Here is a 144,179-nt window from a genome sequence, read left to right as displayed (position 1 = left end):
CCAGAAACAGTGTGTCCTAAATATTCCACTTGAGTAAGAGCAAATGAGCACTTAGAGAACTTGGCAAATAATTTGTGCTTCCTGAGTAATTGCAAAACAACTTCTAGTTGGTGTAAATGAGAAGACCAAGTCGGACTATAGACTAGTATGTCATCAAAAAAAACCAACACAGATTTTTGTAACATATCTTGAAAGATTTCATTCATTAGACTCTGAAATGTAGCCGGAGCATTCATCAACCCAAAGGGCATGACAAGCCATTCATAGTGCCCATGATGTGTTCTGAAAGCGGTCTTATATCTGTCTTCCTTCTTAAGCAAAATTTGATGATACCCCGACCTAAGATCAAGCTTGGAAAAATATTGAGCCCCAAATAACTCATCGATTAACTCATCTACAGTGGGAATGGGAAAACTGTCTTTGACGGTTACGGCATTTAAGGCGCGGTAGTCCGTACAAAATCTCCAAGTACCATCTTTCTTTTTGACCAATACAATGGGTGAAGAGAAAGGGCTATTACTGGGTACTATAATGCCTTCTTGTAACATTTCCTTGACCATCTTCTCGATTTGTTCTTTTTGACTGTGAGGGTATCTATAGGGTCTAACCTTAACAGGATCAACCCCTGCAATCAATGGAATACCATGGTCGTGGGACCTACTCGGAGGAAGACCAATAGGGACTGCAAAAACATCATGATAATTCTGCAAAAGTAATGCTAATTCAGGATCCATATTCGTAGGTAAATGCAACGCATGATCAACAGCACAGAGAGGTTGCTGAAACTGAAGTGTAAAGAGTTCAGATATGGCATTAGTGCATTGCAGTCTTCGAAGATGATTATATTGGGCTGGAGTCGGAAGTTGTGGCTTATCCCCATGAAGTGTAATGAAGTTCCCTTCCACTAAGAACTTCAATGTCAAGGCCCTGTAGTCCGAAATATGGGGGCCCAATGTAGCTGACCATGCAGCCCCTAAGACCAAGTCAGCACCCGTGATCGGCAATAAGTAAACTGGAAGCTGTAAAGAGTGCCCTTGGATATGCACTTCAACTATGCGCACCATACCTTCCACTGTCAAGGAATTTCCATTACCAACTAAGACCTGGAATCTAGTAGTGGGTTCAATGGCTAATTTCAAACAATGGGCAAGCCTTGGTTGCAAGAAGTTATCTGAACTCCCACTGTCCAGTAGTACTTGAATCGTTACTCCATTGATAGTACCCTGGAATCGCATAGTACCAATGCTAGAGACTCCTTTGAGAGCATTAAAAGAAAGGTGATGCTCTTGAATAACATCATCAGGTGGTTCAGGTTCCAGTGTGGTGTCTACCTCTTCCTCTAATTGTAAGAACAAATATTGTTTGTTGGGACATCTGTGGTGGGGAGAAAATTTCTCATCACATGTGAAACACAAACCTTTCTCTCGACGCAATTGCATTTCTGCTGCAGAAATTTTTTTGACATTGGCAAACTTACTGGATTGGGAATTATGCAGGTTGGAAGTGTTTGGTTTGGGTAATAAGGGTGGTAAGCTGGTAGATTTAGTAGTTTGGGCTAACGAGGAAGGTGGGTATTTGGGATAAGGAAGGTTTAAGGTAGGTTTCTGTTTGGGCTGGTATTTTTCTTCAAATAGTTTTGCCAATGAAACCGCTCGTAACAATGATATGGGGTTTTGAGCAATAACATCTCGACGAATGTCGAGCTTGAGCCCACTAATGAAACAATCCAGTAACGCATCTGCAGTAATGCCCTGAACCCGATTAGCCAAAGCTGTAAATTCTCGGTAATATTCTTGAACGGATCCTGTTTGCATCAACTTAAAGAGGGTAGATCTAGGACACTCATAAGGGGAAGGCCCAAATTCCAATTCCAAGGAGCGAGTGAAACTAATCCAAGATTGAAATGGAGTGGTCTTAGCTAGCATTTGGAACCAAGGAATCACATCTGCTTCCATATGAATTGCAGCAATGGTAAGACGTTGCTCCTCCGGAGTATTGTAAAACGTGAAAAATTGTTCAGCCCGAAATATCCACTCCAACACATTTGAACCATTGAAACGGGGAAAATCCAGTTTAACATTTCGAACCTGAAACGGAGGCGTAGAGCTCGAATCGGACCTGTTCGAAGCGGCAGTCGCTACATGCAATGACGTCAGTGCAGTTTCAAGGCTCTCAAAACGAGTAGAATACTCCAGGTGCCTGGATTCCATCAACTCTAAAATACGCTTTACATCAGATGAGAGCTCTTTCAAACGAGTGTTCTCAGCCATGACGAAAAGTGTAAAATGAAAGCACCAAATGTAATATTTATCACAGACAGACAGTAAGCAAAGTAAGTAATAGCAGAGAATAATATTCTTCCATAAATATTACTGTATTATTGTGCTCATCTTCCTTGACTAGAAAGAGAGATCATTTCAAAAACATGCAAGAATAGAGAATTAACAGAGAAGTCAGAAAATGAACCATCCATCCCCTTTTCTTTTTTCCCTCTCTCTCATATAACCACCCCCCACATCACACATAATCTTTCATACGTATATTGGGCCTCCTCAGCCTTGTACTTTTTCTGTTATGCACAATTGTATTATTGCTTGCCACCTGTACATTCTGTCTAACAGAATTATTCTCCTCTAAATTCTTTTCCTGATTTGCCCTTATGTCATTCCCACTTGTGACAGTGATCTTCAACAATAGTAATTGCAAATAGTTATTTGCTTTATTACAAGCATCAACACTTATCCATTCAATTATGAATGAATGGTTTCACCAGTTGAATAACTATTTTAACCTTTTATACACGTTTCCATAGAAAATGAAAGCTTAATCTTACAGTCTTGAGGAAGTTGTACCAATTTGTGACGATAAAACCCTAAGTTAGATATAGTGGCAAATAGACAAGTACAAAGCTTTTCTATGGCTGGAGGAACTTTGGCATTTCCAAACATATGAACAGCTTCAACACAACATCTTGGAGTTAGAGGCCCAAAGTTTGGATTAGCCAAATAAGGCACGCACGAGACGAACATTGGTTTATAGTCATAACACATGTCAGGAAGTTGACCTTCACTCAATCTTGTTATGGCTAAAACATAAGCCATAACAAATATCACCAAAGAAAAAACCTTCTTCTGAGTCATCTTTGCTCTTAATTATTTATGCTTCTTTGCTTTCACTCTTTTCAAGTTTTGGGACCATCTTTCTTAACATCTCATTACTTATATAGACTTAGTATTATGAAAATTATATTTTGATATCCAATTTTTTTCTTATTTTCCATTTACTCCTTCTTTTAATAGTAAAATGTTATATTTAATAAATAAAAATAAATATAAACAAATTTAAATGGAGAGTATAAACAAAACTCAGTATATAAGTATCAAGGTCCTCGATATTAATTCAAATATATATTTTATCATAATTTATCTCTCTTTTTGTTTTCGTCAGCATGATAATTTTTTTCTTGTTCTAGGTTACTTTTGAACTTTAAATATTAATCTAAGTAGAGACCATCAACAAATTTATTTCTGAATCTAGATCCTTTATTACGAAACTATATTAAATTAAGAAACTTAATCGATAGTAAGACAATCGTAAAACATTTTTACAGCGTATTTAAATAAAAGTTTGTGATGAAAAAAATTATATGTTAACGTATATTTTAATTAATATTTTTATTAAAATTTAAATAAAGTATTACCCTTTAAAAACGTTTAACTAACACTAGTAAAAAAAGCCTTTTTTAACGCGCTATATATACCTCGGTTTTACTGAAATCGAAGCATATAAAAACGCGGTGGTATTTTCGTAAATATTGAGTAGTTATATGCCTCGGTTGTATATTAACCGATGCCTATAAACTTTACTGTCTCGAGTAGAAGGCGAACTGAGGTAATTCCCTGTGACCGAAAGGCTTTAGGCACCGGTTTAAATTTGACCGAGGTAATACTCTGAAATTAGGCACCGGTTTAAATTTAACCGAGCCAATACCCTAGGTTAAAATCACGAATTTCACTCTCGCTCTCTCGCACTCTGCACTCTCGCCCTCTGCCCTTTGCCCTCTGCCCTCTCGCCCTCTTCCCTCTGCCCTCTCGCCTTCTCGCCCTCTCGCCCTCTCGCCTCTCGCCTCTCGCCTCTCGCCTCTCGCCTCTCGCCTCTCACCTCTCGCCTCTCGCCTCTCGCCTCTCGCCTCTCGCCTCTCGCCTATCGCCCTCTGCCCTCTGCCCTCTCGCCCTCTCGCCCTCTTCCCTCTGCCCTCTCGCCCTCTCCCCTCTCACCCTCTCCCCTCTCCCCTCTCGCCCTCTCGCCCTCTCCCCTCTCGCCCTCTCCCCTCTCGCCCTCTCGCCCTCTCGCCTCCAGTTTCTCTTCTCCACCAAACCCCAACCTCAGGGCACGCCGCAAGCCGCCGTTCAACCCTTGCCGCAAGCCGCGTTCATCCCTTGCCGCAAGTCGCCGTTCAACCACGCCGTCGGCCGCTGCCGTTCCACGGTGCTCGAGAGAGGGATCTCCTCATCGCAAGGCTTTCATTGTCACGGTAAGCCTTTTGCACTCAAACATTCATAGATCTAAACCCTCCGTTAGGGTTTCTTCTCCTTTTCACCATTTCCCTTCGATTCCACCGATTAAAACCTTGTTTTCACCGTTACAAACTTTTTCCACCGATTAAACTTTGATTTACACCGATCAATCGGTCCATAATAAGTTTCCTTTTTCTTCTAGGGTTTCTAGGGCGGAAGAGGGCTTTAAGGGCGGCGACGGCGACAGTGGATGGAGGCTGTTGTTGTTGGGGTCGAGGAGGACGAGGCGTTTGCAGAGGCATGCGGGACAGAAGCCGGTGAAGGCTTCGTCGGGGTGGCGGGGCAGGAGGTGGAGGGACGGCGGGCCACGCCGCTGGGGGAAGAATAGAGAAACTTGGCTTTCTGTTTCACCATGTGCGAAGAGGAAGAAATTTGGCTTCTCTAACTTTCTGTTTCATCCATCTCTGAGTTTCTTCTATTGTTGTAATATTGCTTCTGAGTATGTAATTTTGCTGCATCTGTAGAGAGAATTTTGACATTGGATGTTGTAATTTTGCTGATTCTGTTATGAAATTCTTGATTGTTTTAGATTTTTGAACTGTAATGGGAAGAAATCTTTGGTTTGTTTGGCGTGACAGAATGAATGAATCTTGTTATCTGACTTCTTTCATTTTTAACGTTTTTAACGTTTTCAATCTGGGATTCTGGGGTTTGGAAATAGAATAAAAAAAAATCCTACTACCTCAGTTTAGGTTCTAACCGAGGCCGTAGAGACAGAAAAAATAACGCGGTTTATAACCGAGGCAGAAAGGTTACCACTTTTTGTCTCGCCTGAATATGCCTCGGTTCAAAAACCGATGCCTATCAGTGAAATTAACCGGTGCCGTATCCTTTTCCTGTACTAGTGTAAGTCAATATTGAATTTAAAAATTTACTAAATTAGTAGCTGCTTCATTTAGTATTTGAATTTGGCTAATTGATATTTGAATTAAGGTATAGAAAATAATTGAATAAATTAACATAAAAAGAAGAATTGACTAAATAAGTAGTGGTGTCACGTCCCAAGTTAGGAGTCACATGTGAAAAAAAAACATTCACTTTTATTAAAACAAAATTGTGACATCTTCGAAACTTATTATTATAAAAATAATAATAATAAGTCGTGCAAACAAATAACGAAATCCAATTATGAAATATTGTAAGGTTTTAACAAAATTTATTTTAAGAAAATAACGTTTCAAAACCTTAAATATGATCATCGTAGATGAAAATCACAACACTGTATCAACACCATCTGTATCAATCTCTGCATCATCATCTGCTTTCGTATAAATAAGATCATCGCAGATGGAAACCACAATCACAAAAAAAAATGTAAGGATGAGTTAACAGAATAAGAATCACAACAACATATAAAAATATCAATTAATATTTCAGCTCGTTACACCCTCACTTAAATCAAAATCATCCCACAATAAAACAATTTCAATTTCTATAGAAACAGCTATAATAATGACTATATTTCTTCTGTACTCTGATCCCTTAATAACCTGTTTATCAAAATAAGACCCACTTATTAAAGCAGTACTTCCATTCTCCTGTTTATCAAAACAGGACCTACTTACCAAAATAGGATTTTTACATCTATTTATCAAAACGAAGCCTACTTACCAAAGTAGGACTTTAACATCCTATTAACAATATGTTTATTAAACTGATCACCAAAACCCCTTCTCCTAAGGTAAAGAACATGCAAATACACTATTGAAAGTCCTCCACATTTATATGTACATTACAATTTAAATCACTACAGTATAGATTTCAATCATCACTTTATAAAACATTGTCTAGACACTACATCACATATCAAGCATAAACATAGATAACAACCACAATATACAAAAAATACTAATAAACCTGTGACACCCTATTGCCCTCTAAACAATTACTAACCTATTACCAAGGTTATGAATAGCTGACCCTTTGAACCCAAACACGGAATTGAGTCACCCTCACATAAGGTCACATACCATTTACTAGGAATTAATTCCCATACATTCACCTCTTTCCAATAAACAAAGCCAAATACACTTTAATATCATAAAAACATATTCTCTTGCCAAAACCAATCACGCTGAACCTTTTGGAATTTATCTCAAATATTAATGAACCCCTGCATGTTTTATATATATATATATATAACACCTAATATATATTGTATATTATTTATAAATACATGATATACACGTAACTATACATTTTCAAAAAGCTATTCACCTCAATACCCTAATGCTAAATAACAGTATATATGGCATAAAATTTTGAAGAATTTAAGCACTGCACCTAATCTAATATTAACTATAAAATTCTCCATGAATTAACCATATTTCCATAAAACAATCATTATGCTAATATAATTGTCAAACCACAAAAGACATTGCATTAACATATATTCCAAGAATTGTTCTCCTAAAGCTTCATGCGTCAGAGAGAAAAAAAAACGTTTTTGGTCCATGAGCCCACCATTAGCTTTCCTACTATATGAGCCCATTCAAAGAGCTAAAAAAAAATATTAAACAAATGCATGAAAAGTTTTAACCTATAATGACTGCATCATATATATTTATATATTCAAAAGTATGAATGAACAAAATAAACAAATGAAGAAAAGTTGATCTACCATTTTGTTTTATTTTTTTTAGAACATGATGGTTACATAATTTAGCACTATTGCGTCACAGAAAATATAATGTTCTTGAATTAGAGTCTCTAGACCTCCTTCCTACTTAATCTTTCTAGTACGTGTATCCGTTTTTGGTTTTCTGTCCTCCCTTTAAACCTAACTTTCTCTTAATATTTATATTCCTCCAAACCCTAAAAATCACCCCTGATCATATATATATTTCATTCCCTATTTTTAAAATCAAAACTGTTTTATACAGAGATATCTATATTATTTCGTATGGTTTTCTCCCTGTAACCGTCTAGCTCTCTTTTTTTTTTTTTCTAAACCCGTAGCCTCTACCTAAGTTCTTTTAAATAAAACCCCTTAATATCATGCAGTGTGACCCACTTTCATAAAAAGAGAAACCCACTTATCCATTTTAATTCCCATGTGGGCCCCCACCCTGTCCTAATATAAGAAAACAAAAACAACCTACTCTTTAGCACAACAGGGTTCAACAACGTTCGAATGAAGAGCATCAATGCCACTACATTCTCCAACCATCCAAACTCATTAATAAATATTCACACAAGCAGATATATAAAATCTACAAAATAATTTAATTTAACAAAAACCCAAACTATATTATTTCAGACATCTATTTCGGATCTCACAAGTGCTGTTTCATTTAAAATTTTAATAAATATTTAGCAGAATTGATATTTAAATTCAGTTATTGAAAATATTTGACTATTTGAAATTTCCATTTTTAAACACGTTTTATAAAGTAACTTTTTAAATAATAGCAAAAACTTATTATATCCTGGAAGGTATTAAAAAGACAACAGAAAGGTAAAACGTTAACTTCAAACAATACAAAAATATTGTTTAATAAAAACACGCAAGGGAATGATTGGTGGAATTTAATGCTAACCTAATTGATACTTTTGTCAAAGTTCATAATCACATTACTTTATTTGGAAATTTTCATTTAACAGTATGGAAACGTTTGTGTATCCTTATAGGAATTAAATATATAATAATAAGTTGCTATTTTGTAATAATGTTATTTAATAGTTTTTATAGAAAAGATTGCAGAAGAAGATTATAGAAATAAATAGTAAAAGTGTTTATATAAAAGCAATGGTATGGTAGGAATGAGAATAAAATTGAAAAGAAAGTGAAGAGAAGATGGGAGAGAAGAAAGTATTGGTTTATGGTTTGGCAATAACAAGGTTGGGTTATTCTCAAATTCCTGCAACATGCAATGGGATGAAAAATTACTGAGCTTTTGTTGAAGAGTATTTGGTTAATAACAAACATAATCTATCTTCTGACTGCTGTAATTCAGCATCAGATGCATTCAAAAGAGCCATGATTGTTTCTCATGGTCAAGGTATAAGAGATATTTGTAATTGTCTTAGGCTTGAAGGACCAGGCTGTAATAGTTGCGTCACGCAACTTCAATAACTTGGAATAGCAATATTTCCAATCAGAAATGGTATAATAGAACGTTAGTATGAAAGCAGAGAAAGTTTATAGAAGAAGAGAAAAACCTCATCTTTTTTTCTCCTCTTTGTCCCATACTGGTGCTACTTATTTTAATTTTTGGACCACACGAAATCAGCCAATTTGGAGTTTGTTATTTTGGGTCGAGTGCTACACCTTATTCCTTTGTCATTTGCCACATGTTTTGCCTTGGTCCCACTGTTTCCTTCTCTGATTTCCTCTACAACTATATTCGTTACATTACCTTCCCCTATAAAAGAAACCTTGTCCTCAAGCAGGAAAAGCTTGAGCCATAGCAGCAGTATCCTCCCAAGTTGCGTGAGTGTCTGCTAAACCCTCCCATTTGATCCATTTGATTAGGTGTTGTTGCACTTGTTGTTGGTTCCTGAGAATGACTCTATTTTGTAATATGGCTTCAGGTTGCAAAAGAGGTCCCAACTCTGAGTTGGTAATGGGCAATGGCATATATAGCTGAACATGATCTCCTTTACACACTTTCAGCTGAGAACAATGAAAAATTGGGTGAATGCGTGCAGAAGAAGGCAAAAGAAGTTTGTAAGCTATTGCACCAATTTTCTCAATGACAGGAAATGACCCAAAGTATTTAAGACTGAGCTTTTTATTCTTTCGTAAGGACACTGAATTTTGTCTATATGGCTGTAATTTCACCAATACCATATCACCAATTGCCAACTGAAATGACTTTCGTCTTTCATCAACATTTTTCTTCATGTGTTGTTGCGCCTTTTGTAAATGCGCTTTCAAGCGGTTAAGGGTGGCATCCCTTTGTATGAGTTACTCTTGAACACTAGGAGGATCTTGATTGTTGACTGTACGTATACTTAATTAGCTGAGGTGGATCTCTCCCATAAACAACTTTGAAGGGTGTCATGCCCATACTATGATGGAAGGAAGAATTGTACCAAAATTCTGTCCACAACAACAATGTATACCACATCTTAGGATTCTCATAAGTAAAGCACCTTAGATACATTTCAATGCATTTATTCAAAGCCTCTGATTGACCATCAGTTTGGGGATGGTACGTGTCGCAACCGAGAAATTGTGACGGGACGACGATCCGAAAAATAAGAAACGTATATTTGAAAAAAAAAGATTTTTTGGAGTCGCCACCATAGTTTATTCAGGAAAACTACGAAAAAACCATAATATGATAAGGCATGGTCAATTAGAACCAGATTCTTGGTTCGGGAGTCGGTTACATGTAGGGAAGGTATTAGCACCCTACAACGCCTGCCTTAAGGCAGTACCTTTAACTAAATACGCGATATGATGTGGTTTTCAAAATGTTTAACTTTCCCTTAAAATAAAACTCTAAAGAAACAAACAATATTTTTTAGTTTTTTGGGCCCGACAAGGATTGACCTTGCTCCTACGAATTCCCATTCAGAATGAGAAATCAGGGTTCCGTAGTTCATTTTGAAATTGTTTGAGAAATTTGCTTGAAGAAATTGATTTTGGATTTTTGGGGAAATGAACCTGACAAAGACTGGCCTTGCTCCTACGTATCTCCACTTTTGATGGAGAATCAAGGATCACGTAGTTCTGGCAAGGCGATATTGTTTGTTGTTTGAAATTGTTGATGTTTTTAGTTTTTGATGATTTCACATTTTTTTTTGTATTTTTATGAAACAAACAGGAAAGGTTTTTAGCACAAGGACGATGTGTGCGATCACACATGTGCCTAAACCTTTTAAAACATATTTTGTAATTTTATTTAAAAAAGAAAAGGTTTTTAGCACAAGGACAATGCGTGCGATCACACATGTGCTTAAACTTTTGAAACGTATTTTTGGCATTTTTTGAAGAAAGAGAAAAGGTTTTTGGCACAAGGACGATGCGTGCGATCACACATGTGCCTAAACCTTTAAAACATATTTTTGGGATTTTGAAGAAAAAGAAAAGGTTTTTGGCACAAGGACGATGCGTGCGATCACACATGTGCCTAAACCTTTAAAACATATTTTTGTAATTTTTAATTTTGTATTTTTTCTTTTTATCTTTATTCATTTTTTTTATATATTTTGTAATTTTTTAATTTATCTTTTAATTTTGTATTTTTCTTTTTGTCTTTTATTTTATATATTTTTTTTTTATTTTTTTTATTTCTTTATGAACAAACCCGACAAAATATAAGATACAATACACAAGAGTGGAGTTATCACACAAAGGGCTACATACAATAAAAGAAATAAAGAAATAAAAATTTAAAAATAAAGCGAGAGAAACAAACCAACAAAAATAGGGATGCAGAGATAAAAAACCAGGGGTGCAGAGAATAAATGAAGCTCTTTTGTTCGGGCCAAAATCCTCTTCTCCAAACTTTGGATCTGCTACGGGTGTAAGGATGAAATTTGGGGGTGCCATTGAATATTTGCTCGTCAGGCCCGGTTCTCCTTTTGCAGAAACGGAGGAGCTTAAACCCAAATGGAAGGGGGTTTGCGGGTGAGAACCGGGGGTGCGTGAAGGAGAAAAATGTTTTTATTTTATTTTTACTTTTTTGGTTTATTAGAGAGAGCTGGGTCGAGGAAAAAAACGAACAGGCCCAAGGCCTTTCCATTCTTCAGCTCAGGAGACCCTTAGGGGTTTCTCCCATTCTTCTCATCACACCATTTCACTCCACTGAGACTAGGGGTCTCTTTCTCTCTGAGCAAGAGAAACCAAAGGCGCTCACCTCCACCGTTCAACGACCACCTCCCAACCTTCGTCCAAATGGCCACCGCGGTGCGCGAGAAGAGAACGCACTCGCCTTCCACCTTGCATCCTCGCCGCCGCTGCTACCGGTGACTGTCTCCGCGCCACTGCTTCTGCGAACCAGCCACCACGCCACCGCTTGCCAGGACCAGCCGCCGCATCACTGCCTCTTCGAACCAGTCATCACGCACGCCAACCGGGCCGCCTTTGTCTCGGGTCCCCTAGGATCCTTCTTGCTTCACGAACGGCGACTCTAATCCTTGGGCCGTGGGCACAGAGGTTCAATATCTAGTTTGGCTCTTGGATTTTTTTGTTTTTTTTTGCAGTTAATGGTTTTGGGGTCTTCGATAATTGAAAATGATGAAAGTAGAAGTGATGTTGGAGATGTCGGGAAGTGATGATGCTGGAGGTGGTGTTGGAGATAAAAGTGGTGGGAGAAAATGAAAGAAGAAAAGGATGAAGATAGGGGTTGGCCGTGAGGAAGACGAAAAGGGAAGGGATGAAGATGAAGATTGATGAATGTTGGCCGTGTGTTGGATGTGATGAATGAAGGAGAAAAATGAAGATGATGGGTGCTCCTAGTAGCCGTGGGCGTGAGCTATTGAAGATGGCTGTAATAGTGGGTGAAGATGGATGATGGGTTGGGGAAACTGGTTTCCGAAAATCTGTGTGAGTGTCCGTGATGGAAGAAATGAAAGAAGGAAAGGACGAAGAATGAAGGGTGTGAGTTTTGTAGTGACGGGGGAGCCAGTGCCCCCCCTGGCCGTGGTCACCAGGTGTTCCAGATGAATGAAGAGTAAGGCCCAACAGAGGGGTGTAGAGCAAAAGGGGAGAGTGTGTTAGTGTTCTCTCGGCTGTGGTCACCGGGTGAATATGGATGATGATTGTGGAGATGAATGTCTGTGGTCTCTGGATTGTGCCCCCTATTCAGTGAAGATGATGGTCTCCTTAAATTGGCAGAAAGGGTGCATTGTCGGCAGGTTTGATTGGTGGACGAGTGTCGGTAGCTGTGATTGGGAAATTGTTTGAAAGTGGAAGAATTTGGTAGGTAGACAATTAATTGGAGGGTTGGTGAAAGATTTTGGGAATAATTGGTGGGGAATAATTAGCGGAAGATCGTGGGAATCATTAGTGGGACCCTAGACAAAGGGAGCGACCGAGACGAGAGGGGGTCAGGACGAGCGGTTGAAAAGAAGTAGTGACCTGAACGAGCGGTAGAAAGGGGAAGTGAGTTGGACGAGCGGCAGAAAAGGAGTGATTAGGACGAGCGGTAGAATAAGGAGTGACCTGGACGAGCGGCATAAGACAGGAGTGATTAGGACGAGCGGTAGGAAAGTGAAATGAGCTGGGCGAACGGTAGAAAAGAAGTGACGGTCAGGACGAGCGGTAGAAGAGAGGAATGAGCTGGACGAACGGTAGAAAGGGGAAGTGATGGACAAGCGGTAGAAAGGGCAGGAGTGATTTGGACGAACGCCTCACCACACTCTTTGCCGAACGCTATTTGTTTTCGGGCCGAACGCTTAAAACCGAACACTGGACGAAATTAAGCACTAGTACGAACGCTGAAGACAAAGGTCATTGAGACCGAGCGTTCAAATAAAGACCGAACGCTTATTACACAATATAACCGAACGCTCACTAACACATTACATGACCGAACGTTCAACTGAGAATCAAAAATTTCAAGACCGAACGTTCACATAACATGACTGGACGTTCACATGAAGACCGAACGTTCATTAAAACATTATGACCGAACGGTTGACTCTTTGTATGACCGAACGTCCTAAAGATCTGAATGGCCGAACGGTCGAATAGTGGACTCTTGAGAACGACCGAACGGTTGAAGCTGAAAATTGCCGAACGTCCTAAAGGTCAGTATGGACGACCGTTCGAATAAGGCAAAGTAGGAATGGTGGAGGACGAACGTTCGTGAAAGTTAAAGGACGAACGTTCGTGAAAGTTAAAGGACGAACGGTTGCATGCACAGTTGATGGCGAACGGTCGCATAGGATACAGGAAGGACGTTTGAAAGGGGAGAAAACGAACGTGCACGGTGCAGGACGGACACTTATGGTCACGCATGGGAGAGGACGGAGCCGAACGTCAGAGGACGAACGCTCTTTTATTTTTTTATTTTCATTTTTTTTTATTATTTGTTTTTTTACTTTTTTTTTATTTGACACTCATGATGAAAATAAAATAAATCTGTTGGTCAATCCGGACGAAATTGGGTGTTGACAGTACGCAGTGCTTAATTTCAAAGTAGTACCACTCAACTTAACAGTTGTTGCCCAAAATTGGCTAGTGAACACCTTATCTTTATCCGAAACGATGGTTTTAGGAAAACCATGTAACTTTATTATGATCCTCATAAACAACTCAGCAACTTGCTTGCTATTAAAGTCAGATTTTAAACTAGCCAAATGAGCATACTTGGAAAGCCTATCAATGACCACCATAATGACAGTGTACCCATTAGAAGAAGGAAGGCCAGTGATGAAATCCATAGCCACATCTTGCCATATTTGATCCAGAATTGGCAAGGGTGCTAGCAGCCCGGAGGGTAGTGTAGTATCATGCTTAGCCTGTTGAAAAATTAAACAATTTGGCACAAACTCCTTAATATCTTTCTTCATACCATGCCAGTAAAACTGTGTGGCAATTCTCTGCAACGTTCTAGTGAATCCTGAATGCCCACCCAACAAGGTATTATGAAACTCCTGCAGAATTTTTTTCACTAGGTTTTGGCCCTTTGGTAACACCAATCTACCTTTTCAGTAAAGTAATTGATCACAAACTGAATAATGAGGATTTGGAGCCTTGTTATGTAAACAAAGTTGCAAAATTTCCCGCAATTGATTGTCTTGTGTAACAGCATCCCTTAATTCTGGAAGCAATTGCAGTTTTGGATTGGATAATGCCATCATGAAGGATCTAGAAAGAGAATCAGCAGCCACATTCTCTGTTCCAGGTTTATACTTAATGGTGAAATCATAACCAATCAACTTGTGTAACCAATGTTGTTGCTCCGGTGATGAACAACTTGGGTAGTAAGTGATCGAAGAATTTTTTTTATCAGTCTTTATAACAAATTTGTGGCCAAGAAGATAATGTTTGAATTTAGCTATTGCTTCAGTGATAGCAAAAAATTCTCTGGCGTAAGTCGTTGCATCCTAGCATTAAGTTTATTGGAAAAATAAGCAATAGGATGTTGTTGTTGACTTAAGACAACACAAATACCCACCCTCGAGGCATCTATTTCAAGAGTGAATGGTTTTGAAAAATCAGGTAAGGCCAAAACGGGTGCTTCTGTAATAGTCGTCTTGAGCCTGGAGAAAGCTTCATTGGCATCCTCTCCCCATATAAAACCATCCTTCTTAAGCAAATTTGTTAACAGAGTAGCAATTACAACATACAACCTGATAAACTTTCTATAATAACCAATTAATCTAAGGAATCCTCGCAATTGTTTAATATTTGTAGGTATGGGCCATTATAAAACCGTACTTTGTCTTTATTCATTGCAACTCCTTGTCCTGAAACCGTATGACCAAGATAATCAACTTGTTGTAACCTAAATGAACATTTAGACATGTTTTCATATAGTTGGTGTTGTTGCAGCAATTGAAGGACCAATTCAAAGATGTATGAGATGTTCTTCCATAGAAGAACTATATACTAAAATATCATCAAAGAATACCAAGACAAATTTTCTGAGAAACTCATGGAAAACTTCATTCATGAGGCTTTGAAATGTGGCAAGGGCATTGGTAAGCCCAAATGGCATAACCAACCATTCATAATGGCCATGGTGGGTTCTAAAAGCTGTTTTATGGCGATCCTCAATAGTAACCAGGATTTGGTGGTATCCAAATCGTAGATCAAGCTTGGAAAAGTAATTAGAACCATATAATTCATCAATGAGTTCATCAACTGTGGGAATTGAAAAGCTATCCTTAATTGTTATTGCATTTAAGGCCCTATAATCTGTACTAAACCTCCATGTTCCATCTTTCTTTTTCACGAATATAATGGGTGAAGAAAAGGGGCTGGTACTGGGAGCTATAATGCATGCTGCAAGCATGTCTTTCACCATAGTTCTATTTGTTGTTTTTTAATGTGAGGGTATCTATAAGACCTCACCTTCACTGGCTTTGCACCCTCTATCAATGGAATGGCATGATTATGAGATCTTGAAGGAGGTAATGTTGTAGGGACAACAAAAATACTACTATAATTTTGCAGCAACATAACAAGTTCAGGTGGGATATCAGCAAGTAAATCAAGCCATCGATCGTGAGGCACATCTGTTTGCTTGTACTGCAAAGTAAAAACCTCATCGATAGCATGTGTATTATGCATCCTTCTCAGGTGATTAAATTGAGCAGGACTCGACAATTGCGAATGCTCATCATGTAAAGTGATGAAGTGATCTTGTATGTAAAATTTCAATGTAAGCTTGCTATAATCCGAAATATGAGGCCCCAATGTAGCAAGCCATGAAGCTCCAAGAACCAAATCAGCACCCGAAATTGGTAAGAGATACAAAAGCAATTTTAGCAAATGACCTTGAATCTTAACCTCAAGTTGTTTCACCAATCCTTCCGCAACTAAAGAATTAGTGTTTCCTACCAAAACTTGGAAATTAGGAGCAGGTTCTATTTTAGGTTTCAAACAATTAGCATTCCTTGGTTACAAAAAATTATCAGAGTTACCGCTATCAAGAAAAATCTGAACCACCATGCTGTTAATTATGCCTGTAAACTTCATAGTACCCAAGCCAAAAGACCCTTTTAAAGCATTATATGACAAATGATGATTCAATTGTTTCGGTTCATGAGGAGTCTTAGGGGCCAACTCGGAAGTCTCTTCATCCTCCATTTCTAACAACAAATATTGCTTATTAAGACAACGATGAGTGGGGGTGAACTTCTCATCACAAGTATAACATAAACCTTTCTCCCTGTAGATCTACATTTTAGTTGGGAACATTCTTTTGATATTTCCCTGTTTGGGAACAATGGATTGGAAAGGTGGAGTAGGGCTTGGAAGTAAAGGGGGAAGGCTAGTGGATTTGATGGATTGGGATGAGGTGAAAGGTGGTTTGAAGCCTGTGTTGTGGTGCCACAAAGGAAAATTACTACGAAGTAACTTGGATTTCGGAAAGTATTTTTCTTCGAATAACTTGGCCAATGAAACACAACAGATTAATGAAGTAGGAGATTGAGCTATGACATCACGTTGAATATCCGGTTTAAGTTCCCAACAAAACAATCCATCAAAGCGTCACTAGTAACTCCTTGCACACGGTTGGCAAGAGTAGTGAAGTGAGTATAATAATCATGCATAGATCCTACTTGTGCTAATTTGAAAAGCTGAGATCAAGTACATTCATAAGGAGAATGACCAAATTCGAGTTCTAAAGCGCGAGTAAAGTCAATCCAAGACTAAAAAGGAGTAGACCTATCGGTCATTTGAAACCAAGGAACTACCTCTTTTTCCATATGAATTGCATCAATTGTGAGGCGTTGAGCATCCAGAGTCTTGTATTACTCGAAAAAATGTTCTACCTTAAAAATCCATTGCAGAACTTCAGAGCCATTGAAGCGGGAAAAATCCAGCTTCACATTCCTCACCTGGAATGGTTGATAAGCGGAAACGGCTGGGCCGGAACTAGTTTTTGCGCATTCATTTGCTGCTTCAACAAATTATCAACTGCAACTTCCAAAGTCTCAAAACGAGTCTTATTTTCTTGTCGATTCATTTTCGAACATCTCTAAAAGCTTGGACATGTTCGTTGAAACTTCTTTTAGTCGTGTATTCTCTACCATGGTAACAGATGAAAGTGTTGTATAAGCTGACAATAAAGAATAAAGATCACGAACAAAATACTTCCTGAGGCGTGTAGATCACTGTCCTTAAGGACTTATCCGTGGTGTATTGCGCAAGCCCCCCAGGATACAACAAGAACTTATCAGAATTTCTGAGGATCTCAAAACTAGCAATGATCTCTTAGAAAGAGAATAAATAAACCCAGAATATTTTTAGGAAAAGAGAGAGACTGAAACTAGGAGAAAAGAGAAAGAGAGAAGAATGATTATGATCATATTTTCTAAAAGAAAGAAAAGCTCTATTTATAGAGCCTATGATGGAACTAACCCTCCTTAGCTTGAGGAGTACTTCACATAAAAAGTGGCACCAAACCTTAAAATTAAAGCACAAAATCGGTGGTTGTGGAGAGAGAAAAGCAACGTTGGAAACAAACATGAACGTTGCACACCAAAAGTGACGTTGGCTGCGTGCATATAGGAAAATATCTCTAAGGCAAAGACTTGCGGTCCAATCTCAACTTCCTCCACAAGTGATGGCACATATCTTTGCAATATTTTATTAATAAATAATAACAGAAAGCACCACTGTAACAGTTGCATCACGCCCAGAACTTCAATAACCTGGAATAGCAATATTTCCAATCAAAAATGGTATAACAGAATGGTAGTACGAAAGCAGAGAAAGTTTCTAGAAGAAGAGAAATACCTCACGTTTTTCCCCCCTCTCTGTCTCATACTGGTGCTACTTATTTTAATTTTTGGACCACACGAAATCAACCAACTTGGAGTTTGTTATTTTGGGTCGAGTGCTACGCCTTATTCCTTTGTCATTTGTCACGTGTTTTGTCTTGGTCCCACTATTTCCTTCTCTGATTTCCTCTGTAGTTATACTCGTTACACAGGCCTAAACTTTCATGAAAATAAACTTTGTAAGCCTTCTTTATGTATGTTACATTAAACTTTCATTTAGTATGCAATTATGTGTATATGGTTCTTGATATATTATATCCTTGTAACTAACATTTAGTTAAGTCATAATAAAATAAAAATTCCCCTTTATTTTATCATTTTATTTTTTCTTTATATTTCTTTTTTCCATTTTCTTGCCTCTTTAAATAATTTATTCCCAAATTTCAAGTTTAAATGCTCTAGAGAAAAATAATATTCATTCATATTTTTAAATGTTCATTTTAATTTCTCATTTTTCATTTAGTTACCAATTAATAAAAATATGATGCCGAAATAAAATATATAATAGAAATAACAATTAATGTTGCACTAATATGATAAGATGACATTCAAAATAAACTATTTTTTTTTCTTTTTAAAAAACATTAAAAAAATGGGAAAGAAAAGTACTAAGGAATTCTTTTAAAGCAATTAATGTTTTTCGTGTAGTCTTTTTCAATGTCTTGATAGGCTTTCCCTCCTCTCCCTTTTAAGTTTTTGCAATATTTAGAGGAGACGTAGTGCCTGCTAAAGTTCGTGTGGCAACTCTAACATTTCATTTCACATTTTATCACTATGATGAGTGTATTGTTAGTTATCAATTTTACCCATGGCCCATAGGTCGCCCTAACACACTCTTAAAAAAACCTCATTTTAGAAAACCCCTTAAGTGGGGGCCAAAAAAAAAGTCTCAACCTCCAAAGCTCCCTCTCAAGTGGGTTTGAGTTAGGGTTAAGGTGAGTTTAGTCCAACTACAAAAACTTTAATTAATTTTTAGAAACAATATCATTTCTATACACATAAAATTATATATTTTATTAGATAGTTTTAGGCTTAATACCTCTTTTGGTCCCTCTTTATAAGGGCAATGTTCAAGTCTGTCCTACCTTTTTTAAAAAGTTCAATGTGGTTCCAACTTGTGAAAAAAGTGTACAATTAAATCCTTTTCGGTCACGACGTTAAATATTTAACGATCCAGCTGACAGCGTGGAGTGATCTGTGCAACATGGCTGTTTAGGTTCATAACGTGGCAGTGACAGTGTTTTTCATTAAAGTTCACGTGGCAGTGGCAGTGATTTTCATTAAGAGGGGTTAGGGTTTGGTTTCCTCCCAATTGGTCTTTGAGGATTGGGAAGTGTTTGGGGAGACATAGGAATGGGTTCCCAAGGGTGTTCTTCGTTTTCGAAAAGCTGGGCCAAAGGATCTTCTCGTCCGTCCCATGGTGGTGCTTGTAGGGGAGGTGGGTTAATCCCTACTTGTTACTGTGGTGATATTGCAGTAATCAAAGTGGCCAAAACTACGAGAATGTTGGGAGAAATTTTTGGGATTGTCCTCATTACAAGGTTTAAAGTATACCCTTCTCAGTTAATGTTTTCTTGACTTGACTTGATGCATTTGTTCATAGATTCCCTAACATGGTGAATAACAGGGTGGATCTTCAATTGGGAGCTGCTGTAACTTTTTCAAGTGGTGTTGTGAAGACAACGTCGATGAAAAAGATTGCACAATTCTGAAGAGAATAAGTGAGCTGGAAAATGCAGTGAAGGATTTGCAGAAAATGCAGAAAAGGATGAAGTTGTTAGTTGTAGCTTTGTGTGTGTGTATTGTGGTTGACCTTTTCATTTTCAAGTTGTGTTTAGGTTGATTTAGTTAGATCGTGAATTTGGGTGTTTGTTATAAGTTGGCTTAATACATGTTATGTATTTGGATGCTTGAAAAAAGTACGTTGACAATACGAAGGTGTTTTGGTTGGTGTAACATCAGTTATGCAATGTACAAAATGTTGGAATCAGTCCCCATTTGGTTTAAAAATTCATTATATGAAGTTAAATTCAGTGGAGATTATTCGAATCAGTCCCCCATTTGGTTTAAAAATATTGAAATAGGTCAACCCAATAATGCATATGATGATGACTAATGACACATATTACAAATCTAAGTACAAGCTTTGACCAAAACATGATGAAACCACTTTGATTCATTAAATAAAGGCAGTACATAATCCCTCCATTTCATGTAAAGACACATAATACCTCCAATACATCATACCTCCAATACATATCAGTTGACCAACATAAAAGACAATACATATCTGTCACCAAAGTAAAAGTCAATACATATAACCTTCAATTCATCTAAAAAGGCAATACATGTTTGTGACCAAAGTAAAAGACAATACATATAACCTCCAATTCATCTAAAAAGACAATACATGTCTGTCCCCAAAATAAAGACAGTACAATACATAATAAAGCAATTCATCTATATATCTATCTTTTCTTCTGACATTGAATTTTGTTGGACGGGATGATTGGGGACTTAGTGGCTGTGATGGTAGAGGGGTTGGGGAACTTGGAGGTGGTTGTGATGGTTGTGTTGTTTCTGCTAACTGGGTTGTCTGTGCTGGCTGGGTTGCTTCTGGTGGCTGGGTTGCAACTGCTGGCTGGGTTGCTTCTGCTGGCTGGGTTGTCAACGTACTTTTTTCAAGCATCCAAATACATAACAGGTATTAAGCCAACTTATAACAAACACCCAAATTCACGATCTAACTAAATCAACCTAAACACAACTTGAAAATGACAAGGTCAACCACAATACACACACACAAAGCTACAACTAACAACTTCATCCTTTTCTGCATTTTCTACAAATCCTTCACTGCATTTTCCAGCTCACTTATTCTCTTTAGAATTGTGCAATCTTTTTCATCGACGTTGTCTTCACAACACCACTTGAAAAAGTTACAGTAGCTCCCAATTGAAGATCCACCCTATTATTCACCATGTTAGGGAATCTATGAACAAATGCATCAAGTCAAGTCAAGAAAACATTAACTAAGAATGGTATACTTCAAACCTTGTAATGAGGACAACCCCAAAAATTTCTCCCAGCATTCTTCGTAGTTCTGGCCACTTTGATTACTGTAATATCATCACAGTAACAAGTAGGGATTAACCCACCTCCCCTACAAGCACCACCATGGGATGAACGAGAATATCCTTTGGCCCAGCTTTTCGAAAACGAAGAACACCCTTGGGAACCCATTCCTATGTCTCCCCAAACACTTCCCAATCCTCAAAGACCAATTGGGAGGAAACCAAACCCTAACCCCTCTTAATGAAAATCATTGCCACTGCCACGTGAACTTTAATGAAAAACACTGTCACTGCCACGTTATGAACTTAAACAGCCACGTTGCACAGATCACTCCACGTTGTCAGCTGGATCGTTAAATATTTAATGTCATGACCAAAAAGGATTTAATTGTACACTTTTTTCACAAGTTGGGACCACATTGAACTTTTTAAAAAAGGTAGGACGAACTTGAACATTGCCCTTATAAAGAGGGACCAAAAGAGGTATTAAGTCTTTATTAAAAACATTACCAAAGAAAAATATTTATAAAAAAAAGAATATAATGTGAAATCAAATTTAGATTTGGAAGTTGACTATGTGTAGAAAAAATATTAATACTCCTACAACATCTTATACGCTTCTCTTTAATCAAGTGAGCGAAATTAATATTATTTTAAAAATATTGTTTTTCTAAAAGTAAACAGAAACCATTTTTATATCTTTTAATTAAAAAATATTTACGAAATATTTATTTAGATTTGATAATTATTGACTTTTTTTCCTTCATATTTCTATTTATATTGAAAAATAAAAATTACATAATTCTTTATGAAAAGATATTGTGTGTATTGATATTTTCTGATTTTAATTCTTTTAAGTTTTATCTTTTTTATTATTTACGATGTTTTGAGTGTATAATATCCTCAATGACCTTAGTTGATATTTTACATATCATATGGTAAGTTAGATTTTGGATTCTCTCGATCCGATGAAAAGAAGAAATCTCATACTTAGTTTTTCAAGGAATTTGACATTTCCTCCTTATTTCTGAAAGACTTCGATTTGTGCGTAGACTTGAAAACAAAAAGTTGTTTCACATCATTTAATAATCATTTGGGAATTTATAGGGAGATAAATTATGAGAAAAAGCAAACTTTTATACTGTATCAAAAAAAAATAATAAAAGACATGATCATTGTCTTTACACATACCTTGATTAAGGGAGTAGAGTTTGCTTTTTGTTTTGTTGTCAATGATTGAGTGTTGGTAGAGAGAGAGACAGAATAAGTCGGTCATATGTACAGAAATTTGTCTCTTTATAATTTTACAATTATGTCCCTTTACGTGTTCATAAAATTTTCAGTGTGGATTTTTTTCCTTTTGCTTTGTGAAATTGGTGAGCGTACAGTAAAAGACAATATATATATATATATATATATATATATATATATATATATATATATATATATATATATATTTTGTGTATATATTATATTGGGTTTGAGGAGTGGGGAATCGGTGTTTATTATGATAAACCGATTCCCATTAGGTTTTTGTGTGTACATATACATAATATTATTAAATAATAATAATATTAACAACAATAAAAATAAATAATTATAGTTATAAAGGGTAGAAAAGTATTTCTATATTTTAATTTATTAAAAAAATTGTTCTATTACAATCATAAATTTTTTTACAAAATTCATTTTTAAATCTATCCACTTTTATTTTCAAATTTTGAAAAAAAACAATTTTTTTTCAATCCATTCACATTTCCTTAAATCTTTTACAAGAAAGAAAAAACTGTTAAAAAGATTGAAAGAATAAATTTAAAAGATTAACTGTGTTCGCATAAAGGGATTTGCAATGAATAAATAACGATGATTTGTGAGATGAAGTGCTTTTTTTCATCTCGGGGAATGCAAGGAGATTTTAGAGTAATTATGGTGAAAAATCTTTTGTACCCTTGATGAAAAATCTTCTAAATAATCTTTTAATGTGAACGCACTATAAAATATGATGTAAAATCTGAAAAGTGAAAAGGTTAATGAAAACAAGGAGATCATTAAAAAAAATTTACATAAAATAAAAATACCTTTTTAGGAAAACTAACATAAAATAAAAAAATATTTTTCTTTTCTTATTTTTTTTTATTGTTATTGTTTTTTTGCTATAAAATCTGACAGAAACCATACTTTTCTCCTTTTCTTTTTATTATTTAAATCAATTATATATAACTTGTTGAAATTATTTATATAATAGAGGATGGTTTTTATTATGAGAGGTCTGCGTTTGTCAGTCTCCTGGATGAACCACGCTTACAAAATAATAGAGCAGTGATACTTTGACTATACAAAACGACAAATTACGTTTATATTTGACATGAACGACATGTTAAATAATAATATTTTAATTTTAATTATATTATTTTTTAATTTAAAATCAAAATATATATTATTATATTATTAAAGTAGTGTGAAATGAGTCTTCTTTGGTCAAACTAACTTTTTCCAAAAGAATATACAATGGGACAAAATAAAATAATTACACAAATACTTTATAATTATCTGTTTTACTTTTAATTTTACCTAGATTTTAAAATTGTCTACTTGTCACTATTATATTCAATATAAAAGAATAATGACACTTTAATACTATGGTGTTTTTCTTACATTTAAATTACAGTAAAATAGATCTAAGAGATTGTGTTTTATTAACATTTACGTTCACACAATTTAAATATTAGAATACATTATAAGCATTTATAAACTTTGATTAATTATATTATTAATACTTCGTTAATATACTTGTATATTATAATAAAATAATATTAATAAATAATAAATGAAACAAATAAATTAATTTTAATATTTTTGAGTATACGTTTTTGTACTATAGAAATAAATAATAAAAATAAAATACTAAAATAACAAAAAAATAAAATAATTAAGTTAGCATTTTAATAATAATTATACTTTGTGTTATATTAAAATAAATAATTAAATTAATTAATTATTGTAATATATTTTTATTTTGAAATATAACTTTTTTATTTATTTCATTTTTGAAGTAATTTCTATTCTAATTTGAAATTTATTTTAATTATAATTTATATTTTTAAATGTTATTATTATTATATTAAAATATTTTAGAAATTGCTTTTTAAATATATTAATATAGAAAAAATTATTGGTCAAATCACATTTCAAATATTTATTTATTTGTTTTGGAGATGTTTTTCTTCTTTTTGACTCACTGAAAAAAAGAGAGTTTTCCTCTTTACAGAATGGTGATGGTTGAAGTTGCACACAGCAACTACATGAGCCATTTTCTTGGTCTAGGCAACGTATTGATAGTAACCACTTTTGTTTATCTGGGTTCATTTCATTAATCTTTTGTTACATTTTCACATTCCATTGAACAATCTAGAATAGAACTAAAGTTTTTGGTTTTAATTTTCAACATGGATGAATCATTGTCGAGCATCATGGAGGTGAGGGAAGATTTCATGGTTTCACCAGATGGTGACAGTAAACCAACTTTGAGATCTGCCTATTTTCTGAAACCCCTTGCAAAGTCCCTTGAAGGATCAATTTCTGAGGTCCTTTCAACTTCTATGAATATGCCACTGCCACCTGTTTTTGAACCAAAGAAGTGGCCTTTGGTTGTCCATTTCAGCTGCTGGCGCTCCAGAAAACGGAAATGGGTTGAATGGGTGGATGCCCTTCGAGACAGGTATGAATCAGTGTGGAAGAAAGTTGGTATCTTTGAAGCCATCATGAGTACAAAGTGTTCCCTGGTGAAAGATCGGAACTTGTGTATTGGGGTTGCTGAGAAGTGGTGTCCTCAGACAAATACCATTTTATTTCCATGGGGTGAGGCAACAATCACCTTGGAGGATGTTATGGTGTTGGGGGGTTACCCTGTTGTTGGTGATCCTATCTTCACCACACTTCAAAGCCAGGAAATGATAAAAGTGCAGGAAAAACTGATTCTTGCAAGAAAGGAACCTTGGAAGAGGAATAAAGGTAAGGTTTCCTTATCAGCATGGATGGATATTTTTCGCAATAGTGGTAGTGAAATAGAGCATGAAGCATTCCTAGCAACTTGGTTGACAATGGTTGGTTTTTCCCCCAATGACTGTGTTAATCAACTTGTTTTCCCTATTGCCATTCATCTTGCTAGAGGGAACCCCATTGCTTTGGGACCAACAGTTTTGGCCAGCATATATCAGGATTTGTCTTTGTTAAAGGAAACAGTAGTTGACTTGACAAAAAAACTAATACTTGGTGATAACTTGGAATTGGAGGTAACACTTCGTTCACCCTTTTACTTGGTGCAAATTTGGGGGTGGGAGAGGTTCAAGAATTTCCAACCACAGCCGAGGGTGATGAACCCTGAAAACCCTTGGTTGTATAGGTGGCACAAGGTTAAGGCCTTGAATATTGACAATGTGAGATTGGCACTAGACTCGGGTATGGAGCATTTTCGATGGCGCCCTTATGTTCAATATGCTGATAGGTTCAATGTGTTTTATCCAGAAAATGAAACGTTGGTACCATTAGAGACGGATTTGGATAAAAAACTAGTCCCTTTTGTTACATGCTTGAAAGTTTCTGTGCTTGTTGGAGTTCAATATACTATAAAGAAATACATGCCACATAGAGTTGCTATGCAATTTGGAATGGATCAAGATATTCCAGGTTGTGTGCCTGAATTTAATGGGAGTAAAGAGTTTGCTTGGAGAAATTACTGCAGGCCAATATCTAACGGTAAGTTGTATTTTCCTGCTAGGCTTTTTGAGGGAGATGTTACCACAAGTTATGCAAAGTGGTGGAAGCAATCAGTGCTACCGAATCAACATGATTTTGCTAAGAATATTGTGCAGCGAAAGAGAAGTCTAAGGTCACGTCGTCTTGAATATGGCAATGATGCTGATGTTCCTCCCGGTTTTCCTCCCAAACTTGGTGGCCCTGTGTATTCTGGAAAATCCAATGATGATGCTTCAAATGCTAGGAAACGTAACAGTGATGCCAATGTGCCTTCTGATTTTCTTTTAAAACGCTTGAAAACTGTTCCTTCTGGAAATTCTGCTCAAGATGGTTTCAAAGATAATGAAAATATTGATGCTGAAGTTCCAGCAAGATATAAAAATTTGTCCAACCAGAGTTCTTCAGCCTCTACTGCAGATTACGAAAATGCTAAAAGGATGTCACCACAGGAAAAACTGGTTGGGAAAGATACTGTTAACCCATTGAAGGAAGATGTTGAAGATGCAAATGGGAGAAAAGAAGCAAGGCTGTCTATTGAGAGAGTGAGCCTATCTGGGGCTCAAGGTGAAAGCTATAATTGTGTATCAGGAATGAATGTAATAGATCTTGAACAGAGAATCAAAAAACTGAAGACAGTGACTGAAAAATTAAAGATAGCAAAATTTGGTTACTGTTGAAAAAATTATTAGTTTATCAAACCAAAACCTTACTACTTGTTAACATGTATTTCCTTTTAACATGATACTATAGGATCTTAGTTAGCACTGGTACATTGTCCTAGACAGATTTCACAGCATTACAGGGTCAATGCATTTAGACATAATTCAGTATCCTTCTGGCTTTTTAGACTGAAAAAAAAAAACGATATATGAATGCAGAATATGAAATAAACATTTTGCCTATTAATCTAGCCTATTGCAATGCGATGGTAGATTTTACAGATTCCAAAATGTTCATATTCATTGTGCACTGTTAGAATGTATAAGATGGGTAGTAGCTTGAATAACTGTACTGATTGCATGGTTGAATGTTTATTACTAATCAGAATGCACTCTACTGTTATATGTCTGTCCAGACCAAAACTGGTGTCTGAAATGGGTGTTTTCTATGTGGAAATTCATCAACTTTTGTATAATATAGTATCGGTTCATTTAGACGATTTTTTTACAAGATCCCAAGTTTGGAAAATAAGAAAAAAGAATATTTTTCTTTAGAATTTTTATTATAACTTCATTGAACTTTTATCTTTTTATTTTAGTTTAAATAATTTTAACCTATAAAGTGACTAATTTTAATGTTTTTTTTTATATATTCTTACGGAGTTGTTCGAAAGCCAACTTGAATAACTTTAAGACGTGTTTAATTTTTAGCTGTAGAAATTTCTAAGGTAAGGATGACAAGTATTAACTAAGCCTAATTAGAGAACTTGATGTGGATATGGACAAATTCTTCAAGAAACTCTGCTCTAACAATAGAACATTGTCATATTGTCAATCATAGTTTCTATATAACACCACTAAGAGAGTTATATTATTTGTATAGATTAAAAATATGTTTACATGTAATCTTAATATTATAATAAAGCAAATGGAATATAGAAAATTTCATAATTTTTATCATCTACCTATTCATCCCAAGAAATTGGTAAAACGTGGAAAGTATGTACAAGTGTGTTCTACTGCAAAACAGATGATATTTCAGAGACAAGGGATATTATACCATCATACAAATTTAACCTTACTGTGTTTATTTGGTTAGAGAGCTTCATTTCCTTTCATACAACATGGAAGAAGAAATGCTTTTGTAACTGTATTCGAGCTGGAATGCTTGTGAAAATTCTTCAAGCAAGGATTTATGTGTAATATGAATAAGACTAGCATCATTCAGATGATGCAAATCCGCTCTTCCATGACCAACACCCTCTCTCACCAACTCCTTAATGCTTCCTACTTGACGGTTCCGAATTCCACATGGGATGATCCATTTGAAGGGAGACAAATCTGTTGTGACATTAAGTGCCAAGCCATGATAGGTTATCCAGCTAGACACTCTAATGCCAACAGCTGCCAGTTTCTCATTTCCTGTAATGCATTACTAAGGTAAAAGAAAAATTATTTGAATCATCACAAACTCACAAGCATAATTTTGATTTAATTTGTGATGTATTACTAATCTTGATTTAATTTGGATATTTATGTATGAAACTAAAATCTTATCATCTCAAATAAATCCCTCAGGGAATGTCACATGAAATGGACACAAATGTTATAGCCAAGAGAGAAAGATCATATTTGAAAAAACTTTAGAGTTAAACTAGATAACTCCAAGGCAGAACAACTATTATCTGCTAATGTGTAATGACCAAGATAATTCAGAATAGGGCAGGCGGTGCAGAGCAAAAAATACCAAATTACAAGTGTTAAATAGGATTTAGAGGTTTACCAACCCAAACACCAGTTAAACCTTCCACTGTAGAAGCCTGAATTGAAAATGTTGAAGAAAGAACACGAATGACAACCTCTTCAAGAGTCCTAAGGTACCAATGAAGATCCATCTTGTGCGATCGGAGGTTGATAATTGGGTACATAACTAGCTGTAATGCAAAGCACAGGTATGTTATCAATTGCCATACAAAATAAATCAAAATAGGAACCTAAACTGTAACAAGTGATTTAGTGCAAGCACCTGGCCAGGGCCATGGTATGTAACCTCTCCACCACGCTCAGTGCGATAAATATTAAAAGGAGCATTTTTCATGTCAAACTTGAGGTTCTCCACAGTACTAGCAGTGCCCAATGTATAAACAGGAGGGTGTTGTAGAATAATAAGGGTGTCATTACAATCTCCTTCCTTTTCAATCTGTGCCCTCTTGTCCCTGACAATTTCCTTTTGCCAAGACCATGCCACTTCATAAGGGACTTGCTCCTGGTGCAAATCAAAGAGATCACAGCTGCAAATTTAGTTTAATGGTTAGATTTTTCAGAGTAATATTAATGGAAAGGGAAGATAAGAACAGTGCAACTTACATCCTTCTGCCGCCATTGATTACAAGAGAGGTGAATTTGGATGGTTTGGAATATAGAAGTGGCTTGTGCAGATCAAAGTACGACCCTAGAGGTAGTGAAGGGTATGCTGGTGCTGTTGATGGGACTGTGGTGAAACAATATGTACCTAACAAAATCATGTCTAATTTGCTATAACTAACTCTCTGAAATTATACCTACTGTATGTGTAGTGTGAAAACAATGGAGCAATCAAAGGAAATTGGACGGAATGAGGGAATCAATGGACTCAACCCAAAATCCCAAAATCTGAACATTGCCACCTGAGTTCACAGATTATGAGCTTGCAAACAGAACATGAAAAGGGAGAGGAACAATCTTCTAAAACGCCCTTCTGCACATGATAAATATACTAAATATACTAATTCAGTCACCTGCTTGGAAGCGGCACAACACAAGTACATATATGAACGGTTTAGTTAGTACTTATAGAAGACAGAACAAAGGGCATAATTTATTTATTTCCCACTTTAGTCCCTGAACATTTTACATAATGACAATTTAGTCCCTACTCGGGCGTTGGACTTATTCATTCAGTATTTCAACTATTGTGTCGGTGGAAATATCAATGCAGTGTTCGAGTTGAAAGAAAACTACCCGTAAACCCAAAGGCATTTCTCCGAGAAAGGTGTCATTTTTTTGCTGTTTCTCTCTATCTCAATCATGGAAAAACAGAAGACGGTGATGGGTTTGATTCTTTTGCTTTTTGTTTCGGGTGTGAGTGCTTGGACTGGTGAAATTCACGGAAGAGTTGTTTGTGATGTTTGTGGAGATTCTTCTCTTGGACCTGAAGATCATGTGGTTGAAGGTTTTCCTCTCACTCTCTCTCTTCAATATGCGTCTCGTTTCAATTTTTGTCGTTTTTATTGAGTTTCTGGAATGATGTATTCCTTTTTTGATGAAAATTGTTTGCTTTTTGCTGTTGTAAATAAGCCATATCACTCTCCACCGATTGTTTAACTGGGTTGAAATTTTGACTTGTGTGTGTTATCAGTGGTGTGGTTAGTTGTTAGCGTTGTAACAGTTTACCCCTTCAAATTGTTTGACCCTGTGGAGTAAAATTGTCATACGGCAAAAGAATACCAAGGTTTTAAATTGCGGTAGCAGTTGCAGTTTTGTTGTGATCTTTGATTTTGTAGGAAATTTCGGATATATATAGTTACAATTGCAGTAGCGGCTGACCCAACAACCTTATAGTTGCAGTCAAAATTTTGGTTGCGGATACTGTATTGTGTAGTCACTGTTGGCCAGTTTGACATGGTGGCATATGAGATGGAACAAGGAAGATGTTTCTAGAAGTTGTTTATTCACATTTGAGGATGATGATTGATGAATTGTTTGTTTGTATATTTTTATTAATTAACAGAAGGACAATGAGATGGGCTTATTGGTTTGATCAAAGGATTTGTAGATATTCATAAGAATGCATTACCTGATAAACCTCCTGTGGGAGTGAAATTATTTTTCTTTTCTTCAATCCCAAGTAGAATTTGATACCTGGAATGTTTGTTTTCCTGATCCAGTCGGATATATTGATCTTTGAATGATGGTGTGACTAATTGAAAAAAGATGTTTCATAATAGTCTCTTCATCCTTCTCAATTTGCAGTTCCAATTTTTTTGAAGTTTATTTGTATCAATGACTGCTAATGTCTAATCATTTTGACGATTTCTAACTTTTCTTTCTTACCCTTTCATCTTTTAAAGATAACCATTTCATGTATTGTATTAGTTGATTTATGTTTGTGGATATGTTGTATTGTGAATGATGATATGACTAAATGAAAAAAGATGTTCATTGAGTCTCTTCATCCTGCTCACTTTGCATTTCCATTTCTTGAAGTTTATTTTGTATCAATGACTGTTACTGTCTAATCATTGTGATGATTTCTAATTTTTCTTTCTTACGCTTTTCTCTCTTTCAGAAAACTGTTTCATGTATTGTGTTAGTTGATTTATGCTTGTGGATATGTTTTATGTTCAAAGCTCCTTAACTGGATAATGATATATCATTGTTTATGTTATGACCACCTCCCTTTATTAGGTTGCTATCAACGTGTCTCAAACTAAAGCTCAAAAAATCAATTGAACATCTCTTTGCCATACATTTTCTACGAGAACCATATTTTACTCCTTAACATTTTCGTTCACATCCTTGCAACACAAACAAGGAAGGACTAAAGTAGTTTCAAGTGTTATTTAAAAGATTTTGGTTAAGAGAGATAAAAGAGATGGTGGGTGTTCGACTAAATTCCTAGAGTCCTAGCTAGTGCCTCCATGACAGAATTAGTCTTGCTGTTCTGGGAGAAATTTGTACAGTAATGAAGACCAAACTCGTAGGAATAAACTCCTAGCTGTCTCTTAAACTCGTTCTCTCAAAGGGTTCAATACTTGTCGGGGTGAAAACCTGTCCATTGACTGATAGTTCTCATTTTCAAAAGTTTGATGATCCGAAATTCCTTAGTTTTATCCTGAAGATCCTTTTGTATGCCACTGATGTATAATGGTAGTTCGTCCAATAAACTTATGACAACATTTGATGTTGGTTCTGTGCAACCTAATTAATGTTGTCTCTATAAGAAACAAGCCTTCTTTCTTATACTTCTGTATCTGGTTTTTTATGTAATCCCATTTTCAGATTTAACCATTTTGGTGATGATTCAAAGTTTCAACTTTCGTATCATTCCATTCTTTCGGGTGGTAGTTTAATTTCGAAATTTAGCAATCATACAAAAACCTCAAAAAAGGAGACTTCACTGGTCATCTTGCCATCCTCTACAATTACTTTGAAGCTGAAGTACATATATGCATATTCCTCCCATTACTTGGAATCTTATAGGTTCATGTTCTATTTCCCTTTATGGGTGTTCTTTTCACCATTTTGCTGGTGCAATTTAAAATCTTGCTGCTCACAAATCAGAATGCAATTTCCACATATCAATTTGAACTTATTCTAACGTACTATCAGACTATTATCTCCTTTTCTTAACAAAAGGTAATTGACTTTAGTGCTCTAATGTAGGTGCTGAGGTTGCTGTTCTTTGCATCACCAGGTCTGGAGAAGTTCTAAACTATCAGGCATTCACAGATGCAAAGGGGATATACACAGTGGCCGAGACAATGCCGGAGAGTGATCGTTGGGACGCATGTCTAGCTCGACCAATCAGTAGTTTCCATGAACAGTGCACTCAACTTGGTGAGGGCAGCTTGGGAGTCAAATTCAGTTACAATCACCCATCAGGATATTCACACAATGTCAGGACCTTTGTGTATCGACCCACCAGTGTTCCAACTTACTGCATATGATATATATGGTCTTGCTCCGAATCTGTGAGTGCTTATGCTTTGGTTGAACTAGTTCAAAACTAATGAGCATATGAACATATTCTCTTTATACTATACATGTAGGTGAAGTGGTGTTCCAGGTATGTGTTTCTTTAGAAACTAGACATAGTAAGCTTGAGACGTTTGAGTAATTGTAAATGATAATATTATAGAGAGCAAAGCAAAATCATAGTAAATGGCACTGTCATTGAACAGTGCAATGAATCTCATGGCTTAAATGCATTATTATACTTTAACTACCAAAGTTTCACAAAGTTGATATAACTGGTTTGTGTAAACATGATGAAAAGACAAGGGTTTGGATCCCTTCACTTTACGTATGAAGAAGATTTTGTTGAATGTGGTAAAATTCCTCTATTTCATATGAGAATTACTTTCATTACTTACATCTTGATAAAGAATGTTAAACTTCTAATATTTCACAGAATTCAAAAACAATTAATGTTACGACATCCAAGTTATGTTAATTATTACATCTGAGTTTCTTTATAACCATTTTAGAGGAGAATTTTTTTTTTAAATTAAAATATAAGTGAAAAGTAAAAATATTAAGAAATAATAGGATAGTTTATGAAAAACAATATATACTCGTCTCTTGTATGGGTGTTTAGGAATAAATATTTCCAATTGAAATTTAAAATATAAATAAATAATTTCTGATGGATTACATATAACAAAATAGATGAAATGATTATATTAGTGAATTTAATAACAAAAAGTATATTCAATTTTTTTATATTAGTGAATTTAACTGTAAAATTATACTTCTATACACATTTATATATAAAAGAGAGATGGTAAGACTAGACTGATCTATTCCAACAAGCCAAATTGAAAATTCCGTCAGTCCCAACTTGATCTATTTTTTATATAAACTAAAAAAAAATGACTAAGGCTAAATTAAAGATAACTATGTTTTTTAAAAACATGCTTGTTTTTTAAATCAGTTACACAGATAAAACTAATTTCAATATTTAGTAATTTGATTCATATACTTTAATACATGTATTTGAAAAGAATAACAGCTCTAAAATGTGAGGTTGAATAAAGTTTAAAACGTTTTTAAAAAGATTTGCTATGATTAGGAAATTGTTTAGGAATTATTCTACTATTTGAAAGAATGACTTCGGCGAACATGTGAAAGATTATTGAACATTGCATAAATGTAATAAACTAATCAATGTGACATTTGTTTTTTATTTTAGTTCATCTAATAGTGAATTACATTTAGTTCTTCTTTACAAAGTTCAAGTAATCAAATTTGATTATAAATATTCTTCATGACACTTATAACTTACAAGGAATACACAAGTCTGCTATTATTGAGTATCTCTTGCATATCCTCATCAAATATAAAAAACAAGTACTAATTTTCATTCATTAACTTTTAACTTGTTCCAGAATTATGTATCGGTTAATTCTTATTAGAGCAAATGAACTCATTTAAGATACAATGATAAATTTTAAAGGAAATGATATGTAAACCATAAGTTCATTATAGGTCAGGTTAAAATTAACACACTTTAATTTATATCATTATTTTTTAATTTGATTTAATTCATTTAAAAAACATTGGAACAATCCATTCAATCAAACATATTCTACAAATCAAACCCAATCCACCAACTTTTTCCATGTGTACAATCAAATTATTTTTTACAGTTTTTCTCACCTTTCATTTAGTTTTTCTTACATTTATTTAGTCATGTCTTAACAATTTTTGCCCGTTTAACTTAGCCTTTTTCAATAAATTTTTGGAAACATTAGTCCTTTTAAAATTCACGTTATAGTATCGCGTTTTAAGAGTACGTAAGATAGTTGAAAAGAATTAAAACTAAAATATATTAATATTATTGACAATTTGAAAAAGAAAAAAAAGCATTGAAATTCTCTTAAAAAGTTATTACCTTTAACTAAACTAGCAAATTTAGTTAACTTTTCTAACTAAGTGAATGTTATAAAATATTAAAAATAAAAGTTTAGTAAATATTGGAATACACCTGCTCGTCGCAAGCTTGGCTTATACAAGAAAATTCATTCAACAAAATTTAGTGTAAAGAAATCTTAAATACTATTATTCAAATTTAAAATTTGATATAAAAATATATTATATACTTTTAATACTATTTATATTTAAATTTTGGATAAATTCATATTTTTTAATATGTAAATTTACTATTATTTTATTTATTAATTTAATCTTTTATTAGTGGAAATATAAGTACATATGTGTATTATTTTTTATTATGATAATAAAAAGATAAAAAATTAATATTATTATATTTTAAAAAATATCAGTTAAAAAGTAAATAACTTTTATAATTTTATTATAAGTAGTTAATGCAATTAAAAAACAATTATAAAATCTAAAAAAATAAAATCATAAAATAATTTGTATTGTAAGAATAAAATCGTAACAAAATATTTGCTATCCATTATAAAAACAGTTACCCAAAAAAAATGTATATAGCTGTTACCAAAAACTTTGATATAGATCACAACTTTGCTTCTTAGTGGGCATTTCTTTTTTTCATTGGTTTCTCATTCCCATTTCAGTTCTCCAAATGGCGAACCAACACATCGGTTCGGTTCACTCTCAGCGACCCGACTCATTTGGCCGGTTCGGCCGGTTTGGTGGCAAGTACGTCCCTGAAACCCTCATTTCCGCCCTCGCTGAACTCGAATCCGCATTCAACTCCGTCGCTTCCGACGAACATTTTCAGGTTTTCTACTCTCTTTCTCATTCTCATATCAGTTACCAGGCCCCACTTCGATTTTATCCGAACCTGCAAAAGGGTATCTCCCAAAACCGATAAAGTTTCTGTCTTTCGCAGAAGGAGCTCGCGGAGATTCTGCGAGACTACGTGGGTCGCGAGAGCCCCCTTTACTTCGCGGAGAGGCTCACGCGCCACTACGCGCGTGACGGCGAAGGGCCTGAGGTGTATCTGAAGAGGGAGGACCTGAACCACACAGGCGCTCACAAGATCAATAATGCTGTTGCTCAGGCTTTGCTGGCGAAGAGGTTGGGGAAGAAAAGGGTCATTGCCGAGACTGGTGCAGGGCAGCATGGGGTGGCCACTGCTACTGTGTGTGCGAGGTTTGGGTTGGAGTGTGTGGTATATATGGGAGCAAGGGATATGGAGAGACAGGCTCTAAATGTGTTCAGAATGCAGCTTCTTGGTGCTGAGGTGTGTACGTTAATGGCTTCTTGGTTGTTCTTTGCTTGTTCTTGGTTTTTGTTTGGTGGGCAATTGGAATGTTTATGAGAAAAAGAGCGTATGTTGGTAACTTTGGTACCAGTATTTCCCTATCTTTTATTGGTTGGTGTTTTAATGCCATCATTGGTTGAGTCTAGTAAATGGGGCTAGTGCCCTACGACGTGGGGAACGAAGAGAAAAATGTTCACATTTGGAGGTGTTTATTTGTACTTTTGTTATCTGTTTCCACTTTTTAGTTACAAAACTGCCCCCTTATTTTTAACGTTTTCAAAGCTTTGTTTAGGAAACAGGGGAAACAAAAAATGAAAGTTATTTTAAGTGTTCCCTGCACAAATCTTTGAGAACAAGAATCCGATTGAAAACAAGGTGACAGTTTTGTGATTAAAAAAGTGAAAACAGGAAACCGAGTGGGGGTCTTGATTTCTGATGCAAGACATTATCTTACTGGTTAGGTTTAATATATCATTTGATCCTAGTTTTGAGATTTTTGTTCAAAGTTGTCCTACGTTTTAAAAAAGTTTAGTTAAGCCTCATATTTTATTAAAAAATGTTCAAAATGATCCTTTTGACTTACGGCGTTAAAAACATAACGGTACAGTTGTCTTCGTGGTCAAAACTGAATGACGTGTAAAGTTTTTGCAATATGTGACACATATGATATATTTGAATGTGTAAATTTAAAAAAAAAAATATATATATATATATATATATATATATATATATATATATATATATATATATATATATATATATATATATATATATATATATATATATATATATATATATATATATATAATGACGTCAACTAGGTTTAATGAAATGAGTTAAATCAAATTACCCTTATCCAAGAATCCTATCGTCATTTCTGGGTTTAACAATCTGGTGAAACTGGTTTGGTGATCATTGTGGCATGGTGATTCCTTGAAGGTGAAATTTGAAGAGCGTACATACGTGAGGTAAGTGTTGCTAACCCTAGCCTACTTACTTGATGTTCTTGTTGGATTTGGGGGTTAGGGTTTGAGGTGGAAATAGAGGGTGGAGTGGAGGTGGAAAGTAAGGGTGGAGAGGAGGTGGATGGTGGAGTGAAGGTGGACAAAGATGGTGGACTGGAGGTGGAAACTAATGGTGGAGAGGAGGTGGATGGTGGAGTGGAGGTGGACAGAGATGGTGGAAACTAAGCCAGATATCTTTCATGTGTTTTTCGTTGATATCCATTTGGGACTAAAGTATATAGTTTTAAATTGAAAAGGGGACTGCATTGCACATTTTTTGACCAAAGGGGAAACTAAATTTAACATTACATATAAACACCAGAAAGTAAACATTGAGTTTCACCTTCACATTACATGAACACCTACACTTGAACGTAAACATTGAGCTTCACCTTCACATTACATGAACATAAACATTGACCTAGACCTTAATGTAAACATTGACCCACCTACGAACATCAACCTAAACAGACCCACATTGTTACAATGTTCATCGCAATAACAACACACATAGCTCCAACTAACAATTTTATCCTTTCTGTGACAATTTCACCATCTCTTTCGTCAATCTTTTCTTCATTACACCATTTGAAAAAGTTACAGTACATCCCTCTTGAAGATCCACCTTGTTATTCACCTAATAAGCCACCAAAATTGGTTTTAACTCAGCAATCTATGAACAAATAAATTCCAAATTAAGTGAGAAGCGTATTCATAAAACCTTGTAATGATGACATCCCCAAAATTGTCTGCCAGCATTCTGTGGAGTTTTGGCCCCTTTGCTTACAACAAAATCACCACATTTGCAATGAGGGATTATCCCACCTCCCCTTTAACCACCATCATGTGAGGAATGAGAAATTCTTTCCGACCATGTATTGGAACAAGAAGAACAACTTTGAGAAGAAGTCATTTCTATCTACCCACAACCACTATGCTCAAAAAAGGGAAGAAGTTGCACGAACCCTCACCAACCCTAACCCTTTTCTTTTACCTAATAACTTAAACTTTAAACATTTCCACCAAGTTAATTCACTTCACATTGTCACGCAATCAATAAGTGCACAGGTTATCCAATTTTGGCCGCGGTGGCAATTGCACCGTTATGTTTTTAACGCCGTAAGCCAAAAGGACAATTTTGAACATTTTTTAATGAAAAATGGGGCCTAATTGAACTTTTTTAAAACGTAGGACGACTTTGAACAAAAACTCCAAAACTAGGAACCAAATGATGTATTAAACCTACTAGCTAATACTACTTTTGTCAATTTTTAACATAAATTTGGTTTTTTATAGAGCAGCTACTAGTTTGTCAATGTCTTTTCTCGTTAATTAGGTAATTTTGTGATGTAGGTTAGAGAAGTTCATTCAGGAACTGCTACACTGAAGGATGCTACATCAGAAGCTATAAGGGATTGGGTGACCAATGTGGAGACAACACATTATATTTTAGGTTCTGTTGCAGGGCCACATCCCTATCCAATGATGGTAAGAGAGTTTCAAGCGGTGATTGGTAAAGAAACAAGAAAGCAAGCATTGGAAAAGTGGGGTGGGAAGCCAGATATTCTGGTAGCATGTGTTGGCGGTGGTTCAAACGCTATGGGACTTTTCCATGAATTTATCGATGATGAAGATGTTAGACTGATTGGTGTGGAGGCTGCAGGGTTAGGCCTAGAAAGTGGTAAGCATGCAGCTACATTAACAAAAGGAGAAATTGGGGTTTTGCATGGAGCTATGAGCTATCTTTTGCAGGATGACGATGGGCAAATAATTGAGCCTCACTCTATCAGTGCAGGGTAATTCATCTGGTTAATATTTGTCTACTTTTTTCTTTTGTTTTATCCATGTTTTGTTCATTCGATTTTTCCTTTTCCGTTGTATAGGTTGGACTACCCTGGAGTTGGACCAGAGCATAGTTTCTTGAAAGATGTAGGGCGTGCTGAATACTATAGTGTTACTGATGAAGAAGCACTGGAAGGTATATTTATTGCCTTGTTAAATGTATAGTGATATATCTTTGGCAGAAAATTAGTCACACTAAAATTTTGGTTTGTCATGGTTTTCTTTTCTTTGATTTTGTCATTTTCCACTCTTTACAAATCTTCAAATACACAGGATAAGGGTTTAACTAAAACAAAATGTGACAGAAGTGAGAAAGAAGAATGACGTGTCTTGATGTCTAAGAAAGAGTTGTAACAAGTGAACTTATACATGGCGTAACTATATTCCATCTTTATCATGATAACATTGTTAGCTTAGATATAAATATATGTTAATAGTGGCCATTGTTAATTTGTTATGTATCAATTCCTGGTGAACTATTCTTTTCATTATGCCATAGCAAAATTCTTAATTATTGTTTCCCTTGTTCGTCAGATCTGCTATATAGAGCCAGTAGAGCTATTAGCATATAGTTATTATCTTATATTTTCCAAGATCAGAAGCTGAAGTTGCTTTAATCCTTGTATCTTGTTTCTGTGTCTCATGTTGGGGTGTTCTGTAATCTGCAGCCTTTAAGAGATTATCTCGGCTGGAAGGTATTATTCCAGCTTTGGAGACATCTCATGCTCTTGCATATTTAGAGAAACTCTGCCCTACCCTTCCAAGTGGAACTAAGGTTGTGGTTAACTGCAGTGGCAGAGGGGATAAGGATGTTCAAACTGCTCTGAAGTACTTCAATGTTTGAAAGTAGGGATCATGTTCTGCTAGACATGATTGAGTCTACTGCATAGCTCAACAACTTCTTGAGTGGATTTCTTTCTTGTTGAGATTGTTCTGAAGGGTTTGAGGTCAATTTCTTGTGAAGGAAGTGATTTGTGAAAACAATTGATATGGGGATATTTCACTGTGAAAGTAGCCAACATGTGATTTAGAAATTTTGAAAATGTTACAAGGAACTAAGGGATGTTGTTGTTGTATATTTGTTACAAAAGAAAAAAGGAAGAAAAATGAGTTCCAGTCATGTAGAAAAAGTATGCATGATAGATGAATATAGATGTTGTTCAGTTTTGCCGAAATGAATTATCTACCTGTGCCTTCTTCAGATTTGTTGTGGTCCTTGTTAGATATGCCTATGTCTAATTGGTATCTAGAAACTAATTTGAAGGTTAATTTCTTATTTATTTAATAAATGAAATCACGCTTATCTGTGTCACAGAGAAATAGCTCTGTAAAGTGGAATGGAAGCAGTGAAAACAACCATTCATTTTTTTTAAACAAGGTTGGTCTCAGGTAATGGAAATATGACTTAAGACAAACAGCCGTAATTTGATTTTTGGAAAACTAAATACTAACCGCTTTTTCGTTTTTTCTTTAATCTAAAAAGAATTTATTTAAATAATTCATAAAAACTGTTCTTTTTTTTTTGTTTTCAGTTTTTAAATAATGAATTACATTAAAATTAATTTAATTTATAAAATAAATTGTTATTATTAATAATGTTTGACATAAAAAAGTAATAAAAATAAAATAAAAGGAGAAATATTATATTACATTATAGTTATTTGTGATAAAAATTTAAAATGAACATTTAAAATATTTTAAAAAATCAATTTACTCAATTATCCATGTTTATTATGCTAACAGTGTTCAAAAATTGGGTTTTTAGTCACTTAATATTATTAATTTACCTTACTCATATATTTTGTAATCACGTGTTTGCAGAGAATTAATTTATCCTTTTATTATATAAAATATTTATTCAAAACTTAATTATAAATTTAAATATATTTATTATTTTTTAATTAATCTTTAAATTTTAAAAAAATAAATATATTATTAATATAAAAAAATACACACAAAAAAGTTGTTTAAAACTAGTTTAAAGGATTTCAAATGTTGTTAGTTATAGTTTAACTATTTATTAAATAAATAAGAATTAATTTTTGTTAATAAAACTTAAAAATTATAAATGTAAAACAAAAAATGAAATTTTAGAAGAGATAGTGGTTTAAAAATAATGAGACTTATTTTAATAATTAAAAGGGTTTTAATATAAATAATTTTTTTATTGTTGAATATGGTGAAAATTTATGAAATTAGTCTCCCTTGTGTTGAATATACACATAAGGTTATTTATCTATATTAAAAGAAATATGAATTAAGTCCAAAATACAAATAAAAAATAATAACAAACTAACTAAAGATAAAAAATAAATATAAAACAAAGATAATATACTAACACTCTCCCTCAAGCTAGTGCATACAAATCATATGTATCAAGTTTGTTATTAATATAATCTATAAAGACTTAGTGAAAATATCTCTTTCTACATTCGAGTGACACCAAATTGTTAATGATTTGCGAAGATGACATAAAAGATGAAATACCAACCCAGAAGACTCCCTTGAGCAATAAATCTGGGAGGTTGCTCCGTGTGTCACATGGTTTAGATTTGCAAAGTCAGCATGTCATGTGAGTGCATTCTTAACATTCACTCAAATTAACAACAATGGTGCAATTGAATCAATTTTACACAAATAGGGACCTGATTGAGTTAAAAAAATAATTGAAGGACCTATTTGAGACGATTCTACTTAAATAGGGACCACGAAAATGATTAAAGCAAATATGAAATGATCTTAAAAGTCATTTTTCACAAGGTGATCTTGCTCGTATATCTAATTTGTAGATGGAAGCTGTAACTTTATCTCAAAAAGATCTTTCTATCATAGAGTACTTCATTAAGCTTCAGGTTCTTTGGGATGAAATGGATAGTTTTAGGCTAGACCCAACTTGCACTTGCAAACCAAAATGTTTTTATAATGTTTCATCTCTTATTTCACAAAGGAAACGTGAAAATCATGTTATGCAACTCCTCCATGGTTGGATGATCATTTTTCAAATATAAAATCTCATGTTCTTTTGCTTGAACTTATCCTCCCATATCATTTTTTTTATCTAGTCGTTCAACAAGAACAACAGCTTATGGCCGACCATGTTATTGCTCAAATTTGTGGTACTTATGTTTCAACCCCTTCTTCTCAACACACTACTCATACTCTTGTCACATGCACACCTTGCCACCACATTAGTCACACTGAAAATACTTGCTTCCGAAAACATGGTTTCCTTAATCTGTTGGAACAATCAGTATCGATTTTGCGCAGTGGAAATATCAAAACAGAGTACGATACGAATTGCTTAAAAGCGAAGAGCTTGTTCGGTCAATTTAAAAAATGGTTCCTTTAATTTTCTCTTAAACGTTTTATCAAACAGTTGATGTGCAGAAAATGTAAAGAATGTAGGGAGTAGAAAAATCACACAAATGATTTTTATCCTGGTTCGAATCAAAAGATTCTACGTCCAATCGTTAATCACTATGAATAGTGATTAACCTTTTCACTAAAACACTTTCACAGTTACACTGAAAGTGAATAGAAAATAACAATAACAAAAGCACCTTCCTTCGACAAATGAACCGGAGGAGTGCAGCAAAAACCTTCCTTCGACAAACGAACCAAAAGACCTTTGTCTGACAAACGAATCGGAAGCAACAACTTTGCCAACTTGAAGAGAACCGCTCCGACCTTTGACACACAAAGCGCGAGCTTCTCCTATTCATAAGACTTGACAAGAGCAGGAACTAGCACTTGAGAACTTCCTCAGATTTCACTGTATTCTAAAATTCGTAAATTTGTCTTCTAAAGTGTTTGGCAAAGAGATATATAGCCTACTGGTTCGAAACTGAAAAGACGCATTACAACTGCTAGTGATAATCGATTATTGTAAGTGATAATCAATTATCTGCAAGACTTGGAACAGTTAGGATATTTAACTCTTTGATCGTTCGACACCAGTTCTTCTCCCTCTGCCGCTCGGTTTAATTCGACACATCCTCATGTCGTTCGGTTCAACCCCTTATCAATCTCTAGCATTCGGCTCGGTTCCTCACAGCTTTCCAGCGTTCGGTTTGAGCCCTCATGGCCTTCTTCCGTTCGGTTTTAGCCCTCATGGCCTTTTGTCGTTCGTTCTGTGTTTCAACTTGTGTTCGGGCTTCAAATGTGTCCGGCTCAAGTCATTATCACCTTTTGTCGTTCGTCTAGGTTCCTTACAACTTTTCAGCGTTCTGCTTTATTCTTCACAGCCTTTCATTGCTTGGTCTGAACTGTTATATCTCGACATGTCTTACGTGCTCTCAGTCATGCCCTCCACTGCTCGGTCCTGGTCATAACTTTACCGCTCAATTCTATGTTGGTCAATAACGCTCGTGTCCTAACTGCTTGGGAACGCTCGTGTCCTGACTACTTAGGAACGCTTGTGTCCTGACTGCTTGGGAACTCTCGTGTCCTGACTACTTGGTCTAGGTCATGAAGTCTACCGTTTGGTCCTTACCGCTCGGTCTTGTTAGTTGCCTTCGGCCATGAACAGTGTTCTGCCTTTAGCTGTGTTTGGCCTTCATCTGATTGTAGCAGTTCGGTCTTCATCTGCGTTCGCCTGTTGACTGATAGCGACCGTTCGGTCTTTGTCTACTTATCTGTCGTTCGGTCTGAATCTTACTCTTGTTCTTTTTCTTCGCTGATCATTATGCAGATATGCTTTTAAACTTGATGCAACAAGAGTCTTCATATTCTTCCCTTTGTAACATCATCAAAATTATTAACTTCAAAACACCAATGCTCCTCATTGGTAACAATCTCCACCTTTTTTATGATGATCAAAAATTCCCTGTTTAAAAGCATTGTTGAATATCTACACAAAATTTAAACTTACAAACAGGTTAGCAGTAACTGCACTAGAAGTATTTCTCCCCCTTTTTGATCATAAGCAAAAAGTAAGTATACTCCCCCTCAACAAAAGAAAGATGCAATTCAAATATTATAAAATTTGAAATTTTATAAAATGAGAGGCAAATACATGATGAAATACCAGAGTATAGATAAATGACAAGGTATCTAACAACCTTATATATCTCCCCCTCAAATGGGTACCAGGTAGCACAAGATCATGACATAAGATGTCAAACAGAAATTTCTCCCCATGAATGTCATATTCCCCTATTCAAACTGTTCGGCATGCCCCTGTTACCGCTCAGTGTCTCTTGTTGATACCGTTCGGTTGCCTATGTTGTCGTTCGGTACTATCCCAGATCCCATCTATCCTATCCTATATCTTAACAAAATTAGTTTTTGATTACAAGTCAGGATAATCGATTATATCATAATGATAATCGATTAAATACGCTGGAAGTACGAAAAACCAAAAAAAAAAATCAGAAATCGAAATTCTAAGACATATCTATGACTCCTAAAACTCTTTTAAGATCACCCCTTTTTAGAATTGAGCTTGCACTGGTCTTTCAACTTTTTAGAATGATTCAAAAGTGGCTTTTGAATTGTTTATTTTAGATATCACACATGTAGCAAGCTTTTGCTGCATGTTTCAAGAAATATAGATGTAGCATACAGACCTCAGAAATAAACAATTTAAACCAGCAACTTGTTATCAGCAAAAGATCTAAAAAAACGGTTTGGTGAGTGAAAACACACAAGGCTGTTAAAACTCAAGATTCTTTACCATGAACATGTTTAAATCAGTGAAATGAACTTGTGATCACAACTGATTAATGCTAAATAGCAGTGTTTCTAAGATTCACTTATCCAGATCCAATTATGTGTTAAATTAAGCAACTCCACCAACCAATTTTAGATATAATGAGTCAAATAACTTCTGGACACTTAATTTGGCTCAAAAACAGTTTAGAAAACTTGAATAAGACACTATGAAATGAGTGCAAGATGTTCAACAAATAACTAGTGGTAAACCAAAATTGGAAATTGGAAAATTTACTCAAACAAGGAAATGCTGTTTCGGCAAAATACTTTTAAAAACTATTCTGCTGTGATTTTCACAATGGCAACCAAATAATGAAAGATTAAAAAGACAAGCAGAACATAATGCAACAACACAGTTTAAACAACACTTAGCTCAATCACGTGGTGCTCAAACCAAGGCTTTGGATACCACTTAATGGAGTTACTCCCTGATCTGGAGCATCAATTTCAGAAGCAGAATTCCATAGAGCTCTCTTATCCTTTTGTAAACTTATCCTGCAAAACAAGGCAATAGAGTTTTTGGTCCCCACAATCTCATTTGGGTCCTTTGAGGTTAGAAACAAATTATTTTATAATAGGAATCCAAGCATATTTCCCATTTGGAACATCAAAAAGTTTGATTCTACATTTGTTAGAAGTGTGTCCCTTTTTCATGCAATAAAAACAACAAACATCATGCATCTTAGTTTTCACAAAGGTGCCTTTCCAATCCAAACTCTACGAGTTCTCTTACTTTGTGGTTTCTTATATTGATGCATGCTTTTGTTTTTTAAATTATTTCTTTTAAAGCTAGTTGGAGCATATGAGTTAGACTTGGTTGCTTTAGCAAGTAAGTTCTCAAGTATGTCAATATCAAACATAGGAGTCTTACAAGATAAACATTCAACAGGTTGTTCATTTGCAATAAACTCAGACAATTTAGTTTCAAGATTACTAACTTTATTTCTTAGTATGACTTCTTCATCTAATGCATTTTCATATTTAATTTTCAATTCCTTAAACTTAATTTTCAAATTTTTATGAGCAGCATCCAATTTTTCAGATTCATTTAGCAATTCAAGAAAAGCTTTTTGCAAATCAAACTCACTAGTTTCAAAGCTAGAGGAACTTACTTGGCTTGCAGTGTCATCAGTAATAACCGCCAAACACAAGTTTGCTTCTTCATTTGAAACACTTGAGCTACATGAGTCATTATCATTCCAAGCAATGTAGGCCTTCTTCTCTTTGTGAGTTTTCTTTTTCTTTCTTTCTTCACTTTTCTTGTTGTTTGGACAGTCGGTCTTCACGTGTTCTCTTTCTCCACATCCATAGCATTTCACACTTGATGAAGAACCTTGATTCTTTTGTCTTTCTCCACAATATTTGTCCTTTCCTTTTGCTCTCATGAACTTGGTAAACTTCTTTATCATGAGGCTCATGTTTTCCTCATCATCAGAGTCATCATCCTCATTTCTTTTTGAATTTTTTCCTTTAGAAATTTCATATTTGAAGGCAAGAGTCTTCTTCCTTCCTTGATCCTCTTCAACAGTCAATCTATGCAATTAGAGCTCGTGCTCACGAAGCTTTCCAAAGAGAATTGCCATCAACATTTGGGTGAGATTTTGTGCATCTGAGATAGCTGTCACCTTTGGTTGCCAAGACCTGTCCAATGATTTAAAAATTTTAAATTTAATTCATCAACATCAAAGGTCTTACCCAAACCGGTTAGATGATTCACTATGTGAGTGAAGCGCTTCTGAACATCAGAAATTGATTCTCCAGGCTGCATTTTGAACATCTCATACTCTTGGATGAGCGTGTTCTTCATTGCACGTTTCACATCATCAGTGCCCTCACGTGTGACTTTGAGGACTTCCCACATTTCCTGTGCTGTCTTACAAATAAAAATCCTATAGAACTCGTCAAGTACAACAACAGATGAAATAATATTACGAGCCCTGATGTCAAATTGGGCTCTTCTGTTTTCCTCAATAGTCTAGTTAAAATATGGTTTTTCTACTTCTACACCATCAACAATACTTTTTGGAATATAAGGACCATTTAGTACAGCTTCCCAGATGCCTTTGTCAACAGACCCCATAAAAATTTCAATTCTGACTTTCCAGAAGGCATAGTTATCACCAGTAAAAAGTGGTGGTCTGTTGATGGAAGAACCTTCGACATATACTTGATTTTAATGACCGACCATTTTCAAAAAAAATTGAAAGAATATCAAAGCAAGCTCTGATACCAATTGTTGGAACAATCGGTACTGATTTTGCGCAACGGAAATATCAAAACAAAGTACGATATGGATTGTTTAAAGGCGAAGAGCTTGTTCGATCAATTTAAAAAAATGGTTCCTTTAATTTCCTCTTAAACGTTTTATCAAACAGTTGATGTGCACAAAATGTAAAGAATGTAGGAGTAGAAAAATCACACAAATGATTTTTATCCTGGTTCGAATCAAAAGATTCTACGTCCAATCGTTAATCACTATAAATAGTGATTAACCTTTTCACAATAACAGTTTTACATTTACAATGAAAGTGAATAGAAAATAACAATAACAAAAACACCTTCCTTCGACAAACAAACCGAAAGAGTGCAACAAAAACCTTCCTTCGACAAACGAACCGGAAGAGCTTCGTCTGACAAACGAACCGGAAGCAACAACTTTGTAAACTTGAAGAGAACCGCTCCGACCTTTGACACACAAAGCGCGAGCTTCTCCTATTCACAAGACTTGACAAGAGCAGGAACTAACACTTGAGAACTTCCTCAGATTTCACTATATTCTCAAATTCGCAAAGTTGTCTTCTAAAGTGTTTGGCAAAGAGATATGTAGCCTATTGGTCCGAAACTGAAAAGACGCATTACAATTGTCAGTGATAATCAATTATTGTAAGTGATAATCGATTATCTGCAAGACTTGGAACAGTTAGGATATTTAACTCTTCGACCGTTCGACACCAGTTCTTCTCCCTCTACCGCTCGGTTTAATTTGACACATCCTCATGTCATTCGGTTCAACCCCTTATCAATCTCTGGTGTTCGGCTCGGTTCCTCAAAGCTTTCCAGCGTTCGGTTTGAGCCCTCATGGCCTTCTACCGTTCGGTCTGTGTTTCAACTTGTGTTCGGGCTTCAAATGCGTCCGACTCAAGTCGTTATCACCTTTTGTCGTTCGTCTAGGTTCCTTACAGCTTTTCAGCGTTTGGCTTGATTCTTCACTGCCTTTCATTGCTTGGTCTGAACTGGTTGATCTCGACATGTCTTACGTGCTCTCGGTCATGCCCTCCATTGCTCGGACTTGGTCATAACTTTACCGCTCGGTCCTATGTTCTTGATCAATAACGCTCGTGTCCTAACTACTTGGGAACGCTCGTGTCCTGACTGCTTGGTCTTGATCATGAAGTCTACTGTTCGGTCTTGATGTCTTTTCTTATGCATAAATGCTTTTAAACTCTCATACAACAAAAGTCTTCTTATTCTTCACTTTGTAACATCATCAAAATTATTAACTTCAAAACACCAATGCTCCTCATTGGTAACAATCTCCCCCTTTTTTATGATAAAAAATTCCTTGTTTAAAAGCATCTTTGTGAATCTACATAAAATACAAACTTACAAACATGGTTAGTAGTAACTGCTCTAGAAGTTTGTTCAGTTTGTTCTTCTCCCCCTTTTTGATCATAAGCAAAAAGCACGTAGAAGTACTCCCCCTCAAAATGTTCTCCAAAAAAAAAAATCAATTTATGAAGAAAAGATAACAAGATAAAGTTAATGTACCAAATGAACCGTTCGGTTTAATTAAAAGAAAGAAAAACCAATTACTGTGTAATTCTTAAATACCATTCGGTAACTAACGTACTTCTCCCTGTGTACCATATGAACCGTTCGGTCGGTATCACAATTATAACCAAACAGTGAAGCATGCGCCGTTCGGTAAATACACCAGGCAACTGGCTTAAGTATTATAAAATTTGATTTTTAATGAAGAGAGAGGCAAATACATGATGAACTACCAGAGTATAGAGAAACAACAAGGTATCTAACAGCCTTATATATCTCCCCCTCAAATGGGTACCAGGTATCACAAGATCATGACATAAGATGTCAAACAAAAATTTCTCCCCATAAATGTCATATCCCTCTGTTCAAGTCGTTCGACATGCCTCTGTTACCGCTCGGTGTCTCTTATTGATACCGTTCGGTGTCCTAGATTGACGTTCGGTCACTATTCCAAACCCCATCTAGCCTATCCTCTATATCTTAAAAAAATCAGTTTTGATTGCACTCCAGGATAATCGATTATTCCATGCAATAATCGATTAAATACGCTAGACTTACGAAAAATTAATTCTCTTATGAATTTTTTACTTCTAAGACATAGCTATTTCTCCCAATTATCTTCTACGGTTATAAAGTTTATCCTTAGGCAAGGCTTTTGTGAAAAAATCTGCCAATTGATGCAAAGTATTATTATATTCTATTTTGTAGTCCAATGCAATGCATAATTGTTTACAAACTAGTTCCAATGATTTTTAGCAAATCAAAAATCATCTTTCAGCAGACTCAATTAATCCATGAATTCAACAATCTTACCGCTCAGTCTTATTAGTTGTGTTCGACCATGAACAATATTCTACTTTAGCTGTGTTTGGCCTTTATCTGATTGTAGTCGTTCGGTCTTCATCTGCGTTCGACCGTTGACTGATAACGACCGTTCGGTCTTTGTCTACTTATTTGTTGTTCGGTCTGAATCTTACTCTTGTTCTTTTTCTTCGCTCATCATTATGCATATATGCTTTTAAACTTGATGCAGCAAGAGTCTTCATATTCTTCACTTTGTAGCATCATCAAAATTGTTAACTTCAAAACACCAATGCTCCTCATTGGTAACATAATCAAGAAAATCGCTATGTCAAAACAAATAATAACCATAGCCGTAGAGTTTTCACTTACTTAAAATGGCCACACTATTGATGTATGTTAGAAGAAGCATGATTATCCTCCTGGCTACAAATTTTACAACAGCAAACCCAGCCATATCCATAATGTTGCTATGCAAAATGATACCAACTTAGATCAAGATCACTCTCCTATAGAGAGCATACAAAATACTCCTCAACAATGTCAAATCCTTGTCAAGTTGTTCAAACAATCACACATTAAAACTCCCAATGTGCAAATAAATCAAGTTGGATGTATTGTTTTTGTTATTAAAGTGGATTCTCTTAATCTTTGGCTTTTAGATTAAGGTGCAATAGACCAGATATGCATTTCTTTGAAAACTTTTTCTTCCTATCAGAAGATTACTCCTATTCCTATCACTCTACCTAATGGTTAAATTATACATGCTCATTAAACTGGTATTGTTAATTTCAATTACAATTCTATCTTCGCAATGTTTTATATGTTTCTGATTTTTCTTTTAATCTCATTTATGTCCTCAACTTATGAACAATCTTTATTGTACACTAACTTTTTCTACTTCTAGTTACTTTATACAGGACAATCACACTCAAGAGAAGATTAATTTGATTAAACAACACACTAAATTATACATTTTTTATGCTTTTTCTTGTAATTCTATTAATACTTGCAGTCACATTTTTTGCAATGTTCAAACTCAGAATCTATGGCATGAACACGTTGGCCACCTTTCCAATTATAGGTTATATATATTACAATCCAAACATGCTTATATCAAAGATGATACTCCGACTGTTTGTGATGTTTGCCATCGTGCAAAAGAAAAGAAGCTTTCCTATATTCTTAGCACATCTCATGCAAAATGTTCTTTTGATCTGCTGCATATTGATATCTGGGGTCCAAGCACTCCCTCTATGAGTGGCTTCAAGTATTTCTTAATCATCATTGGTGATTGCTCCTGTTTTACATGGCTTATATCCATGACTGATAAATTTTTTGTTAAGACTCGTATCACTAACTTTCTTCTTAATATCGAAAACCAATTTAATAAAAAAGTAAAAAACCATAACTACCAATGAAGTATAATTCATCATGCATGACTTTTTTAAGCAAAGACATTAATCATTAAACTACTTGCGTTGAAACAGCTAAACTCAACCATGTAGATAAGCGCAAACACCAACACATATTAAATATAACTTCTGCTTTGCTTTTTCATTCACATCTTCCTACTCTTTTTTGGTGTTGTGTAGCCTAACACGTAGTTTTTTTCACGAATTGCATGCCCACATTAGTTTTATAAAATGACACTCCTTATAAACGGCTTCATGGTATTTCTTGCGATCTATCTATCCTACACATATTTGGTTGCCTTTTCTATGTCAACTCCATTGTCACACAGTGAAAAGAAATTTGATGATATTGTTGTCCCTGGTATTTTCTTAGGCTTTAAGCATCATACGAAAGATTATCTCTTTCTAAACCTAAAAAGCCATCATATTGATATATCTTGTAATATTATTTTTTATGAGCACATATTCCCCTACCAAAATCTTCATAACATTGATAATTCTCTATCTCTTCCTCTGCCAACTCATTATAATCATAACTATGATGATTTCTTCATATCTTTCACTACTTCTAATTCTACTATTTTACACGATACTGATGATTCTACTACTACCAACAATCTCTCTACTACTAATGATCATCTTGTTACCAATAAGGAGCATTGGTGTTTTGAAGTTAATAATTTTGATGATGTTACAAAGTGAAGAAGAAGAAGAGTTTTGTTATATGAGAGTTTAAAAGCATTTTTGCATAAGAGAAGACATCAAGACCGAACGGTAGACTTCATGACCAAGACCAAGCAATCAGGACACGAGTATTCCAAGGCAGTCCAGACATGAGGTTCACAAGCAGTCAGGACACGAGCGTTATTGACCAAGAACATAGGACCGAGCAGTAAAGTTATGACCAAGACCGAGTAGTGAAGGGCATGACCGAGAGCACGTAAGACATGTCGAGATCAAATAGTTCGGACCGAGCAATGAAACGTAGTGAAGAATCAAGCAGAACGCTGAAAAGCTGTAAGGAACCTAGACGAACGACAAAAGGTGATAATGATTTGAGCTGGACGCATTTGAAGCCCGATCACAAGTTGAAACATAGACCAAACGACAAAAGGCCATGAGGGCTCAAACTGAACGCTAGAAAGCTGTGAGGAACCGAGCCAAACGACAAAGGGGGATAAGGGGTTGAACCGAACGACATTAGGATGTGTCGAATTAAATCGAGCGGCAGAGGGAGAAGTACTGGTGCTGAACGGTCGAAGAGTTAAATATCCTAACTGTTCCAAGTCTTGTACATAATCGATTATCACTTACAATAATCGATTATGACTGGAAGTTGTAATGCGTCTTTTCAGTTTCGGACCAGTAGGCTAAATATCTCTTTGCCAAACACTATAGAAGACAACTTTGCGAATTTGAGAATACAGTGAAATCTGAGGAAGTTCTCAAGTGCTAGTTCCTGCTCTTGTCAAGTCTTGTGAATAGGAGAAGCTCGCGCTTTGTTTGTCAAAGGTTGGAGCGGTTCTCTTCAAGTTGACAGAGTTGTTTTCTTCCGGTTCGTTTGTTGAAGGAAGATTTTCTGCTGCACTATTCCGGTTCGTCTGTCGAAGGAAAGTGTTCGCTGCTTGCTTTCGGTTCGTTTGTCGAAGGAAGTTTCTTTCCCGTTCGTTGTTGATGGATCGGCAAGTGTACCGAATCGCACAAGTAATATAAAATGGTAAGACCAAGTATCATGTCCCAAGAGACTCTCGGCACTAGACAGTCGTGTGATAACTTGATTAATTAAGACTTAAAGAAAATAAGATCATTGGTTTCAAATGCAAAAACAGAAAATTAAATATGAATGCAAGTTGATTGATAGCAGAGTAGCACAATGATAAACGAATGTTGTTTAATATGAGATGAGTATGTTGTTGGGGTTAGATTTCGCAAAGTTCCCTCTCATGTATGTAAGAATTCTTCTTTATGCATTAATGTTAACGTCACTAACTAAATCACTTAAACTCAATCCCTCGGCGAAATAAGCCTGTCCTTAGTCACTAGTTCATGCAATTCCTAGCATTCCTAGTAATTAAATGTTAAGATCAAGAGCTTTAAGACGACCAAAACTCATACCCTCATCCTTGAGAAATATTACTCTTGGGAGTAATTCAACAAGAACCTGAGTTGTAAGGAACCTCCCAACACTCATGACATTCATAAGTCATGCTATTGAATGAGTTAAACAAAGCAAGTGTTGTAACAAATGAATTACTCTAACAATTAATGAAACAACCTATATTATCGAGAATCAATTCAAATACATGAGAGTTCACAAGGTTACATCATCCCCAAACAACAAATAGAGTTTAGTTCACTATAGACATGGTGAAACTAGATAAATAATAGAGAGGAATGAGATAGAAAAACCCTAAAAGTTGAAGATAGAAGCTCCCGCATCCAAATCGGCCTCCAGAGGGTGAAAGAGTGTGCTGCTGCGCTCCTCCTGCCAAAGATACAAAACCTAGGGCGTTTGGGTCCTTTAAATAGAGTCGAATCAAAACAGAAATAAGATCTGACCCATGTCGTTGGCGCTCAAGCACCCTAAGTGGGGTGCCCGGGAGTCGAACGGTACTTTATGGCGCTTAAGCGCCCAAAAGGAGCGCCCGAGCGGTGTGCGGTGCACTTCTAGTGCTCAAGCCCCCCTAAGGGGCGCCCAAGCCTCGCGGATTTTTTCATCACTGCGTTTTTTTTCTCTTTTTCTGCAGTTTTGCTCGCTCCTTGAGTTCCGACTCCTTCATACTTTGACTCCTCTTCCAAATCACTTCATTAACCTACTAAAACAAGGGAATTTAGTCATAAAATCCTTAAGTTCAACCTCAACTCTCTTATTCACACAACTTAATAGAAAAACATGATTCCAAGCAAGTTTCTAAGCAGAAAAAGGTGCATTTAGTGTCAAAATTACATCATAGATAACAATATTTTCAAACGTTATCACAACCCCAAACTTAGAACTTTGCTTGTCCTCAAGCAAAACAGATTGTAACTCAACTTTTCATAACAATTACTACAATGATTCAACATTTTTCAAAACCTTTTTCTTCTAGGACAAGAAATCACTTTTATCAACTTAGCATAAGGATGTCAGTCAAGATGTGCAGATGCCTTAATCCAATCAAAATCAATGTGATGCTCATATAATTCAACACATGTTATCCTTAAGAATGATTAATCAACGAAGTAAAGATGTAATCAGAAATTCAAAGAATTACTCCTCACTAAGGAAAGTGTTTCACTCAAGCACTTAAAAGTGTATCACTCAAGCACTCAAAAGTGTATCACTCAACTCAAAGGTGTATAGTGAGGTGTTGGTGTCTTTTTCACTTTGCTATCACAATGTCACACATTAACTTTGCCTTTCATTTAACCACAATCAAACAAACTCACAAGCAAATTCTCATCACAAGGGCTTTTTATGGCTTGTAACATGCTGAGCTAGGAAGGAAATTGGTTTTTCTAGTCAGCAAAATCCTAGAGTTAAGAGAGACATTTATGATTTTATTATTCAAGCACAAACTCTCTTTCTTTTTCCCAACTTTCCCTTGCATTGAGCTTTTCTTTTCTTTTCTTTTCATTTTTCTTTTTCTTTTGCTTTTTCTTTTCAAGTACTCACTACTTAGCTCAATGCTTTTTCTTTTCCCTTTCTCAATCTTTCTAGCAACCCCAAACTTGAACCTTTGTTAATACCTCATCAAATGTTCTCAACTCAACTCAAGGTAAAGATTTTCAAAAAAAGGTTTATCAAACATACATAAGGCTCAAGGTTCAAAGGTTAGAACAATTTATTCTCTTTTTAGTTGGCAAAAATTCATGGGAAGGCTAAAAGAATAAGGGACAACAAAAGATGACCTTAATCATATGAAACCTGCAAGCAAGTAGTTCAATCACAAAAAATTTGGGCAAAATCATTCATGCTTCCAAAGTAATAGCAATTATTCACAAAAAACTCTAAAGCCCAAATCTCACACAAGTAAATTCACAAGTCCGAAAATCTGAGGAAGTTCTCAAGTGCTAGTTCATGCTCTTGTCAAGTCTTGTGAATAGGAGAAGCTCGCGCTTTGTGTGTCAAAGGTCGGAGCGGTTCTCTTCAAGTTGGTAGAGTTTTTGCTTCCAGTTCGTTTGTCAGACGAAGCTCTTTCGGTTCGTTTGTCGAAGGATGGTTTTCGCTGCACTCTTCCGATTCGTTTGTCGAAGGAAGGTGTTTTTGTTATTGTTATTTTCTATTCACTTTCATTGTAACTGTGAAACTGTTTTAGTGAAAAGGTTAATCATTATTCATAGTGATTAACGACTGGACATAGAATCTTTTGATTCGAACCAGGATAAAAATCATTTGTGTGATTTTTCTACTCCCTACATTCTTTACATTTTTTGCACATCAACTATTTGATAAAACGTTTAAGAGAAAATTAAAGGAACCATTTTTTAAATTAACCGAACAAGCTCTTCGCTTTTAAACAATCCGTATCGTGCTCTGTTTTGATATTTTCGCTGCGCAAAATCGGTACCGATTGTTCCAACAATTGGTATGAGAGCTTGCTTTGATATTCTTTCAAATTTTTTGAAAATGGTCGGTCATCAAAATCAAGTATATGCTGAAGGTGCTTCCATCAACATACAACCACTTTTTACTGGTGATAACTATGCCTTCTAGAAAGTTAGAATGGAAATTTTTATGGGATTTGTTGACAGAGGCATTTGGGAAGCTGTACTAAATGGTCCTTATATTCCAAAAAGTACTGTTGATGGTGTAGAAGTAGAAAAACCATATTTTAATTGGACTGCTGAGGAAAATAGAAGAGCCCAATTTGATATCAAGGCTCGTAATATTATTTCATCTGCTGCTGTACTTGACGAGTTCTATAGGATTTCTATTTGTAAGACAACACAGGAAATGTGGGAAGTCCTCAAAGTCACACATGAGGACACTGATGATGTGAAACATGCAAGGAAGAACACGCTCATCCAAGAGTATGAGATGTTTAGAATTCAGCTTAGAGAATCAATTTCTGATGTTCAAAAGCGCTTCACTCACATGGTGAATCATCTAACCGGTTTGGGTAAGACCTTTGATGTTGATGAATTAAATGTAAAATTTTTGAAATCATTGGACAGGTCTTGGCAACCAAAGGTGATAGCTATCTCAGAGTCACAAAATCTCACGCAAATGTTGATGGCTACATGAATATTCTACCTGCTCTTAAAACATCTTTAAAATTCAAGTTTACAAATTACAATGCTTATTGCATGGTCTCAAGCAAGAGCGTCGTCAATGGTATGCCAAGTTACACATTTTTTACTTTCCCATGATTACAAATGTTGTCTCTTTGATCACTCTCTTTTTCTACAACACACTAATGACAAAACTATAATGCTCATAATCTATGTCGGCTACATCATTATCATTGGAAATAACGGCGAGGAAATCCAACGTATCACCAACCTCCTTCATTCCACCTTTTGTATTAAAAACTTTGGAGATTTGACATATTTCCTTGGTCTTGGTCATCTGCAACTCCAAAGGCATTCACTTAGCCAACATAAGTATGTTCTTGATCTGGTTGTTGAAACTGGCTTGCTTGATAGTTCACTCGTGCCCATTCCTATGGTTCCTAAACAATCCTTCCTGCCTTATTGGAAAGCTCATTTATCTTACCACCACCTGTCTTGATATAACCTTATTCTCAACCATCTTAGTCAATTTCTTTCCACATCCAACTCTACCTATCAACAAGTTGTAACTCATGTTCTTAGATACCTCAATGGTACCCTTGTTTTGATATTTTTCTTCACCACAATATACTTTTAAGCTTAAAGCCTTCTATGACTCTGATTGGACCACATGCCCTAATACACTCTATCACTGGGTTCACTATTTTACCTGGATAACTCCCTTATATCCTAGTGCTCCAAGAAACAACAAACAGATTCTTGTAGTTTCTCTAAGGCAGAACATCGATCTAGCGCAAGCATGACTTGTGAACTCTAGTTCTTGACCTTTATATTTCATGATTTTCGACTTATCATATCTTTACAACGCTTCTTTACTGTGATAACTAATCTACAATATAAATAGATTTTAGTCCGATTGTCCACGAGCATACCAAGTATATCAAGATTGATTGTCATCTCGTTCATGAAAAGGTTGTTGTGGGTTTGATCAAATTATTTCATATCTCTACATCCTTACAAATTGTTGATATTTTAACTAAAACCTCACATCCTCTTTCTTTCCAAACTCTTTGTTCCAAGCTGTTGGGACAACAAAATATCTATTCATAAGGGGACTGATAAGCTCTTCATTCTGTATTGTTGAGCTATAACTGTGTTGTTATCGAACTGTTGTAAAGTTGCTGAGTTGTTATCAAGTTATAAATATATTGTTGATAACAATTTCTATTTCTTTTGTTTTGTTTTTATCTTATATAATCTTTATTTTTTTTTTCCTTTTAAATTTCTTATGATCGTAAAAGAACCATGAGATCTTATAGATAGATTAAAATTTGTTAAAGAGATGTTCTCTCTCTAAGTTTAGAAGCATCATAATATATAGGCATAATACCCAATTTTGTCCCCACTTTGGTTCGGAAATCTCAAGTTAGTCCCTTTCTAGAAATGTGAGTGCAATGGATCCTTACTTGTAATTTTTTGAGTCTAATGAGTCCCTTCCGTTAAATAGAAGGAAACGGAGTTAGTGGGCTGATGATGTGGCAGTTGTCTTTGGTGAGGTGTCAAGACGCAAGCTTACGTGGTGTTAGGGTTCCCCATTTTCAAATTGGGTTTTATTAAAAATTGGGGATAAAAGGATTTGGGGGTGATTTGTTCGAGATTAGGGCACGTCCGTGTGCGAGAAAGAAGACAGAGGCAGGCAGTGATCGCGGGAACTCGTAAGAACTTTTAGACAAAGCATTTGTGAGTGGACGACCATTGGTGGGGTAAATAACGAAAAGCGACTTTCGAAGGTGCGTTTATGGTAGGTTTTGTTCTGTGTTTCGTTGCTTTCAGTGTGGTCTCCCCAGAAGTTTTGATTTATTTTATGGTTTGTCTGTGTTGTGTGCCCCATTTACAGTGCATTTGCTTTGTTTCTGTTGCGACGTTGTCGTTGTGGTCCCCCTTCATAGTGTGTGGTACTGTGTTGTGGCATTTGCTTTATTTAATGTCATAAATGTGGTTTTGTTTTGTTTGAGTTGTTTATGGTCTGTACAGTAGTATGTTTATGCTTTGTTTTTTGCTTAGATATCATTTGGGTTAAGGGTTAAGCATAGATTAACTAACTGTGACCAATTTTATATTAGATAATATGGCCAACTCACACATTGAAGTCGTGTTTCACCATGGGGGGAAATTTGAGAATAATGGGACATTTGGAAATTTGAGAATAATGGGACATTAGGGCAGCCCCAGAATTGTTTCCCCTCGTTCTTAATTGTTTTTGCCACTCTCAACACAGCAGCCTCCCCACAGTGGCATATTTGGCTTCCAACCAATCCTCTGGATGAACCACCACGACAGCTCCCCCATGAGCAAGACGAACAACCGTGATTCGAAGACATTGCGAACCCCAAACAGCGAACCCAAAAGAGCAAACCCCAAACAGAGACAACCACTGACAACGAAGAAGAACTCGCCAACCGCGAACCACCACTGCTCCGTCTTCCCGCGATCACTGCCTGCCTCTGTCTTCTTTCTCGCACACGGACATGCCCTAATCTCGAACAAATGCACTGTAAATGGGGCACACAACACAGACAAACCATAAAATAAATCAAAACTTCTGGGGGGACCACACTAAAAGCAACGAAACACAGAACAAAACCTACCATAAACGCACCTTCGAAAGTCGCTTTTCGTTATTTACCCCACCAATGGTCGTCCACTCACAAATGCTTTGTCTAAAAGTTCTTACGAGTTCCCGCGATCACTGCCTGCCTCTGTCTTCTTTCTCGCACACGGACGTGCCCTAATCTCGAACAAATCACCCCCAAATCCTTTTATCCCCAATTTTTAATAAAACCCAATTTGAAAATGGGGAACCCTAACACCACGTAAGCTTGCGTCTTGACACCTCACCAAAGACAACTGCCACATCATCAGCCCACTAACTCCGTTTCCTTCTATTTAACGGAAGGGACTCATTAGACTCAAAAAATTACAAGTAAGGATCCATTGCACTCACATTTCTAGAAAGGGACTAACTTGAGATTTCCGAACCAAAGTGGGGACAAAATTGGGTATTATGCCTAATATATACAATAGATATTTAAAATATATTGTAGAGTTAATTCAACTATAATATTAAAAAACAAGTGGAACTTCCAAACAATTAGACTAACATTTATGACTTTAGGGTGATGATAATATAACTTCTCTAAATATATATTATTTAGAAGACTGAAATAGTGCATAGTCTTTCTCTTAAGTTAAAGAAGGTGATCATACCAAATATTTTATTTTAATTATTTAATGATAGATAGCTGTTATCCATGTGTCTTCTTAAATATAATGAACGCATATTCAACTCATACTTAAAAATTGTTCAGAAACTAAAAAAAATTCGTAATCAATGTGCAACTGGTCATCGTCAGATAAAAGTACATTTATTATTTATGCTTCGATTCAGTAGGTTGATACTTTAAAATGTGATATGAAACATTTGTAGCTCATAAAATAACTGATTTTATATTTTTGATAAAAGTTAAAAAGATATTGAAGTAGTAAGTTCTAAAATATCATATAAATAATGTTTAATAGTTTTTAAAATACTGTCAAAAGCTGCGTTAATATTAAATTAAAAGTGTAAAGTTCTTCGCTATTTAAAAAATTAATTTTAATTTCAAAATATTTGCATAAAACAAAACTTGTATTTTTTTTCACATAATAGTGATTGAAATAAAAATAATAATTAATTTGTAAGTATATGTTGTATGAAAAATATAAATTGAAACTGTATTGATATTATTATTATAGAGAAAGTAATTTAATTTAAAACAGCACATTAATAATGTGAAATTAAAGCTTTAACAATATTACTACATGTTTATTCTAGTGTGACCAAATATGTGGCGGTAGAAATAACTTTTAGAATAATTTTCTTATTGTCTAATGTTAATTTCAGTTTTATGTAACTTAATTTGGATTAATCATTTAACGGTCCTTTTATTTTTTATTTTAGGCAAAGAACCTCATTTAAATTGACCAATAAGTACATTCGAATAAGACAAGTAAAGTTTTTAATAATTTGTCACAATTAATAAATTATTCTATGAATTTAATATTTCAAATCCATACCTTATATTATTGTTCAAACATTCATTTACTTTCAAATTTATATTAATTATTAATCATTAAAAATTAAGATTAATAAATTTTAAAATAATTATCACTTATTTATTTTTAAACATACTTTTTTATATTTATCATTTAAAATTATATATTGTTCTTATTTCTTCTTTTAATGATATATTATTATTCCTAACCGCTATGAATAATGCATTTAAACATTTAATGGTTTTCCTTTCTGTTATGTTTAAATTACTATTTTAATATAACGTTTTTATTTTTTATTGTTTTATTTTTTTTATTGAAATTAATTTTAAATTCATTGTCATTTAAAATTTTCAAAAATTAAAAAAAATTGTATTAATTATTTTATAGTTTACTAATTATATTTAAAAAATTTCTTCTTTGTGTTTTTCCGTGAAAACTAAAAGTAAAAAACCATGTCAATATTCAATTTTTAGAAAATTAAATTCAGTCTGATCTTAGAATGATCATAAATTCTGCTCCATGATTCTGACATTGAACAATAAACATGTTTACTGTGGTAAATAAAGTGGATAATACCTTTTTGAAAGAAAGTATATATCTCTGAAAATATCACACAATTGTATGATTAATAGTACAATTTTATTTATTTTTTCTATAATAAATCTATTTCAAACAAAAATTTTCCCAATTCATTCGGTTCCATTGAGCCAAATTTGCATTATGAACGAATGATAAAATTGAAAAATGTTAGAATAAACAAAAACAAAACAGATTCAGTGTATCAGAACAGCTATAAAAGCAAACTTAAAACAGTAATACAGTTAGATGTTACTCAGTACCTTGTGTGTGCATGCTTTCCGTTTTCTCTACTCTCTGATCATCTTCATCTTTGGTGTGTGCGTGCCCTAGCAGAGCTCCTTCATTCCTTCTCTGATTGCTCTCTTTCTAGAAAACTCTCTTACACGCTTTCTCTCTCTTGTTACGAGACACGGGTGTTTTAATCAAACACTGAAAGGGTGCGTTTTCTCTGTTTTACCCCTCCACTCTCTGAATTCTCTTTTTGCCCTTTCACTAATATGGTATCAAGAGCATAGGTGCTTGTTGGTTCTGGTGTGTACAGTGGGTGTGTGATTGGTGACTGGAATTGTGTATATCCAGAAGTGGAGAAAGGAGGTTTCTTTGTGTGTGGGTAAATTCAAGAAGCTAGCAAGAAAGTGATGGCAGGTATTGGAGGGATACAGGGTCAATTGCCTGTATTTGATGGGAAATTATTTGATGACTGGCGCATCAAGATGCAAGCCATTTTTGGTTTTCAAGATGTGTCAGAAGTGATAGAAGATGGGCTACCAGATTTGGGTGAAAGAGCTACTGAAGAGGAGAAAAGAAGTTACAAACTCCAAGTGAAATTGGACAGCAAGGCCAGGTTTTTGCTGTATCAATGTGTAAGCCCAAAAATCTTTAACAAGATTTCTAAGGCTACTACTGCTAAGGAAGTGTGGGACATTCTGGTGAAGATGTATGGTGATGGAGACAAAAACAAGAAAGTGAAATTACAGGCACTAAGGAGGCAGTTTGAGGTTCTGATCATGGATGAGGGTGAAACTGTGGCAGAATACTTTGATAAAGTTCAAGAACTGGTGAATAAAATGAGAGCATGCAAGGATGCAATTTCGGATGAGTACATTGTTGACAAAATCCTAAGAACTCTAAACCCCAGATTTGATCATGTGGTAGTGGCTATTGAAGAAGCCCATAATCTGGAGTCTATGGAGATTGAGGAGCTGCTGCACTCATTAGAAGCTCATGAGTATCGCATCAATGAGCGCAAGTAGTGCCAAGAACAGGCCCTACAGGCCAGATCTCAGTTTAAAGGGAAAAAGGGGTTCAAGAAGTGGAGTAAGGGCAGCAAGAAAGGTAAAGATTCACAGGAACATCAAGGGGAAGATTCCAGTGAATCTGCACCAGTGAAAAACCAGAAAACTGGAGGAGATTGGAAGTTTGACAAGAAGAAAGTGAAATGCTATAATTGCCAAAAACTTGGGCATTATGCAAAAGAGTGCTGGAAAGGGGAAGGTGCTAAAAACAAACCCAAGAAGAGGGCTAATCTGGCCTAGGAGGAGGAGTCAGATTCAGAGGCTGTGATGTTGATGGCCAACACAGGAGAGGAGCAGCCAGAGAGCACAACATGGTACTTGGATTCTGGCTGCTCTACCCATATGACAGGGAGGAAGGACTGGTTTATGAAAATGCAAGGAGCTGTACAGGGGAAGATCCGGTTTGCAGATGACAGAAGTTTGACTGCAGAAGGATCTGGAAGAGTTGTTCTGAGAGATGCAGAGGGGAAAGAGGTGATAATTGAAGAGGTACTGTATGTACCAGGGCTGAAAACGAATCTGCTAAGCTTGGGACAGCTGTTACAGAAGGGATATGTGATGAAAATGGAGAATAACTGTCTCAGCATTTTCAATCAGCATAAGAAGATGATTGTGCAGGCCCAGCTGTCACAAAACAGGACTTTTTGAGTGGTAATGAGTGCAGTAAAACATCACTGTTTTACTGCAACAGAAAATAAAGAAGAATGGCTATGGCATCTCAGATTTGGACACCTAAATTTCAGAGATTTATCACTGTTAAGCCAGAAAAATATGGTGAGTGGCTTGCCTAAAGTGGAAATTCCTGAAACAGTTTGCAAGGAGTGTGTCCAATGCAAGCAGACCAGGGGCAGTTTTCAGAAAATCTTACCCGAGAAGTCAACAGAAAAATTAGGGGTGGTGTATTCAGATGTGTGTGGCCCTATCCAAGTAGAAACACCTGGAGGCAGCAGGTATTTTCTACTTTTTATTGATGATTGGACCAGGAAATGTTGGGTCTATTTGATTAGGAGAAAGGGGGAGGTGTTGCAGACATTTGAGAAATTTAAATGTCTAGTTGAGAGGCAGTGTGAGAAGAAGATTAAGGTGTTGAGGACAGATGGAGGAGGAGAGTATACCTCCACTGAGTTTAAAGAGTTGTGTGAAAAGGAAGGGATAGTGCATGAAGTTACCCCTCCTTATACACCACAGCACAATGGTGCAGTAGAGAGGAAAAACAGAACCATATTAAATATGGTTAGATGCATGCTGAAGAGTAAAAAGCTGCCTAACTTTCTGTGGGGAGAGGCTGTGTTGACAGCCACATATGTTCTTAATCTGTCTCCAACCAAGAGACTAAATGGTTTGACACCTGAGGAAGCATGGACAGGGGTGAAACCAGATGTTAAGCATCTGAAAATTTTTGGCTCTATATGCTACAAGCATATACCTGACCAGTTGAGAAAGAAGCTAGATGACAAGGGAGTGCCACTGATTTTGGTTGGGTACAATGCCACTGGAGGTTACAAACTGTATAATCCTATAGGAGGAGCAGTTTGCATCAGTAGAGATGTTGTAGTGGATGAAGCTGGAGTATGGCAGTGGGAGACAAGTGAGCAGGAAGCATCAACCATTAATCTGGAAGATGCTACTGCTGGAGAGGAAACAGTGGAGACAGAGGAGAGAAGAGATGACAGCAGGAGAAGGTCATCAAGAGTCACACAACTGCCAGCACATCTAAGAGACTATGACTTATCCTATGAGGCAACACTCACATCAGAAGGTAACTTTGTTCACTTTGCTTTAATAGCAGAAGCTGAACCAGTTGAATTTAATGAAGCAGTGAAAGATGAAAGGTGGTGTAAGGCAATGCAGGAAGAGATTGACTCTATAGAGAGAAATCAGACCTGGGAGTTGGTTGATCTGCCCTCTAACAAGAGACCCATAGCATTAAAGTGGGTTTATAAGTCAAAAATAAACCCACAAGGTGTTGTTATAAGGCACAAGGCAAGGCTGGTTGCTAAGGGTTTTCTACAAAAGGCTGAAGTTGATTATGGTGAAGTATTTGCTCATGTGGCCAGGGTAGAGACAATCAGGTTGGTGGTGTCTCTAGCTACTAAATTTCACTGGTCCTTACACCAGTTGGATGTGAAGTCAGCCTTTCTAAATGGAAGGCTGGAAGAGGAAGTGTATGTTGTACAGCCATTGGGATTTGAGGTTAAAGGGCAGCATGACAAGGTATACAGACTGAGGAAGGCTCTCTATGGGCTTAAACAGGCTCCAAGAGCTTGGAACCAGAGAATTGATGGGTTCATGAGCAGTATTGGCTTTGAGAAGTGTGTATCAGAACACGGGTTGTATGTGAAGAGCTGCCAACACAGTGGCAGACAAGAGAAGTTAATTGTATGCCTATATGTTGATGACCTATTAGTCACTGGGAGCTGTGAGGAGCTGATTTCAGATTTCAAACTTCAAATGCTGAGTGAATTCGAGATGAGTGACTTGGGAAAGCTCAGCTATTTCCTTGGAATAGAATTTACTGAGACTGAGAATGGGATTGTGATGCACCAGTCCAGATATGTTCTAGACCTACTAAAGAGGTTTGAAATGGTTGACTGTAATGCTGCTAACACCCTAGCTGAAGTGGGGTTGAGACTAGAGAAGGAGCCAGATGAAGAAGCTGTAGATCCAACAGCTTACAGAAGTATTGTTGGGAGTTTGAGATAGCTCTGTAACACAAGGCCTGACTTGAGTTACAGTGTTGGAGTGGTGAGTAGATATATGGAATGCCCCAGATTGTCACACTTGAATGCTGTTAAACGCATTCTAAGATACTTGCAGGGCACTTACTCTTATGGAATACTGTTGGGAAGAGGAGAGACTGGGGAAGAAGTGCAAATCACTTCTTACTCAGATGCAGACTGGTGTGGTGATAAGGAAGATAGGAAGAGCACTGCTGGTTACATCTTCTTCATGGGAGGAACACCAATTTCATGAAGTTCAAGAAAGGAACCAGTGGTTGCATTGTCATCATGTGAGGCAGAATACATAGCTGCCTGTGAAGCTACTTGTCAAGCAACTTGGCTGGGATTCCTATTGGAAGGGTTGAAAATCGAGCTAACTGGAAGAGTGAGGCTGCTTGTTGACAACAAGTCAGCCATAGATCTTGCTAAGCACATTGAGACCCGATTTCACTACATCAGAGAACAGGTCAGTAGTGGTAGACTGGATGTTGTACACTGCAGATCCGAAGACCAACTAGCAGATATACTCACCAAAGCACTGAAAAGTGAGCGCTTTCAGTCACTCAGAAAGCAGATTGGGATGGTGCGAGCTGAGATCAGTGAAGATTGCACCATAAGGAGGGCGAAAACCTAGGGTTTCCGCCGGAGAGGAGGAGATCTACCTAAGAAGAGCTTTCTCCGAGTTTAATCGGTGGAAAGTGCTCGTATGCTACAGAGAAAGCGTTTGTACCGATTTTAATCGGTCCAAAAAGCTCAAAATCACAGGAGAAGAATTTTCACCGATTGAATCGGTGAAACGAGTGTTTTTCTTCAATAAATCGTGTTTTTTGTTCGATTAAACGTTTTTGTTTAGGAGGAGTGTTATAATAAACAAAAACAAAACAGATTCAGTGTATCAGAACAGCTATAAAAGCAAACTTAAAACAGTAATACAGTTAGATGTTACTCAGTACCTTGTGTGTGCATGCTTTCCGTTTTCTCTACTCTCTGATCATCTTCATCTTTGGTGTGTGCGTGCCCTAGCAGAGCTCCTTCATTCCTTCTCTGATTGCTCTCTTTCTAGAAAACTCTCTTACACGCTTTCTCTCTCTTGTTACGAGACACGGGTGTTTTAATCAAACACTGAAAGGGTGCGTTTTCTCTGTTTTTCCCAATTCATTCGGTTCCATCGAGCCAAATTTGCATTATGAACGAATGATAAAATTGAAAAATTGGTCGAAATTAACGTCAGGTTTTTATTTTTTTCCTTAATTTTTTTATTTCTTATTTCATTAATTTTTGGAAAAAATGAAAAATTTCACCAAAAATTTCTCATGATCAAATTCTTAGTATATTTTCTGTGTTGGACGACATTGATTATAGTTGGAAATTCAACCTTCTAAAATCCAAATTCCAATCAGGTTTCTAACATTTAAATATATTATGCGCGGTTGAAAATTCAGTTTTTCAAAAGTTAAATTTCAATTTATTTTTTAGTATTAATAATACTATTTCACGTTATGAATTTGATTTTTTAATAACGGAATTCTTACATGAACAGATTTATTGTAGTAAATAATATTACCATATGTTTAATTGAAGAAATATTGTTTTGAGATGAGCTTATAGAAAAAAAATCAATAAAATTTATTCGGTAAAAATGAATAATTAAAAGGTATGTTAAAGTATGAGAACTAGACTTTCAAATACAAGAAGAACAGTCAATACAAATATATTGGCCAATCAAAGGCCATTTTAAGAAAAAAGTCAAACTGTCACTGTCACTTTCCAGTGGGTCCCTGTTGCAAACGTGGCAAAATCTGGTTCGACTCATGAACGTGTAAGTCATACAACTAAATTACGGAGATAACCCCGTTGAAGCGAACTTCAAACGTAATGGGAAGGGACAAAACCGTCAAAATAAATAACTCACATACCTGTTGAAACCGTTGGGAGGGAAAACGGAAATTGTTGTCTTTGTCCCTGCTTTGAAACACAACACTGGAATGAATCAGCACCATCTTCGTAGTGAGAACTGAGAACACCCAATAAGGCACAAGCAAAAGGGTTCCGAAGAGTGAGGTTTTGTGTCGACAATGATCCAATGGACGAAGCAGTTGAATGCTGCATTTGGGGCTGTCTTTCTTTGGCTGATTTGCTTGATTTACTTCACCCAGGTCTCTATTCTCCACCCTTTGTCTTCTTTTCATCTAAATTTTTAACTTTTTTGTGGATTTGATGGTGGTTTTAGTTTACTTTCCCCTTTTCTTTAAGATCTGAATTCTGACCGTTTCGTTTTGGTTTACTTAAAATGGGTATTACTGGTCAATTCATTTGTTTTGTCCTTTTTCCGTGGACAATTTCTCTGAACCAGGGCTTTTTTTACGTTTTCTGAGAAATGGTTATTTTATGATTTTACCCGCTGATATTGGATTGCTGGAAGGGTAACTAATATCTTGCATTTTTGTTTTATCCTTTCAATTAATTAATGCAGGGTTTTAGGTCTTTTGTGTGGACAGCGATTTCCTACCAGCTTAAAGATAATCTGAAGTTGTCACCTTCAGCTTCCCAATTTGTGTTTTCAGTAGCGTTTTTTCCATGGAGCATTAAACCGTTATATGGGTATGGATCATTGCTTTTTCAAATTGATTAGAAACACCAATAAGAGGGAGGTTTGTCATGCATAGAAAGTAGTAATTATAAAACTAATGTATTCTCTATCTTATGGTAGATTTTGTAATTTTTTTTTCTATTTCATTAAAGCAAAAGCTCGAGGTTTTCAAAATGACAGATCTTCACATCAAATGGGAAAAAAATGTGACACGGATGCACAATGCAATATCCTAAATTATGGATGAATGAGTAACCTCTTAATTCAGTGTGAAGAGTAACTTCATCATCAGAAATTTTACTATTGTTTTTATGTACCTCTCCAATCTACAGAAGTGTGTCGACTGTTAAAAGCTGCAGTTTAATTAGCCTTTGTATATGTGTAACTGTTAGTTTACTGAATTAATTTTACACTATCTCCTTGCAATCTGATTTGGCTACTGATACACAGAATACTCTCTGATTGCATTCCAATTAAAGGAAGAAAACGGAGTCCCTACTTAGTGATTGCTACTGTGCTTTCCCTAGTGCCATGGTTGGTTTTAGGCTTAAATTCAACCTTGAGGGATTCAACATGGCACCTGATGGTATTGTTGACTGCACAAAACTTGGGCTCAGCCATGGCGGATGTTGTTGTTGATGCAATGATAGCCGAGGCAGTAAGATTTGACCGGTATGTTTGTATCACAGGTTCCTGATTCTCATTTTCTGCAGACAAACTTCATATTGAATAGTGTTCCTACCTATAGAGGTATTGGTAAATCAAAAATATGGAACAACAAATAAACAAAAATGCAGAAACAAAAAGATGCATAGAACATTAGAATTGTAGTTCAAAATTTGTAGCCTGTTTGCAATTTTTTCAATCTTCAAAACAAGGATAAAAGACAAAATCAAATACTGTGTGATGAATGGTGAACATGTTAATGTCAATGGTGTGCGTGTTGATTCTTGATCACTTAAATGAAATTTTGAAAAGGAACAGGGAGTGAGTGTTTTTTTATAATCATTTCTAATTGTTTGCTATCATGTTTAAGTTAATAGACACTGAAATATTTTATATTCTTTTGCCAGAAACTTTTATATTGATTTTATACTAGCATGTCACCCATCTCACTGAAACTGAATTATATATAGTTAGCTCTTGCTGTGAACACACAAATTTCTAATCTTTCAATATAATGGATTAATCAAGGCTGTTACCAATACAGATTTAATTTTGTAACTTTTGTTCCTTACCTTTAACTTAGCCTTAGTTCAGTTATCAGACCCATAGATAAGGTTTGACCTAGAGGGTTTCTGAACCTTAATGGTGGATATTTTATATCTTATATTGGTATCTAACCTTCGGTTTGACTCTGGAGTATGATCTTTGTTCATGTAATATTTCTGAATGCTTTTCTTACAGCCTGATTAAGTTCATGCTTTGTTGGTCAGGGCCTCCTTTGGAGGAGATCTCCAGTCAATATCATGGTTTTCTATGGCTTTGGGAGGAATATGTGGGAGTTTGTTAGGAGGATATGCATTATCCAATTTGCGAATAGATGCTATTTTTCTTCTATTCTGTGTGCTACCATGCATACAGTTATTATCATGCTGTTTTGTGGATGAGAACTCACTAAATAGGAAAATTTCACAAGAGGATTCAACTGTAACAGATTCACATATGAATATTCTAGATGAAGGTAGTCCTTTAACAAAAACGTCCCACAGCAGCACAAGAAGAAGAAAGAAGGGCAAAAAGAACGCAAAGGGGAGATCAGTAAATAGCAGAAATTCAAGGACTTTGAAGAAAGAGGACTCCCTGGTATCAAAGTGGTTCCATTCTTTGAAAGAAGCTATTTATGATTTGTGTCGTGCATTTAGACAGCCAATGATTTGGAGGTAACTAACGTAATATTTAAAGTTTTTGTCTGGTGTGAATATTTTCAATTCTGAGTGTTTTATTTATCTGTATAGTTTGAGTAAACCTGCAACCTGAATCCTCTTACCTCTTTCTTACTTCGGATATTAAACATGTTCACCCTAGTTTCTGCAACCATCTAACTACATAGACACGGAAGGTTACTTATGTAAACTGCAGCCTGTTAAAATAATTATCTCCATCTTTCTTCACATCATGACCTTTATATCTTTGAAAGAAGAGTACTATTAACATAATCTCTAGCACCCTTTTTCCTATTGACTCTACAAACAAAGAGATGTTACCATCAAATGATTTTCTGTAATGGTTCAGAACTGTGAATTAGTTTGGGTGAATGATTTGTTGAAGAACACTGAACATTTGATATCATTTTTATCCTAAAATCTCTAATATAAGGTACCCTGAATTATATACAGAAATGCATGGGAAAGAATCCAGGAAACGGAGAACCTAATAACTCAACAATATTTAATGAACCAAGTAATCTGAACTTGGTAACCTGAATTTTTTTTCTACACAAACTAACAAGTAATTTAACAGAACACTAGTAAAAACATGTGAGATATTTATGCTTTACATTTTTATACTCTTCTGCATGTGTGCGTTTGTGTAAGGCCTTACCTAGTGAAGCTAATTCATGTCATGCATATGCTATAACATGGTCATTGGTCACTAATAATCTTTGTCGTATGTTGTTGAGGGCAGACCTATGTCTTGGTTTTTCCTTGCTCACATTACCATTCCGGATCTTTCAACTGTCATCTTCTACTTTGATACGGAGGTTTTAAAGTTAGAAGCATCTTTCCTTGGGACTGCAAAGGTTGTTGGTTGGTTGGGACTTATGCTGGGAACCTTCATCTATAATCGTTTCCTAAAGTATATGACCCTACGAAAAATCCTCATGTAAGAAACTAAGGATTATTTTTCTTTTGTGGATGGCTAACTAATGAATATTTAACATACTGATATGGTTTCATCCTGATAACAAACAGGTATGCCCATATTGGGTTGGCCTTCTTGAGTCTTCTGCAGATTGTGGTAGTTTCTAGGAAAAATATTGCCTTTGGCATCTCAGACAAGATTATGGTGCTTTTTGGCTCAGCTCTTGTGGATGGAATCAATCAATTCAAGTTAGTTACTGCTTCACTTTTTATTTAGTTAAAGATGCACATGGCTGTATATGTGAAAATTACGTCCAAGATAAAAACATAATAAGCTTGAAAAACTTGTTATTTTATGCATATAATTTGAGTATTTTGAATACCCTTTCAGATCCTCAGTAGTATATGGGGCTTTCTGTTTAGTCCCTAAATGTGTTGAAATTCAAAATCAGTGTCTGAAAATAAGACCCGTTAATGAAAAAAAAAGGAAGGGGCAAGAAGAAAACGAGTATGTTTTATTGAGATTTTAAGAAGAACAAGAACATTAAAAAGATGAAAAAAGAAGAAGAAATGGGAGAATATACAGAAGAAAAAGGAAGAAGAAGATGAAGAAGGAGGAAGAAGGTCTAGTTTCAAGACAAAGAAAAAGAAAAGCTTGTTTGATCATTAAATATTAATTTTAATTATAATTTAGTTTGGTCCTTGCAAACTTGACACTCCTGTGAAAGACATGGTGGAAGGTTACATGTCATTTAACATCCCATGCCAACAAAATTAAGAGTTAGTTAACTCCATCCATTTAAGGGACTAATGTGAATAATAGATTTTATATTAGACAAAAGACGACATACACTTCAAGGATCTGAAAGGCTATTCAACTGCTAGAATACACTGATAGTGTAAATGTTTTTGCTGCTGGAATCACAATGATTTGAACTAATTTTTGAGTTACACACTTAGTTTCAATTTCTAACCGTCATTTTTTCGGAAAAAAAAAATGTTCTGCAGGTTTATGCCTTTCTTGATCTTATCTGGACAACTATGTCCTCCAGGAATTGAAGGGACTTTATTTGCCCTTTTCATGTCAATAAACAACTTGGGAACCACACTAGGGTCTTTCTTGGGTGCTGGTTTGGCTTCTGTGTTGAACATTGATTCAGGATCATTTGACAATCTTCTCTTGGGCATCATAATTCGTGCCTTGTGCAATTTCATCCCAGTTGCTTTTCTGTTTCTGATACCAAAGGAAGCTACTGGTTCATCAACATAGATTATGACCATTGGCTTAACTTCATTAGACATTCTAGGACTACCATAGTTGATAGTTTACACATGTAAACGGGGAAGTTTTAGAAGAAATGAGGGTAACATGATAATCTGGTTTACACAGTGATTGTATATACTATTATACTGCAATTTTGGTCAACAAGACCATTTTACATGCAAAATTGGAAAGGTGGTTGGTTAATACTCATACTCGTTATTTTACCTAAAAGCTTTTAGATGAATAATGAGGTTGGTTGTGGCTAATCAATTGTCAAAATGCTTTTCATCTGAATGTATTTTACTGAAACATACTACTCTTTTTTGTTCAAGTCTCAAAAACTCACCGTTAGAATTATGTTCTCAAAAAGATATAATTTTGTTCTTAAAATAAATACAAAAATGAATTATGAGATTATAATTTTTCTTAATAATTTTCATAGATAAAACATATACATAATATACAGTACAATAGGTAGGTATTGTAAGGGTGAAATAGGTTTAACAGTTCGATAGTTGAAAAAAAGCAAGAAAAATTACTCTTTTTATCAGAGCCTGGTTTCGATCCAGGGACCTGTGGGTTATGGGCCCACCACGCTTCCGCTGCGCCACTCTGATTTGTTGACATAAACTTGCAATAGTTTAATAAATTTATAGATCTTAAGGCCAAATTATGAGATGTTGAGACTAAGTTTTAAATATTTCACATTATTCTTTTTATAGCAATTTTATACGTATGTTCTGTTTTTATGATTTTTAAATCAAATATTTATTTCTACATTTTTAATTTGAAATACATATATTTTTTTTATAATGACTTTAGATGTATACAGTGAATGGTAAATCAAGTTATCATTTTAATAATGTTGATTATTAATGTGATATAATATAAATATCTGACATTCTTAAAATATGTATCATTTTTTACATCTTAAAATGAATATCAGGACTTAAAATCTCTATTTTAAAATTGTAAAGAAAGAAAGAAAAAATAAAAGAAAATAAAAATTTATATATTATATAAAAATAAAACAACTACCATTCAATATAAAGAAATAAAAATATATTTAATTGTTATTTTAATTCTTTCTCTGAGCAGATTCCTCACTTCCTTCTAAATTTGATCAACGAAAATCCGCACCCAGAAAACCCAATTCGTTAGAAGCCATAAAATTGGAACCTCGAGTCGGCGAAGGATAAAGGGAGATGAGAAGAAGGCCAGGAATTGGAGGTTTGCAGACGCACGCTGCTGCGAGGGATCAATTCCGTTTGCTGGGTGAAAATGTCGCAAAGATCAGAACGGATTTGATGAAGGAGCAGCTTGCCACCTTTCGCTCTCAGCTCGAAGATTTCGCTCGCAAACACAAGGTCCTCTTTTATTTTTGTTTTCTTCACCCCACGTTTTTTACCCTCTTGTTTATTTTATTGTGGACAGTGAAAGCCATATTGTGGTGCTATGATGAGTTGGTTTTTTATGCTGAACATGATGCTTAGTTTTCACTTCTGTCTTGATATTATTGGTATAGTTTCTGAATTGTATATTTTTTCTGATATGTCATCAAGTTATTTGTCATTTGTGTGTCAAATTGTTTCATTCTTCTGCTGCGCCGTTTTTTTATGATGGGGTGTCGGGAAAACTCATTTGGGTTTTTAGAGCTGGATGGTTTAAGTGGAAAAGGAGTTGCTTTTGATGTTTTTAGGTAATTAATAGAGTACAAACTTAAATGTTGTTGGTCCTGTTCTTCAATTAGGATTACAGTAATCTATGTAGACCTCTAATAGGACCAACAATACTTAATAATTTCGTTTTTCTAAAATGCATTGACTTTGTTGACTTTTCTTTTATAACAGTTGAGAAATGTTTAACTCATCCTAATAGGGGGACGTAGGAATAAGATGAATTCGAAATACCTTAGTTATGTTGCTTGCTGATTCCTGACTTAGCTGTCGCTGGAGTTCTTTTAAAGGGCGTGTTTGACTAATTTGATAGCCTTGAAACTTTGGGGCTGTGGTTACCTAATGTATACCAACACACATTGCTCATGGTTTCTAGTGTGGGTATTATAATGAAATATCACTTTAATTGTCACTTATCTTGCAATTAGATTAAATTTAATGTTTCTAATGGTTGATTTATTTGTTTAGAATGACATACGCAAGAACCCTGCATTCAGATCACAGTTTCATGAGATGTGCGCTAAAGTTGGTGTGGATCCCTTGGCCTCAAACAAGGGTTTCTGGGCAGAGCTGTTAGGAATTGGTGACTTCTATTATGAACTGGGTTAGTGATATATTTCTTAACCTTGTTTGAAATAAGTTTGATATGCATGTCTGGATCTTTTATGTACAAGTATTCGTATTATATTGTGATAATTAGCATAGAATACCTGAGAAAAAAAATAATGGATAAGAGCCGCAATGCTAAAGTTTGTAGTGTCTTGAACTATTCCGAATTTGAACTATAGGAATGCCTGAATTTAGTACTGGAGATTTTATTCCAGTAAATAAGAATAACACTTCAAATTCTGGGAGAATGTATAATAGAATTTGTCATCCTATTTACCAAGTTCACTTTTAGGGTATCAGACTTAGCCTCAGGAAGATTGTTATCAAAACTGCTAGCTATAGGCAAACATATCATACTTAGCAGTGCACACGAACACGATACTTTGATTGATCTGAATTATATTTAGCATATGCCCATTTATCTCCACTGGTGGTTGCTATTATGGTTTTATTCACAAAACATTTTAATTCACCTTGTGGCAAACTTATGATTGTTGAAGTGTTTTATCTTTTATATTTTATAAATTGGTACTGATTTTATACTTTGAATTAACATTAAATCCAAGTTTGTTATCTTCACCATTTTCTTAGTATGTATGCTAAGACAAGCTACTTGACTAGACAGGAGTTCAAATAGTGGATATTTGCTTGGCTACTAGAGCACACAATGGAGGACTGATCAACCTGCAGGAACTCTGCCATCTCCTTCGCCAGAGACGAAAAAGTGATCGAGGAGTTGTTTCAGAGGATGATTGCCTACGAGCTATTAGTAAGCTGAAGGTGGTTGCCCATAAACTAGATCATGACTATCACTTTTTATGAGTTTGATGTAGATAATGTATGCTTGACTCAAATCCTTGTGTTTAAGGTTTTTGTTATCCCATATGTATGCACATCATGCATTTTTCAACGTAAACGTGCTACTAATTTTACAGCATGCCCTCAACACTTTCCCATTAATTAGTTCTGCGCTGGATTGACCATAACTGAGCAGCAACATCTCATTCTTCCCAGTTCCATTACATTAGATTCTTGATTTGTTTTAATTGTTGTCCACCTTACAACATTTTGGTTTGGGACAGGAGTTTTGATTCTCCCCAAGACTTACTAAATTCGATGATGGTATGAGCAGAAATCACAAATGGTAATGGTCAAGCACGTGTATCAGAAAAGCATAAGAAACTTCATAATACTCGGGTAAACAGGGAAATTGAGATTTTGGGATGTGGAAGGGTTACTTGTGGGAGGACTCCTCTTCTTTTAACAAATTTGGACGTGCTTGGAAATATGGCCCTAAGTTGTAAGAATGACCTTCAGTTTTCTTAGAGTAAAATAGGGAAAATTTATAGGACAAAACTCTTCCTTAAATCTGTGAATTGTGAATAGAAGATAAACAACTATTGTTTATTGGTCTTTATGTTTCAAAGTATTTCATATATAATAAATCATTTTGGAAAAAGAAAAAAAAAATATTTTCAAGGTCTTAGCATCTGTGCAACCACACTATTTACTGAATATCCAATAATGGATCCCAGTGCTTATCTAAAGACGCCAGTGTTATAATGAACCAATCTTCATCGTTATTGTGTCTTTTTCAGTAAAAGAGGACGACTATTCTTATAGTTGGATTAACTAAATTAGACACAGTGAACCTAACTTGCATGTATATGTTGGAAGAGCATTTGAATTGTGGAGTGCATGTGTGTTTGAGCTGTATATTTTCCTTCTTTATAGTATTTTTGAAACATCTTTGATACACAACACTTGTTGAGAGATGTATTACATGTGTCCTTTTGGAGCCCACGGTGTTTCATACTGATGTGTAACCAAAATTTCAGGTGTTGGGTAGTGGTTTTGAAGTAATTTCTGTTGGAAAGAGAAAACTTGTTCGTTCAGTTCCAACTGAATTGAACAAAGACCACAACGAAATTCTCGAACTTGCCCAGGTAACAACTATTTCTTCCTTTTTGGATTATGTATGTGTTTTTTTCATTGGATCCTCACGTCTATGACCCTAGTTTAACTTTTAAGGTGTAATCACTATTTACTACTGTTTACTTGTTCCTTTCATGTTTTCTAAGAGCCGGGAGACTGTGAACTTACTTGATCTTGCTTTTTGTTTGCTTGTTGAGGATAAGACTGAATATTTTGAGTGGCTTAATGGAATAGGAGGATACCAATCTAGTTTATTGATGTTCTCTTTTGGCTTACAAAAGAGCAAGTTGCTTATGGACTTTATCTTTACTCTGTCTGGTAACATCTAATTTATTATGAATAGAAGAAAGAAGTTGTCACTCGGTGAATATAGGTTTAGTCCCTAATAATTTATATAGATCCTTTATTTCAAATTTCAATCTATATTTTTAATGGTGAGGGATTATATGATTTAATTTTAATTTTGTTACCAAAATTCATCATGTAGTCAAGAAACTTGACGCATGGTGTGGTTTAATTTGATAGATATTAGTTAGAACTTGCATTCCTACTTGTGAAGAAAAGACTTCCTCTGTTCATTTATCTAATGTAGCAAAAGTAGCTATGCATCATTTCGCTATTTGAACATAACATTTTCTTTACTGCAGGCTCAAGGATTTGTGACAGTCGATGAAGTAGAGAGACGGTTATCTTGGAGTTCTGGCCGAGCCATTGATGCCCTCGATACATTACTTGATGTAAGATAACCAAAACTTATACAAGAAAAATCTTTTCCTTTTTCTTAACTTATTAACACACTCCAATTTCAAATCATATACAATAAAGAAACACTGTTGGCTGATGCAGGAAGGACTTGCCATGATTGATGACGGCCATAGAGATGGTAGACGGAGGTACTGGTTTCCTTGTGTGTCTCCTATCTCATCTTCAACAGCAGTTGATACCTAATAAATTTAGAGGAAAGGAAACTTTGGTCTGATTTTTAAAGGCCCGTGTATGTTTAGATTGTTTCAAAATTGGATTTATCATTGTTTTTTCTTTCTCGAATTCTGTCCTAAAATCTGATTAGTTGTTTGTATGTTAATCTAGTATATACACTTGTATGTATGGTACTTGTTGAACTGGAATATATACTAAATTTTCTGTAATGGTGCTTGCATAAAAGCAGTACAATTATTTGGACTTTGTTCAGTTTCTTTCCCCATTTTTTCCACTTATTAAAATCATGGAAGCATTGATCACGTGCATACTTATATCCAGTTACAGCACAAGAATTTATGACCCACTTTTGCTTAGAATGTCTGGTTTGCAAACCAGTATGATTAATTTGTTTAATATGTTTTTCGTTTATTCCATGACAAATAACTTCATGATGTTGTAAAGCATTGCAAATTGAAGCTAATATGTTTTATAATGCGCAATAGGTTCCCATTTAATATTTGATTCCAAGATGTAAACGATATAATAGAATCGAGAGATGTTGGTTTTTATTATCTCTCAAGTTAAATATAAATAAATAATTTATTTGATATTAATTGAGGTAGTTAAATGATTTAATTTTACTACCTCTATTCAAAATAGTTCTGTTTATATCTAAAAATCCTTTTACTCGAACTTGATATCATAAAAAAAAAAAAACCCAGAGTGAAACAAATTTTTGAATACACATGTATTGTCATCAGTTCTTACTTTTAATACAAGTTTTTGAAAATAAAACAAAAGTGAAACAAATCACTTCTATAATTATGAAAGTAAGAAACATCAAAATATTCTCAATGACAATACAAATTTATACTTAACACCATTGGCTCAACCTGCAACCAGAGATCACATGTTAACATAAACTGACATAAAGTAACAACATAAACATCCCATTGTTTCATATATTTAATCTTTAAAAAACTATAATTTGAATATAGAGTAAATTACATGAGCCAAAAGCTACCCATTCACACACATGTGTGCAATAAATCATTTAGAAATTAATGGAGAAGAGAATAAACATCATTGGGTTTGGATTTGAGAAGAGGTCTCAATCTCCTCAATCCACTCAGGGGCAGGTTCAGTCCATGACCTAGGCCTAACCCCAGTTTTAAAATACAGTACCATTTCCATGGCTTCAAAGACCTTATGCTTGTCCAAAAAATCATTCCACACTCCACTCACTATACAGTAATTGTTGTTATACGGTGGCCGGTGGTGTGCAGCATGCTGTGACCGTGACACGAGCACGCCAGTCTCTTGCAACGCCACCACTAGCGGTGGAAGCCGGCTCTTCGTGCCATGTGCCCAAGCATGAAACTGTTGGCTAAACATGATGCAGCCAGAACACACTCCAACAAATCCTTGAACAATGGGGTCATGACAAAATATAGCTATAGGAAGCACAGTGAAGGTCACTGCACGTGCCAATGCATGCAAATTGTTAGCAAATTCACGTCTGGTAATAGTCCAAGGCCACCTGTGATGACCTTGGAAGGCTTCAATCTGAGCTCCAACAACTGGGGTTGAGCCATCACCATAATTGTCAATAGCCCAATGGTAAACCCCAGATCCAAGATCAGCTAAAATGTAACCAACCCAACTTGCTATAATCGGTTCAACCCACATGTTTGAATCCATTGCACCCTTTATAGACTCTCCCAAGGAAATGAGCAAAGTTGTGCACCCAACTGTCACCCATGCTCTATGAGACCATGTTGATTGCAAATCAGTGTCTTTGTTAATTGGACGATGTTCATCAATGGTGGTAATGACCCTTGGTACCACAGGCACGAGTCTAGGCTCAATGACCAATGGCTTAACATTGGATTTTGGTGTAGAAGTGGTGGAACAACACACCCGCAATGGGTGAAAGGGTGAGCTATTCTTGCAAACTTTATGGTGCAAGTTTGGTGTATGCTTGTGTTGAGGTAAGGAATACATTGGAAGTGTTGAGGAATGAAGAAGAATCAAATTTGTTGAGTGGGAAAGAGCAAGATATAACAAATTTGGAGGTAGTCAATAGTGGTTGTGGGAAGAAAAATGCTGATTTTGTGGAAGTAGGAGAAGGCTAAATGATGTGGTGGGAAAGAAGGATTCGTGGTGTTGTTGAATTCTCATAGAAACTTAACATCAAATTTGTGTCACATATTTGACCATGGATTCCCTTATTTAGGTTTCATGTGAGCCAAAAAGCTTGGTAGAGCAATTTCCAATGCTTTGGACTAAAAGAATTACTATTTTTTGGTGGTCCATTTATTTGATTAGATTGTGTGGTTGGGTGACTCACACAAGTGGAAAATTTGAAGTGTGTGGAACATTACTTGTACACCTTTTGTCCACTCACGAAACTTTCTTTTGAGGATAACTTAGAAATAAAGATTGACATGTGAGGATGGGTTTCTTCCACGAATAAAATTTTGTAGAAGGTCCTTCTTGTAATAAATAGTCAGAGCAAAATTCATACACTGCTCGGTTTCAAATTGTGAATGTTTGAATGAGTTTTAACATAATTATTTTAAAATAAAATAAAAGGAAAAAGAATAACTTCATTTTTAATGAACATGTAGAAATTCTCCTATATATTTTTTCTAAATTTTTATTTTTAACATGAAAATAAATTAATTTTAACGGATAAAAAAATCATCTTATTTTTTTTTTAAAATACTTATAGAGATAAGATATCTAAACAAATCTAAGTCCAATTCATACATTACAACACTCTTTATTAGTCTTAGTTTGTTCAACATTTTGATTCTGAGTCACTTACATAAATCAATCATGATTTCATATTCATAAAATTATTATAAATGACTTTAAATAAGTACACATATATTTTTTTCTTGTTGAATATGTGATTTTATTCTTAAAATTTCCATCCAAACATTTGCTTTAATTTTTCATACAATTTAAGTTCTATAAATATATATAAAAAATAAATTTACATTATATATACATTTTTATAATTTATTCTATGAGACATTTCCAGTATGCAAATCATATATATATATATATATATATAATAAAATGATTTATAAATCTAGGCTTTGTAGTCTATTAGTAAAATAAAAAATTCTTATGGAACAAAATTATCTAATAAAAAAAATATAAAACTACGACATTAAAAATATTAAAGATGATATAATGTTCATAAGTAACTAGACAAAGAAAGTATACAACTCGAGTATTACACGGTTAGTGAAAATAATGTACAATCTATTGGCACAGAAGTTTTATCTTGAAAGGCACAATTGAGTATGGAATCTTTTATCAATAGAGTGGAAGAACTGGTCTTATTTTCTATAGTGACAGTAATTATGCAGGTGACTTAGATGATAGAAGAAGTACTTCTGGTTCAATTTTCTAATAGGTATGGGTGTTGTCTCTTGGGCCTCAAAGAAACAACCTATGGTGAGCCTATCTACAACTGAAGCTGAGTACATTCTAATAGCATTTTGTGCATGTCAATGTATTTGGCTTTGCAAAATTTCAGAACATCTCGGTTTAAAAGAAGAAGGTGCAACAAGAATCCTATATGATAACAACTATACTATTCAGTTGTCCAAGAATCTCATCTTTCATGGAAGGAGCAAACACATTGTAGTAAGATTTCATTTCCTTAGAGATTTGGTTAAAGACCAAGTTGTTTGTCTTAGTTATTGTTGCTTTGAAGAACAATTGGCTAATATAATGATCGAAACGTTGAAGTTTGAACAATTTGAGAGTCTACGTCAATGCTTGGAGTTGGGACATAAGTGAAGTAAGCTAAATGTAACAACTTCATATAGCTTAAGGGAGAGAATGCACTAGTAAAAAAACTGTATTTTAACGCGTCATATATGCTTCGGTTTTATAAAAACCAAAGCATATAAAAACACGGTGGCATTTTTGTAATAATAGCAAAGTTATATGCCTCGATTCTTTAGAAACCGAAGTAGAAAGGGTCTATTGCCTCGGTTATAAGAGAAACCAAGGCATAATAACCTGCAAAATTCACCTACTTTTCTACAAGTCAGACTTTTCAAATCTGGAAGAGACTTAATGCCTCAGTTAAGAGGTTATCTGAGGCATAAAAGTGACTTAGTGCCTCGGTTGAGAGGTGTTAGAGGCATAAAAGCTTGCGTATTGAAGTTCCCCAAGTCTTCCCCCTTTCTTTGTCTCGCGTCTCGCGCGAGAGGGTTCTTTCTTTCTCACTGCTTTTTCACTTCTTCCCCCTTTCTCACTGCTTTCTTCTTTCTTTCTCGCGCGAGAGGTGACCTGAGGCATAAATTCACTTCTTTCTTCTTCCTTTCTTGCAGACAAATTGGGAGGACGCGACTAAGGTGTGGCGAGGGTGCGACAAGGGCACAACAAAAGAACGGCGACGACACAACACCGTGAGGGCTGTAGCGGCGCTGCCTCCACAAGGGTTCCATCTCCGTCGTCTTTGCAGGAACTCTTATTCGTTTCCACAAATTCCTCCTGGTTCCAAAATTAGGGTTCTACAGATGGGGAAAGGGGACAAACATTTTGCCTTCTTACTCCTGCGCCGCTATAGAGAGGATGGAGGCGTGGCCATGGATGGCAGCTTAAGGAGTTCGCGATTGAAGCTCATGGTTATGCTTGCGAGGAAGAAAAGAACTCGTCTGCGTTAATGGAGGTAGGCACCATGAAAAGGATTTGCGATTTTTGAGTTTGGTTTCTGCGCTTTCAGGTTCCTGGTGAATAATATGAATGATGGACCGAACATTGTTTATGTGATTCTGTGTGCAGGTTCGGGTGGAGAAGATTGAATCAAGGAGGCGTGATTTGCTTTATGGTTTCGTCAATTGAGGAGGATGAACTCGCGAATCATAGCGATGCCATTCTGGGTTCTTTTATGGTGGTCTGGTTGCAGAGCGGAAAGGGAAAGCGTTCTGGGTTATATGAAATTAGGTTTCTGAAATTGGGAAATCTTGGGTTTCTGTTTTGATCTTGGGTTGGGATTTTGTGGTATTGTTTTGATTTTGGGTTGGGGTTTTTGTCGAACACAAATTTTGGAAACACTTTGGAGTTTGAGACACTGAAGAGCAATGTAGAGGAAAATGTAGTTTTAACAGAAGAGGATATGGACTTAGGGGATGAGAAAAGATATGAGAATTTTGATGTTGGATATGAGCCTGATGATTTCACCGAAGAGGATGAAGATATAATGGATGAGCTTGGAAAGTTGGAAGAAGAATACAAGCTAGAAGAGTCTTTAGGAAAAAGTTTTGAAGATAAAAATATCAATTCCAAGCTTCAACAATTAATGAAGCCCATTCACAAACCTTAACAACTATTGATCTTGAGGATTCCAACCGATTTGACACACTGTGGGAACATCAAGATTTGATAGAATAATTGAAGATGGAATTGAAGAAGGTTAGAGCCACTGGTCTGCCAACCATCCTTGAGGATTCTGAGTCTCCAAGGATAATGGAAGACTTGAAACCATGGAAAATTGATGAAAAATTATAGCATGGTAACACCACAAACGAGCTTCAAAAATTCTACAGGAGTTATAGAGAACGAATGCGGAAATTCGACATCTTACGAATCGAAGCCTAAAATAGGAAAAAACAAAACACGTTATTGCCTCGGTTACCTAAAAACCGAGGCATAATCCTACCCACTTTTGTTTCGGTTCATAACCGAGACAAAAAACTTACTCTTTTTACCTCGCCTGTATATGTTTCGGTTGCAGAACCGCTGCCTATAAACAAAAGTAACCGGTGCCGTTTCTTTTTACTGTAGTAATGTTAGTTATTTTTAGTCTTCTATTTATTATAAATAGGGAGGATTAGTCATTAGTATGTTGTAGATTTTATTTCTAGACAGGTGCCATTTTTATTTCAATAATTGTTAATCATGCAGAACAATTTTGATGTACTGACTTGTATAAGCCTTTTTTTTTTGCTATTCAATAAAGTACTCTCTTATTAATTTTTATACGACGTACGTGGTTTATAACACACCTGTCCTTATAATTTTTTTGATATAATTGCTAACGTGATATAATATAGGAGTATGGAAAACACGATGAACATGAATTGTGTTTAATAATAAAAATGGGGTTTATATATATATATATATATATATATATATATATATATATATATATATATATATATTAATAATAAAAATATTAATCATAAAATTATACCTAAAATATTTTTGACATGGATAATTCTAAAGGTTATTTTTGACATCAAACCAAAACATTAAGTTATACAAAGAATAAGCATTTGGTTAAACTACACATTTGGTTAAATTTATGAAAATTGATAAACTTATTGATAAAATGAGACAAGACATGAACAGTACATTCATAATGTAATGATAGTTTAGTAGCAAGAAGTACAGCTAAACATATATGTATATAGGTATAAAATTCTCAATCTCAAATTATGAAGACACTACATATAGACATTAATTAATCTTCTGAGAGTTCTTATTTGCAGTGCCTTTGATCTTTAAGTTCCGATAATTTTAGTTAAATGTCTTGGTAATCTATTTTTCAAATATAATTATATGATCAGAATATTTCTAGGTTGCTCATAGGATCAATTTCTTTATATTGGTCTCTTCATCCTTTAAACAGCATGATTGGTTACACTTTACATATATTAGGTTTGAGGTTAGTCTCCAAAAATTCATATTTTAGTTTCTAAAATCAATTTCTTACAAATTCTTATATATTCATTTTTAATATGTAATATTTCATTTTATTTTTTTATTGTAACAAACATACTCTCAACTTAAATGCTTCTTCATACGTCCCAAATGTTTGCTTTTTATTTTACTTTATGGATTGGCTAATCCAAAAGCTATTAATTTATGTCATTTAACATTCCAAACGATTTGGAAAGAAAAAGTGGTGTTAAAAAGAACTTGATGGAGTGCAGAAACTTACTGTCATAATTAGTGATCTTAACAGTTTGGCCTGATTTGGTTATCGTGAATTCAGGTTTTTTCAGCAACACACTCCTTTCCTTATCATAAAGCATATTCAGTTCTCAAAAGAGCATTATACATAAGAAACTTCACCAACTTTCCATGCTCCACAAGCACAAATTAATCTCTGGTTATCAGTTTTAAAATACTGCTTGAACTTATCCATGGACAAAAGTTTCATCAACTTCCCAAATGCAAAACACAGGTTCATTCCCTTTTTGGATATCACAATCTTGGCCAGTTTTTAATATGAAAAGGTTCTAGCCAACATTCTTCATGATCCAAAATATTAAAAGTTTTATATTTTCCCATAACAAACACCAGCATTGTGCTACAGATAGAGTGAAAAAAGCCCAAGCTATTTTTATATGTAATTATAAACCATGTATTTTATAGTAAATACAATAGAAAATGCAAGCAATACAGGGAAAGATGTAAAGACAATAGAATATGTACTTAGACTAAATACAGGGAAAGATGTAAAGACAAGAACTGAAATATCACAGTTTACTCACTCCCTCGAATAAACAAGGTCAAACCAATCAAGTTGCTACTGTGCCAGTACTAATATGAGGCATTGCTTCATGATTTGCATTCAAGACCAAACTCTTGCTAATCTGTTGTTGAGGAATAACAAGACCAGGGGATTTTAAGGAGTCATAAGTTTATTCCTGAGTTCATTTCTCTTCTGATCAACACATCCTGAGCTGATCAAAGAGGTTATCCAGATATCGTCAGATTTTACCGGCTCATCATCGTCATTCCTGTGCCAACTCCAGAAAGCATGGGTAGAGTTTACAATCTTTAGCTCGCCGTGACCAAAACTGGCTTCACGGAATTCTGACCATATTGGCTGTGGATTTATATATCTGTCAACAAACAATAAGGTGACGTGACCACAAAAATCGTAAGAATGACACAAGTTATATACAAGCAGCATGCAAGTTGTGTTTTGACAAATTGAGTTTACATAGATTTTTTGTGATAACAAATGGTCAAGAGAAAGAAATATTTGGTTTATGCTGAATCAAACTTACCTATGAGCTAAGCCTTCTTTGTTTCCTCCATCACCAATGGTTATATGGACTGAACCACAAGGGTCAACTCTTCCATTGTATACACGTTTCTGCCAACAAGACAAGCACAGTTTAAAATCCTAATACAATCAAACTTAAAAGAAACAAAACTCTGTAGGCATACCGAGCGTTCATAAGCATGCACATGACCAGCAAGAACTAAATCGACGCTAGCAGCATTAAGTAATGGCTCCATAGCTGCCATCATATCAGCGCCTTCACCTTGATGAGCAGTGTTACTATTATACCACGGCACATGAAATAACACAAGCAACCAAGGTGTCCTTTTCCTATCCACCTTTGAAAGATTTTCCTACAGATTATTGACAAGAACATTAGGCCTGTGTACATAAACATATTTCAAGTAAAAATGTAAAATCTCTGGAAATGTTTATTATAATATAATGTCACAAGAATATCAGCAGAACACCAAGAATGACTTTATCGTCTAAATCTTTCCTTCTCTTCATAGATATACATTGAAATGTTCAACTATGCATAATGGAGGATATTTAAATTCACAATACTTAAGATCTCCAATATCTGAGTTAAAGACATGACCCCAATGTTGGTTTTATGAAGCCTTATCATTTTTAAGTAGGTTATTTTGCCAAAGCCATGTGAAAATACAATGCATGCCTCTGTTACCACGTATTTTTAACATCAGTGTGCTCTACATTAGGCTTCATGCTCGAGTGTAAGCAGTAAAAAATGAAATCGAGGAAGGAAGAAGCAATTGTGTTTTTAATTTCTTCATAATTCCATTGAGAGATTTGAAGGCAACAGGATGGAAGAAATACAGATGCTAGTCATTGCTTTTTAAATGAATATTTAGTCTTGTAACTGATGACAAGACATATATGGATCAATTGACTTCATTTGGAAAATCTGTAACAAGATAAATAAAGAACAATAAAAAACAAGGACATTGTGACAGTTGAAAAGTAATATAACATATTAAGGCATGAAGAATACAGGAACCGAAAGCAATCTTATCCAACGCATATATTAATGACATATTCTCATTGGAAAAAAAAATGAAAACTAACAGTCTAAAATTCCAAAGCAAGAATTCTTCTACATGGCCATGATGAATCATGAGTTAAATATCCCAAGAGTCCAAGACTGTCACAGATCAAATTTAGTTTTCCCCTGTGGATATGATACATGCCATTCCTAATAATAAAAAATCATACTGTGCTTCTAACCATTGCTGAGAATGCTTTTCATTAAAAGTGTAGACTAAAACCAAAAAATTAGAAAATGAAAACCTAGCACAGAAGAAGCTTTTGTTATCCACATTTATTCTCTCCAAGCACTTACTACTTAATGGTGGCAATAGGTAAAGCAAGACTTGTCAGAATATAGTAACCACTAATCAGTTAGAGAAACCAACAAACCTTAAGCCATCTATATTGTTCAGAGTATTCATCATAATCTGTATAGGACCCAAGCATGATAATGTGAGCACCTGCAACTTCAAATGAATAAAAGAGATTTGAATTTGATCCGCTTTCCTTAAATGGCATTTTCCATCTGGAATTATAGGACACAAACCCATCCTTTAACAAAGGTATGCTTTCTACTTCATGGTTCCCTTGTGTTACCATCCATGGTCTTGCACTAGCAAGTGGCTGCACTAGCCTACCAAAGGAGTCCCATCGATGCTGGATGTAATCAGCATATGCTAGGTCTCCTGGAAGTAGGTGAACATTATACTTACATTGGTCAATGTGATCCAATGTTGATTTAGTCCATTCAGTTTGACCCAAATCCCCAGCCACAGCAAAAGTGATTGGAAGTTGAGCTGGAGGAGTTCTGAGCTGGAACTCGGCACCTTGTCCACCACATCTATAATAGTACACAGAATCATGTTCTAAAGGACCAATAACGGCATGGTGTATCTTTCCTGAGTTATAGAACACATAACTGTACGAGGTGGTCTCTCCTTCAGCTACAGAGCCATATTGCCCTGGCAGTGTTCCATATTCTACAATTGAAGGTGCAGAATTATCATCAGTAATCCAAGTAACTCTCATGTGCTGGTCTCCTGCTAAAGAAATGTGTACCTGGAATATAAACTTTGATGATAAGAATCTGAATCAACTGATACTAATTGAGTAGTTCAACAATTAACATAGAATTCACCAAAATAAAGGAGGGCAGTTTAAATTCAAATAAGAAACATTCAATGAAAGCGTTTTGCAGAGTACAAGCATTACAACAAACAAACGATCACTACAAACAGACATCATATAATGATTTCTCACCACTTAAGACACCCTGTTTTAATGAGGAGTATAATCACAAACATATTGAGGGTGCAAATTGAATACCATCCACATTGCAGTGCCAACCTCCCAAAGAAATTTTCATCATAACAATCAAGATCAAATATGACTCCAATCATAAAATGCTGCTAATCAATTAGTCTAATGTCATGGACCTCAACCAAGTAGTCACAAATCAAAGAAGTGGTGCTTCACTGAATTTCACTTCAATCTCTCCGTATATCACAATTTCTATTACATAAAATCCCTAAGGGAAAAAATATCAAAGAAAGAATTACAGTAGCAGGGCCGAAACCGTGTAAGAACAAAGAATTGTGCTCAATGAGGACGAACTTTGAAATACCTCATTCATTTATGTAATTCACAAAGTAAAGGAAAACCATTCTAAATTAAGACACACCAGAAACATAAACACTTAGGGTCCGTTTTTATGAGATTAAAAACTATTTTCTGCAACAACTTCAAACTACTCACCAATTAATCTCTCATCAAAATACTATTATGTTTTGGAAATTCTATCCAAAACAAGTGGTCTAAAATCCTAAAAACACGAACACTTAGATGCTTTGTCTCATTCTTCTCTTATTTTCGTCTTATTCAACCTATATCCCAATTCTACACAGCCATGTGCCACCACTCTGCAACAACTTTCGGGACTCTGCACCAACTTTCGGAACAACCTTTTCGTCCGCTAAACATTGTACTAGTATAGATTATCCATTAGATTTCTCAGTGACTAATCTTTATCCAAAAATCTGGTTGGGTTGCGGGAGTCTCTCATTCCAAATAATTTTATTACATCTACAAAACTTAAAACCGAGATCATACTTAAAAGACACAAGTCCATTCCACCCAGTTTTAAGTGTGATCTTCTTGGTTGAACATTGTTTACTTGCATGTTCAAAGTTAATAACAGTTTTGAAATAAAAATGAAATACACCCATGTTAATCTTTCTTATTTTTTCCTTGCAAAAACCCAGATTCTGAACCAAAAGCACAAGAAAACAAAGAATGGAAAAGAGTGGTATTGATCAGCCATAAGCAAAAGGGTATATAAAAAAACTGATTTAATTGAAGAATACAGAGTGATGAAGAGTCTGACCTGTTGAGGATAAGAGGAGGGTTGAGAATGCCATGGAAGATGCAAAGCTTTTCGAGGCGGAGGTCGAATGTAATCAGCCGCAACAGTTGCAGACCGAATCAATAAAACCGTTAGGAGTAGTTTCAGTTCCATTTGTGTGTCAACACAAACCTCTGTCAATAACGTTGGATCAGCACGATGACAATGTACTTCTGGAATCTATCATCACTGTTCACCACGCCGGGATTCAAGTCCGTGGATTTTGGCAATAGTGCACCACTTTTTGTTTTGTCACTGTGTGACTGATTAGTTTATAATATTCACTCGATCAACTTTTTTTTTTCGTTCAATATACTTTGAATTTTTCTTTTAAATAAACCACCGGTTTATGATTCATTAATGATACGGAGTTTTATTTTGAATACTGAAAGGGGATACATATTTATATTCCACGTTATAAAGAAAAATACTCATAAAAATATAATCTTTTTGTATTTAAAAAAATTAATATCAAATAAATATAAAAAATGTATGTGTATAAAAAAAATATTTATTTTATTTTATTTTTGGAGATAAAATACCTGCTACAGAGTTAATATCGTACAGCAAAATCCGTTTAGCAGAGAAAATACCTGGTACAGAGCTAACATCGTACTGCAAATATTTGTTCTGTCGTTATTTATTTATAACATTCAAATTCTTAGTATTAATGATTTTTAGACCAATTATTTTTATAATTTAGTACGAAATATTCATTGAAGTTAAATTTATTTAGATAAATATATTTCAAGACACGATAAATAAAACAATAAAAAAATCTCAATAAATCAAACTAATATATATATATATATATATATATATATATATATATATATATATATATATATATATAACTTAATCTGCATAAATAATGTTTCATACTGATTTCTTCTTAAAACACAATTCTTTATTTATATATTCTACCAGATGATCCACGGACGGTCCCAGACAAACACATGGGACGGACGGTACCTCTCAACACATCCAGACCGGACGATCGTGACAGGTAGGTCTCTAGATGCGATCAAGGTAAAACACTGATTAGAGGATTGAGCTTTGGATTGGGTCGTGATTAAGGACTTGCTAATCTTAGGCCCATGACCAAAACTATAAATACAGTTTAAAGGTAAGAGGTAGGCAGATTCATTAATTATGCATTTATTGCAGCACCTAAACAACCGATCGGACCTTTATTGACTTAAGCTTCGGAGCACCTTTAACAGGTACCCTCCCAAGCATACAGGACGAACGGACTTTGACCAGCGGAAGAAAGGATCATAGGAAGACCGGACGGAGGCCGCGGAAAGTACACGGATTTAGGTGACTCGACCCCATAAAGGAACATATATAATTTAACTTTAGTTTGTGAAAAAATTATTGAATTTCTCATTCTCAATTTACAAGTGTTTATTTAGAAATTTGAACATGTTATTTGGAATATTAGATATATTACCTTTATATTTTTTATCTTTAGTTTATTTGTAATTATTTTTTATTTGTATTTTAAGCTTAACTCATTTTTTCTATTATTATAAATGGAGAATCCTATCTATATATTCAACATAAGAGAGATTAATTTCATACATAATTTTCACTATATTAAATAGGGTATTATAACCTAAGGTTCTTTTGGGAAAAAAATTTATATCAGTCACTACACCCATCGTTGTCACCAGCCCCGTCATCTACCATCGTCGTCTATCGTTACCCTTATCGGAGTTCTAGTTTTGACCGTCGATTACACAGTTTGACCGTTTCATCAATGACGCTTTCATTGGAACTCTTACGCGCTCTCAACACCTTTTGAAGTTGTGGATCTACTCTATTTTTCGCTGTGCATGGTGGCATGTCTCGTCTCCTTTCAGGAAGCAATTTAGAACATCGAGGTCACTCTTTTTTCTCTTTCAGGTTCATCGTGTGTGGTCGCATGTTTCATCTCCTCTCAGGCAGCTATTTAGAGCATCGAGGTTGCTCATTTTCAATTTTCAAGAATCTTGGATTTCTAAGGTTTCTCTCTCCTATTCATCTATGATATCTTTCGTTGTTGTCTCTTTCAACTTCCCTTCTATCTCTGTTATGTTTGACTTGACTACATATGTTTTTTCTCTCATGACAAAGATGACTTTTGTTAGTTTATTTATAGTCGTGGTGACTCTTTAATAATGACATCTTTATTTATTGGATGTCAACAATACATTCTTTAACGAAAATTTGCGAGAAAAAATTTACATGGAGCAACCTCTGAGTTGATAAGGGAAGTCTTCTGGGTTGATATTTCATCTTTTATGTTGTCTTTGCAAATCATTAACAATTTGGTATCACTCAGAAACATATATATATATATATATATATATATATATATATATATATATATATATTCACTAAATCTTTATGAATTATATTAGTAACAAGCTTGACACATACAATTTATATGTACAAGCTTGAGAAAGTGTTAGATATATTATTTTTATCTTTTCTTTATCTTTTATTTATATTTTTAGTTTGTTTGTTATTATTGTTATTTGTATTTTGGACTTAATTCATATTTATTCTATTATAAATAGATAATTTTATGTGTATATTCAATATAATGGAGATTAATCTCATATGTATTCAACATTTTTCATAACTTGAATATCAATATTTTGATTGGATATTCTTTCACAGTCACACTTTGTAAATTAGTGACTAAATTTGCATGATGATATAAGAGTATTAATTATAAACTTTCAAAAGCTAAAATTATAAAAAAAAATTTGGTGTTTTCACTTTAATGCTTAATAACTACTACTTCGTTATTTTTTTAAAAATTATTTTGTATATGTAATTAGTTTGTCTAATATAATACATTTTTTTATTTTAATATTTGTTATCTATTTGAAAAACATTAACCAATCAAATTTTCAAGTGAACACACTCACTTATGGTCAAGTAAAATATAGTATTACTAGTACTTTTGAAGGTTAATGTATTAATATTAGTATTTTAAACAATTGTCTAATTAAATTATTTTTTTCAAAATTTTAGAAATAATTGTTTTTGTCTTATAAAAGATGAAAGGAATATTATAAAACGTTAACGTTGATAACTAATTAGTAGTTCAAAAATAGGAAGGTTGGTAACATATTTAATTTTACTAAGGTTTGAACTAACTTATTTATGGTTAACAAAATGTTTTTTTAATGAAACAAAGAAAATTATAATAATTTTTACAAGTACACTAGTAAAAAATCGTATTTTTAACTTGCACGTTACGCTTCGATTTTTCTGGAACCGAAGCATATCAAAACGCGGTGGCAGTCTCGTGATTTTTAAAACACTATATGCCTTAGTTGTTAAGAAACCGATGTCTAAAGAGAATACTACCTCGGTTGGCAGGGTGAACCGAGGCATAAACCTCACAAGGCATAGATACTCCCTCGGTTGTCAGGATGAACCGAGGCATATAAGCCTTTCCCCAAATGCCTCTTCTCCTCTCCTCTACACGCGAGTCTCCCTCGTTCTCTCGCACTTCACTCGCACCAGCCATAACTTCGTCTCCCTCGTTCTCTTACACTTCACTCGCACCAGCTATAACTTCGTTGTCCTCAGCTTCACAGATCCACCATCACAGAACCTTCACTGTAAGTCAGATCCACCATTTTACCTTTCCTTCATTCTCACCGATTGAAATTGGGTTCTAACCATTTACACCAGTTAAATCTTCGTTTCCAGCCTTTTCCATCGTTTAATCGCACCATTTCACCTATTAAACCACCATACAACCCCGATCTCTAAGCTTCACCGAACAATCCTTCGGATCTAGGGTTTGCTCGTTCCTTTTCCTCTTCAACATCGAAAGCTAGAGTTTATAGATCTATGTGCTTCTTTTGTTGCCTCATCTTCTCCAACCACACGTTCAACTCTAGTTCTCGGATGGTGTGGCTACGATGGCGGTGAGAGCGCAGCGACGGTGTGGCGAGAGAGCAGTGACGGTGCGGCGAGAGAGCAGCGATGGTGCGATGGCGGTGAGAGCACAACGATGGTGCGACGAGGGCGTAGCTAGTGGATCTGCGTTTCTCTTCCTTAGGTTTTTGGTTCTATTTCTCTGCAGGTGGATGGCGAAATGGATAGTGTTTGCGGTTTGGATGGCGAAAGGTCTCACTCCCACCACCTGATGGAAATAGACTGACTACCGGGCGTCAAAGAAGTCATAAAGAGCTTGGTCCGTCCGTAAGCTCCCTTCGTAAAGGAAAAAAATCTTATTTGATCGGTCTGTCCGCTCATTAGCTGGATGGTGATGGGCTCCGATCAGTTTGTCATGCAGAGTTGGGCTCCAGGTATAAACTTAAGTTCATTTCGCAATTGATCTCTTCTCTTTGTAACTTGTTTGAGAGTTAAATAACTGATGTAAACAACAATTTGTGCAGAATGTTCGTGGATGCAATGATGCACAGATGTATGATTGCAATGGATGCAATGGAGTTAAATATTGAATAGGACACCTTCCTTTGCCCCCACTTGTGTAAAAACATTTGTAGGATAAGCTTGAGATTAAAAAATAGAGAGAGAAGTTTAAGGCACAAAAGACAAGGAAAAGAGAAAGTAAAAGAACATAGAAAAACAGAACAGAACGAGGAACCAAGATTAAAAAAAAATTAATAGGACACCTTCCTTTGCCCCCACTTGTGTAAAAACATTTGTAGGATAAGCTTGAGATTAAAAAATAGAGAGAGAAGTTTAAGGCACAAAAGACAAGGAAAAGAGAAAGTAAAAGAACATAGAAAAACAGAACAGAACGAGGAACCAAGATTAAAAAAAAATTAAAAACACTCTACCGCCTTGGTTGTCTATGAACCAACGCAAAATCCGAACCTTTTTGACTCGTTTCAGAACCGAGGCGAAAAACTTATCTCTTTTTACCTTGCCTATATATACCTCGGTTGCAGAACCGGTGTCTATAAGCGAAAATAACCGGTGCCATTTCTCTTAACTGCACTAGTGGTAAGTTAAGTTTATTAGCTGTTAGTAAAAATTGAAATAATGATATATAGTCGTCTTTCTTCAAATTTCTAAATTAGAATTGAATTTTGTTCATCAATATATCGAAACAATTTATTAAAAGATATATTTTAGAACCAAACCTTTTTGACTCGTTTTAGAACCGAGACAAAATCCAAACCTTTTTGACTCGTTTTAGAACCGAGGCGAAAAACTTATCTCTTTTTACCTCGTCTATATATACCTCGGTTGCAGAACCGATGTCTATAATCGAAAATAACTAGTGTCATTTCTCTTAACTGCAAGTTAAGTTTATTAGCTGTTAGTAAAAATTGAAATAATGATATATAGTTGTCTTTCTTCAAATTTCTAAATTAGAATTGAATTTTGTTCATCAATATATCGAAACAATTTATTAAAAGATATATTTTAGTATGTCTACGGTCAAAAAGTGTGTTTCCAATTACAAATTAAGGGTGCGTGTGAAAAAAAACTAGGATAAAATATGTTTCTAAAGTCATTATAATATCTTTTAAATTCAATTTTAATCATTCTAAAAGAAATTTATCCGTTTTTAATCTCTTTAATTATAAAATGCGAATAGTTTAATTCCTTAAGTGATATAGAAATATACAAAGACAAAAAATGAAATAGATAACGTTTAGAAAAATAAAATTATTCAATTTAAAAATTAAAAAAATAAAACATTGATAAGTTTTAAAATAATTACAATTCAGTTCAAAATATTTTATAACATCACAACAAATTAATTTATCAGAAAAAAAAGGGTAGGTATTGCTCATTTCTCAAGAGTGGTGGCATGTCACGGGTGCAAAATGGCTCAAAAAAAACCAAACTAAAGGATGTGTATTGTAGTTATTCTACTTTTGTCACTTTCCCATTAAGTATTTATGATCGATGTTCATCCTCAATTCTAAAATAGCGTGTATGCAACTATAATTGAAATTCATGAGTATGACAAAGATGTCTTTGAAAAAGAAGTAAAAACCTATAATTTGAAATTGTAAAGATCAATTAAACATTTCTGCAATTATGGATTGAAAAAGGGACCCACCCAACTTGTTTTTATTTAAGTTATAAAAGAGATATGTACACACTCATTTGGGATGCTTGGTCAATACGAAAAAAAAGAAAAAAAAAACAATAAGGGAATCAAAGGAATGAACTATTTAATTTGAATTTTGGAAAACGAATCCAATAAAAGATAAAAGAAAAATGCTGCTAATAGACTCCTTTATAATATTTTATTACTGAATAAAATGTGGATATTATAAACTAATGAAGTGATACTAGCATTGAATGGATCTCTCTCACATGACATGAGAAGAGACAAAAACTTAATTTATACTGAAATGTTCTAAAAAGGAAGTTATTTTTCTTTTTCTTTTTCTTCGTTAGAAATCATATTAGTTCATGTAAGCAATGGAGGTAAAGATTTCATAGTAAATGAAACTTGAAGAAATGAAAGAGATTAAAATTCTAATCAATTATGGGAATATCAAGTGAAACCAAATAATTTTGTTGTATGTTTAGGTTCATTAAATTTGAATAATCATTTGAGTTTTATTTGAAGTTATTTTAAGACTTCATCATATATATCATTTTATGTATTTAAATATTAGTTAATTGTAGTTTATATCAAAAGAATGTCCAATATTCTAAATTTGAAATTTGAGACACATGAAAAGAATATTAAAGAATGTAAAGATAAAGCAAGGATGTGGAAAAGTGAAAAGTATTTAAGGGATAAAGAATTACGTGGAACTTTTGCACTTTGGTTCCTTCACTTGCTTGTGTATAATGTTTAATCTGATGCCATAGTTCACGAAAACCTGTGTGTGTATATATATGTATATACATATAACATTTGATTGTGTCTTGAAAATTTGTGAGAAAGAAAGAAAAGTTGTGAGAAATTGAGGAAAAATGTCTATTAGAACAAACCGAATGAAAGCAGTGCCATCACTGCAGAGACGGTTGACATCGGTTAAGAGCAGAGAAGAGCCTAATATTTCTGATAAGCTTGACAGGTTAATGTCTGATCTAACAGCCATAAAAGATTTGTTTTCAACAGTGAAAAGTAACGAAGAGGAACTCCTTGACACGTTAAAACTTGTCGATGATCTTCTTCGCAACTTCAAAACAGAAAAGAAGTTCCACGAGATTTCCCGTCGAATTTTGGAAACAGAGAAAGCCGATCCACAAAAGGGTGAGCTGCTAAATTTCTATATATATATATATATTCAAGTCTTTTGTATATTATGTTTAATGTTTAATATTCTTTACCATTACAAATATGATGTTAGTTCGGAATGAGATCATGGTAGCTGATATTTACATGAGTAATTTGATTTGCCCTTACAAGTTCCAATTTGATGGCTGCATGAACGCACGAATTTGGTGTACATTTCTCTATTTTTGGTTCTGATTTATTAGGGTTTTGGTTGCTATTACAGCCATAGAATAGTATGTTTGAAGTGATTTATTTATTTAATGAATTTGAAAGAGGGGATTTACTAGAGTAATTTATTTATTTAATGAATTTTACTTATTTTTAGATAGCCTGAATTGTTTGGATGGGAAATTAAAAAAAAAAATAAAACTTACAAATTTTAATAAAATATTTTAAATAATTAAAATAATGGAATTTGAAACTTATTCAAGAAAAAGAAAGAAAATTAAAATTACACAAGTAGTCGTCACTTCTGCTTGTACCTTTTTATACACATTACGTATATATTTAAGAAAAAGAAATAAAATTGTTAAATATTATTTGATAATTTAAATTTGACTAACAGTTTTTTAAAATTTAAATTTTAAAATACATATTTTTAAAATGAAATTTTATCTTAAAAGAAAAAATCAATTATTTTATCCAAAAAAAATTACTCTATCCAAATAATATTTAAAAATAAAATAAATTTTAATTACAAGTACTTTAAATATAATGTATTTTAAGTGTTCAGAATTATTAAAATTCTTCATCCAATCAGTAAAGAACAATTTTCTTTTTCCTCTGAGACAATACTTTTTATGAGTTCGAGAAGACCAAAAGAAGTGAGTGGAAAATAGAAGAGACTTTTTCAATACCAACATTAAAATCCTTAAAATTTCTGTGAACACTTGAGAATTTCATTGTCTATTTTGATTTTCTTAGATTATATTAGAAAAACATGCTATGAAAATTGGCATTGTACTGATATATATATATATATATATATATATATATATATATATATATATATATATATATATATATATATAATTTACAAAGGAAATTATTTTAGGTAAATAGTATCATATTATTTGATATTATTATTTTCTATGGACTTGTAGGGAGTGATGAGCCATCTTCAAGTCAAAAGGCAGAAGAAAAGAGTGGGATAAAAGATGAAACGATTGATGAAAAGTTGGAGAATTTGGAAGGCACGTTTAAGAACTTGAAGGCCAATTTTTCCACGCTGAAGAAAAACGAAGAACTACGAAGAAAGTTAAGGGAACTGGAAAATTTCCTTCAGAACTTCAACTCTAAGCTCGCAGAAGACGCAAATGAAGATGAAACAAAAGGATTAGAACAACCAAGCCAAACATCAATGGAGGAGATGAATCAAGACTCCATTGGAGCAGGTGCTTCTCGGGAAAATAACCATTAATTCTTAATTGGTGAAAAAAAAATTATATTGTTAAAAAAGTTATTCTTTTCTCTCTTAAAATTGTTTATAGAAATCCTGCTACACCTATCACATTGATATTCGTATTCTATCTGTGTTCATAGGAACTGATAAGCCATCTTCTAGCCAATTGACAAAAGACAAGAAGAGCATAGTAGAAGTTAAAAGCTCATCTGGGATTGCCAAGCCTTCACAAGATTCTGATCAAAGTGAAACAAAAAGTTCAGAGCTACCAAGACAAAATTCAAGGGAGGAATCACTAGATCAAGACTTGAAAGCCACTGGTAAGAACATCAACTTCTTTTATGTAGAGAGGGGGTTGACAATAAAGTCTCTCATTAACATAATATGTGATATATTATTTATTTAAAATTTGCTGGAAAGTAGAAAATTATACGTGAAATTTCATCTAGGAAATAAGACTCTCAATTTTTTATTGATTTCAATATATTCTAACCAATGATGATGTAACTGTTAAAAAAATGACGTGCGAACAATATTGCTTATATGTTTATGGATATCGAATTGATAATTTTTTTACAATAATTTATGCACTGATTAATCTGTTTTAAATATATGAACATGTACGAACTAATAAAACGATGATACATAATTTATTATCAAAAAATTATTAGAAAAAGTTAAGATATGGTGCGCTATGTTTATATATTAAGAGTCATCATCATGGATTTTTAAGAAATTAAATTTATATGGATAAATAGACATGAGATGAAATGGACCCCTCAACTTCACATATGGACATAAATTTTCTCGAAGCATATTTAAAAGAGAAAAACAAAAGCTCTTTATAAACTAAAATCAGCTTATATATAAATTATTCTGTGGTAATGTAAAAATTAATTTCAATTTTGTATATATAAATTGATACCTGTATTTTATTTATGCTCATAGGTATTGAAAAGCCAGCTTCAAGTCAAGAGACACGAGACGAGAAGAGTATTGCAGAAAAAGATAGAACGATTGAAGAAAAGTTTGAAAGTTTTATGTCCAAGCTAGACAAAATAAAGGGGATGTCTTCCAAAGAAAATGAAGAACTTAGGAAAAAATTAGAAGTGATGGAAGATCTTCTTCGAAAATTCAATTCTAATCAAAGTGAAACAAAAAATTTAGAGCTACCTACTCAAATAAAAAGGGATGAGTCGGTGGACAAAGGCTTCAAAGCCTCCGGTAAGAAAATCAGTTTTCTTTTATTTATGTATCGACAGAGAAGAATTAAGAATAAAGTTTCTAACGTAATCTATAATATATATTGTTTATTGTTGTTAAAAATTGTTAAAAATTGTTAAAAACTGTAAAATTATGTGTTCAATCTATATAAACAATGTTCTTGCATTTTTTATCTGTTATGACTTACTTGAAATTCCTTATTTTATTTGTGCTCATAGGTGTGGATAAACCAGCTTCAAACCAAGAGCCAAAAGACGAAAATTTTCAGGAAAAATATGTACCCGTTGATGAAAAGTTGGAGAGTTTGAAGTTGGAACTAGACAACATGAAGGCCAAGTTTTCCCCAGCCAAGGAAAATGAAGAAATGACTAAAACGTTAAGAACCCTAGAAGATCTTCTTCAAAGCATTGATATTCCTGCAGAAGATGCAAACCCAACTGAAACAAAGGGTTCAGAACTAACAAGCCAAATATCAAGGGGAGAGTTGGAGAATCAAGTCCTTAAAGGTATTCGTATAAACATCAGTGTCATATAATTAGTAATGTCCAAGGTTTTAGGTTATGATTGCGATTGCAATTTTTATCGTAATCCTTTATACAGTGAAACGTTGCCCAGAAATGTAACTGCAAAACTTTCACCGCTTGACATGATGAAAAACTAGAGAAAAATATGACAACAATCACGACACGACATATTACAATAGCTTGAAAAGCTTACACTTTTCAATTATAATTGCTGTTTCAGTCCGTAATTTGATCACGTTCTTTTGGAATCATTGAATGCTTCGGTTTTTTATACAATTTCTTTAGTTATTTCCTTCTCAATTCACAATTAGAGCAGACACGCAAAAACTTTGCCCCTATAGAAATTGATAGGATAATAATAACGAGACCTTTTTACATAGAAAAGATTTGTTATTTCAGATATATGGTTAGTTCATAGAAAATTAGTTCATCTATAATATCATATCACATATACATAGGTTTCTTCTATGCTGTAAACTCATTTTCTGTGTTTTAGATTCAATCGAAATAGATAAAGTCGCTTCTCATTCGATGCCTGTAATTTGTAATCTGTGCTTGTAGGTGTTGATAAGCCATCTTCAAGCCAAGAAGTACAAGACAAGGAGAGTGTGGAAAAAGACGTATCAGATGATGAAAAGGTGGAGAGTTTGAAGTCTGAGAGAGACAACGAGAAGGCAGATTTAGTAACATTGAACAAAAATAAGGAAAATCTTATAAAACACACCAACAAAAAAGTCTCAGATGAGAATGTCAAGCGTAAAGATTCCAAGGAGGAGGTGGTAGAAAAAGTAGTGGATGCCATTAATGAAAAGATCAAGAAATCAACTAAAAAGCTTGGTGTTAGTGAAATTGAAACAAAAGCTAATGAATCATCAGAAAAAGGAAAAACACCCAAAACAGTGCATTACTCCATACTGCCTTTAAGCCGAGACGATGAGACTTTGAAGCTAGTCTTGAAAAGGTTCCAAGCCAGTTATGATGCCCTTAATTCTCATTCAAAAGTTTGCTGTTTGTCTCTCTCGATTTTCCCAGAAAATGTTGTTATAATGAAAAGACATATAATTTACTGGTGGATTGGAGAGGGGTTTGTAAAAAGGTCAACAGAGAAAACAGCTGAAGAAGAAGGTGAGAATGTTTTCGACGAGCTTCTGAATTCTAATCTGATTGTACCACATGGTTTAGCCAAGTGTCCTGTTGTCAATAAATTCAAAATTAATCCTTGGATCCGCCACATGTTGGTATCATCTGTTCTGGGAGAAAATAAACAACCCTTTGGATTTTATTCACAAATAACAACCTCTTCCTATGGTTGCCTAGTACTTGACCAACAAAAAGTTGAAATACGTGGTGACTTTGCTTCGAAATCTGATCAATGGAGAAGTGTTTTCAATCTTGGTGCAAAATATCTTACTATTGAACCTCAATGGATGGCTAAAATGAAGAAGTTGGTGGTGCTTCAGCTTGGTCGTTGGCAAGAGTCTCCCGAACATCACATTGAAGTTGCTGGTACAGAATTCATGACAGACACAAAGGCTCAAAAGCATCTGAAATATCTCAGCCTTCGTGGTATATCAAGAATATCAGCTTTGCCACCCTCTATTGCTCAACTTGTTAGCCTAGAAATTCTTGACCTCAAGGCTTGTCACAATCTCGAAACCTTACCTAATGAAATTACTTCATTGAAAAAGCTCACACACTTGGATGTGTCACAGTGCTACTTGTTGGAGAGTATGCCAAAGGGGATTGGGAAGCTCACTGAGCTCCAAGTACTCAAGGGATTTGTAGTAGGCAGTTCCAACAAGACTCCTACAATATCGGATCTTGCAAACTTTAAAAAGTTGAAACGATTGAGCATACACATTGGAAGTGAGGCTGTGATCCAAGATAAAGAGTTTGAAAACCTGAGAAAATCACAAGTTAAATGTCTCAAAATATCATGGGGCGTGTCATCCAACACCAAGTACAAAGATATTGATATCGTTCTCCCACAAGGTTTGGAAAAGTTAAACCTTGAAGGCTTTCCTGGTGAGAACACTCCAGCATGGTTGAAACTCCTACCTTCTGAATTGAAGAGACTATACATAATAGGAGGAAAACTCAGGAGCATAGAAGAGCTAAAAGACAGTACAATAAATTGTAAGGTGGAGATCTTGCGTCTGAAATACCTTAAGAATCTTCAAATTGATATTGACCATATCAAAAAGTTGTTTCCTTCACTGAAGTATGCCGAGGTGAAAAAATTCAAAGAGGATAGCTATGAATGGAGCAATTCTGATGGTAAAAGTACACCCATTTCATAAATGTTCAATGTATTTTATTTGAAGAGAAATTTAGTTCACCCGAATATTTATTTGTACATATATATGATTCCAACCATGCATATTTGTTCAGTGTGTTCCAAGTCAGAAGTGATGAAAAAGTTCAGAAAAAGATATATGTGAGTTCTGTGGTAGGTTGGTGATTATTGTAACTGAACTTATGTTGTGTCTCTGATGCATTGATCAATTATATGTCAGTTCTAGCGGCATCTCATTGTCTCGACATGTCATAATTAAAACCAAATTATAACCCACACTTACGAAAAAATTTCTTTTTTCTGATCTGCATGTCCTGCATTTTACTATCTGAATCTTCACCATCTTCTTTTTCTTTGAAAAGAATTCGACCACAGCGATTGCTCCAAAACTGTTAGTATTTTAAGGTTGTGAAAGGAGTAGTTGATGGGATAGAGAAAATGTAGAGATAGTTGAATGTAGAAGTAGTAGTTGGAAGAAGTGTTGTAGTTGTCTTTAGTTGTAGTAGATGTTGGTTCATACAAATGATAGATGTTGGCTACATACATCAAATGGTAGAGTTCATGGGTATTTATAGACCCATAGATTATTCTAGAACATACTAGCCACAACTTATGTGGAATGTTCTAGATTTTTACCTATGTAGAATATTCTTGATTTTTCTTCCTATCTTAGGTTTTTCTATAATATTCTAGAACTTGTATTACATGTCAATTCTTCTATCTAAGGAGCTTCTACATTCTTCTAGAATTTGCATTACACTTTAATACTCCTCCTTAATGCAAATTCGGTAACTCCAAGCATTGTGCGCAGTAGTTCAAATCTTGGTCTTGGTAATGCCTTCGTAAATATATCTGCAATTTGGTCTTCTGTTGGACAGTACTCGAGTCGTATTTGTTTAGTTGTCTCTTCATCTCGAATGAAGTGATATTTAATGGCTATGTGTTTTGTTCTTTGATGATGGACTGGATTTTTTGCTATTGCTATTGCCGATTTGTTGTCGCAATAGATAATAGTTGGTCCAGCTTGTGGTTCACCCATTTCTTCAAGTATTCTTCGTAGCCATATTGCTTGACTTGTGGTTTCAGCAGCTGCTACATACTCTGCTTCTGCTGTTGATTGTGCCACGGTTGCTTGCTTCTTTGATGCCCAAGATAAAATACCCGATCCTAGTGAGAAAGCATATCCTGACGTACTCTTCATGTCGTCCACTGATCCTGCCCAATCACTATCTGTGTAGCCAATCATCCTTGAGTTAGTCACGATTTTGTACCATATACCAAACTCCTTTGTGCCTTGTAGATATCTTAAAATTCTTTTTCCTACTCCATAATGAATCTGACTTGGGTTTTGCATGAATCTTGATAGAAGACTTGTAGCATACATAATGTCTGGTCGTGTGGCTGTGAGATAGAGAAGACTTCCAATTAAGCTTCTGTAGCATGATGCATCTACCTCTTGTGCTCCATCATCTTTTTGTAGCTTTTCGTTTACCACCAATGGAGTAGTGACAGGTTTACAACCATTCATCTTGAACTTCTTTAATAGAGCTTCAATATATTTCTTTTGAGAGATAAATATACCTTCCTTTTCTTGTTTCACCTCTATACCGAGGAAATAGTTCATCAAGCCAAGGTCGGTCATTTCAAATGTCTTCATCATGTCTTCTTTAAATTCTTTCATCATCTCTATATTGTTTCCTGTATAGATAAGATCATCGACATATATAGAGACAATGAGATGGTACTGACCTTGTGCCTTAATATATAGTGTTGGCTCACTCTTGCTCCTCCTGAATCCTTGATCGATGAAGTATTTATCAATCTTGCTATACCATGCTCGAGGAGCTTGCTTCAGGCCATATAATGCTTTTTTAAGTTTTAGTACTTTGCCTTCATTGCCTTTGTCGATGAAGCCCTGTGGTTGTTCAACATAAATCTCTTCTTCGAGTACCCCATTTAGAAAGGCTGACTTGACATCCAGTTGATAGATGTTCCATCCTTTTTGTGCTGCAAGAGCTATTAAAACTCTAATTGTATCTAAGCGAGCAACTGGAGCAAATGTCTCATTGTAGTCTATTCCTGGTTGCTGTGAGTAGCCTTTGGCAACCAATCTTGCTTTATGCTTTTGTATAGTTCCATCAGGATTGAGCTTTGTTTTATATATCCATTTGACTCCAATGATGTCTTTTCCATGAGGGCAATTTACGAGTTCCCAAGTGTTATTCTTCTCAATCATTTTAATCTCTTCTTCCATAGCCTTGACCCATACTTCTTGCTTTGATGCTTCTTCATAACAGTTAGGCTCAATCATGGCCATATTGCAAGTTTCATATATGTCTACCAAAGATCTTACTCTTCTTGGACTAGATTCAGGTGAAGAATCTTGTTGTGGAGGTGGAGAAAGCATACCTGAATTTTCTACCTCTTCTTGAGTTTCTTCTTGAGATTGTTGCACTGGAAGTAAAATGTTGCTTTTAACAACTTTTTCTTCTTCCCAATTCCAAGAAGCATTTTCGTCAACTTCAACATCTCGACTGATGATGAGCTTTTTCGTTTGTAGGTTGTAGACTCGATAGCCTTTTGATTGTGTGCTATATCCCAAGAATATTCCTCGTATAGTTTTGTCTTCAAGCTTGTGCCTCCTTTGATCAGGAACATGTATGTAGCAAATAGACCCAAATACTCGTAGGTGTTTAGCCGATGGCTTTCTCCCACTCCAAGCTTCAATAGGAGTCTTGTCTTGGATTGCTTTAGTTGGACATCTGTTTAGAATATAAACTGCAGTGTAGACTGCTTCAGCCCAAAAAGTGTTAGGCATACTTTTCTCTTTCAGCATTGATCTTGCCATCTCCATAACTGTGCGATTCTTTCTCTCTGACACGCCATTTTGTTGTGGAGTATATGCGACTGTAAGTTGTCGCTCTATGCCTTCATCTTCACAGAATTTGTCAAACTCGCGAGATGTGTACTCCTTGCCACGATCACTTCTAAGTATTTTTAGCTGTTTTCCACTTTGCTTCTCAACAAGGGCCTTGAATTTCTTGAATACTCCAAAAACTTCTGACTTTGCCTTTAAGAAATAGACCCATGTCATTCTAGAGAAGTCATCAATGAAGAGGATGAAATACCTGTTGTTATGATGTGAAGGTGTTCTCATCGGTCCGCAAACATCGGTATGAATCAACTCCAATAAGTCTTTTGCTCTCCATGCTTTCTCTGTCGAGAATGGTAATCGATGTTGTTTTCCGAGGAGACATCCTTCACATGATTCATTATTCTCTTTCAAGTATGGAAGATCTCTCATCATGTTTTTCGTATATAGAAGCTTTAAGGCATGTGTGTTGAAGTGGCCAAATCTCCTATGCCAAAGCCATGAGTCATCAACTTCTACCTTCATGGCAATATTAGTTCCAGGTTTGAAGCTTATAGGAAAGCTTCTATTTCTCTTCTCCATTTTTACTTGGCCAATTTCTATCATTTTATTGTCATAAATTTTGCATGTATCTTTCTCAAAATGAAGAGAATATCCATTCTCCATCATTTGGCCAATACTTAAAAGATTTTCTTTAAGATTTGGAACTAGTAAAACATCCTTGATGAATTTCGTACCTTTCTTTGTCTCCACCATGACAGTTCCTTTACCTCGAGACTCCACTGTGGTGCCATTTCCTAGCCGAACTTTGACATTGACAGATTTATCAATGTCTTTGAAGATGCTTTGATCTTTCGCCATGTGATTGCTGCATCCACTATCCAAGTACCAACTTCCTTCTCTACTAGGAGATTCTTGATTGGCGTAGAATAAGAGTTTCTCTTGATTATCTTCTTCCGCAAAGTTTGCTTGATGCTTATTTTTGTTACGAGAATACTTTTCTATGTGACCAAATTTCTTGCAATAGTGGCATTGAGGTTTTCCATGATGCCAACAATCTTTTTCCAAGTGACTTGTCTTTTTACATATGCCACATGGAGGATATTTTTCTTGACGAGTCATAGAGAAGCTTCTAGGATTTTCTTTATTTCTAGAAATTTCTTCTCTACTTTTATCTCCTTCATATTCTTTATTCTGAGACCGTAATTTTAGTTTTGATTGAAAGGCATTTTCAACCGAGTCTTCTTCATGCCTTTTCAATCTTTGTTCATAAGCTTCAAGAGAGCCCATTAGTTGTGTGATTGACAATGTAGCCAAATCTTTTGTTTGTTCAATCGCGGTTGCGATTGCATCATACTTTTGGGGAATAGAAATTAAAATTTTCTCAACGATCTTTTTGTCAAGAATATTTTCCCCATAGGCTCTCATCTGACTAACTATTTCTTTTATTCTAAAATAGTAGTCTTTAATGGTCTCAGATTCTTTCATTCTTAATAATTCAAACTCTCGTCTTAGAGAATGAAGTTTAATATTGCGTACCTCGTCACTTCCTTGAAACTCCTCTTGTATTGTGTTCCAAGCTTGTTTTGCACTTGTGGCACCAATTAGCCTTGGAAAAATTGTGTCATCAACTGCTTGTTGAAGAACAAATAAAGCCCTTGAATCCTTTTGCTTGTTTTCTTTCAACTCCTTCTTTTGAGCTGCAGTAAGAGTAGAGGTGTCTTCTGGAATAATGAATCCCTCTTCTATGATATCCCATAAATCTTGAGAGCGGAAGAATGTCTTCATTTTGACACTCCAAAAATCATAACTTTCTCCTTTGAAAATAGGTACTGGAATTGATGATGTTTGATTAGTAGTAGCCATTGTTGAGAATATATTTGGGAGTAGTAGAATGAGTTATAGTTTTGTTTGAGGTAGTTGAAAATTTTATCTACGCCCAGTAGATGACCGAACGTAGCTCTGGTACCACTGTTAGTATTTTAAGGTTGTGAAAGGAGTAGTTGATGGGATAGAGAAAATGTAGAGATAGTTGAATGTAGAAGTAGTAGTTGGAAGAAGTGTTGTAGTTGTCTTTAGTTGTAGTAGATGTTGGTTCATACAAATGATAGATGTTGGCTACATACATCAAATGGTAGAGTTCATGGGTATTTATAGACCCATAGATTATTCTAGAACATACTAGCCACAACTTATGTGGAATGTTCTAGATTTTTACCTATGTAGAATATTCTTGATTTTTCTTCCTATCTTAGGTTTTTCTATAATATTCTAGAACTTGTATTACATGTCAATTCTTCTATCTAAGGAGCTTCTACATTCTTCTAGAATTTGCATTACACTTTAATAAAAACACCTAGGCAGAAAAAAATTAGCACATTAAAAGAAAAAAAAATATAAATGTAATGAATGATATAACATGATTGAAACTTTTAAAACATAATTACCACGGATAAAACTTACAACCATGTTTGATAAAAGTAGTTTAAATATAATATATATATATATATATATATATATATATATATATATATATATATATATATATATATATATATATATATATATATATATATATATATATATATATATATAAGAGTGATAGGTTAGAGTTTTTTGTTTTTGACAGTGGTGTTAAATTAAGAACGTTTCAAGTCATTGGTCTGTGTATATGAATGTATATCCTCACTCTAAGGTTTTGAGAGGGGATTATTAACCTTTTGTAGAACTGAATGAATTCTCGAAACCTCTCGCACGTGTCCATTGCCCGAGACAGAAAATTAGATGTGGGCCTCCTAGTGTTCTTTTCAAGCCTCATTGTTCTTCCTTTTTCTTTTTCCATTTTCCTTTCTATAGTAGCAATATTTTTCCTCCTGCTAAAGAAGACAGTGACCTCATCACACGTGTCTAGGAACCTTTTCCGCCCAATTCCTCTAACAGCAGACATCATGGTAGGTTGCATGATCAAGACGTATAACATGTAATCCGACAAAATCTTATTAAAATGCCGCAGTTCAATATCACCATTTTCACCATCACCGTTTCCGTGCTCGAGATCTTCAGCATTTTTTTCTTTCTTTATCTGCTCATCATTTTCGTTTTTATCCTCTTTCTTTTTTCGCTTCTCATCTTTCTCTTCCTCTTCATAGAACAAGAGATTAGTGGCAATATGCCACAGAATTAGGCCCTCGTCAAAGGTGAATTCATTGCGTTCCAAATAACGCATGAACTTGTTCAGATCCTCTCGTGATAGATCATCCTCCTGGATAACCCACTCACCTCTAGAGGAACATATTCTTTGAATACTTTGAACATCTTCTGCATCCCTAGATTTTCTTTTCAACTCGTTAAATATAAATATCCAAAGCTTCTCAAGCAATGGCCTCTTGTGTTAGTATTTTGTAGCTTGATTTTGTAGAAATATGAGAAATATATTCTTATTAATTTTCTGGGCAAACTATCCAGAACATACATATACAAACACAATACTTTAATCTCTCAAACTCACACAACACATAACTCACATAATAACATAACCCAACACACAAAGTACAATCTCACTCTTTTTCTTCTCTGTGCTTGACGGTACACACACCACACTCCTCTAACTTTCGCTCTTTCCACACACTCACAATATTCCTCTCTTTCTTCTCTCGTGCATGGTACACGCAAGGACGCCCACTTCTTTCTTTCTTCTTCTCGGTGGTGTGTTTTTTACAACCACTTCTTCATTCACTTTTATAAGTGAGTTGCACACAAAAGTCCAAATAGTGGTTAGTGAAGTGGATCGCTACTTTCGGTGTAGTGTGGTAGTTAATGGCACAATCATCACAAACAAACAAACAACTTTCTAAATTATTAAAACCGTGTGACCCTTTTAAAGTTTACCCAACAAAACTCCCCCGTAAAATTTAAATTGGTCTTCTTGCACTGTATCCCATCATTTCATTCCAATAAGCCTTTTGCAATTCTCTAGCAATGTGGTTGGCAGTGGCTTGGTGAATATGTTTGTGGCTTGAGCTCGACTTTCAACATGTTCCAGCTTGACCTTTCCTTCTTTGACTTGTTCTCGGATGAAATGAAAACGGACGTCGATGTGCTTGCTCCTTCCGTGATTAACTGGGTTCTTTGCCAACTCGATTGCCGACTTGTTATCAACTCGGATCACAGTCTCTTCATCTTGGATCACTCCCAAATGCTTTAATAGACTTAAAAGCCAAACTGCATGACACACGCTCCAAGAGGCTGCCACATACTCTGCCTCGCAGGTAGATAGGGTTATAATGGGTTGCTTCTTAGACAGCCAAGTAAAAGCTGTATTTCCAAGTAGGAATACGTAACCTGAAGTATTTTTTCGGTCATTAACATCACCACACCAATCGCTATCTGAGTAACCCAGTAGTCGATAGTCATCTGATTTTGAATAGAAAAGACCAAGTGATAGGGTTCCTCGAATATATCTCAAAATTCTCTTCAAGGCCTTCCAATGTGTATAGCTTGGATCCTCCATGAATCTGCTCATTATCCCAACACTCAACATTAAGTCGGGTCTCGTGCTTGTAAGGTACCTTAGACTTTCGATTAAACTTCGATATCTCCCAAAATCAGCTCGTTCTCCTCCATCAAACTTCGATAGTTTAGTGCTTGGTTCCATTAGAGTAGAAACCGGGTTGCAGTCCTCCATTTTAAACTTCTTTAAAATTTCAAGTGCGTACCTCTCTTGGGATATAAAAATCCCTTCCTCCGATTGCTTCACTTCCAGGCAAGAAAATATTTCATCAAGCATAAGTCTGTCATCTCGAACTCTTTTTCCATTGCCTCTGTAAACTCCTTAATCAGCTTCGTGTTGCTTCCGGTGAATATGAGGTCGTCGACATAGAGAGCAACTATCATCATATCCTTTTCTGATTTCTTTGTGTACAAGGCATGTTTGTACGGACATTGCTCATATCCGATTTTCTTGAAGTACCCTTCAATTCTCTCATTCTAGGCACGGGGAGCCTGCTTCAGTCCATAGAGAGCTTTTCTCAATCTCAACACTTTCTTCTCATCCCCTCTCTTCATGTACCTGAGTGGTTGCTCAACATACACCTCCTCTTTCAGCACGCCATTTAGAAATGTCGACTTCACATCCATCTGTTGAATTGGCCATTGGTTCTGAGCAGCTAACGAGACCAAGAGTCGGATTGACTTCATTCTCGTGACAGGAGTAAATACTTCATCATAGTCTATCCCCTCCTTTTGTCTATACCCCTTTACCACAAGTCGAGCCTTATAACGGTCAACCTCTCCCTCAACATTCATCTTCTTTTTGTACACCCATTTTACTCTAATGGGTCGAGCTTCTTCAGGAAGGTTAGTCAGTTTCCAAGTTTTGTTGCGTTCAATCATTCCGATCTCCTCATCCATGGCTGTTCTCCACTTCTCATCTTAGACAGCTTTCTCAAAACTCAAGTCATCAAAGTCGGCCAGAAGTCATACAACATGAACTTCATTTGTAGTGTTGTATATTTCCTGTAGACTTGTCATCCTGGGCTGTTGTGGCTCGGTTTCTTCATTTGAGGGCTCGGTGGTTGTTTTTGCTGAAGGTACAACAATCTTCGAGCTAGTTTCTTTTTCGACCAGGTTACTCCAACACCACTCCTTCGTTTCCTCCACGTGAACATCTCGGCTCACCACTACTTTATTGTTAACAGGATCAAACAATTTATATGCTTTAGAATTTTTATCAAACCCGATAAATATGTACTTCTTGCTCCGATCTTCTAATTTTGTCTTGTGCTGACTTGGTACTTGCCCATAGGCCACACTGCCGAACACCTTTAGGTGAGAGACACTCGGCTTCACACCACTCCAAATCTCCTGAGGCGTCTTCTCACCCAACTTTGCATGTGGACATCTATTTTGCACATAAACTGCGCATTGCACCGCCTCCGCCCAAAACTTCTTCGGCATATTCTTCCCTTTCAACATAGATCGATCCATGTCGAGAATGGTTCGATTCTTTCGTTTTGCTACACCGTTTTGTTGTGGAGAATATGGAGCCGTCAAGAAACGCTTGATTCCATGTTCCTCGCAGTATTTGTTGAACTCGGCAGAAATGAACTCGCCTCCTCTGTCAGATCGGACTGTTTTGATGACTTTGTTTGTTTCTTTTTATACCATCACTTTGAATTTATTGAAAGTTTCAAACAGTTCTGACTTCTCCTTTAGAAAGTGAACCCATATCTTCCTTGAGAAATCATCAATGAAGGATACGAAATATCTCTTACCACTAAATGATTCTGGAGTTATTGGCCCACACAAGTCGGTATGGATCAATTCAAGTTGCAACTTTGCTCGGTATTCAGAGCTCCGAGGGAAAGAAGTCCTTGCTTGCTTTTCGATCACACATTCTTCACATAAATTCTTTTCAAATTCCATTTTAGGCAGTCCGAGCACCATCTCCTTTTTCACCAACTCGGTCAACCCTCCAAAGTGAAGATGATCGAATCGCAAATGCCACTTCATGGCCTCATCCTCCATATCAAGTTGCATGTATTTATCTTGAACAATTTTCAACTCAAGTTTGTACATGCGATTTTTCTTCATTTCTACTTGGGTGACGAGCCTCCCGAATTTATCCCTCAGTTGTAATTCTCGGTCCTTCATCAGAACTGAGTATCCCTTCTCCATTATCTGTCCCATGCTCAGTAATACATCTCTGATCTCTCCGATTTGCCCATTTTTCTGTTCATACCAGATCGTTCCTCGACCTTTCACGGTTACTTTTGAAGCATCGCCGAAAGAAATAGTTCTGGATTCTACCTTTGAAAGTACTTTGAATAAACTCTCGTCGCCACACATATGGTTACTTGCGCCGGTATCCAAGTACTAAACCGAGTTATTAGAACAGCTCGGTTTGACCTCGGTTTCTGGAATGTTTGTCACTAGTAGCAATCCTTGTTCTACTTTCTCGGCAAGGAAGTTTGTTGGCTCCTCCTTTTCCTTCACGGACCTACAATGTTTGGAAATATGGCCCATCTTTCCACATTTGTAGCATTTTATCGAGTAGCAATCCTTGGCAACATGCCCATACCTCCCACAGTTATAACATTCAATGTTGTTTGTGTTTGTCCGACCACCCCGAGTCTGACCTCGGCCGCCTCGGGCTTGACTTCGGCCACGCCAGTTTTATTGGCCGACTTGCTCATTTCTTCGTTCTCCTCTTCCTCTACCACCTTGGCTTCTGCCTCTTCCTTGGCCTCTTCCTTGGCCTCTGGTACTTTAAGCATAAAACACATTATCCTTTTTTATTGTCGCCTTCGCTTGGAGAGCCTGTTCAAGGGACTCTCCCCTCTTGTTTTTCCGTCTCTGCTCATGTGCTTCCAAGGACCCAGTAAGCTCTTCAATGGTGAGCGTTGATAAATCCTTGGACTCCTCTATTGCACATACGATATTCTCGAAATCATCTGTCAATGACCTCAGGATCTTTTCAACAACTCAGTTTGATGAAAGACTCTCACCATTCTGATTTAGTTTGTTCACCACGATCTCCACCCGAGTAATGAACTCGGATACGCTTTCAGACTCTTTCATCCTCATGTTTTCCAGCTCGCCCCTAAGGGTTTGAAGTCGAACTTGCTTTACTCGTTCGTCTCCTTTGTTTGCCTTTTCGAGTATATCCCATGGTACTTTGGAAGATTTTGCATTTGCTATCTTCTCAAAGCCGGATTCGTCAACAGCTCGGTATAGCATATACAAAGCTGCCTTGTCTTTAGCTCGAACGACCTTCAACGCGTTCAACTGGGCATTTGAATATCCGTCTGTGCTCACCGGTTTCTCAAATCCAGTCTCGACCACGTCCCCGTTATCTTGGGAGCCGAGAAGGGCCTTTATCTGCACCTTCCAGTTGTCATAGTTAACGTCTTTCGTCAACTTGGGTAGCGGGATGCCATTGGTTAGTCCTGCCATTTCTCTCGGTGTTTACACTCAACTCACACACCTCACAAAACTCTTAGTTGCTGCTCTCTCTGCCTGTGCACAGTGCCGCGTTCTATTTCAGTCACAACATACAACTTACAAGGCACAACCCATTTTCTCTCTTTCACTCACGGTGCTGCACAACTCAAGCAAACACATACACTTCTCTTTCTCCCTATTTTTCACTCTCTTTTTTTGGACACTTAGACTCTCCCTACTCTGATGCCAGTTTGTAGAAATATGGCAGATATATTCTTATTAATTTTTTGGGCAAACTATCCAGAACATACATATACAAACACAATACTTTAATCTCTCAAACTCACACAACACATAACTCACATAATAACATAACCCAACACACAAAGTACAATCCCACTCTTTTTCTTCTCTGGTGCTTCACGGTACACACACCACACTCCTCTAGCTTTCGCTCTTTTCACACACTCACAATATTCCTCTCTTTCTTCTCTTGTGCACGGTACACGCAAGGACGCCCACTTCTTTCTTTCTTCTTCTCGGTGGTGTGTTTTTTACAACCACTTCTTCATTCACTTTTATAAGTGAGTTGCACACAAAAGTCCAAATAGTGGTTAGTGAAGTGGATGGCTACTTTCGGTGTTGTGTGGTAGTTGTTGGCACAATCATCAGAAACAAATAAACAACTTTCTAAATTATTAAAACCGTGTGGACCCTTTTAAAGTTTACCCAACAGATTTAGTCCCACCTTACTTTCCATTTTGCTATATAAGCAAACTTAAGTAAGATTTACAAATGCACCAAATAAATATATTTCCTAGTGTAGAATAGACATAAACATACACATTATAACCCAATCACGTTAAATTGTAGTGTTGTTTATTTCTCTCTTCCATTCTTTTATTGTTTTGTTTCTAATAATTGGTATCAAGAGCTATGCTTTGCGATTGTAGCATTGTCTGATCTTCCACATAAAAAAATATTTAGTTATGATGACAATGACTTCGGGTTCTCGAAGATGCAAATAGAGGACTACCAACAGACACTTGGGGGCTGATTTGATGTAGGCGCTATCAAATATGTATGAGAAACCATCCACAGCAAACAAAGTGTATTTGATTCAAAAACTTGTCAACCGAAAAATCGGCGAAGGTAATTCGGTTACTCGTCATATTAATGAATTTAATACAATTATTGCACAGTTAGAATCAATGCAAATAACTTTTATCTTTGGACTTTATGTTAGGGTTTATAAGTTTTCTTAAACTTATCTGCACATATATAAAGGTACCAAAAGCTAATGTATACACTTTTGAGTCATATTATATGCATTTTGATTCTTTAAAAAAAGATTTTCTTGCTTCTTTGATTAAAACTTTAATTCTTATAAAGATTATAATCTTTGTAGCGAATCTTCACTTTAACTTTATTAATATGCTAGATTGTAGTATTTCTATCCATATCCTTTATTTATTTAAAGAGATGTTCATAACTTCATTTATATTTATATTTATTATTCTATTTATTTAATTTATTTAATGAGATGGTCAATATTATTTTGATTTATTATTTTTATTTATTTAATTTATTTACGTTAGAGGTTTATAATCTCATTTTAATTATTATTTTGATTTGATTGAGGTGACCCTGACCTGATTTTTTTAATACCTTCAACTATATGACCTGATTTTTTTAATACCTTCAATTATATGATGGTTTTAGTTGTTCATCTATATGGTTTGGGTTTAATATTTAGTAATTATTGTAAATATATATATATATATATATATATATATATATATATATATATATATATATATTATAAAATGATAAATAAAAATTTGATGTATTAGTTAGAGGTATAATCTTGGAAATTTAAATGAGTAGCCTATTAGTTCCTTATTCCTAAATAATATGACTTATAATTGGAAGTGTAACTTTGTAGATTTAAATGAGTATATTATTAGCTCATTTATTCTGACTTGCCACTATGAGGAAATTTGTTTGAATTTTTATAATGATATTATAGAATAAAATCAATAAATTTATCTAGAATTTTGATGTATTGTTCTGATTTACACCCGAAACTAATTTCTTAATTAAAGTAGTTTAGCCTTAGCCATTATTTTTAAATATTACTTTAATTTGAATTTGCTTAATGATATTAACCTCAGAAAAAAAATTCATACAAAATACCTCCATGTTCGAAGAATATAGTATGAACGTAGGTTAGCAAGACATTATAGTATGAACGTAGTTTATCTCTAATAAATTGTGTGCTTTGTATATGAATTGGGATAGTATACCTTTTTTTATTGAAAAACAAAACACTTACGCAATCCTTTCACCTCTCCCTATTTTTCTTCTTGAAGCACAATCGCTTTAATTTTGTCCATGTGTTGTCTTTCAAAATACTATTTACCTTTTGTTTTTTGAAGTCATTTACGTTTCTGCATTTACTAGTAAATTTTCATTTGAATGCATTTTACGTTGTTAATTATACAAAATTATTTGGTAATTAAAAGTTATGTACACAACATTTATGAAACTTTTGAAAGTTTTCATACTTTTAATCGAGTTATATATATATATATATATATATATATATATATATATATATATATATATATATATATATATATATATATATATATATATATATATATATATATATATGTTAGATTGATATTGCATCTAATACTTTTTTTTGGAAATTTACTTATACAGAAGTTCACAGTTGTAAGATGAGAATGAACTTCCCTAAGTTCTTATATCTTTTACATTCATTTTAACCATATCATAAGGATGGTATAAACTTATTGAAAGGACATGAAAATTGATGCTTCTGTTAAAAGTAAATCTCGAAACTAAACAACAAGATCATAAACACGCACACTGTATGTATAGATCAATTAGAATCTGACTTTTTGGTGATCTGCTTAGCTATCCAACCTGAGATGGTTGCAGCAACATAAGGAATACCATGACAATGATAAGCAACACAGTTAATGTTTTCCTCAGTGATTTTATCTTGGTTTTTCAAACACTTCTTCACAAAGTTCTTCAATTTTTCATCATCCCAAGGCTTAAGATGAATCAAATTCTCTTCACGCACCAATTTAGTAGTCACTTCCTTTTGTCTGCTGGTGACAATGACAGCACCACCAGTTTCTTTGGGCAAGGCTTGGGAAAAGAGTTCTTTGCTCGTATCACCACCATCTTGATCAACACAGAACAAATTATTAAACCAATCGTTGCAATGCCACACAGCATCCAACACAATCAAGTACTTCTTCTGATCCAAGAGTTTATCATGAAGATTTTTCACCAGCCACTTATCTTCAGGTTCCTCCGCCAATAGATCAGGATCATCATCCAAAAGTGCCAACATCTCCTTAACAATCCTAATATCCATTTCTTCTTTTGATTGCAAGTCGTACAAACACACCCATATGGACTTCTTGTACTTGTCTTTGACTCGTGAATCACTCAGAACCATTTTGGCAAGAGTGGTCTTTCCCGTGCCACACATTCCATGAACACCAATGGCCTTGAACCCATTATTGGATTCAAGCCATGTCACAATCTTTTCCATTTCTTTATCGAATACTGAAAGGTCTGGTGCATCATTTCCTGTGGGGTACCTGCATGAAGAGAACAAGGGGAAGGTTGAGTATTCATTAATATCATTTTTGGAGTTCCTCACGTCATGGAGATTCTTCTTGATACTTTTCAACACGTTCTCGTTGGCACGTTCCACTGGATCAAAACGTGAGAACATGGAGAAGGTTTTCTTGTTTGCACGACACTCGGCAATTGCATGATCCAGTTGGTACAAATCACGTAGGGACTCAACAGGTGGAGGTGACCAGAATCCTTTGTACTCTGAGAATTCTGCTTCTATTTCTTTCAATAGGGAAGAGATAGTAGGTGATAGGTTAAAAGACTCACTATCTTTGAAAAATTCCAAGAAGTTTTCTTTAAGCATTTCAGCAGTGTCTGAGGCCATGATTGAAGGAGGGAACTGGGATGGTAATGATGATTGAGAGTAAGAAAATGATGAATGTTTTTTTTCACTTTTGTTTTCCAACTTGTGGTGTTGAAATGAAGAAGGCAATAGTATTGTTTGTTTGTCTCATATCTATCACCAAGAACTATAAGCTTGAGGAATTATATTCTTTTCTTGGAACGATGTAACAGATATTTCATCTTTTCTCTTCGAGGGAAACGAATGATTCCATTTCCACGGTTGAAAACCAAACCAAACTGAAACATGAAATAGAAAGATTCTGACTACAGGATTTATTAGTTTTAGGAGCATTTTCATAAATATATTTAATAAAAATGTTACTATAGCAATATTGTAATATTGTTAAACACATATTACTTTAGATAAATTAATTTACCGTGTAATATTATTTTAGCAAACTGTTAGTAACACTATAAGAAATTAATTAAATATATATTACTTTAGAGATTAATATTATAGTAATTGAATTAAAATTATTTTATAAACTAAAAATTACTAATATATAAAATGATTTTTATTATTAATTAAAGTTTATAATATAATTAAAAAATTGTTTTTAATAATTAGTGATCAGTAAAAAGTATTTATTTATTTAGAAATAATTGTTTAATCCCTCATTGTGATATAATTGGAAATTACTTTTTAGTCATTTTAATCTATTTTAGTGACTAAATTTTAGTCAATTCAAATAATAATAAAATTAAAAACTAAATTTTTAGTTTTAAATTATCATATTATTAAAGACTTAAATCTTTTTCATTATGGTCTAGATTTAGATATTGATTTTGTATAACAAAATTTTATAATTGGGAGCCATCGCAATGGAAACCATGCAAAAGAAGGAAAAGGGGATTTCATGGTGGTTGAAGTTGCAATAAAATGTTTTTAGAAATTTTAAAATGTTTATTTTAAGATTTAATAGTTAACTTTGTCCCTAGTTTCGTTGACAAATATCAATTTAATCCCTCGTTTTAAAAGTGTTTGAAATGGATCTCACTTTTAAAATTTTGAGTCAAACCAGTCCCTCCCGTTAAATAGAAATAAACGACGTTAAGGGTTTGATGATTTGGCAGAAGACATGTTATTTTATAGATATATTTATGCTGACGTGTTAGTGAATGGGTGCAGAGATGAAATTTAGAGATGCACTTGATATTTTCTAGGCGAGGCCCAAGCCCTTTAGGGTTTCTTTTTTTTTTCTTTTTCAGAAACGAAGGTCTCTTCTCCACCGCAACTCTGCCTCCGCATGACCAACGCCGTCGTGCCTTCCTCTGGACGACCAAAAATGTCGTCGGCGACACCGATCATTGCCAGAGACACCACCAGCCACTACAATGTTCCTCCCTCTGTGCGCACTTGATGACGCCGTTGTCGCTACCATTAGGTTCCGATTCTGAGTAAACGCCGTCTGCGATAACCCTGTCGTCCTGCGCTCCTCTTCGAATCACAAACACAAATCGCAACTCGTCCTGAGCCCTAATTCCTCCACTTCACTTCAGCCTCCGATAGCATCATCGTCGAAGTGAAAGGCGTAAAGGTAAGGGATTTCGCCCCTTTGTCCCCCATTTTCTGCGTCATCCACCACAGCTTGAACCGGAAGCACGCCATGAACCTCACATCCCTCAAGGTTCCCAACGAAACCACGTGTCTGCTATCTTCCTTCTCCATATCCACTCCCAGAAACATTCCTTCTACCGTGGATGTCTCCACCACGTTCTCTTGTATTTCTGTCAGAATCGTTCGCTCCTTCACCACCAACTTCCCCTCCGAAACGCAACAACAGGTTTTATCGTCATCTCTTCAGCTCCCTCTACGCTCCTCTGTAATTAAATCAAACCAATTTTTCATTTGTCCAATGGAACTGAAATGAAATTTTGAATTTAGGGGTTTTATTAATCAATACCTTGAATGACACCAGTGGAAACACTCGATTAAAAAAATGTCTGTGAATTCGAAAACATGGAGATGGAAACCATTGCCGTTAGCAACATAAAAAAACGACTGAATAAATAAAACAGAACAAAAAAGACAATATTAAGATGATGATGAGGGGTCTTTACTCTTTCATTCACTAACACACGTCAGCACAAATATATTTATAAAATAACATGTTAGCATTGTTTTCTGCCAAATCATCAAACCCTTAACGTCGTTTGTTTATATTTAACGGAAAGGACTAATTTGATTCAAAATTTTAAAAGTGAGGATCTATTACACTTTTAAAATGAGGGACTAAATTGATATTTGACAACGAAACTGGGGACAAAATTGACTATTAAACCATATTTTAAATATGAGAGTCACTTGATGTGTTTCTTTTATCAGTGATAAGAAATATATTAATAGAAAATATTTGAGTCAATCCTTTTACATAAATGTAAGAAAAAATATTGTTCAATCACAAAATAGTACTCCAAGATATAAATTACTAAGAGTAAACCTACTCGTCTTAAATTCTAAGTTACCTTACTTCTCCTCTATATACCTTATATAATATAGAGTCCCGATATTTTGACAACCAATTTTTAACACACTTTTGACAACACCACGTGTCAGCATTTGATTGACCAGTTTCAATTTTTTTTAACAAAAATCTAACATCGAAATGGGTTGAGGATTAACTTTTTCTCATGCTTCCAAAAATACCCTTATTTCTTTATCTCTCCAAATTGTGTTTCTGCATTTTGGTTCACCATTCTCTTTCTATTTTCTCATTCTCCTCTTTCTCGGCGTTAAGCAAAACCCTTGGCATTCTCCAACTTTGCCTCCTCTTGTCGTTCTCTCGTGGCTCCTCATTTCCTTTGGCTCCTCATTTGCGTGGGACGAACCCAAAGTTCGTTCTCCTCATTTTAGTCCTCCATTTCTCTCGCTCTCATATTCCTCATTGTTCACAATGGCATTCTCAGTTGACCATGGTGGTTCGAGTAAGGTAAATGGGTTTATCCATTTTCTTCATTGCGTTTTGGGTTTGGCATTGGGTTTTCGTTGTTGTGTTTAATTTTTTTTTGTTTTCGTTTTTTGGATTTGGCCTTTTCTTATTTTGGTCTCTTTGATGCAATTGTGCGTTCGTCATTCTTTTTCAACAAAGTATGTTTGTGCTTTGAAGAGAAGAATAAAAGGAGAAATGTACAAAGTACGCCTCGTGCAGAATCCGACATGAACACGACCTTTGTAAGCCCGGGAGGCATGTACTACAACCAACCCAGTGTGCAGAGGTTTGGATCGCGAAAGCGTTACAAGAACAAGGTTCTTAGAACCCCATACACAGGAAATATAGCGAAACACAAGTGATTTTTGTATTGAATTGTTATAGAAAGGAATACAAAATTGTACATAGATGAACAAATATTAAGCCTTTTTTTCAAGCATTTTCAAAAATTAAAATAAAAATCAATATTAATTAACTTTTTTTCACTTTCTTAACACTTTCTTCACACAAATACACACTATAATTAATTATTTAATCACACAAAATATAATAATAAAATAAAGATATATTTATTTTCTACGAGTTTTACATATCACGTATTGTATACATGAGGTTATGCCCTTAATGGTTTATGTTGAGCTCGTTAGGGGTTGTTACATAGAGTTTTTAATGTGATGCCAAGTGTGTGTGTGATATCACGTTGTGCCACTACTGGAAAAATCACATTTTATAACGTACAAAAATGATCTATTATAACGTAGTTACTGAGGACATAGTTCTGGGCGTTATAATAAGTCTACACATTTTATAACGTAGCAGAAATTTACGTTATAATATCTTGAACATATTATAGCGTAGTTTCTGAAATCAGTTATAATATGCGCAGTTTTCAGAATCAACATATTATAACGTACATTGTTTAGTACGTCATAATATATGTTTTTTTTTTTTTAAAAAAATTATTATAATTGACACCCAATATCAGGAATGTGGATGCAGATTTAAATGGAGTTCCTTTTTTATTTTCTTAATTATTTTCAAGCACTTTTTTGAAAATATTACGTATAAAAGTAACGTATTAAACTGTGGCATCCATGATAAGGCAAAAAGAAAAGTTACCATGTGAAATATGTTTTCGAGAGTTGAAAACAGATTCAAAATGCATCCAGTTGTTATTATTAACATGCTGCTACACCATTGGGGTTAATGTTGATAGAACTGAAATCACAAACATATTTACAAACACTCAGGCTTATTACTTAATCCAAATTAGCTTCAGTGCTCTTTAGAGATTTTCACCATCATCAACATCTAATAACCCCCTTGTATGAAAGCATTCAAGTGGTCAAACTCTTGACGGTGCTCGCGCACCACAACATGAACCACATCTCCAATGGACACCATTCCAATCATCCCCTTCTCATCAATCACAGGAATGTGCCCGATTCTGTTATTTGTAAGAAAATGCAGAATAAGATCTCAAACATGATTTACAAGCTTGTGTAATCATAAACTTATATGATATCTTTCCCAATGAACAATAATATATACATGTAGTAACAATGTGAATTTTGGTCTTGTTATAATAATATTCAATTACAAACTGTGATTATAATAATGACCATCTCAGAAGTCAAACCAGGGATGATTTTTTTTATTAGTTGACAGCTTAAAACAATGTTTCAAAACTAAACTAAGTTGAAATACACAATGCATTTAAAATCAAAGCTGAAATGTCTACTTTCTATTTCAAAACTAAACTTTATTCTTTAAAAGGACTAGCATTCTACAAAAATTATCTGCATGACCATTAATGGATATGAATCTTTTAATGAAACTTGTACTTATCTGCATCACTGGGATAATTATTGCAGAATCGTATTCTATGCAATGCATGGCCATTAAGCTAAATTATTCATTTTAAAGCAAATTATTCATCGCAACTTCCTCTGTTCCAAACATTAAGCTAAATGCAAATTACCATTTCGGAGTTTTTAGAAGAGAATCAAGACAAACCAGATGATATATATGTAGATAAGTACGAGTTATTACAGCTGGACTTTTCATGCATGTTCCCTTTTCTGCATATACAGTTCTTAGATCGAGTCACAACAGTTATCTAATTTCTCATTATTTTCAATTTTAACATGTTCTTAATTTATGACTTGATCATTGCCTTTGGTAGATATAGCAAAAGAATATACTGAATAAAATACTTACAAAATCTCCAATTCAGACAATGATCCAATATCTCCAGAAAGCTAACCACCCTAACCAGTACTTGCCAGTGTTCTGAAATAAATAAAATTATTCAGTTCCTTTTAAACACCCATTCATCACTCACGCGCGTACCAGCTTTAAACCACTACTCTTAATATACTTTACATCACCACCTATCCAACCAAACACAAGGTTCTATGGTGAATTGAAAGTCACATCAATAATACATGGCAGTTCATATCAGAATTATACATAAGTTTAAATTCTGAAATGGATATAAGCACTGACTTACCTTCACACAAGTGTTTTCAGCTCATTGGGGTATAAAGAGGCCTTTCTAGACTAGCTAAGACACCTTAATATCATCCCTATGTCAACTATCCCTCCGAAAATTATATAATGTAGCAACTGAACTATAAAAATCATACCCTTTAACAACAAGACTAGAAAATATAAGCATTATAATACTGAGAACTCTACTCTTCAAGAACCAATTATACCTCACAAACCAAGAAACTATTAAACACACAAATTTTTATGTTACAAAAAAACAGATAACAGCATACAAAATTTATAACAGAGAAAAACAAAATTTTTATATTACTCTCACACAAAATGGTTTCAGGATTCATGGTAATTGGCCACACAACTGAGATATCCACGAACCTCTCTTCGGAATCCACCAATGCTTGAACCATCAAGCACCCATTTTCACCCAAAAACGAGTCGTCAATTCTGAACCTAGCCAGCCCTAAAACCCTTAAACAATTGTGGAGAGAACTCAAGCTGAAACTCACCACAACCCTGTCAGAACAGGTGCGGAGCTGGAAGAGGTGTCCCATGTTGTCGACGAATGCCTTGCAGACGACAAAGAAGGTGTGGCAGGTCTCCAACGACGCGATACAGTGCTTGTGGTGGTGCCATCACCACTCCACACCCAAACATGCACGACAACGACGACACCCTTCTCTCTCTTCTGCCTTCTCTTTTCTCTTCTATTGTTTCTCAAACACTCATCTCTCAAAACTCAGTTCAATTCTAGCGTTTGGCACAACTAAACGCAAAACCTTAAACCCTACACTAGTACAGTTAAAGGAAATGGCACCGGTTATTTTCGCTGATAGGCACCGGTTCTTGAACCGAGGTATATTCAGACGAGGTAAAAAGTGGTAGACTTTATGCCTCGGTTCTGACACGAGACAGAAAATGGTATGATTCGGTCTCGGTTATTAGAACCGAAATTGTTCCTCTGCCTGTACTGCCTCGGTTGGAGGCTGAACCGAGGCAGTAGGGTCTTTTTTTTATATTTTTTTCCTTTTTCTTTAGCCAGTTAACAGCACCTTCAACAACTCCAATGAAGTTGATCATGCTCAATGAAGTTGATCATGCTCAGATTCAAAACCAGATCAAACCAGACCAAACAAACGTACAAAAGAAGCAAGTAAAACAAATCAAAACAAAATCTCAAATTCAAAAAATCATTCTCAGATTCAATTCAACAAAATGCAAAACTCTACTGATCCAAAACTCTACTGAAACCAAATGCAAAACCCAAAGCAGCTACGGTAGAAAAACCCTAATATGACCACCACCACCACCACTATCACCGCCGCCACCATTGACGCACCACCACCGCTTGCCTTGTCCACCATCCCGCTCCCTTCCTCCGCTACTAGCTCCACCAGCGACGTCACTGCCGTGGACGCAGATCTGGTTGTTCTGTCGTGGACGCAGATCTGGTTGTTCTGCCGCAGTCCGTCGACGCAGATCTGGTTGTTCTGCCACAGTCCGTCCACGGATCGCTGCACCGGAGCAACGGAACCAGACCGGGCACCGCACCAGACTCGCCAATCAGGGCACCGCTGCTCCTGCGTCCGCTCTGTTCTTCGCCAACAGCCTCAGCTTCGCCGATCGCTTCACCGCCACCAGACTCGCCCAGATCTGCCTTCCGTCACCGTTGCGTCGTTGTCGCCGCGTCTTGTCGCCGCGTCTCGTCGCCGTTGCGTTCTCGGTGCCGCGTCTCGCTGCCGCCGTTGCGTCCACCGTCGTCGCACATCGCACATCGCGGAGGAATATCGCGAGGCGGAGAAGACGCAGAGAAGAGAGAAGAGGAGAGGTGCTTTTCGGGGGAAATGAGCAGGGAAGCGTGACTTAAAGCCCAATATGCCTCGGGTGTATGCCAACCGAGGCCGATTTAGAGCCGAATATGCCTCGGGTCCATGTCAACCAAGACCGTATCTTTGCTACGTGAGGATTATGCCTCGGTTCACTCTGATAACCGAACCAGTATTACTTTTAGACACTGGTTTCTTAACAACCGAGGCATATAATGCTTTTAAAATTACGAGACTGCCACCGCGTTTTGATATGCTTCGGTTCAGTAAAAACCGAGTCATAATGTACGAGTTAAAAACGTCATTTTTTACTAGTGCTAGAATATGCAAAGGCACCTGTAAACTAAAGAACAAAAGCAAATAACACAATCGACGTGTCGAGAACATCAAAGAGAATGAAATGCATTGCATGAAACGAAAATGCAGACCAACAGAAACACGAAATCAAAGTACCTCGTCACTGTGAAAAACCAATCTCTCAGGAAGAGAAGGTTTCAAAGGAGAAAGAAATAAAGAGAGGAAGAGATGCGCCAGTTTTGGTGGTAGAAAGGGCTGTCAGAGGCGAGGTTGGGAGGGAGAGGAGCGGGATCCGCCAACTGAGGCTCCTGCGAGAGGACATGAAAGTGGATATGGTTTTGACGAGGGAAGAGAGTTTGGAGAAGAGAACAGAACGCGTGCGGAAGAAGATCGCCATTTGCGAAGCCATCAGTGGACTGGAAGAAGATCGCCATTTGCGAAGCCATCAGTGGACTGGACTCTGAGAGAGAATTAGGGTTCGACGACACTAAGAAAGATTGCGACACTATGGGACTAAAATTGTAGAGAGAAAGGGGAAAATCAATTTAGAGAGATATTAAGACTGATATTTAAAACCAGTTATAATATATTACTAAAAATTTTCACCCTTCTCATACATTATAACAGTTATCCAAGATTACGTTGTAATACGGTTTAAAACTTATTTACAAGTTTGCCACCGCGTTTCATATTATGACTGATTTCTATAACTCCGTTATAATACGTTTTGAAATTATTTACAAGTTTGCCACCGCGTTATGTATTATGACTGACTTTTAAAACTCCGTTATAATATGTTTTACGTTTATTACAGTTTCTGCCACCGGTCAACCTATTATGATGGATTATTTTTATCCGTTATAATAGGTCTACTATAGAATGGCTTTTTTCCACTAGTGCAGGGTTGAAAGGTAATATATATCATGTTTTAGGGGTTACCGTGTTGTGTTTAATGGGATGTTAGGTTGTTTTTATGTTAGGTTGAGTGCTCCTATCACTGGTGCAAAGAAGGGATATTGTCTCGGTTGTTTTGGATTTATGACAGCGGTTTTACAACCGAGGTATATTTAGACGAGGTAAAAATTCAAGACTTACATTTTTGTCTCGGTTCAAAAAACCCGAAGGAGTAAAGCGATTAAAAAAAATAAAAAATTGGGTCTATTACCTCAGTTCTAGTTTGAAAACCGAGGTTGTAGACCCTTAAAATTAATTAATTAAAGGGTGTATTGCCTCAATTGGATCCAAAACCGAGGGAATAGACCATTTTTTGCCTCAGTTTTCACCAAAATCGCAGTCTAAAGTATTTTTTTTAAAAAAAAATTATTGTTTCTGTATCACATAAACCATATGATAGAATCCCAAAAATTCAAACAAACACAGAAAACGTTGTTTTCAATTTATCGGGAACTTTTTTTGTTTTCTTTTCAAACTTTGAAAAAATATTTAAAATATTTACATTTCGAATTTTGAGTTAAAAATTTTTGTGAGGGGCTTTCATGATTTTTTGGTTCTTCATACAAATTTTCATTTCATTTAGAGTTCGTTTGAACATACTCTCAGTTTTACCTATACCTATGCTTTGATATGTATGATGTATGAAGAACAATCAACCAAATGAAAACATGAAAACCTAAAATAAAACTAACCTTGAAGGTGAGTTTGGGGCTGAAACGAACTGAAATAACATCCCAAAAGCGTCTATTCGAAGAGCTGAAGAGCACCTTTACACAAAATCAATTAGTCAAAACAAAAGAAAATCATACCTAAGCACTTAATCAACGTAAACTGAAAGAAAAAATGTAAGAAAAGTTGACGATGATGGCCGCAAAAATGGAAGAACAGAGAGCAGCGGCGCAACACCACGTACAAAAAAGCTTCTGCCTAAAAATGCCTATGTTCTCGAAATTTAACCCAAAATACGTGTTATTACCTCGATTATTTTTTTAACCAACCAATAAGGGTCTATGACCTCGGTTCTATAAAGAACCGTTGCCTAAACCCTCTAACAAAAATTCAGTTATTTTATGCCTCAGTTCTCTAAACAACGGAGGTAATAGACGTTTGTGATAATTACAAAAGTGCCACTATGCTAGTTTAGGCATCGGTTTTTTTTGAACCGAGGCATATACATTTGCGATAATTACAAAAATGTCGCCACACCATTTTTTGCTTTGGTTTCTACTAAACTGATGTCAAACGCGCGAGTTAAAATCCTTTGTTTAACTAGTGTATGAAGTAAAATGGTATTTTTTACATGTTCCAAGTCATTTAGTGTACTTAATTTGATTGATATAATGTTTTCCATGCATTGTTGGGGTTGTCTAGGTGAATTTGGGTATGTTCTGGTATTGTCGAGTTATGTGTTTTGTTGTGGTGTTGCTCAAACTTATGGTTTGATGTATGAGGTGTTGTGATATACGTCCATGATGATTATGTGGAATGCTATGTCTTCTTGCGTACTATTGGTGGATGGCTCGAGAATAGTCCTACTGTAGTGAGTGAGTCCTGTTTTAGTGAACAGGAAAGTCCTATTTTAGTGAACAGGAAAAACCTTGTTTTGACGAACAAGTTGTGTGTGCTAGAGTATGAAAGGTGACATAGGTTTATAATGATTAATGGTGTTGGCATGGGTTTCTTGAGTTGAAGTATGGATTGGAAAGAATAGTTTGGATAGTTTTATTTAATCTTGTTTAGAATGGTAGGAGCATAGAATTTACTTGATAAATTATGTTATTGTGATATAGAGTTGTTATGATGTTTATTCTGTTAGCTCAACCTTATTTTTTTGTGTTTGTGTGATGATTGTATAACTCCTATTGTTATACAAGAGCAAATGATTCTTCATATGTTCTAATTGATGAGCAATTTTGTTATGTCAAAATATAATGTTTTTCTTTGTAGTTTTACTTGGAAGGAGACATTGATTTATTTTTATTCAATAAATATGATTTTATTTCTTTTATTGATATAACTACTTTGAAAAGGTTTAGTTAATTAATTCACATTTTCCTCGTGTTAGAAGGTTTACACTTTATTAATGGTATCTTAAATTGGGATGTTACATGAAACTCACTCACTCTAGCTATTATGTAATTAATTTCAAATCACTAATTAAATTTTTTCACTAGTAAAAAAACAACTTTTAAAGGCGCCCAATATGCTCCGAAGCATATTTAAACGCGGTGGCATTTTTGTAATTAATGGAAACTTATATGTTTCGGTTAATGGGGAACTGGTGCCTGAAAGTGCTACTACCTCGGTTGTCTAAGCTACTCGAGGCATAAAACTGTCTTGTAGACTGGCTAGCGTTTCATGAAGGGGATACCGCCTCGGCTCGACGCAGAACCGGTGCCTAAACACGCTACTACTGCACCGTAAAATAGAATGGTTTTCAGTTCCTCTTCTTCTCTCTCACTCAGATCTCCTTCTCAGTTCCTCTTCTTCTCTCTTCTCTCTCGCTCAAATCTCAAAGCCACCACTCCGCTACTCCGCTGCTCCGTCGCTCCGCCGCTCCTTTGCTCCGTCGTCGCCACTTCGTTGCTTTGCTTTCACGGTACCCTTCTCACTCTTCCTCTTTTTCTCAAACGCTCAGATCTCCTTCTCACAGTTCCTCTTCGTCTCTCTTCTCTCTCGCTCAAATCTCAAAGCCACCACTCTGCCGCTCCGCCTCTTCGTCGCCACCACTCTGTTGCTCCGCCGTCGCCACCTCTCCTTCAACGCCGCCGCTCCGTTTTCGCTGCCCAAAGCCATGGCTGCATCCCACCCCGCAACCCCAACCCGTGACGCGATCTCAGATCTCACTCCACCACCGGACGCGATCTCAGATCTCACTCCACCGCCTAGTGCGGCCCGTGCCAGTGGTGGAGCCGCTGGCCTAGCACCCGGTCCAGCCCCCTTCTGGTGCCAGTGGTGGTCACGACAAAGCGTCTCTGCGGCGCAAGGGAGTTCCACTCTTCAGTGACTTTGCCACTATTGGTGCAGGTTTGGGGACTTTGCGACTGTTGGCGGAGGTTTGGGGTTGTTGGTCATCCGATTTGGGGGTTAGAGATTTGAACGGGGTTCATCTATTGCTGATTCAAAAACATTCATCACAGATGAAGATGACAAGAACAATCAATCTACTTGTTCCCTATTCCTTGATTCAATTTTTATTTCAATTTTTGGGTTTTTGAATCTGCTTGTTCACTATTCAATTTTTGGGTTTCTGCTTGAGAGCTCCAGGAACAGAGGCTAGTGGAAAATCCTTCTTGTTTCACTAAAAATGCGGAATTGAGTTGTTGTGTTGGTAGCTCTGAAAGTGGGAAGGTGAAATGATGATGGTGGCAGTGGAAGATGGGTGTCTGCTTATGCATAAGAACATACATCAAGAACATCCTAAAGGTTGAAAAAATTAAAAAACAAACACGTTACTGCCTCGGTTACCTTAAAACCGAGGCATAAATCCTATCTTTTTTAACTCAGTTCACAATCGAGGCATAAAACCTACCCTTTTTTACCTCGTCGGTATATACTTCGGTTGTAGAACCGGTGCCTATAAGTAAAAGTAACCGGTGTCATATCCTCTTAGTGCACTAGTGCTTATTTAATAGGTATCATTGACAAATGAGGATTATTTGTCCAATAAATAATATTGTCATTTTGTTTGAGTTTATTGTAATTGAAAACAAAACTTTTTAGTAAATAGTAGATTGATTATGTCATTAACCAATCTAATACATGACATATTAGATCGGTTATAATCATAATCAATCTAATATGTTCGATTTTTTTGTTAAAATAGATGCAAATATTAGATCCGTTATGATATTAACCGATCTAATATAGCCCTTTAAAAATATTGTTTTGTCCTTTTCGATTAAAAATATAAGATCAGATAAATATATTAAATCAGTTCTACAGTTATCTAAGATACAAGAGATTACATCCACGTTGATTTCATAATTGATTTAATATGTGTTCTAAAACCGATTTAATATATATTTTTTTTTTGCGTCTAACATATAAAATTATTCTAAACAAGTTGTAAAAAACAATATTTATGAGAAAAAATATGTACAACAGAATAACTCAATATATTATGAAACCGGAACACTTTTATATTACAAATTTTACTTTAGAAATTGTAGTTCTACAATATCATTCCTTCTATTATTTATTTACCAAAAATGACTACGTAATTCAAAGAAAAAAAACATATGATACCGCAAACACAGAAAATAAACAAGCGCTCTACATCATCTAGTCTTGAAACAAGAAAAAAGAAGCAACAAGTTATACTGAAGTTATTTTTAGCTACTTTTGCCCTCATTTTTTTTCTCCTCATATTCTTCACTTACGACCAATTTTGCCCTTGCATGGCCTTCCTTGATTTGAAACTGCTTGGCTAGGCCTAAATGAGTCATCAATAGCCAAACAATGGAAAGGAATTCTCCACCTTTACTAAGTTGTTGGACATGAGTGATTGGTATGCAATTTGCTGCTGCATATGATAATAATTCCACCCATACTTCTGCCATCAGTCTCCATTTGTTCGTCCCATCTAAACGTCTTATAACACTCGCCAATTTACACGCATCAAATAACAAAGATTTGCTCCTATCTCCCTTCACAGCAGAGGGTTCATATTCCACAGACACACTGTGTAGTGCATCGCATGCCTTTTTCATTTTACTTTCTGCATCTTCATCCTCTTTTTTTTCTTTCAAAATAATTTGACCATCTTCATCCTCTTCTTTTTCATCCTCTTCTTTTTCTTTGAAAATAATTCCACGCCAGCGAGTGCCACTTAACCCCTAGGCAGAAAAAGTTATAAATATAATGAATGATTTAACATGATTGATATTTTAAAACATAATTAGTGCTGATAAAATTTTGAACTATATATGTGTGTGTGTTTATTATGAAATCTAGGAAGAGTGATAGCCTAGTTTTTAGTTTTAACAGTGGTGTTAAATTCAGAGCATTTGAAGTAATTGGGGTGTGTATGTATAATTTGAGAGGGGATCATATATTACCCTTTTGATGAACTGAACGAATTCTACAAGCTTGTCCCTTGCCTGATAGAGAAGCCAATTCGATGTGTTCTTTTTTTGATGCTGCTTGTTTCTTTTATCTTCCTCTCTCATTTTCTTTTCTCCAGCAGCAATACTTTTCCTCGTGTTAAAGAAGTTAGTGGCCTCTGCACACGTGTCTAGGAATCTTTTCTGCCCAATTCCCCTAATAGCAGACATCATGGTAGGTTGCATGATCACGAGGTACAACATGTAATCCGACAAAAGCTTACTAAAATGCCGCAGTTCAATATCACTATATTCACAATCACCATGATTTTCTTGCTTGAGATCATGAGCATTATTTTCTTTCTTTTTCTTCTCATCCGTTTTGTTTTGCCCCTCTTTATCACCATCTTCACCATCATCATGATTTCCTTTCTCCAGATCAGGAGCATCAATTTTTTTCTTTATCTGCTCATCCGTTTCTACATAGAACAAGAGGTCAGTGGCAATGTGCCACAGAATTAGGCACTCATCAAAAGTGACATCGTTGCGTTCCACATAACGCATCAACTTGTTCAGATCATCTCGTGATAGATCACCTTCCTGGATAACCCACTCACCTCTAGAGGAACATATTCTTTGAATACTTTCAACATCTTCTGCATCCCCAGATTTTCTTTTCAACTCGTTAAATATAAAAATCCAAAGTTTCTGAAGCAATGGCCTCTTCTTCTCATATATCCATTTTTCCACAAACTCTTCGACTCCAATTTTTCTAATCACCCAATCCAACCATTTAATCTTCTTGTCTAAGCAACGTGATATCAAGTTGAATGCCGAGATGGTTTCAGACCATCTACGAAACAGTACGAATCTTTTCAAAACTTCGTATTCCTCATTTTTTAACCATTTTGGCTTGTTATCCTTGTGTTTTGACCATTTGGGTTTCTTAAGCTTCAGGACCCAACTGAGAGTGGTGTCTAGTTTGGTTGTTTCCGTGCCACCTCTAGTGCCACTATCAGAATCACTGATTTTCTGAGAGCCGCGAGAGTACAATATTGCAAATGAGTAGTCAGAGAAAATGAACATGAAAATGGACACGACTTCCAAGGATACAGCACCATACAACAATACGTAGGTGACTGTAACATCAAAGGGTTCGCAACCCCTCTTTTCGTCAAAAATGAAAACAACCAAAGCTGCTACGACTGAAGCAATGGACAGAAATCGAAAGAAAAGCCCTACCCAACTCTCTATGATGGTTGTCTTGGTGTAGAAAGCTTGGTAGATGAAGTTGAGTTCAACCTCTATCACTCTCAAAGCATCCACTGCTGTTCTTTGTAGCAAATAAGTGCGACTCTCTTTGCGTTCCTGGAAGCTGAAGATCATGTCAACAACCAGCCCTTTGAATTTGTTGAAGTAGTCATAAGCACCCTTCATTACTTCCAAATCCGATAGCTTTTCGTCAACATCACTCTGAGTTGAAGAATCTCCCACTTCACGAGGGAGACCTAAATCAAAGTTTGAAAGTGGTTATTTTCAAAATAAATTTGGAAAAACGAAAAGCAACTCAGTCCAAATTTCGTGGAGTGAAAACATAATTAAGCTAAATAATATTATAACAATGAATACTATTCTGTTGATGTTGCTGAGCTTAAGCTTTAGATGGCTTACTCTTGGGAGTCTCTGGTTGTGAGTCGGCACTAATGGGTGTTTCTTTTTCTTGTGATTGTTTGTAAGGGTTATTGCCATCAATTTGATCATCATTTTCCTCTCTAGAAGGTATCTTGGAATGTTGATCATCTGACTGATCAACTTGTCCTGAGATTAATTGTTCTGAGATTTCTGGCATGGTTACTATTTGTGCTGGAAGTCCTGCTTCCTGTCTTGATTTCAGCTCATGCATGAGCTTTGCATAATTGGGACCTGGATCAGCATTTTGAATCATAGATTGTCGGAAGTTGTCAGCACTTGCATGTTGAAGAGAAATAGTTCTTTCTGCAAATTTGATGACCCCCGCCATGAAAACTAGGACTGTAGGGATCAATAACGTGTTTTCTGGAAGTGTCAACAGGAACACGTAACCCGTTAGACAAACCTGTGAATATAAAAGGTCAGATATTAATATGTACATGGTAACAATTTTTTTTAATAACTTTTTCACGTGATATTATTTTATTAGTATGTATAAAGGATCAATCACCCGCTACTACTTGTAAATAGGTTGTATTAAAAAAGTAAAAAAAACATTTTTCTGATGAGTAATGATACTATTACACACTTTGACATGGAGCAAAAGAGTAAAATGGTTATGAAAATATAAATTTTTATATTTTTTTGAAAAAATAAAAAATAAGAAATAAAAAAAAATGATATCAAATAAATGTAAAAAATTTAGATGTCATAGAATTTGAGATTTTTCTTTATATATATCTCATCGAATAAATTAACGTCTCTTTCCATGATCTCATCTCATGTAGGACGGATTTCAAAACCTTTTTAATTTTAAAATTTTATCATGTTCCAATAATAACGGAATAAGATTGAGAAATATGATATGCTAATGTATTGTGATTATTTAAAGGAATAATATATTAATATTGTAATAACAATATCTTTTTTTAAGCAAATTATTATACTAACTAAAAGTTAGAGAAATTAATATAACTTTTTGAGTTAAAATCTGTGGAAAATCAAAGACAAAATTTGTAATACTATCAGAAGAAAATTATAATTAGGCCGAATATTATCGATAAAAATAAAATTTAAACCAATATGTAAAATGTCAAAATGAACTTGAATTATGTAATGATGTGAAATTTAAATTCATCTTTGAAGCACATTAAATACAAGCTTTTAAAATCTAACTATCAAAACTAGCTTACTGTCACATGATAATATATAAAAAATTAATACGAGTTTTAAGAGATCAACTTTAAACTTAACAATAACAGGAGAGTAAAAAAGGTAAAAATAAAAATATTATTTTTTGTCATGCTAGATATACTTCCAACACACTACTCTTTTAATGACAAATTAAAGGAAGAGAGAGGCTACACTTTATTCTTCGAAAGCCAGACCAAACTTTTTTTACTATTGTTTTCACATCTTCATAATTTGGACTCATCTTTCTAAGTTAATTGCCAAAGCATCTCGTATTATGTTGTGTTTTTTTACTGAGTATGATGCTTTTTTTAAGTAGTGTATATTTTACTTAATAGATATGTAAGAAAATGTAATAGCATGGATTCATGTTGACTTAATTTCCACTCCTTCCTTGTGCATTTTCTGTACCTGGACTTGTTTATTACAGTACCTCTAGTCCTCTCCAATAGAGTAAATTTATAAAAGATGATGAAATTTGCACAATGTACGAAATTGGGATTGTCAAACATAATTGAATATATAAATTTGATTGAAACATTAGAAGAGTAAAAGAAAAATATAATTATACAAGGTGATGTAGAATATAAATTTCTTTTAAATTAAACCAACAATGTCAAAGTGCTTGGATTGGAATATCTAAAGCAGTATATTATATTTAAGTATTATGATTGGAAAATATATGTTTGTCAGATACTACACAGATTAATTTTTTCTCTCAGAAAAATACATATATTATAGATATGTACAAGAGACACTTAGGGTAATGACATGGGTATATTACTATATTATTGAATACTGTGCCTGGACAATAGTATGATAAGATTTTTTATGATAGAATATATTGTTAAGAAATACAAGTAAATTAGGTTTACCTGCACCGTGAAAGCAAGCATGTGCCTGAGCCAAAGTTCATTGTCCTCGAGAGAAAAAGCTGTAATGGTGTCAGGGCCACCCAAGTGCAGCAGCAGAAAGGGTGTCCAGAAGGCTCGCAAGTAGTCATCGATGGTGGAAACTGCCGTGTCTTTATCACCATATTTGTTGGAGATGAGGCCAACACAGAATTCCGCAGTGACATCTGCAACAAGGTACGTGAACCAAAGCACCGAAACCAACAATGTATTTCTCGAGCGTTTTCTGAAAGGAGCTATGAAGATGAGAACTATTTGCATGGTCAGACTCACAAGGACAACACCCTGAATGTTCCATTTGCCCCAAATGTTCCTCGCAAAGTTTGGGATAGGATTTACCATTTCCCTTTACTTCTTTCTTCTTCTCTCTCCGACCAGATCTCTTTCTTTTCCTATCGTCTTTCATCGTTTTAAATACAAAAGCATGCATGCATGGATCATATGCCTTTATTTTTTCTTCCCTCTCCTTAATATATAATTAAAAAATTCAAATAGCACTTGTTATTCTTAAAGAACGATTCATCAGAGGTAGACAAAAGAGCTATAGTTTCTCTTTAATTTGCTTTTGCTGACAGATTATTCTTTGCACCTTTTCTCTTTTGTTACAGTTCAGGTTTGGAGTGGTTGTGATGTAGATCTTCATCATCGATAAGGAAACAAAGGTTGAAGGTTTCAGCTCTTGTCATATACTCTTCCTTTTCAATCTCTATCTTTACGTAGTTGGCAATTAACTGGCGTATGAAAAAACTACATGTTCTCTTCTCTGGTTTTGCTTTGTTGGGGAAAATGCTTCTCTTTTGCTTTCGCTCGAGAGAAGTTACATATCCTGAAAGAGAAAGCACAATAGAGGAACATAACTTTGCGTCTCAATTAGAAACCATGTTATCTTTCAACACACGCCGCCCTTGAATTACATTTATTTTTATTTTTGGAAAGTGTAATTGTTTGCTATGAAATGGAATATTAGCTATCATATATGCTACAAATTTAACTTCACAAACAAATAATATCTTTTCTCATGATATCTTGAATTATGGTAAATTTCGACAAATTTTTTTTTTTAATATAAAGCTATGAAGTGCAAAATTGTTGAAATAGTAAACTTCCACAACTTAAAAGAGTCATTATTTGTTAGAATAAACTATAGATTTTGATAAATTAATATTTTTAAATTCAGTTTTAATTTGGATATTCAACTTTTAAATTGATCTAACGGATTCTTTTAATTTCACATTGGCCGACAAAATTTTCACCAATCCCAAGATTCTTGGAGCGATTGATGCAGATTTGCAGACACCTTTTCTGAACTTTCTGATTTTGCTCTTAGCCTCTTTTAGTTTAAATTTATATTGACGAGTCTCCCTTCCTATCAATTAATTGAGTGCGTACATGAAACTATTATGATATGAAATTTTATGTCAAAAGAAAACGATCGATATGAAAAATATAAAATATGTGGAATTGCACTACTTAGGTAAAATATATAAGGATAAAATATACAAGGATAATTTGACACCAATTTTTCACAATATTTTAATAGGGACATGTGTCATTTTTCTACTAGTCCATATGGAAAATGTTTTAAAAAAATAAAAAATGAGGTGCAAATTGAAGGATTGGAGGGTTTTGTTTTTGCGAGATTCATTTGGACGAGTTTGAAAAAAAAGAGAAGGTAATTTTCGCGAGAGAATTCTAGAGAACCCTCCTCTCTTCCACCTGTTGGGTTTATCGAGGAGGAGGTTCGCCGAGAAGATACAAACACCAATGATATCTGAGTTCAACTATATAAGGGATTGGCACCACTATTTATCCAAAACCTTAAGGCAATGGGTTAATGGGTCTTTCATTTTTATATTAGTGTTTTACTTTCTCATTTTTATCTAACGTGGGACTTAGACTCACTTAGATTCTCAACAATCTCCCCCTCAAGGGTGAGTCCCTTCCACATAGGTACACTCTCCCTCCGACGGAAGCATTCCCAACCAACCACAACAACCATGAGTAGCACTTTCCAACCACCGTTCATCTCAACGGAACTTACTTACCTAAATACCCTTTGTCAGGAAGACTTTCGGTATATGGATCATTATATATACTTATTTGAGCAGGTCACCAAGACAAACCATCGACTCTGATACCACTGTTGCGTCTATCGAGGAGGAGGTTCACTGGGGAGATACAAACATCAGTAACATCTGAGCTCAATCATAAAAGGGATTGACACCACTCTTTACCAAAAACATTAAGGCAATGGGTTAATGGGTTTTTCATCTTTATATAGTGCTCTACTTTCTCATTTCTATCCAATGTGAGACGTAGACTCACTTAAATTCCCAACACCACAAATCCACAAGCGTCCCTTTCCTCACAAGATTCCCCGTCGTTGTTGGAATTTGAAGTTCGTCGGAGTGTCGTCGTTCCGCGGTTTGGATCCAACGAACTCTAAAACCGCCATTGGATGTGGTTTTTTAATCTTGCCTCTGTTCCTTTCAGTAATGCATTGTTTGTGTTTGGTGGGTTTAAGTTCTTTAAAAACAATTGTGGGCATTTAGGGGTTGTTGTGTTATTTGGGTGTTTATCGTGGTATCATTAAGTGTGGTTTGAAGTTTTGTTGAACATTTTTTCGTTGATGTGGTTTTTGGGTGAAATGTTTGAATTTTTTGGGTGTGTGGTTGTTGTTGGATTATTTTGACTTACATTTTGTATTATGTTTGGTTTGACAGTGATAGATTGCATTAAAGAAGAAGCTCATAACAATGTAAGTAAATGTCATGTATTGAAAATGTATTAGTTTCTTTGAAAATTGTTGGTTAATGGTTGTTTATTTTGAAAAAGTTTGTAGTTTCAATTACGACCGTGGTGCGAGACCAAAGTCATAGTTGAGATTAATGGTATACTAAGAGAAAATGATCGGACACGTATCAACGAGACTCCATTCAAAGTGGTGTCTTCATATGAACAAGTTGACTTATGCATTCCTTTGTTGAAGGAAATGGTGACCCGTTGGGTTAGCCACAACAAATGCTTCCTTTTGAAGCAAAGAATGGTACCTTTTACAGTTACAGATGTTTGCATAGGTCTAGGCTTATGTGTTAAGGGTTTAAATGTGAATTTTGATGATAATATTGGTGGTGTTGTTTGTGAACAATTTTCTTCAAAGTCATTCACTCTAAAAGAAGTTGTAAATATGATAAAAAAAGTTAATAGAAAATAATGAGACCGACGTGGATTGTGTATCTTGTTTGTATATTTTACTTTGTTTTATTGAGACTGATGTTTTATTGTTTTATTCAAGTAGCATTACATTATTTGTATTTTGGACTTTGTTTGAAAATTATGGAGTTGTGGGACGGTGTTGAGAAACATGAAGGCAAAACAATGCCCAATTACACAAGAGTAAGTTATAAAAAAATTTCATGTTTTGGAGCTTTGATAGAAGATTGGGTAGTTTTTTTATATTGTGTGCATTTGTTTCTTTGCAAGAGGAACTACAGTAGGTTAGGGAGAAGTATGTTTGTGATTATATTTTAGATGTCAACAATGTGCGGAGGGATGAAGTGTTGCAAGATTTAGGGCTTGTGTAGATGTTGTACAATAGGAATTCTTGCAATGTAATTTATGGATTTTTTAGAACTTTTTAAAAATGTATTGATTAGGTCTGAATGTACATATTTTTTGTTAGAAATGTTCAACGAAATGTATTGCTTGCATTTATTGATAATGAAAATTGAAGATAAGAATGATCATTGTGTTATTTTTGGTGTTGATTACAGAGGGTCTAATAAAAGAATGACCATTTTTTGTGTAGGACGTCTATATTTCAGTCCCCACAAAATGTGGATGTGATTATTTGTGTTCAATCTGGTATGAACAAGTTTGTATGTAGATTAAATGATGAAATTAAATTTTTGCATTGAAAAATGAATGGCATGAACTTTGTTGACCATGTGCAAAATATTTGCCTTAAGTGTCATAATCATTGCTTGAACATGATTTTTATGTCCAATAAGTGTTAAAAATAGAAATTATACACTTCAAAATCATTGACATTTTTAAAGTTGATATGTCTACAATTTTTTGTGCAAAATAAGTCCCCAATTTTTTGGCCATTGGTACCAATCAGTTTTGTTAGAAAAGATTGACTTTGTTCCTCAACACCAAGAGGGGGGGTGAATTGGTGTTTTACAGAAAATGTGTATTTTTCAAATCTTTTTCGGAAATGATATTGTTCTTGAAAAATTTCTTGTGCCGTAAGCAATGGTGTGCAATGAAAACATTATGCGTGTAAAACATACAGAATGTATGCATAAATGTAAAGAGATAGGGAGAAGAAAATCAAACCCAATTTTTATACTAGTTCGGCCTCAATGCCTACATCTAGTCACCCTCCCAATCAACCTTAGATTGGAGAGTAATTCACTATAATGATTATAGTATTATAGTTAAGGTTTTATAGAGCCACTCTCAATATAAACACCTCACAAACTCTCAATCATATATTGAACAATAAAACATGCCAACACTTATACATCGTTCCTGTCGCAACAACCCCTTTGAGATATCCCCTCTCAAAGTCAAGAGTGCACCACTCTTCTTCCTGACGCCACATGTAAGGGGAAACAAAAAATCCAAGATTACAAATCTTCTTCTCCTGATCAATTAGAAAGTACCTTCAGTTGTGCAGAAACGATTAGTCCTTTCAATCCAGTCATGTTTGCTTCTCAAGAAATCTTCAAGATCTGTAAACCACTATTTGTTCTTGATTTTTGGAGCTCTTTAACAATCTGTAAAACCTCTTAGATGAAAACCAATCAGATATGAAAGTGTAATTCATAAAATGTTTTTTTACAGAAAATCAAACAATGCGTCAATATATAGTTTATGTCAATCCTAACGCTATGAAATCGATTAACCAACTTATGTAATCGGTTACATTAAACAAGTGTAACAGGATTACAACCAGTTTGGCTCCGTAATTGAATACGCAATTAATGCAATCGATTTTCATTAAATGCTGGTCAAACATGTTTAAAAATATGACCATTATAGAAGTTAGAACAGCAGGAAATCAGTTTTCAAATCTTAACAGACTAAATTGAATATATGATCCATGTAATCGATTAAACTTTAACACTTAGAATATTTTTTGAAAACATTTCTTTTCAAAACACATCACTGCACATATCCAAAAGATATGTGCAAACACATCAGTTTTAATCGATTCACTTACTAATGTAACCGATTCAAAACTAGTTGTTTTATCACAGTTTAAAACTCAAGCTTTCTGATGACCTTAATTGATTATCACACCACTATAATCGATTAAGTCATGCAAATATGCTTTTATGCTTGTGGTTTTCATATCACAGTAACATACATTGAGCATACGCAAGTATAATCACTTCATAAACACAATAGTATGCATCAATCATTATGATATGTTCAACAAATAATGTGAGAAACACAATATATATGTGCATATTACACAGTAAGCATGTACACATTCAACATATAACACAATACACACATGTGTTTTTATTAACAATGTATTTTCATCATCAAAAACAACCAACACAAGGATTTGGTTTAGCTAACACTATGATCTTCCTATCAACAAGTTTGTATACCAAATCTTGTACAAATAATGGTTCATTGGAGATGGTGTTCGATATAAATGTCATAATCAATGCCTCAACATCATTTGTATGTCCAATAAGTAAAAAAATATTGCATTTCAAAATGAATGTCATTTTCATAGTTGATCTTGTTGTGCGAAATCTTTGCCTAGAGTCCGTAGTTATTTGGCCTTTGGTACCAATGTAGTTTCTACACCGTGAGTTTTACATAGAATGGTTCCTTGTGGATGGAGTTCGACATAAATGTCATAATTATTGTCTTAACATCACTTGTATGTGCAATAATTGTTAAGAAAAAATTTTGCACTTCAAAATGAATGTCATTTTCATAGTTGACCTGCTTGTGCAAAACCTCTGTCTGAAGTCACCAATTATTTGGCCTTTGGTACCAATGCAGTTTCTACACCATGAGTTTTACAAAGAATGGTTCCTTGGGGATGGAGTTCGATATAAATCTCATAATCAATGCCTTAACATCACTTTTATGTTCAATAATTATTAAGAAAAAAAAATTGCACTTCAAAATGAATTTTTCATAATTGACCTTTTTATGCAAAAGTTTTGCCTAAAGTCCTTAGTTATTTTGTCTTTGGTACCAATGCAGTTTTTGCACCATGTGTTTTACAAAGAATGGTTCCTTGGGGATGGAGTTCGATATAAGTGTCATAATCATTGTCTGAACATCACTTGTATGTGCAACAATTGTTAAGAAAACAATTTTGCACTTCAAGTTCCTGCTGATCAAGTTCCTCCATTACACTACACCAAATAAGGTTAAACAATATCTCAATAAGACCATAAAACCACAAAACCCCTAAGTGGTAAAAGATATTATAAAACAAGTCAAACCCACTGAACAACAACATACGATTGCCCAAAGTAACGGTCCAACGGCGACGAAATGGCGAAAAGGCAACGCTTTCGGTGGTCGTTGCTTCCAAAGGATGGAACGACAACAGAATGTGCTTTGGTGAACGAACTCGGTCCTTCAAACGGTCAAAACTCCGTCAAACGATGATTTTGTTCACCGTGGCACAAGTCTGTTGGGTGCTCCTTCTCTCTAGGGTTCTCTCTTACCCAAAGTGATATTCTGGTTTTGAAATCCCAAAATGAAGCCCGCCACTTGAAACCCCTGCAGCCCTTCATTTCCACATCATTTTTGTTTTCTAATTTCTTGTACACATGGACCATTGACCTCACGACACGTGACTATGTCAAAATATTGTAAAAAAATATGTCAATGTATCATTATCCAATATAAAATATAAAATGCACCTACACGTGTAAGAATCACCATATATTTTTCATATCTTACATTGTTTCCATCTCATGATTAGTAAGACATGATGTAATCCTTGGAAAAAAATATGTGAAAAAATGATAAATACATGGGTTTAAGGTTTAGGGAATTGAAAATATATAGGCTTTACAATATTTATTTTACGACTTTCAGTTTCATATGTATCAAAGAACCCTAATGTAGATAGCATGTAGAGCTAAAACGTTGGCCAAATATATCATGAGCCCATTGAATAAAAAAATTGTCAAGAGAGTGGAGGGAACAAAGGATAAATGCTAACAATCCTAAAGCAATCATTGTAGCTATGACTTTCAATAGGAACTTCTTCTAATAATAGATAGTGATCGGTAAAAAATAAAGATTAATAAATGCATATTAATGTATTAATGAATGCCAAATAATTTTATCAAAACCAAAAGTTAAATTACAATAAATATAAGAGACAGTTAATTTGATATGTAACATTATCCTTTGAGAGGACAGTGGGAGAATCACTTCCAAATTATTGTGCAGTCTATATAATAAGGAACTAATGTGCCTCTTACTAAAAATGCATATATACATTCTATTGTTTATATTTATCCAACATTAATTTTAGGCGTTTGCATTGTATCAAATTTTAGTTGACAAAAAACTCTCATTTATTATGGATTCTAAGTTTTAAGGTTAAGGATATTTGAATAATTTCTGATATTTTTTTATTTTTTTATTTTAAATTAAAAATAAAAATTATTAAAATATTTGTGTGTTCACTAGTGCAGTCAAGGAAAATGACAACGATTATTTTCATCCATAAGCAGCGGTTCCGCAACCGAGGTATATACTGGCAAGGTAAAAAGTCTACCCTTTTTTGCCTTGCTTCTGAACCGAGGCAAAAAGGTGTATGATTTTGCCTCTGGTTCAAATATAATCGAGGCAGTAGAAGGCGTTCCTTTTTTACTCTTTTTTTTTCGCTAGACTTTTGGCCTCGATTGCAGGTGAACTGAGGTAGTAGAGGGGTCTTATGCCTCAGTTTGTAGTTGAACCGAGATAGTAGAAGGGTTTTTTTTTCTCCTCAACCTTTCTGCAATAAAGGCTGCAATGGAGGGGGTTTAAGTTTTTTCTCAATAGAGGCTATAATATGATTACTCAATAACAATATCTTTTTTAAGTTTTTTCTTAGTTTTTAATAGATAGAGATAAGATATTCTTCTGAGAGAGATTATTTCCTAATCAACAGTCATTTGGGCAAAACTCCAAAGCATTGAAACCAAAACTTGTAAACAAGAAATGATGAGCTATTTTTGAAGTATACCAATTTCATTCACATAATATACAAGTGTGAAGTGATGTGAATATCATCATCAAACAGAATGATGAGGCTGAGAGCAACACGTATTGAGGAGTCTGAGTAGTGCATATGCTTTTCTTCTAGCTCTCAAAGATCCATTATAAGCCAAGCTTTGAAGAGAAGGAATACTTCTTAGATTTTCCAAGAGTCTTCTTGCCACCACTTCTCCCTCTTCGTTGCACAGTCCAAGCAAAAGGGTTATTGAATTTTCCTTCCCTTTCACTGAACCAAATCTCATAAGATCAATAAAAAGTGTCATCAATGATCTACAATTTCTTATCTCTTTCAATCCCTCAAAGCAATTAAGGAGTGAAGCAAGCATTGCAAGTGCATCATTTGTTATGCCAACCTTGTCATCCATCAGCAATTCTACTAGCACACCAACTACACCAGCCTTAACAACACTAACTTGTTAGGATTGTAAACTGCAAAGGCTTTTGTAACACATATTCAAATTACCTTTTTAGTTTGGTGCCATAAGTAGCTTTAGCCTTCCAATTAGAAGGGATAGGGATGTTTGGTGTAATCCAATTAACGCCAACTTGAAACCTCAGCAAGATTGAACCTCTCGGTGGATTGGCAAAGTCAAACACTGCCCCATACACCCTGCAAAGGGGTTCCCATTGGTGTTGCCCTTTCTGCAAAACATTTCAACAACGTTAATTAAACCTTCCAAATCGCTTCCAAAATAACACAGAAAAAAAGTACCTTTTTAGCTTTTGTAAGAATCAAAGGCTTTTGGGCTTTGATGCAATGAGCATTGCGGAGGTTGTCATCACCAACTCTGAGAACGATTTGGGGAAGAAGGGAGGCTCTTGCAAGTCCAAACCAGAAAAGAGAGAAGAAAATATGAAGGTTGATGCCATTGGTCCTTTGGTAATGAAGGATATTGAGTCGACCACCCTTGTGCTTGCTCTTTTGGAATTCCAAAGTCAGCCATTGGTCCTTGGCCGCAAGATAGCCAACTTTCTAAAAATGGAAATGTTTGATAAGAGAAGTTGAAGATGGACGAGGACTTAGCCAAATTGAAGAAGAAGTATGAGACTAACAAGTTGGCATAACCAAAGATGAAAAGTCTCTTGAAGAGAATGAGAAGAAGATGAAGTCTTAGAGGACAAGATGCCTTGATTAAGAGAAGAAGCTGAAGAGGGAGAAGAATAAGTTTCAAAAGGAAAACGAGGTTTATAATATCTAAGCAGACCAATGACTTGCATAACGAACTCAGGCAATCCGATTACTTATGCCAAAAGGTTTATAATATTTTAGCACATTAATGACTTCAACAAGGACATTTATGATGGTCGCACGAAGAACGTGGATGACATAGCGACTGTTAAGGTGGCTAGTAAAACGATGATCACTAAGGATGTTGTTGATGAGATCTGATGAAGAGACTACTAGAGTAAGTCCTTCAACTGCCATTAATCCCATAATTGAGGATGAAGATGTAGCCAACCTTGACGATAAGCTAAGCAATAGATTACTTAGAATATTTTTTGTGGTCGAATATATTATGGCCACAACTTGTACATGTCCATTTTAAACCACTACAAAAAAAAAGGGTATTACCGAAGGCCATAATCCCTCGGAAACAGCCAAAAGCCGTCGGAAAAAGACATTTACAGACGGCCTACCGACGGACATCGAGCCGTCGGTAAATCTCTTGTCGCTAACTATTACCGACGGCTTTTGCCCTTCGGTAATTACCGAGGGCCAAAAGCCTTTGGTATGTGGCACGAAAAAATAACAGTTTACTCTGCACGTGAGCTGCCCACTACAAAGAATAAAGGAGCAATTTTATTTGTCTTGCAAGAAGTGGCACATCACTATTGGAAGCAAGAATTGATGTGACACACACGGTCTTGGAGAAAGTAAATGAACATGATTTGAATTGAAATGGAAGAAGGGGACCACATGTGCAAGTGTCCACGGTTTTCTCAAATAATATATGTGATTTTTCTATTGTGCAAAGGAGCTGCCACAATTCCTCACGGTAGTCATCTTCCAATTATAATGGGCCCATGAATAATTCATTTTACAAGCAAAGTTTTGGATGGAAACAAAAATGGGAGTGCCACCTATGAAGAATGTTTATTTGGATTATTACAAATGAAGGAGACCGTGAAATGATGGAGGGGCCACACGGTTTTGTTTTATATAGCATGCATATGTATTGGAATCAAATGGGAGATTGAAGAATTCTTTTTAGACTATGTAAGCCGTGCTTTATGGAAGAGGGGGCTACCAATTTGAAAGTTCACGCCCATGGGGCTCTAGTATGTGCTGAATTTTATTATTAAAGGGAGTGGTGTCACGGCCCCACACAAGAAATCTCACTTTGGGTTGAAGAGATGTCTGCATATTATTTTACGGTGCTATTCCACTTCACACATTGGTTTTGATTCTTCAATTGAAAAACAAAAAGCACATCATGGCCCACAAATTGAAAGAATGTTCGGTTCTTTATTGCTTTCAAGAAGGAAGTCCAGAAAACGATTTTGAGAGACAGCAGCAAGTTTGGTCACGGATTGGTCTTGGAGAAAGAGCACCCACCATCTTTGAAGAAAGCAAACGGCCCTCATGAGAAGCACATTACACGTCCAACAACCACACACCTCTCACTGCAAATTAAAGAAGTTTTGGAGTGCACAAGAGAGCCAACACACGACTCGTTGGAAGCAAGAAGAGGTGCAACAACTGTCACGGTTGGAGAAGAAGCTCATGGAAAATTCACGTCCAGTTGAGATGGAAGAGAAGCTCACGGGCCTATAGAGGAGACAACATCATGGATTTATTTTTGGTGCTGTCTAGCCATATGGAGGCAATTATTTTCTTGGCTTACAAAATGTAGCAGCAACCACATCCAACATCTTCACGCCCACAACCTTCATAGCAGATCCAGTAACGTGTAGAAGAGAACCAACAGCACCAGCAAAGTCCAGCAAGCAGCAGCTGCCACACCCAAGCTCAGACTATCACGGCTAGAAGGAGAAGTTGATCATCACCTTCACGCAAGGTGCATCCAGCAGCAACCACCTTGGACAACACATGTTCGAGGCAGAGGAAGCACAGAGAAATGAAATTCATCAATTGTTTATTTGGTAATGATGAGAAAATGTTTGTCTTCTTTTGGAAATGGTGCACGTAGAAAGTGGAGGGCAAAAAAGTAGAGACAGCAACCGTAGGGGAGAGCACACAGAAGGGAGCATTTTACTTGGAAGAAAATAAAAGAGCCATGTGTAGAAGTGAAGTGGAGCAAGGCAGCAAGCACAATGTCATGGTCAGTTCCACACACACTCACGGCAGCAGCAAGCATGAGAGCAAAGAAGTGGTTGTTGGTATATAACAAAAGGGAGAGAGCCGTGTAGCAGAGGGTTCCAGAGACCAGAGAGTTACAGCCTGGGAGAGGTCCCCCATTCCAATTACAAACCAATCTTTCTCAATCAAACACAAACAAGCACATACACTGATGCCACAACAAAATCATACAGATTGAACAAACCAATTTTTAAACGAACAACTTACCTTAACCGAGATAGCCTTGACAGCGACGCCCCACAACAACCACTCCAACGCAGCCCTCAACCAAGTTCCTTCAACCGTATACTAAGAAGTTAATGAAAAGTAGATGAAGGCAGCAACACTGTCTAGGCTTTACCAAAATGAACATGACAGTGTGAATGAAGTTCTGTGAAACATACCTCCGACAAAGTCCCTCAACCTCCACACCACCAGCCCTCAATGAAAGAACCAACCTAGGACGAACCCTAGCCCCAGACTCCCGAAAACCACCACGCACCGTGAACCAACACCGATGGACGCACCACTGACCACCGTGACCAACCACCGCGGGTGACT

At 35.3% G+C, this 144,179-nt stretch overlaps 12 protein-coding genes and 1 non-coding gene across 14 annotated transcripts; 6 read left to right on the top strand and 7 right to left on the bottom strand.

The window, feature by feature from the left end:
• Positions 1 to 20,832: 20,832 nt before the first annotated feature.
• On the bottom strand, positions 20,833 to 21,233 carry LOC108341266 (uncharacterized). The gene is made up of 2 exons (XM_017578962.1): positions 21,045 to 21,233; positions 20,833 to 20,958 (listed from the first exon to the last, which is right to left on the bottom strand). Exons 1-2 carry the CDS (start codon positions 21,231 to 21,233, stop codon positions 20,833 to 20,835), a joined length of 315 nt encoding a protein of 104 aa, XP_017434451.1.
• A 3,277-nt stretch (positions 21,234 to 24,510) lies between these two features.
• On the top strand, positions 24,511 to 26,496 carry LOC108342103 (uncharacterized). The gene has a single exon (XM_052879514.1). It carries the CDS (start codon positions 24,511 to 24,513, stop codon positions 26,494 to 26,496), a length of 1,986 nt encoding a protein of 661 aa, XP_052735474.1.
• Positions 26,497 to 27,498: 1,002 nt separating this feature from the next.
• Positions 27,499 to 29,290, bottom strand: LOC108343282 (octanoyltransferase LIP2p, chloroplastic). 2 transcript variants are annotated; one of them, XM_017581463.2, is made up of 4 exons: positions 28,846 to 29,290; positions 28,505 to 28,769; positions 28,262 to 28,412; positions 27,499 to 27,900 (listed from the first exon to the last, which is right to left on the bottom strand). In XM_017581463.2, exons 1-4 carry the CDS (start codon positions 29,001 to 29,003, stop codon positions 27,584 to 27,586), a joined length of 891 nt encoding a protein of 296 aa, XP_017436952.1. In that variant the 5' UTR covers positions 29,004 to 29,290; the 3' UTR covers positions 27,499 to 27,583. The 2 variants fall into 2 exon arrangements, with proteins under 2 accessions (XP_017436952.1, XP_017436953.1); XM_017581464.2 differs by having other exon boundaries at positions 27,761 to 27,900; positions 28,266 to 28,412.
• A 139-nt stretch (positions 29,291 to 29,429) lies between these two features.
• LOC108343284 (uncharacterized) lies at positions 29,430 to 32,429 on the top strand. Its single transcript, XM_017581467.2, has 2 exons — positions 29,430 to 29,689; positions 31,903 to 32,429. Exons 1-2 carry the CDS (start codon positions 29,545 to 29,547, stop codon positions 32,184 to 32,186), a joined length of 429 nt encoding a protein of 142 aa, XP_017436956.1. The 5' UTR covers positions 29,430 to 29,544; the 3' UTR covers positions 32,187 to 32,429.
• A 2,285-nt stretch (positions 32,430 to 34,714) lies between these two features.
• LOC108341159 (tryptophan synthase beta chain 2, chloroplastic) lies at positions 34,715 to 39,428 on the top strand. The gene is made up of 5 exons (XM_017578813.1): positions 34,715 to 34,948; positions 35,060 to 35,413; positions 37,792 to 38,234; positions 38,322 to 38,416; positions 38,949 to 39,428. The coding sequence occupies exons 1-5, from the start codon at positions 34,790 to 34,792 to the stop codon at positions 39,122 to 39,124; spliced, it is 1,227 nt and encodes a 408-aa protein (XP_017434302.1). The 5' UTR covers positions 34,715 to 34,789; the 3' UTR covers positions 39,125 to 39,428.
• Positions 39,429 to 65,792: 26,364 nt separating this feature from the next.
• Positions 65,793 to 70,871, top strand: LOC108341928 (probable folate-biopterin transporter 4). Its single transcript, XM_017579614.2, has 7 exons — positions 65,793 to 66,038; positions 66,356 to 66,483; positions 66,923 to 67,144; positions 67,909 to 68,355; positions 69,101 to 69,298; positions 69,388 to 69,525; positions 70,285 to 70,871. Exons 1-7 carry the CDS (start codon positions 65,958 to 65,960, stop codon positions 70,544 to 70,546), a joined length of 1,476 nt encoding a protein of 491 aa, XP_017435103.1. The 5' UTR covers positions 65,793 to 65,957; the 3' UTR covers positions 70,547 to 70,871.
• A 214-nt stretch (positions 70,872 to 71,085) lies between these two features.
• TRNAM-CAU (transfer RNA methionine (anticodon CAU)) lies at positions 71,086 to 71,157 on the bottom strand. The gene has a single exon. It is a non-coding gene; the product is annotated as a tRNA-Met (tRNA).
• A 471-nt stretch (positions 71,158 to 71,628) lies between these two features.
• Positions 71,629 to 75,951, top strand: LOC108341954 (vacuolar protein sorting-associated protein 22 homolog 1). Its single transcript, XM_017579649.2, has 6 exons — positions 71,629 to 71,907; positions 72,685 to 72,820; positions 73,451 to 73,605; positions 74,664 to 74,771; positions 75,408 to 75,497; positions 75,607 to 75,951. Exons 1-6 carry the CDS (start codon positions 71,746 to 71,748, stop codon positions 75,706 to 75,708), a joined length of 753 nt encoding a protein of 250 aa, XP_017435138.1. The 5' UTR covers positions 71,629 to 71,745; the 3' UTR covers positions 75,709 to 75,951.
• Positions 75,952 to 76,615: 664 nt separating this feature from the next.
• On the bottom strand, positions 76,616 to 77,858 carry LOC108342269 (fatty acid desaturase 4, chloroplastic). Its single transcript, XM_017580019.2, has one exon. The coding sequence runs from the start codon at positions 77,683 to 77,685 to the stop codon at positions 76,765 to 76,767; it is 921 nt and encodes a 306-aa protein (XP_017435508.1). The 5' UTR covers positions 77,686 to 77,858; the 3' UTR covers positions 76,616 to 76,764.
• A 5,180-nt stretch (positions 77,859 to 83,038) lies between these two features.
• LOC108341790 (purple acid phosphatase 18) lies at positions 83,039 to 87,469 on the bottom strand. The gene is made up of 5 exons (XM_017579443.2): positions 87,165 to 87,469; positions 85,172 to 85,840; positions 83,896 to 84,084; positions 83,733 to 83,821; positions 83,039 to 83,564 (listed from the first exon to the last, which is right to left on the bottom strand). Exons 1-5 carry the CDS (start codon positions 87,294 to 87,296, stop codon positions 83,345 to 83,347), a joined length of 1,299 nt encoding a protein of 432 aa, XP_017434932.1. The 5' UTR covers positions 87,297 to 87,469; the 3' UTR covers positions 83,039 to 83,344.
• Positions 87,470 to 94,065: 6,596 nt separating this feature from the next.
• LOC108342152 (uncharacterized) lies at positions 94,066 to 101,046 on the top strand. Its single transcript, XM_017579867.2, has 6 exons — positions 94,066 to 94,392; positions 95,520 to 95,810; positions 95,959 to 96,138; positions 96,767 to 97,042; positions 97,261 to 97,548; positions 98,128 to 101,046. The coding sequence occupies exons 1-6, from the start codon at positions 94,110 to 94,112 to the stop codon at positions 99,864 to 99,866; spliced, it is 3,057 nt and encodes a 1,018-aa protein (XP_017435356.1). The 5' UTR covers positions 94,066 to 94,109; the 3' UTR covers positions 99,867 to 101,046.
• A 12,537-nt stretch (positions 101,047 to 113,583) lies between these two features.
• On the bottom strand, positions 113,584 to 114,684 carry LOC108341268 (probable disease resistance protein At1g58390). The gene has a single exon (XM_017578964.1). It carries the CDS (start codon positions 114,682 to 114,684, stop codon positions 113,584 to 113,586), a length of 1,101 nt encoding a protein of 366 aa, XP_017434453.1.
• Positions 114,685 to 127,339: 12,655 nt separating this feature from the next.
• Positions 127,340 to 132,584, bottom strand: LOC108341117 (uncharacterized). Its single transcript, XM_017578758.2, has 4 exons — positions 132,020 to 132,584; positions 129,936 to 130,359; positions 128,280 to 129,772; positions 127,340 to 128,057 (listed from the first exon to the last, which is right to left on the bottom strand). The coding sequence occupies exons 1-4, from the start codon at positions 132,395 to 132,397 to the stop codon at positions 127,554 to 127,556; spliced, it is 2,799 nt and encodes a 932-aa protein (XP_017434247.1). The 5' UTR covers positions 132,398 to 132,584; the 3' UTR covers positions 127,340 to 127,553.
• Between the last annotated feature and the right edge of the window lie 11,595 nt (positions 132,585 to 144,179).

This window comes from Vigna angularis, chromosome 6 (genome assembly GCF_016808095.1).
Source record: "Vigna angularis cultivar LongXiaoDou No.4 chromosome 6, ASM1680809v1, whole genome shotgun sequence".
Lineage (NCBI taxonomy): Eukaryota > Viridiplantae > Streptophyta > Magnoliopsida > Fabales > Fabaceae > Vigna > Vigna angularis.
This window is presented reverse-complemented; position numbering and strand designations above follow the sequence as displayed.

Coding starts and splice junctions, on each gene's coding strand:
- LOC108341266 (XM_017578962.1), bottom strand. CDS start 21,233: ATGGGTTCCCAAGGGTGTTCTTCGTTTTCGAAAAGCTGGGCCAAAGGA. Junction 20,959..21,044: donor GGGGTTGTCCTCATTACAAG/GTTTGAAGTATA, acceptor GGTGAATAATAG/GGTGGATCTTCAATTGGGAG.
- LOC108341268 (XM_017578964.1), bottom strand. CDS start 114,684: ATGGCCTCAGACACTGCTGAAATGCTTAAAGAAAACTTCTTGGAATTT.
- LOC108341117 (XM_017578758.2), bottom strand. CDS start 132,397: ATGGTAAATCCTATCCCAAACTTTGCGAGGAACATTTGGGGCAAATGG. Junction 130,360..132,019: donor TGCTTGCTTTCACGGTGCAG/GTAAACCTAATT, acceptor TTATATTCACAG/GTTTGTCTAACGGGTTACGT. Junction 129,773..129,935: donor ACAACCAGAGACTCCCAAGA/GTAAGCCATCTA, acceptor ACTTTGATTTAG/GTCTCCCTCGTGAAGTGGGA.
- LOC108341790 (XM_017579443.2), bottom strand. CDS start 87,296: ATGGAACTGAAACTACTCCTAACGGTTTTATTGATTCGGTCTGCAACT. Junction 84,085..85,171: donor AACAATATAGATGGCTTAAG/GTTTGTTGGTTT, acceptor AATAATCTGTAG/GAAAATCTTTCAAAGGTGGA. Junction 83,565..83,732: donor AAAGAAGGCTTAGCTCATAG/GTAAGTTTGATT, acceptor GTTTGTTGACAG/ATATATAAATCCACAGCCAA.
- LOC108341954 (XM_017579649.2), top strand. CDS start 71,746: ATGAGAAGAAGGCCAGGAATTGGAGGTTTGCAGACGCACGCTGCTGCG. Junction 73,606..74,663: donor GAGCTATTAGTAAGCTGAAG/GTGGTTGCCCAT, acceptor CCAAAATTTCAG/GTGTTGGGTAGTGGTTTTGA. Junction 74,772..75,407: donor AAATTCTCGAACTTGCCCAG/GTAACAACTATT, acceptor TCTTTACTGCAG/GCTCAAGGATTTGTGACAGT.
- LOC108342269 (XM_017580019.2), bottom strand. CDS start 77,685: ATGTATTCCTTACCTCAACACAAGCATACACCAAACTTGCACCATAAA.
- LOC108343282 (XM_017581463.2), bottom strand. CDS start 29,003: ATGATTTTGTTAGGTACATATTGTTTCACCACAGTCCCATCAACAGCA. Junction 28,413..28,504: donor CATACCATGGCCCTGGCCAG/GTGCTTGCACTA, acceptor TTTGCATTACAG/CTAGTTATGTACCCAATTAT. Junction 27,901..28,261: donor TTTAACTGGTGTTTGGGTTG/GTAAACCTCTAA, acceptor AATGCATTACAG/GAAATGAGAAACTGGCAGCT.
- LOC108342152 (XM_017579867.2), top strand. CDS start 94,110: ATGTCTATTAGAACAAACCGAATGAAAGCAGTGCCATCACTGCAGAGA. Junction 97,043..97,260: donor CAAAGGCTTCAAAGCCTCCG/GTAAGAAAATCA, acceptor TTGTGCTCATAG/GTGTGGATAAACCAGCTTCA. Junction 97,549..98,127: donor GGAGAATCAAGTCCTTAAAG/GTATTCGTATAA, acceptor CTGTGCTTGTAG/GTGTTGATAAGCCATCTTCA.
- LOC108341928 (XM_017579614.2), top strand. CDS start 65,958: ATGATCCAATGGACGAAGCAGTTGAATGCTGCATTTGGGGCTGTCTTT. Junction 67,145..67,908: donor GAGGCAGTAAGATTTGACCG/GTATGTTTGTAT, acceptor TTTGTTGGTCAG/GGCCTCCTTTGGAGGAGATC. Junction 69,526..70,284: donor GATGGAATCAATCAATTCAA/GTTAGTTACTGC, acceptor AATGTTCTGCAG/GTTTATGCCTTTCTTGATCT.
- LOC108342103 (XM_052879514.1), top strand. CDS start 24,511: ATGGATGAATCATTGTCGAGCATCATGGAGGTGAGGGAAGATTTCATG.
- LOC108341159 (XM_017578813.1), top strand. CDS start 34,790: ATGGCGAACCAACACATCGGTTCGGTTCACTCTCAGCGACCCGACTCA. Junction 34,949..35,059: donor CTTCCGACGAACATTTTCAG/GTTTTCTACTCT, acceptor TGTCTTTCGCAG/AAGGAGCTCGCGGAGATTCT. Junction 38,235..38,321: donor CCTCACTCTATCAGTGCAGG/GTAATTCATCTG, acceptor TCCGTTGTATAG/GTTGGACTACCCTGGAGTTG.
- LOC108343284 (XM_017581467.2), top strand. CDS start 29,545: ATGGAAAAACAGAAGACGGTGATGGGTTTGATTCTTTTGCTTTTTGTT. Junction 29,690..31,902: donor TGAAGATCATGTGGTTGAAG/GTTTTCCTCTCA, acceptor GCTCTAATGTAG/GTGCTGAGGTTGCTGTTCTT.